The sequence below is a fragment of the Lygodium microphyllum genome, chromosome 12 (genome assembly GCF_053477565.2).
Source record: "Lygodium microphyllum isolate KBCC chromosome 12, Lygodium_microphyllum_v1.1.10, whole genome shotgun sequence".
Taxonomy (NCBI): domain Eukaryota; kingdom Viridiplantae; phylum Streptophyta; class Polypodiopsida; order Schizaeales; family Lygodiaceae; genus Lygodium; species Lygodium microphyllum.
This window is the reverse complement of record NC_141146.1, coordinates 100,568,773-100,712,951: the sequence shown is the minus strand read 5'-3', so window position 1 is coordinate 100,712,951 and position 144,179 is coordinate 100,568,773. Positions and strand designations below refer to the sequence as shown.

The 144,179-nt window shown below is 41.4% G+C and overlaps 1 protein-coding gene across 2 annotated transcripts; it reads left to right on the top strand.

Annotated features, from left to right (window-relative positions):
* Positions 1-134,463: 134,463 nt before the first annotated feature.
* Positions 134,464-136,519, top strand: LOC148028101 (uncharacterized). 2 transcript variants are annotated; one of them, XM_087689784.1, is made up of 3 exons: positions 134,465-134,894; positions 136,059-136,098; positions 136,243-136,270. In XM_087689784.1, the coding sequence occupies exons 1-3, from the start codon at positions 134,519-134,521 to the stop codon at positions 136,253-136,255; spliced, it is 429 nt and encodes a 142-aa protein (XP_087545910.1). In that variant the 5' UTR covers positions 134,465-134,518; the 3' UTR covers positions 136,256-136,270. The 2 variants fall into 2 exon arrangements, with proteins under 2 accessions (XP_087545909.1, XP_087545910.1); XM_087689783.1 differs by having other exon boundaries at positions 134,464-134,894; positions 136,059-136,519.
* The last annotated feature ends 7,660 nt before the right edge of the window (positions 136,520-144,179 follow it).

The following is a 144,179-nucleotide window of genomic DNA, read 5'->3' as shown; positions in this document are numbered from 1 at the left end:
GATCCGAGCATTGTGGCACCAATGGTAATTTTTACGGTCCCACATGTGCCTTGGAATCTTAAACCAATTCCAGTTCCAAGGGATTATTTTCCTAAGTAATTGGAACTTTTAAATGAAAAGATTAAAATGCGAATATTGGAGCCATCTTCAGCTCCATATTCCAACAGTTGGTTCACCGTACCTAAGAAGAATGGATCTTTACGATTCATTCAAGATTTACAACCCGTCAATAAAGTCACTATTAGAAATGTTGGATCAGGACCAATTGTGGATGAGTTTGCTGAAGCTTTTGCAGGTAGGGCAATCTATTCCATGGGAGACTTATATTCAGGCTACGACCAATTTCAGCTTGCTTTGGAAAGCCGTGACATTACCACAATGAAAACGCCCCTTGGCCTAGTCCGCATGTGTACTCTACCTCAAGTGGCTACGAATTCAGTAGCTCACATGATGAATGCTATGCATAAAGTATTGAGGGATTATATTCCTCAATTGACTCTTCCTTTTCTTGACAATGTTCCAATTAAAGGATGTGAAGTTCATGAGAAAAATGAAGAACTCAATGAACTTGGATGTCGAAAGTTTGTTTCTGATCATATTAATGATTATGCTCAAATCTTATCTAAATTAGAAGAAGTTCATCTTACTCTTTCAGGAGCTAAATCTGTTTTTGGAGTTGAAGAAGTCCTTGTGGTCGGTCATATGTGTGGACCATATGGCCGAAAGTCTTCTCCATCCAAAATAAATGCTATAAGCAAAATGCAGGAAGAATGTACAAATGTTTCAGAAGTGAGAAGATTTCTTGGTGCATGTGTCTTCTACCTTATTTGGATACCACATTTTGCCCATGTTGCTGAAAGTCTTTATCAGCTTCTAAGAAAGGGCCAAAGGCTTACATGGGAAAAAGAACACACTCAGGCTATTCGAAAACTCAAGAAAATGCTGACTTCATCCCCCACTTTAAAGAGGGCTAATTACTCTAATGGACAGCCCATTATACTCACAGTGGACACAAGTCCTATTGGAATAGGATGGGCAATTGGTCAAGACGACCTTGAAGGCAACAGATATGTAATCCACTTTGGAGCGAAGGTTATTAATGAACGACAAAGAAGGTATGCTCAAATTAAAAGAGAGCTTTGGGGAGTAGTAACTGCATTAAAATGTGACAGGGAGTACTTCATGGGCGCACATGTTATAGTTGAGACAGATTGCCTTCCACTCTTGGGCATGATCACCAACTGTTCCACTCCTGACATAGCCATGCTAAGATGGATAGCCTATATTAAATCCTTAAATCCTGATTTGAAACATATTGCAGGTAGAGATAATCCAGTTGCTGACATGCTTTCACGTGCCAGATATATGGATAAAGAAGAAATGATGGATGAAGAAGAATCGGAGTTTATAAATGATGCTGTTAATGCAGATACAAATCTGAAAACAACACGTATAGCTGAATCTAATATTGATTCAGCAGTCCAAAAGGCTGGTACAACAAAAATTACAGCAAATACAACAGGTTCAGTTGCTAAAACAAATGTTACATCAGCAAGGAAGGATGAATCAACCAAAGAAGGACAATGGACAGCTAGTAAACAACATATTCAATGTTTTGTTATGGTTTGTTCACACTTTAAAGAAGAATATTATACAGATGATTGGCTAAAAATTGGCCAATTCTTAAGCACTATGACAAAGAAGGAAGATTGGACTAATGAAGAGTTCAAGAGAATTAAGAGAAAAGCCTATGGTTTTTTTCTTAAAGATGGATACCTCTGGAGGCATGTGAAAAAGAAAGGAAGAGTGCATGTTCGTGTCTTAGGAGATAAAAAGACACAAAGATAGGTCATGCAAGAATTCCATGAAAGCCTATTGGCTGGTCATAGAGGCATATGGGGCACTTTTGCCAAAATAAAAGAGAAATTTTGGTGGCAAAACATGTATAAAGACATTGAGCATTTTGTTGAGTCTTGTCATGTTTGTCAAATGTATTCTATGGTAAAGCATAGAGATAGGCTTCAGCCTACCTATCCTTTATCCATTCACTATAGATGGGTTATTGATTTAGTAACCATGCCTACAGGAATTTGGAACATGAGATATCTAGTACATGCTAGAGAAGATCTCACAAATCAAGTGGAAGGAAAGGCCTTGACAACAAAGTCCACTCATGCTGTTTGTAGATTTTTACTTGAAAAAGTATTTTGCAGGTATGGATGTGTTGCTAAAGTAATTGCTGATAGAGGAGAATTGGATGCCGATGAAGCTCGCCATTTCTTTGCTCAATTGGGAATTAAGACATCTCTTACCTCAGCCTACAATCCTGAAGGCAATGGTAAGGGTGAAAGAGGCCATCAACCAATTCTTAAACCTTTAGCAAAATCATACAAAGGAAAGTTGAGGGAATGGCCTAAAATGCTACCATTCGCATTATGGGCTGATAGAACTACCCATAGTGCAGTGATAGGATATATGCCAGCTGAACTCATGTATGGACAGCTACCCGTTATGCCTATTGAGGAATTCATTGTCACATGGAGTATCTTGCCTTGGGATGAAGGCATGAATAGAGAAGAATTGCTGTCTTTACGCATAAAGCAACTTGAAAGAAGGCTAGAAGATGTCAAAACAGCCATTGAAAGGCTAAAAACAGCTAGCTTTAAAGAATAAGAAAAGGTTTGACAAGCATCATCGACTCCGTCCAAGAGCTATTCAAGAGAATGACTGGATTCTTCTCTATGATAGCAGCCTGGATAATCAATATAGTGCTCATAGGAAGTTAGCCAAGTGATGGTTTGGACCATATGTTGTAAAAGTAGTACATAATAATGCTACTTACTCTTTGATTGAAATGGATGGGACCATGATAAAGATTCCAATAGCTGGGAAACGAATCAAACTCTTCAAATGAAGAGAATCTTCAACTTATGAACTTGATGACTTAGATATAAGCCCTCTACTTGAAGACATGCAGGAAGAAAAAGACTTAGAGAATGAAGATGAAGAAGAAGACCCTCCTTGACCTGTAATCTTATAAAATGGCACATATCGAAGGATGTGCAGGTTAGGAGGGGGTGAATGTCAAAGAGTTTACTGTTCATAATATAAATCATGGGATTCTTATGAACACAGAAGAGCATCACTGGAAGTTATATGAGAAATTTGCACACAAAATTCAGACATTGTTATCCAATAACCACCTTAGTTATACAAGTTCTTTTGTATTTAGCATATAATTTTCAGTTATACCATGTATACTTATGAAAAATAAGTCTATGGGAACCTATAACTTGGTTATCTGGAAGAAATTGACAGTCTGCACGATAAATCACATTAATTCAGGTATAAAACTATGGTCAGAACCCAAGAAAGATGCCAAAAGCTGCCAAAAGTCCACTAGGTCCACATGGGACCTGGAGTAACAGACTTAAGTGACCGGCGACCAGGGACTGAGCACGGAACAGCCCGCATTTTTCGGCACAAAATGCGGGTTGCACAGTCTGAGGCAAACTGGAGAGAGCTGGAGCTATGGTGCATGATATGGAGCATGCAAACTGAAGATTAACAGGCCCAACTACTGAAGATGTAAACATGGTGAGAGCTCCACTTCTCTGCCTCTTTGGTCTGACGAAAATGCATGCTGAAACAGTTTATAAAAGAGGAAAATCTGAGAGAAGAGTATTCAGCATGCTCTGCACGTCTTCTCTCATTTTGTCTACCATATTCTTGGTCCAATGAAGCCCGACTTGTACCCAAGTACTTGAGTGACTTTGGGGCAAGCAAAGGGTGAGGATATTGAAGACATACGGGCTGTTATGGGCTGAAATAACCAGTCATAAACAGGGCAGCCCACTGTTATGGTCCATTTTTATGAGCAAACATGGGATTTTTATGGTTGTAATTGAAGGAAATGACCTCTTTTCTTTAGGACATTGTTCATGAATGATCAGAAGTGCTTCTTCTTGAGTTTATGCACTCATTTTGAGCTTGATTATGGGCTGGAATTTTCTGTTTTAAAACAGGGCTGAAGCTAAAATTATGCTTCTTCAATTCATTTCATGTATCTTTGGCCCAAATCTTGGTTGCATTTGAATCTAGCAACAATATACTTGTTCCAAAGGGTTGAAATCCATCTATGTACTTGAAATAAATGCCATTAGAACTTGCATTTGACATTCATAAATGAATTGAGAATATGAAAATATCCTTTATGATATGATGTATGTATCCAGAGGCATTTGATGTAATCAAGATAGACTTATTCCTTCTGTTCATGTATGCTAAATTACATAGTAAAAAAAAAGTTTGAACTCTTCTTCCATACCTAAATCATTTCTAAATCCCGGATCTTATTAAACCCCAATCTATTTTTCCTTCCCGAATCTTGAATCCTAAACTCTTCTTCTGCACTAAAAGCCCCAGTGGTAGACCTCCAACTCTTAACGCGACGACACCGGCATTCACATAATGATCAAAAGTCGATCCCAAAGCTATGCATGAATGTGAATGTGACTATTGATCCTCAACAATTGGATATATTATACTTTCATGCCCTTTTTTTGCCTAGCTAATATCTTGTATTGGTGGAGAGGATGTGTTGTTTGTAGTTTTTCCAAAATCCTCCCAAGACTTTTCTAGATGAATCTCTATCTATGGATCCTTTCTGTAATCACCAAGCTTTTAAGAGGGATCATCATCATTGATACCCATGGATGTATTCTTTGATGCTTCATAATTATATCTCTCTTTTGGAGATGCCTTTCAGATGGTTATTTTGTGTTTAATGTGTATGTGATGGTTATTTTGTTCTATGATGGGATCATGGTGGATGGATATTCAACCTTGTTCAAGAAGCTATCTTTTCAAAGATTTGTGGTGGTGATGATGATGGATGGATAGCTCAAGATGCAAAATCCTCTTATATCCTATAAAAGTTTGTCATGTTTTACCCATATGACCCTGGTTGGAACAATTTTGCAAGTGGTAAACAAGTTAGCACATGCGAGAGGATGTGCAGGTTTGGAGGGGGCGAATGTTGTGACAGTGGGCGTCTACCATTGCAAACCTAAGGACTGAGTTTTTTGTCAAAATTTTGAACACACTAGTCAACGTCATTAGGAATTTATTTTATTTGTTATGTGTGTGTCTTTCTATTTTTTATGATTTTATGGGAGATACTACAAGGGGAGAATGCATATTATGGAGTGATGAATTTGGCATGAATCATTGCTTCCATAGATTTTGTGCAAAGGGCTTCTGGCATTGTTGGGAATTCAATGATAGATCAAACTTAAGATTATCTCCAGCTTCAAACCAAGAGACATCTGTGTCTTTTGAATTAGTAACACCAAAGATATCTAAGGACTTGTCTAGCAATGAACTTCACAGATATGTGAAGTCGCCTATTTTCTCTTGCCTTGGTGATAGCTTTTGCTAGAGGTGACTAGTTTGACAAGTACTTGAAGTATGCCAAGCCGATGCTACGTTATAGACGTAGTTTATTGGACATGCATATTTTCGAGCTATAATTTTATTGATATAGAGATTAGTATGTATGCAGTAAATCTGGTATTCCTACTTGGGGAGCTTGGTTTGAATAATATGATATTTTACTAGTACCGAGGTGCATATTTCTTCATGTCGACAAGAATTTTCATATTCTTTTCTTGGATTATCCATGGGCTAGGAAAGAATGCTCATTCATTAAAAAGGGATGCAATGGATTATGTGGAGTGAGAAACTGAAATGGAGCTACTTATGGTAGACACATGGTGTGTTGGTTTTCGCAAAGAGGAGGATCCTAGCGGAAGGCTTGCAAGGCCATTTATATTCCGCAGAACTGACAGCAATTGTCCAACTGAATTTTCAATTCAGCGATGAACCTTTTCAAGCTTTGACGTTTTCATTATACATGCATGATGTATTTATTGATATCAAGGCAAAGAGAATATTAAAAGCACGGGCTTATTGGTGTAACCTTGTGCTAAATTGAAGGTGGCAACAATAGCAAAAGCTTTTCTCAGCACGTTTAGCTTCGTAAAGGGAGGGAAGACTACGAAAGACATCGCTGTATAAATAAGGTCATGAAGTACACTCTAGGGGGAGGAGGGAGGATCGTCAAGAATTTCCGAATGGGCTGGCTCATTAAGGCCACCTGTTCCCTAAGCCGCGATCAGGTCTGGAAGCTTCCTCCACCAACTCCATTTGGCATAGCTAAAGCTGCTTCAGCTTCTTCTATGAAAAGGCACAAAAGGATGCGCAAAAGGGTGGCTGGAACAAGAGCTTCTTTGCAGAGTTGTTAATGTGGGGATGAGTAGCTTCATCCCCAAGGAAATTCAGCATCAGAAGTTCTCACACCTAAATTATTTGATTCCATCTTCACTCGCACCTGATCTTGCCAATCAAATGTACTAAATTCGAAGGTTTTTTGTAATGGCAAGATTCACTAGTTCACCAATAGACTTGCAAAGGAGCAAAGTCCAACAACATGCTCATAATCAGGCTGATTGGTTTCTTTGGGGGGGGGGGGGGGGGGAAATTAGACACGACCATGCGTGTTGACATGGGAATGAGAAGTCTCGTATATTGTAATGAAGAAAGCTATAGATTTTATCTATGGAGTCGGCAACTAGATGAAATAACTTTGAAGCACCCAAGCACTCTTATTCCTTTCAAAGTTGATTACACAAAGGAGTGCAAAAAACTTTGAAAGTGTCTTTTCTTACTTGCTCAGGAACTAACAGGATAGTAGGTGTTGTGACTTTGAAGATATCAAAAGGAGGGAAAATTGAAGGACACTTCTATCTATGCAATTGCTTTGTTGAACAGTCTACCAAATGACATTTTGACTTAAATTGAGATGTTTGTATGTTATGGGTTACATAACTACGTTCATAAGGCATTGAGACAAATAATGTATGCATTCTCATTGCTAGACTTATGTAATCAAACCGTCTACCAAAGGACATTGTGACTTAAATTGAGATGCTTGTATGTTATGGGTTACATGACTATGTCCAGAAGGCATTGAGACAAACAATATATTCATTCTCATTGCTAAACTTATGTAATCTATCGAATGTGAAACCTAATCATTCTTTTACTCCATGCATTTATCTTGAGATGAGTACTCAACATCATCTTTTTCTCCCATCTTGCTAAGTGTCCTTGTGGCGAGCGATTCTCACGAACCCCCCCTCCCCCCCGCACGAATTCCATATGACAACGCTTCCCGGGCACTTTCTACTCCAAAAACAACCTCAAATGCTTCAAGCACAGCTTGAAATAGGCTCCTAAAATCCAGCTCTCAGGCTAGAACAATAAATATGATTAACTTATTCTTTGTAGCCTTTTGAAGAGAGTTTGCCCATGAAAGGGGAGGTCAATATTGGCTACATGTCCTCAATATTACATATCAAGAGCCTCACGAGAATGTCCATGGGTATGCCAAGAAAATGAAGGAGGTATTTTGTAGGTTGCAAACCTATAGTGCTATTCTAGCTGCTCAGTTGCAATACTTTTTGAATGGGCTAGACTTAACATTCAAGTGCAATTGAGCAATGTTGCTATTGCCGACATTGATATGTCTATTACACGAGCAGAAGAGGTAGAATCATGATTACAAGCGGCTTATACCTCTACGGAAAATTGGAATCCGAGTGTAGGGTTTGGAAATACTTTAGTGCTAACGAATGGAGGTTAAGGGATTCCCATGAGTCCTCCTAATGGGAGAGCAAGCAAAATTCCAAATGGGAGAGGAAGCATAATTCCAAATGGGAGAGGAAGCAAAATTCCAAATGTGCCCATGTTGCCAACTCCTCCTAGTGTGACCATGCCTATGACTAGTCAGATGGCTCCACCAACTATTGGAAGTCCAACAATAAATCCTACTATTGTTCTAGGGAATCAATAGCCAATCCCTAATCAAGTGGTTAGGCCAATGGAATGACAGGTAGATGATTGCGGCTACGAGTCAAGTGCCTTGAATGTCCTTAGCAAAGTTAAGGATATGATGAAGCACTATGCTGATATGATTAGCGAACAATATAGACAAATAGTTGTTGATGTCAATTTCCTTAAGAAGAAATAAAATTTAATAAGGAATCAACGCCCTAAAGAGGGTGGCCCCTCAAGATTGAGCTGTAAGTGGAGTGGTGGCCAAAATTTCCCTAGGAATTGCCCAAATGTTAAATGTGACATATGTGAGAAGTCCAACCATTTAGCTACTACGTGTTGGATAAGATCAACTCTCTATAGCCAGGTCCATTTAATCATCGAGCACAAGGGAATAAATCTCTAGCAAGATGAAGGACCGAAACAAATATTACAAAGAGGGAAAGATGTGGTAGAGGAGCTACCTAGTGGCAATGGAGTTAGCCTTATAGAAGTTGTTTGTGTCAATGGCATTGAAGCTTCTAATCTAAGGGTTAATACAAGAGGTCAAATGGGTAAAGAAGTCGACAAAGCCAAGGCAAAACCTGTCAACAAGGGAAACCCCAAGCAAGATGAAATGTTTTGATTCTTATGGCCATTGCCTTTATGGTAGGCAGACCCACAGTTCTCATAAGAAGTATGGCATTATGCTCATGGGGGAGCCTCTAGCTCTTGTGCATTCTGATGTATGTGGTCTCATGCCTTGTCATTCATTCGGTCACACAAAGTACTTTGCCTTTATGGTAGGCGGACCCATAGTTCTCATAAGAACTATGGTAGCCTCTAGCTCTTGTGCATTCTAATGTATGTGGCCCCATGCCTAGTCGTTCATTCGGTGATGGAACCTAAAATGAGATGGCACTGGCTAAGGCACTAGCTGGACCTCATGCCCTCAACAGACAACCCCACCACATGGCCTCGCGAGCCAGGAGCATCTATCGAGGGATACACTATCCTACACACTAATTACTGTGCATTTATAGTCTGTAATCCAACGAATGTTCCCTTTTCCATGTCTTCTTAGAGGGAGATCATACATATATTGGCAATAAATACCACATATTACACACACAAGGGCACCCCACCGGCTGATTGCCGCGGCCCTATTGCAGCTCTCTTACATCTTGGGGATTGACCCCTCAATGCGCTGCTTCCACATATAGACACATTCGAAACAAAATCCCCTCTTAGTGCCAATATATTTAACCTTCCAAGAATGCACTTATCCATCCCCTTTGACCCACCATCTAGACCTACACGTGGGTTGCTCACTCTCTCTACGTGGGTCAAGTCCTAAAGAAACCAAGTGCTATGCATCCAGGAGCTTGTAATTGATACCATTTAATGATGCTTGATGCAAATGTGTATATGATTAACTGCTCAAACAATTGAAAAATAGCCTCGTGCATTGTGCAAATCCATTCTTTTCATGTTTCCATATACTAACGTGTAATTGCTGCGAGAGAGAAGACGTCGAGCCTTACACTTGTGCTGTACTTGCCTTTATTTAACTTAACGTCATCCTATATGAATAATGTAGTAAATACATCAGATTTTATATTATATCTCAGCACTCAAACTTCCCTCCTCCCTTACCGTTTAAGATGTTGCCTCGTTGCATAGGTAAAGGGGTGATTTCATGTGTATTTCGTATGAAATAAGCAGTAAATACTCACAAAAACATATAAATAGAGATAACCTGAGGCAAACCCTCATGCTTTATCCTCATTATACACTCACAGACACATCCATAATTTTCCTCGTCCGCTTCCTATTTTTTCTCCTTTCAAAAAATATTTTTTCTTATTTTTTCTTATTTATTATCAATAAAAATGGAAAAAAAATTAGCATCATTTTAGATCTGTGGCTCTTGAGTCCTTGGACAGCAAACATGTAGATTTTATTGGTGTTTTGTTTCATGCTTTTCCCATTTTAAGCCCAAAAACCCCATTTTTGCTCTAAAGACCATGCTTTTTGGGTTTTTTCCCTTTATTTCCCACACTTTAAGTGTATATTTTCTTAGTTTTTTATTACAAAAGACTTAAAACTAGTAGAAACAACATGTCCATCAATTTTCAATCCATATGAACATTGTTAACCTCATCAAATGTGAAAAAATAGCCATTTTCTTTGTAAAAATGTCATTATTGTGTATTTTTTATTATTTTGGGTTTTGAAACTTGTTGCCGGTCTACAAATTAGGGCCCGTTTGATGCTCAACCTGCCTCCACATTGCCATCTTCATCCCACCTTCGATTTGAAAGCAATCTAGTACCACGCAGGATGAGCATTCACCAACCACGCTTCATTCTTCTTCTCACGCAAAAATTGCCCCTTGCAGGAGAGAGAGCAAGGAGAGAGAAAGACTGAATTCTGATCTCCATAACCAGGCAGCCAATGGAGGAGCAGAGACTAGCGATAGGAAGCGTAGATAGAGTGTAGATCATGCCCAAGATCAGTTAGGGGGGTTGTTTACAGTCCCCATAGCCCCTCCTCTTCATCAAAATGATGGCACCTTCTTCCTCATGGCATAGAAAAAATGGCCACCTTCTTGATCACAATTTTCCAAAAATGAGGGGGGCCCAAAGGGAGCCCCAAGAAGTCACATCTCTTGGGCTCCCTAAAGCCTATTCACACTTGGCATTTGGTCCTTGGCCTCCCGAGCACTCCCATTTCCGCGTCCGGTACCCAAATTGAAGTCCGAAAAATCATGGGCATTTGTCTTGAAGTCCTCCATTGCTAGGCATCTCCCAAGGTCCCATTTGACACGCCAAATAATTATGAAAATTCATCAACTGTCGTCAAGTGGGTCTTTTAAGCCTTTTCTGGGCATTGCCGCTTAAAATCGTACTGATTGCCACCACCGCCTTCAACAAAGTCTATTTTTTCCCTGAAATTTAAAATTTTTGGCTATTTTTAAGCACTTCTCAGCATCAAAAATCATCTGTCATTGGCGACCACGGGATAGGGCGACTCAGCCCCTCGAATCCCACGAACAAATATGCACATCACCACAACCACAAAGAGCATCAAGCTGATACAAAAAAGATACACAACAAAAACACATCACAACTCTCACCTTACCCCCTTGTCAAAACCAAGGCATGAGATCCACGAGGAGTAGGCCTAGCATAATCTGACAGAAAGTCAAAAGCTAGTCACTAACCAACTGCTCCAACACAACCAAGATAACAAGAACCATCAAAGAGGTCATCCTCAGTGGTGGTCTGAACTACCTACCTAACTAAGGACAACTCAACTAGGAGCTCCTACTAGGTGAGGACTCCTATAGCCTGACCAAGAAATATTATCTTTTAGCACATTGGGTCTTTAGCCTCTTATTTTCCATACTCGAGCATGTAAAAAGGAGGGAGCTAAGCGTAGTGACCCAAGGAGAACAAGGCATCGGCCTTAGGGCCTATCTCGGTACCCAAGAACCTACCAAGCCTGTGCAAGGCGACACTTAATCATTTTCTAACGCTCACTTTTATTTTCTCTCCAATTGTCTTTTATTCTTTATTTTTCGGCTAGAAGCCACCCTGCAAGGGATCGGCCCTGAGTCTTGTCTCTTCCCCAGGAACCTACCAGGCCTTCGCAAGGCGATAAACAACAGCTCAAGGATTTTCCTTTCTTTCCATTTCTATTTTTAAATGGGTTAGAACCCCTTTTTACACACCACTATATATTGTCTTTCAAATATTTAGGGTCTTGTCTCTTTCCATCATTATTTTAGTAGGCTTCTCTAACTACCTCACAACTACCAAGAACTCCCAGAACAACGGCCTAGCAGGTCAGCAGAATAGGGTCACTAGAATGCCCATCTAAAACAAGTCTTACAATGCCTGACAATGCCTTGCAGGAGGCAATGACTACTCAGACCTCCCGCTGACATACAAAATCTAATCCTGGGACTTCATGTCTCGAGTGTCGGTCCCCAGCAAACAAAAGAAAGTAACCCTTACACACACATATATCATTAATTACTTAAGTGAAAAGACTCGGAAAGGGGACGAAACCACCTGGAATGGCCACAAGAAGCTCCTTTGCAGCAAAGGTTGTTGAGGTATCGAGATCCACTCGTGATATGCCAGGGTGACCATTGTGCATTTATGTCACCGACTTGTCAGTTTGTAGATGCGGTTGGTACACCACCCATGAATAATAGCTAGATGACAGCTATCCTTATCTACTCTAGTTCATGGCTCAGTTAGTATGCCACCTTAGTTAGTTGAGTTTGGTTTGAGACCCATATATAGGGTTCTTCTATTTCTATGTACTTGAGTTCTTTTGGCTTACACAACTAAGAAGAGGAAAACTGTTTTCAGCCTCCACCTGTGTGTGTATTCCCCCATTGTGCAAGCAAGAAAGCTACAAGTGAGACTCCCTCCTTCTCTCCCATAATCTTGACATGGTATCAGAGCCTTGTTCCTGGTAAGGAGCTCAAGAAAGTAAACCAAGTTCGCAGTGTTCTGGTAAGAGGACCAGTGTTGCTTTCATTTTTCTATTTTGGGAGCAAGTCTCTGCAGGTAGCACAGCCGGAAAGTGCAAGAGTGCATTATCTCAGATTGAGACGCCCTTCGCGGTGTAGCAAGAGGGCAGTATATGCTGTGCTACCACTGTTCTATAGGTCGATGAAAAGTTACTGTAGAAATTGCATCGTATGCCTGTGCGCAGAGACATTGGGAGTTACACAATCATCCTTTTTGCCTGTTGATGCAAAATCGTCACTAGGAAGTGACTATGTGGTCAAATACCACTTTCATCAATTTTGCAGATTTGCCCTTGTGAGGCTAAAGCTGTGTTCTTTGCAATGACAGAATTTTTTGCAGTGTTCTGTAATGGCGTCTGATTCTCTTTCACAGATTGTCACTAAAAAGCTTGACAAGAACAACTTCCAAGCATGGAAGTTTAGAATGACGAATTTCCTTATGGGAAAAGGATATTGGGAATTCGTTGTAGGAAATGAAGAAGAACCAATTCTTCCTGATGTTCCCAATCAACAACAAATGCAGGCATTTAAAGCATGGCATGAGAGAGCCAGGAAAGTTATGTATTGGCTGTCTATCAGCATTTCAGACTCTATGATTGTGCATATTCAAGATGCAAGTACGCCAAAGGAGGCATGGGATACTTTGTCAAAAATATCTAGCACAAATACGCAAGCCAGGAAAATGCAGCTCAAGCAAGAGTTGCACAATGTGCAAAGAGAAAGTATGAGCATCAATGACTACCACATGAAGGTGAAGAAGATTGCAGATGCACTTACTTCCATTGGGTCGCTAGTGGAAGATGATGATTTAGTTTCTGTGACCTTGAATGGTCTAGGAAAGGATTATGCACAGTTTCAAACATCCATTTTCGTCTGTGAAATTCTCGTGATTTTGAGGAGTTGATTGTTCTTCTAGTTTCTGAGGAGCAGAGAAATGGTGGTGCATCTTCTTCAGGAGGAACTTCAAAAGAAGCTGTCTTCTACTCAAATGCTGGAAGAGATAGAGGCAGAGGTAGAGGAGGCCGATCTGGAGGCCGTGGTAGAAATCAGAATATGTAGCAAACTCAAGAAAACCAGTCCTATGGAGGAGAATGTAGTAACTCTAGAGGCAGGGGGAGCCAAAGAGGTCGTGGTGGATGGCAAAGAGGCTAAAATGCAAACAACAATGTTGAATGCTACTACTGTGGTAAAATGGGTCATATGGCTAAAGACTGCTATAAAAAGCAGAATGACATCATGAATGGAAAATTGCAACAAGGGAATTATGCATCTTCTAGTAGACAGGGTGATGTTAGAAATGAGCATTTGTTTATGGTGCAGCACATGACCAATTCTATGACAAGTGCAGAAGAAAGCAATGATGTGTGGTATGTTGACTCAGGTGCATCAAACCACATGATAGGTCATGCAGAATGGATGCAGGATGCAAGGAAAATGGAAAAACCTGTATTTGTGGAGGCTGGTGATGATACTACACATCCTATTGTGCAGATTGGAAAAAGTCCTTTGTCTATGCAGGATGGGAAAAAGAAATACTTGTCGGATGTATTTCATGTCCCGAATATCACCAAGAATCTGGTTTCTGTTGGTCAAATGGTTGAGCAGGGCTTGCAGGTCAGATTTAATTCTCATGGATGCTTTGTTGAGGATATGAAAAATAAAGGTCGCTTGATAGCAAAAGGAAAGAAGAAGGGCAGAATGTTTACGTTGGATGGAGACATGCCTGAATTGAGTGGAGCAATGCTTGCACATGGGACCGGTGTAGTTGTTGCAGATATTGATATCTGGCATAAACGCATTGGTCATGTTAGTGTACAACGACTCAAATCAATGCAAGCCCAAAATATTGTTGCAGGATTGCCTAAATTCAAGGTTGCAGAAATGCATAAGGTATGTGAAGCCTGTAAGTTTGGAAAACATGCAAGGAAACCATTTCCTAGACATGTTCAAGAGAGTAAGAAACCATTGGAATTAATCCACTCTAATGTGTGGACTACTAAAGCTGCATCTCTTGGAGGCTGTCATTATTTTGTCACTTTTATTGATGACTATAGCAGAAAAATTTGGGTGTATTTTATGAAAAAAAAAAGTGAAGTTTTTGGGTATTTCAAAACTCTTAAAGCTATGGTTGAAAAAGAAACAGGCCTGTAAATAAAATGCCTAAGGTCAGATGGAGGGGGAGAGTACCTCTCAAATGAGTTTGCAAGGTTCCTGTAGGAGCATGGCATAAAGCAAAAATATTCATGCAGTCATACCCCACAACAAAATGGAATTGCAGAAAGGAAAAACATGCATATTGGAGAGGTATCTCATGCCATGCTCAACGAAAAAGACTTGCTAGATTTTTACTGGGCTGAAGCAGTTGCTACAGCAGTCTACATAATGAACAGGACTCCCCCAGTTTCAGGTGCCAAAAGGGCAGCAATGGTGGCCGAGTTGGAGCCAGGGCCGGAAGTGAAAAGACAAAAAGTGGAAGAGATTGCCACCACTACAACCATGTCCCACTCCCTACCTCCAGCAGGCCACTACGATGACTACGTGAAGGAGCTGCTCGCACAATTGCAAATGGCCAGGCAAGAAAGGAGGATAGCGGTGGAGGAGCTGGCAGCGGAACGCGAATCACAAGCCGCCCTCCAGCTGGACAGAGTGAAGCAGATAACATAATATCAAAAGGAAATCGCTGTGCTTAGGGAGGAGGCCAGCACTAAGGAGGCAGAGGAGCTAAGAGCCCTGAAGGAGTGCGACGCTACCTGGGAGGGAAGAAGGGAAATCCTAATGGAGAGTCTCACCAGGGAGAGGGAGACAACTGCCCACCTTCAGCGCAAGAATGACCAGTTATCTGCAGCCAACCTGGAGGCGCAAAGTCAGCTTGAGAAAATTAGACAGGAGGCTGCAGAGCTGGCTCAGTTAAGGGCAGAACAGGTGCGCAGGTTGCAGGCAAAGCTGGACCAACTCAATGTGCAGATTGCGAAGGAACATCAAGAGCAGTCCCGCCTGCACCATGAGCTCGAAGCCCAGCAACAACAATTTATGGCAATGACCCTCCATCAGGGGGAAAGCCTGGAAGATATGGAGAGAAGGGCAGAAGAATGGTCCAATCATAACGAGCAGAGAGTACAGGATTTAGCAGGCCGGCTAGCCAAGGCCGAAGGGGACAGGGTGCTAGCTGAAAACCAGGCAGAGGCAGCCGAGCTCTCTATGATAGCTCAGTAGCGCACTTTTATCAACACGCTGCTCCACGCCACCCAATTAGAAGCAGATGAAGCCAATGATCAGCTGCAGAGAAAGCTAACCATTACGCGCAGAGCCCTCATAGTGGGCATGCACGTACCGCTGCAGCTAGGAGGCCCACCGCAGAGCCTAGAAGAACAGAGAAAATATCTAGCACAAGTAGGACTGATGGCACAGGAGATGGACGACCTTGGGTTCACTGAGGAGAAAACACAGGAAGACGAGTAAGCAGGAGGGGGTGAACCGGAGCTTGACCTGGGGCCTCAAGAAGAGGAATATGTCCCACCACCCCCTCAACCACAACAAACCGAAGTGCCACCCCCTGACACATCTCCCGAGCGAAGAGCGGCCCACACCAACCGAAGAAAGGAGACGGTGGAGAAGGCAAGAAGAAAGCTAAAGGCCAGACCTGTCTAGAAATAGCCTGCCCCTCTTCCACTGCACACCCAAGACTCCCCGGCTGAATACCGCGCCGAAATGATTATCTGGGAATAGCAGGAGTATAGCCGAGACCCCTTCGATCTGCGCTTTGAGTTTCCCACCGCCTTGAATAGGGTGCTGCCCATTCAGTTGGTGGAGGATGTCATTGCCATGGGGGCTAGGCTCAAGGCCAAATGGTTAGCAGAGCGTGAGGCCCACCCAACTAGTTGGGGAGCCGAGGACCGCGAGTTTTGGCAAGACAAAGTCCTCGAGGTACCTTGCACAGTGGAAGGCTATAATTGCCAACCCACCTGGAGGAGGTGCATTTTTTATATCAACCTGGAAGCATGGATGGCATTTTGCAACACCCTCCCTTCAGAGAGGAACGACCCCACCTTTATGCCGTATCCTCGAAGGGTAGGAGTGGACTTCAACCCGTCCATCCATGGCAGGTTCGACTTCCCCGTCATTTATAATGCCAATACCACTTCCCATAGGAACGCTCTTCTCTTCACCCTTCCCGACTTGTACAGCTCTATAGATAAATTCCTTAACGAATTCACCTCTTGCCCCGACCCAGCATTCATCACCACCTGTAACTATCTTAAGTTAATTAGGATCCTAGTACACCAGGAACCCGCACCCCAAGAACGCCACCTTCCACCCCTCTATTTTGACCCCAATGCCATAGACAGCACCACCATGACTCGTCTCATGATGCGTGCTGCTCTTTTGCCATCCTTCTGTGGTGCACTACTGGAAGACATGAATGGGCATGGGCGGTGTACCAACCGCATCTGCAACTGACAAGTCGGTGATATAAATGCCCAACGGTCACCCTGGCATATCACGAGTGGAGCTCGATATCTCAACACTCCCCCTCGAGCTCAGTCCCAATTCCTGCACACCAAGTAGGTCTCTGAACTTGCACAGCTTCTCTGTGCCCAATGCCTTCGTAAATATGTCAGCTACATGATCCTCTGTGCTGACATAAACTAGATCAATAAGACCTAGTAAAACCCTCTCCCGCACATAGTGATAATGCACCACAATATGCTTTGTTCTAGCATGATAGACTGGGTTATTTGCCAAGTGTATACTACTCATGTTGTCACAATAAATGACAACTGGCCCATCTGTAGGCTGATGCATATCATAAAGTAGCTTATGCAACCAAGCTACCTCACATGTAGCCATTGCTGCGCCCCTGTACTCAGCCTCTGTGCTCAACAAGGCAACTGTAGGCTGTTTCTTACTGCTCCAAGTGACTGCAGCACTCCCAAAAGAGAACACATATCCACTGGTAGATTGTCTATCAGAAATACTACCAGCCCAATCAACATCAGTGTATCCATCCAACTGTATCGGAACCCCAGTCTCATAAAGTAGTCCATACTACAATGTGGACTTCACATACTTGAGTATGCGTCTAGCCACATCCAAATGTGGTTTCCTTGGAGCCTGCATAAACTGACTTACCAATCCAACATCATAGCTCAAATATGGCCTAGTAATAGTCATATAGATCAAACTTCCTACTATGCGTCTGTACATAGTAGTGTCTTCCAGAAGCTCACATGCATGTGTGCTCAACTTCACATTCTGCTCCAAAGGAATTGAAATAGGCTTACAGCCTGTCATCCCATATTTGGATTGCATGTCCAATCCATACTGCCTCTGCAAGAGCCATATCCCACTTGGTGATCTAATCACCTCAATGCCCAGGAAATAACGCAGCTCTCCCAAATCCTTCATCTCAAACTTTTGCTTCAATAGCATTTTCACATGAAGGATATCTTCATCACTATCACCTATGATAATCAAATCATCAATATAAATGACAAGCAGCATAATACCTTTCTCTGTTTTTCTCACATAAAGTGAGAAATCTGCCTTGGAAATCTGAAAGCCAATAGTGACAAGATACTGTCCTATCTTGTCAGACCATGCTCTAGGTGCTTGCTTCAAGCCATACAAGGCTTTCTTCAACCTGCAAACAAACTCAAGATGAACAGCATGCACATAACCTGGTGACTGCTCCATATATACCTCTTCTTGCAAATCACCATGCAAGAAGGCATTCTTTACATCCATCTGATGTAAAGACCATCCCTTTGATGCAACCATAGCAATGATTGCTCTTACGGTTGCCATCCTTGCAACCGGACTGAATGTTTCTTCATAATCAATGCCATATGCTTGTGCATACCCCTTGACTACTAATCTTGCCTTATATCTGTTCACAGAGCCATCTGCATTGTGCTTCACCTTATAAATCCACTTACAACCAATTGCATTCTTATCTTTAGGCAAAGGTACCAATTCCCATGTAGCATTTGCTTCCAAAGCATCCATTTCTTCATCCATGGCTTTCTCCCATTTTTCTTTTCCCATGGCTTGCTCAAAAGAAGTGGGTTCTGGTTCCTGTATCACTTTGACCATATAGGCATAGTGAATGGCTGTAAATCCATCATATTTCAGCCTATCCACAGGATACCTAGCTCTGGTAGACCTGCTAAAGTAGGTTCACTCTCAGGTGCTCTCAAAACATCCCTGGTTTTCCTTACTCCAGGTGTAACAATAGAAGGAATACCCAACTCATCATCAATGCTCTGTTCTGAGCCACTGGATTCACCATCCACATAAGAGTGACCTGCATTCACATCAAACATGGGCTAATCTACCTTCTCTTTTCCTTTTTGTGAAACCTGCATACCACTATCTGCATTGTTTTGAGGTGATTCTCCTTATCTCAATCTGCCTGTCCATGGCGAAGAATGTGAACCATTGCTAGAGGACACTCGAGGTCCACTAATATTTTGTGACTGCTATTGTGAATTCTGTGTAGCATTACCATTTTGTGTATCTACATCATCAATCACATTTATTGGTCTATACCAGCTACTCATCTCATAAAAAACAACATCTCTGCTCACTGTAAACTTACGAGTAGAGGGGTTATAGCATCTATACCCTTTCTGCGTAGAGAGTAACCAATAAAGATGCATTTCTCAACTTTTGAATCCAACTTGGATCTCAACTCATCTGGCACATGAACATAGGCAATGCAACCAAAAATCTTCAAATGAGAAATATCTAGTTTCCTACCATTATACCTCTCCTCTGGAGTCATCCCATGTATTGCTGCAGTGGCCCTGGCTGCTTCCCTTGCCAACTCCCTTTCCACCAAAAACTGCAACCAGGCGACCACGTTGCTTTCATTGATTTTTGGGGTGTGCCCCTGGGTGGCGGTGGTAGGGGGTGCCACCATGAGGGGGGTGGCTTGCATGGGTGGCACGAGGAGAGGGGAGACTGGCATGACTGGGTCTTTTCCTTTCCCTTCTGCAGGAGGTAGGTGCACAGTTTCCGGTACACTAGTGCTGGGACCGGGTGCTTCAGGTTGGTATGGACTTCCTGCTCCTTCCACGTCTTTTCTTCATTGTTCCTCGATGGAGCGATGGGTCGCCAGCTCCAAATCTTCTTCTTCCCTCCTTCTCAGCTCCTCCTCAGCCCTCTTTCTTCTTTCCTCCTCTTCCTTTACCGACTCTCTTTGGGCCCATTCAAGCTCTTCCTTCTCTTTTCTCCTTCGCTCCTCCTCTCTTTTTCCGTGCAGGGCTTTAGTCCGTTGCTCCGCCTTCCTTTTTGGTGCAGCATGGGGTTCTCCCTCCTCGTCGGTGTCCATTTCTGTTTCATCAAACTGCTCTTCCGCGTGAGGCTGGGACTGCAACGGCGATTCGCCACATTTCTCGTCATCTTCCTGTTTGTCTTCTCCCGCTCGTCCCTGCCCTATTGCCTCGTGGATGATCGCGGTAAGGGCACCTCCAAAACCTATGGTGGAGGCCTTGGAGGATGAGGCTTTGCGGGTTGATTGAGGTCAAGGGGATTCTCCTGCTATGGCCCTTCCTCCTGTTGCCAGGGCCTTTGCCGAGGCCTCAATTGTCTTTCTTACGAACCCATTGAGGTTCACCTCATCCAGTGCTTGAGCAGTGATGCTTTCGAGTAGAGGCACATTGATTCTGGACATGATGTTATTGTACCGCTGACTCGAAAATAGGGTATGCATCATCTTTGCCTGCAATTGAATCTCTTGATCAGGGATGTCTGCCAAGCTGACTCCATCGTTGGTGTGGACCTTCACTTTGTCCATTCCCAACATGGCATAGACGTCCCTTTTTAGTTTCTTCTCCACCTTGTTCAAAAGCTCTAGTGCCCTTTCTATCAGTTCAGGGGTCAGTTCAATTTGCACTTGTCTAGTGGCTTCCCTGTCCTGCACCGTGACGGTGCTGTTTGAAGAGGAGAGAGAGACAGGGTTGAGCAAAAATCTGAACCATCCAGGTTCCATCATCTTCTTCTCATTATATCGTCATTGAGTAAAACACACATACAAAAGTAACATAGAGTAAGTGACACGCTGACTAGACAGACTAACCATAGTCAGGTCACCGACTAGCTAACCGACTTATTTAATGTAGTCACATGCAGGAGACAACTGTACACTAGCTGTCATGTCGATAGTACATAAAGACAGTCACACACTACATGGGGAGCTTGACTTCTAACACTCCCCCTCAAGCTCGAGACAGCATCTACACACCAAGTAGTTGTCTAAAACCACAAAACTTATCTTTACCCAGAGACTTGGTAAAGATATCTGCTACCTGCTCATCAGTCCTCACATGCATAAGATCAACCTTTCCTGCAAGGACCATCTCACGAATAAAGTGGTAGTGTACCTCTATGTGTTTTGTCCTGGCATGGTAAACTAGATTCATGGCCAAGAGTACACTACTCAGATTATCACATAACAGTTTCATTGGAGCATCAACCAGAATATCCAAGTTAGCCATAAGCTTGAGTAGCCAAGAAATCTCACATGCTGCCAATGCAGCCCCCCTGTACTCTGCCTTAGTACTAGATAAAGCAACCGTAGGCTGCTTCTTGCTGCTCCAACTGATCATGCCGCTACCAAAGCCAAAGGCATAGCCACTCGTAGATCGTCTGTCAGTTGAGCATCCTACCCAATCTGCATCTGTGTATCCAATCAGTGTCGTCAAGGGCTTATCTCTGACATAGAACAGCCCATAGTCTACAGTGGACTTAGCATACCTCATGATGCGTCTAACTGCATCCAAGTGCGGCTTTCTTGGCTTCTGCATAAACCGGCTTATCAGCCCTACTGCATAGCTCAAGTCAGGCCTAGTGATGGTCAAGTAGATCAGACTGCCGACCATCTGCCTGTACATAGTCACATCTTCTACTTCAGCCCCAGTGTTCATGTCTAGCTTTACATTCTGGTCCAGAGGTGTATCCAGTGGTTTGCATTCAGCCATGACATACTTCTTAAGCATTTCCATGGCATAGTGCTTATGCATTAGCCATAAGCCATTTTCAGCTGGTACAACCTCAATACCCAAGAAATACTTCAGATCTCCCAAATCTTTCATGTCAAATTTAGATTTCAGCATCTTCATAGCATGCTGAATTCCCATGTCATCATCTCCAGTGATTATCAGGTCATCAACATATATGACCAGCACTACCAAGCCACTGTCATTCTTCTTTGTAAACAGGCTGTGATCAGCCCTGCCAACAACAAATCCAAGACTCTGCAAGTAACTGCTGATCCTAGCATGCCAGGCTCTCGGAGTCTGCTTCAGCCCATACAATGCCTTTTTCAGCCTGCACGCATAATGCTGAAAATCAGGGTGCTCATACCCTTCCGGTTGAACCATGTATGCATCCTTTGCTAAATCGCCGTTGAGGAATGCATTCTTAACATCCATCTGCTGCAATTTCCAGCCTTTTGCAGCAGCCAAGGCAATAACAGTTCGTATGGTTGCCATTTTTGCAACCGGGTTGAATGTTTTATCATAATCCAAGCCATACTGCTGAGCATATCCTTTAGCGACCAGCCTTGCTTTGTACCTTTCCACACTGCCATCAGACTTATATTTGATTTTATAAACCCATTTGCAGCCAACAGGCTTTTTCCCTTCAGGCAGTGGTACCAAATCCCAAGTCTAATTTTCAGCCAAATCTTTCATCTCTTCGTCCATAGCCATGCACCAATTTTCATCCTTTGCTGCTTCAGCATAAGTACCTGGTTCTTTGATCTCCATCACTTTTGTCATGTAGGCATAATGCTTTGCAGAATAACCAAAGTACGTCAACCTGTCAACAGGGTATCTGACCCTCTGCGATCGTCTAGGTTGTGATGCACTGCTCGATTCCCCTCTCTCATGAGGCGGAATAAACCTGTTCTGCCTCGTACCATGCGTATAAACAGTCGGAATGCCAAGTTCACTGTCTAATGTATCAGCAGACTCATATCCAGAAGTCATTCTGCCAGGTGGCGTCATACCATCCTTAGTAGCTTTCTCTTTTCCTTTGCTGTCCAAGACATCATAATATCTCCCCCTCACTGACATACCAGTGTCAGTGGACGATGAGTGTCGCAATCTCCCTGTCCATGGGGATACTGTCTGCTGACTACTAGATCCTGTCATATCAGTGTTCTGCTGCAACTCAACTGTAGATACATGAGTGGAAGGCATATCCAATGGCACTGCAACTAGTGATACATACCATGAGCCCAACTCATCAAAGATGACATCCCTGCTTACCAAAGTCTCCCTGGTAGAGGGATCATAACATTTGTATGCCTTCTTCTCCTGCGAGTATCCAATGAACACACTCTTATACGCTTTGGGATCCATCTTTTTCCTTTTCTCATCTGGAATGTGCACATAAGCAAGACAGCCAAAGACCTTCATGTGTCTTACATCCGGCTTATAGCCATAGAGCCTCTCAAACGGTGTCATGTCATGAATGCCTGCAGTGGGAGTCCTGTTCAGAATATATGCGGCTGTCACAACAGCCTCTGCCCAATAGTAAAGCGGCATATGCTTCTCATTCATCATGGCCCTAGCAGCTTCCATCAGAACCCTGTTCTTCCTTTCAGCTACTCCGTTTTGCTGCGGAGTATAGCTGCAGGTTAGCTGCCTATGAATGCCATTTTCAGCCAAAAAATCAATAAATTCATTGGAGACATACTCACCACCGCTATCAGATCTCAAGCAAGAGATGTAACATTCAAATTCCTTCTCCACCTATGCTTTAAATTTCTGAAAAATAGCAAAGACCTCATCTTTTGTTTTCAATATGTAAAGCAAGGTATATCGACTGTAGTCATCAATGAAAGATATATAGTATCTGGAACCCCCCATAGATGCATTATGAGCTGGTCCCCAAACATCAGAGTGCACTAACTGCAGTGGTCGTGTACTCTGTCTTACATGCCTGACAAACGGCAATCGTGACTGCTTACCAAACTGGCAAGCCTCGCATACATGACCAATATCTGAATATTGGAATCTAGATAACCCTGTTACCAGCTGCTTCTTCTGCATGGTCTGCAGCCTCTGCAAATTGACATGTCCCACTCTCTTGTGCCAAATCTCTAAGTCCCTGATAGTGCCAGAACCCTGGGCAAACATGTCGGAGTTCAGCTCTGGCAATGTAGCATCAAGAGTGAACATTCTTTCATTTCTGTGGCCTTTCACGATCAACTTGCATCCATTGCCAAACTCTTCAATAAAGCAGCCATGCTTATTGAAGCGAACCTGCAAGTTCTGCTCTGTCATCTGGCCCACAGACAATAGGTTCTTCGTAATCGAAGGGACATGCAAAACATCATGAAGATTCTTCTTCCTGCCATCATGTACAACCAGAGGCACTTTCCCCTTGTGCTCTATGCTATGCTACATATCATCTCCTATGCAAACATAGCCATGCTTATCTGCAACCATCTCAGTGAACCAGTCACCATGTGGGGTCATATGGTTTGATGCCCCTGAATCAATATACCATACTACATCATCGGATGATTTTGTAGTAGCCTTATCCTTGACATATTGCATGGCAAACAGCCTGTCACCAGAGTCATCTGCTTGACTGGACGTGACATAATGTCCATGCTGCTTACCCTTCTGATTCCCCTGCTTTTTTCGGCAGTCTTTTGCAATATGTCCATATTTCCCACAGTAATGACAATCCTTGTCGTTATTCAGATTGTCTTACTGATGCTGCTGCTACCATGAGCCTCTGCCCCACGGGAGTTAGATCTCCCCCTGCCTCTGAAGTTTCCACCACCTCTGGCATTTGATGACTGCTGATTGCTATTGTTAAAGGATGAATTTTGTTGGCTTCCTCTGCCAGATCCAAAACCCCTACCACGGCTGCCACGACCGCGCTGGTTTGAGTAAAAAACTGCATCCTTATTCTTGGAGCTGCTTGACCCTGCAGCCAAGCCAAGCTTCACCTCTTCATGAATCAACAATGCAACCAGCTCGTTAAAGTCGGGCATTTCAACCCTCACAGACACGGATGTGTCAAATGACTTGTATTCTGGACCCAAGCCATTCAAAGTCACTGCAACCATATCTTCATCTTCAACCTGTGAACCAACAAATGCGAGCTGATCTGCTAAGGTTTTAATCTTCGTGACATAGTCCTGTATGGATCTGTTCTTCCTCTCTATGTTGTTGAATTTTTGCTTCAGTTGTATCTTTCTGGCATTCGTAGTTGTGCCATAGTATCTGACCAATATGTTCCATGCATCTTCCAGACTCTTACAGTTCATAATCTGCATCACCATAGCATCTGAGATACATAATGAGAGCCAGTGTAGCACTCTACGAGCTCTTCTTGTCCAAGCTCGATGCGCTCGTCTTTGATCAGCTGTGAGGTTCCTGTCTGCTACCTCTGGTGCAGCTTCAACAGCTGTCACTAGGTCCCAGTACCCTTTGCCTATCAGAAAGTTCTCCATGCGGAACTTCCATATCGCATAATTATTGCTGTCAAGCTTCTCCCCCACAATCTGGGTTATATTATCAATTCTATCTGCATTTGCCATGTCGTAGACACTGGCTAACTACCTGCAAGCCAATGACAACCTGACTACCTTCAGCCCATAAGACTTTATGACAGTTTTTCTGCAATTAATTGTAGGAAAAAAACCAGTAAATTTCAGTCAAATATCAGCCCAAAAAAACCAGTAAATTTCAGTCAAATATCAGCCCAAACATATGACTGATGTTCAGTTCAGATTTAACTCCTGCAGATCCACTGCCAGGGTCCAAAAGCATGCAGTCCAAACCTGTAAACTGCAATTACAGCAGCCTTTCCAAAGTCAACCTCCACCTGGATACATGTAATGCATGTTCCAAAGCTGCTTAGTTGACTGCTGGTACATATGCCACTTCAGACATAAGCATAGAGACATCAGTCAGTGTATTCTTAACAAGTACCAATGCCAACAGTTTATGTAAAAATTGCAGTCAATAAACCAACATAACCCGCTTCAACTAGCTCAAAAAAGTCCTTAAATTAGACCATACATTTGCTTCAATATGTCACCGTCAGTACATGACTATGTAGTGACAATACCCTGTCTACATCTGACAAGCAAGTCAAACAAAATGTCTGTAATTTATATTCATCCCAAGAAGACAATATTTCTTTTATTTCAGCTACAAACTTCCAGTATTCAGTGGCATTTGATGCTCCTCTCAACCCAAGACAATTCTAACATGCATATGACAGCATATATGTCTTTCAGATGTCTGCATCTGTCACTCTTTGCTTCAGTAGAAAGCAAAATGCTTACTGCCCACAATCCAAGACAGTTTCCAGCCAAAAAAGAAGCTTCATATCTGTGTATTTCAGCCACCAAACTCAGCTTGCAATTGTTCAAGACAAGTACATGTAGCCTCCAGCATGTACTTATACTTCACAGGTGCTTCTGGGCATACTCAAGAGCTTCCAATGCTCTTCAAAGTGTTGTAGACTCCATGTATGCTGTGTATACAGCAGTGCAGACAATTTACACCGTTCTGCCCACTCTATTTTAGCTCATATCATAGCTCAACCACAAGTACTTACTCCATATACTTCACAAAGACCTTTTTCAGTAAGCATACATGCTTCTCATGACCCATTTATGGTCACCATTGAGTGCAGTAGATAGTGCAGGCCTTCAGCCCAAACAGGCGCAATCACGCTGGTTGCAGACCCCTGTTTTTAATTCTTGCTGATGAAGATGATGATGGTGGTGTTGATGCCACACCCAAATGCACTCTAAACAGCCTCCTCAAGGCTCTCAAGAAGCCACAACCTCTGATCTTGACCCTGGAGTGTGTAATGAACAAATACCTACCTGCAGTCCACAATGGTAGCCTGTCTGCACAAAGGAAAAATGAGTCTTCACTTCCTAGAAGTAGATCTTCACTTTCTCCAGCTCTCAGAGATCCACCAAGTCCTGCTCTGATACCATGTTTGAAGAGGAGAGAGAGACAGGGTTGAGCAAAAATCTGAACCATCCAGGTTCCATCATCTTCTTCTCATTATATCGTCATTGAGTAAAACACACATACAAAAGTAACATAGAGTAAGTGACACGCTGACTAGACAGACTAACCATAGTCAGGTCATCGACTAGCTAACCGACTTATTTAATGTAGTCACATGCAGGTGACAGCTGTACACTAGTTGTCATGTCGGTAGTACATAAAGACAGTCACACACTACACGGGGAGCTTGACTTCTAAGCTTGACTTCTAACAGGTGCCCCTGTTTTTGTTGAAGGTGCATAGGAACTCGGCGCACAGGGTGTAGTTTATCCTCTGGCCCACTGCGTCCAGGTACCTTTGTAAGTGGCATTGCTCTATAATCCGTCGTACCGATGGTTCCTCAATAACCACGTCTTCCAAGTTGAATATGTGGCGGAACTTCAGCTGATTGAATGCTCTGGTTTCCACAGTGAGGCCGTACCGCACCTGTTCTTCCTCCGAGAAGGGGAGTTTGCCAGCTTTGTCTTGACCTGCCATGGTCGCCACCTGTACATTCAGTCAATTAACTTTTTAGTATTTTTGGCAACCAATTTGCTGGACGACCATAATCATAGCAGATTTTAACGTTCATAACTGTAATTTTTCCTTTCAAACTTCTATCACCTATTTTTGTATGGCATTTCAATTTTGAGCCTTTTCATGCTTGGTTTATTTTTTAGTTTTAACTTTCATGCTTGGTTTACTTTTTAGTTTTAACCCCGTTTACTGCCCCATCCCCCTCATGGAAAAGAAAAATCCGTCCCAGGATTGGAGGTTGTGGGCCCAAGGTGTTCATGTTTATTTGTGGAGGAGCCAATCGTAGAAGTTGGGGTTATATTCCAAGTGTGCAGCGCAGTCCAGGTCACAGGGTCGGATGCCTACATGGGTGATGTATGTGAGGACATCTGTGAGCAAATCACTGGAGTTGACCCGACTTGCAATGTGGAGCTCTTCTTCTGTCAAGATGCAATCGAGATAGGGGTGCCCTAGGATGTGATCGTCCATGGTCTGACCTCGAAGAGTGGTTAACACTCGATACGAGGTAGGCGCGACGTATGTGGGATCATACTCGGCCGTTTTGATGGCTCGGCGTTGTTCGACGTTGGTCATTATGCGGCATCCATCAACTTCCCATTTCAATCTAAGAGCATACCACTGCTTCAAGAAGGGTGATTTCGTGTCTGCCAGGTGGGACAACCTTGCTTTCTCTTGGCTAGTGATGTCAGACGTCATGCGTGGGTCAAATGATGGGATGAGGCATTGCTTAATGGCTTTCTCTTTGGAGACCTCACGAGCGAGCAGCTCAGCGGCAGAGCAAGAAGCTTGTGCAAAGGCGAATTCAAAAGTCTCCCAAGAGCAAGGCAGATTGCGCACGTCAGTTGCAAGGGGTTCTGCTAATAGTCCCAAGTCCAGGCGGTCATAGCTGAGGGCCAGTGCAACAAAGGTGGCATCGAGCTATTTGATGCAGTCCACCACATCATCCCCCGTGTCCTCTGCGAGGTCAGCGGCCAGTGTTAGGAATGACTTCCATTCATAGGAAGGCTTAAGGTCGGCGGGTGGTTGGGGTTTGCTGGAGCTGGAGGTTCTGACAGTACAGAGCTGCAGTTGGGGGCTTGTTTGAGTCGGCAACCCAGGCAGATGGATGGGTTGAGTTTGATCTTAGGGGCTATGCTATTGTGGTCAGCGGGGTTGCTGAGCTGCGGGTTGGGTTGGTTGGGTAATGCCTTCTGTGGTGATGGCCGTTGCTTGGGTCGTTGGGCGTGTGTGAGGCCCGTGGGTTGACTCGCAGAGGAGTCGGATGACTGGGGTGGGCCTTGCGATTCGTGGTCTTGAGGTTGACATAGAACTAGGGCATGTGGCAGTTGGGATTTTGGGGATCAACAGCGAGGCATTCCCCTCATAGTAGCCTTGTGCACGCAGGAGGACTTTAGGGACCCATATTTGTTTAATCACGCGGTGCTTGCAATGATGGCGTCTTGGTTTCCTAGGTTTAGGTTTGTAGGTGTTCCGTGGACACGCGCGTCTGGTTCTAGGTAGGTCTCGAGGCTTCTTAGGCGCCCATTGCAAGCAAGTCTATTGGGGTTTTGCTTTGGGTGCGGCGGGCCTCGGTGCGTGGGGATCTGGGTGTGGTAGATATGCACGGCCCCCCTCCTTAGTCCTAGGTGCGGCTGTTTCTATCGGTGGCCCCTTGAGTGGTGATGGGGTTACGAGGCCCTTGCTGAAAGTCGTGACAATAGGCACGCTCCCGATTGTTAGGTGGATGCGTTGCAACTCATAATCAACATTGCAACGGGTCTGCTTTTTAAAAGTTTGCTCGAGCAATGACTCTGTGCTTGCATCCCTGGCATTGGGTAAGACATAAAACAGCATGGGAATAGTTTCAGTCTTGATAGAAACGGCAACTCTGCACGTGCCGAGGATCGGGTAGGATTGGGCCCCATATGGGTTCAATCTGGCTGTTGTGGGATGAAGTATTGGTGTGCCAAGTTGGGTCCAATGCTCATGCATCAAAATGTTAAAATCTGCCCCCTCATCAATCAGGGCATTGAAGGAGCACGTCTGTTTGGTCATGACCGTGATGTGGAGGTAGGCGGGTTCTACAGGCTCCTCCTCATTCTCACAAATTTTCCTAAGTGTGGCTACTCGTATTATGACGGGCAATTCCACCATTGGTGGTTCATGCAATGGATGAGTGGGCGGATAGTACTTCTTGATTCGACTGCCATTGAAGAAGCCCATTCCCTCACCATCCAGTGTTTCCAGCTCGACATTACCAGTTCGGCTGATTGTGCGAACCTTAAAGGGTCCGAGACCTCTGAATTTCATCTTTTGCTTATGTCCTTTAACTGAGTAGAGGAGCACTAGGTCACCCTACTCAAACTCTCGTTGCTTGATATATTTGTCAAACCAACTTTTGCGTCTGGCTTTCTCACAGATAAGTGTGTGGGTGGCTAGGAGACGAACCTCTAACAGGCGTTCTAGCTCAACCAAGCGTTGCGTCCATGCTTCCTTCCCTTCCCATCGTTCTTGGAGTGCTATCCTCATGCTAGGGACGAAGAATTCTAATGGGAGAATAGCTTCAGTCCCATAGGTTAGCCTAAACGGCGTTTGACCGACGGCCATCTTATAAGCTGTTCGGTAGGCCCACAAGGCTGCCATCAACTTGTTATCCCAGTCACTTCGTGAGGCTGATACTACTTTGGTTAGGACAGTGATGAGAATTTTATTGGTTGATTCAGCCTGGCCATTAGCCTGAGTGTAGTATGGTGAGGATTTGCGATGGATGATGAGAAAGGTGGATAGGAGATGGGCTATCACTTCGTTGATGAAGTGCGTTCCCTGGTCGCTAACCAGTTCGATGGGGCAACCAAAAAGCGAGATTACTTGCTCCCATAAAAACTTGGCAGTCGTCCTAGCGTCGTTTTTCCGCGTGGCTCTCGCCTCCGCCCATTTGGTGAGGTAATCCATGGCCACCACAATGTACCTAGCTTGTGAATATTGTGCCGCGGGGCTGATGGGTCCTATGAAGTCAATCCCCCATTTTTCGAAGGGTTGGCGAGCGATAATAGGGGTTAACTCCATCTGATCTTTACGAACCGGGACCTTTGTCCGTTGGCACTCGTCACAATGCTTGACAAATTGTGTGGCATCCCGGAAGAGTGTGGGCCACCATAGCTGGGACTGCAACACCTTTCGTGCCGTAGTGTCCCCGCTGAAGTGTCCTCCTACAATACCATTGTGCGCCTCTGAGAGTACATCGTGCATCTCATGCTCACACATGCATCTACATAGCAATCCGTCTTGCCCCAGCCTATAGAGCTGGCCTGCAATCAGCTGATAGGGTTGGATTTTCAAGATTAAGTGCCTAATCCATGCCCGTTCTATTGGTCATTCGGGCAGCCCATGCTCGAGCACTTGGACTATGTCGTCTGCCCAGTATGGTGTCAGATCGGCCCTGAATAGGTCTCTTTCACTGGACACATGGAATAAGTGGTTGTCTGGTAACTCGTCCACGATGCCTTGTCCAATAGCTTCTCCTGTGGGTATACGGGACAGATGGTCAGCCATGTAATGTTGTTTTCCCTTCCGCACCACCACTGAGAAGTCGAACTCTAGGAGCAGGAGAAGCCATCGAGCTATACGTCCTGTAGCGCAAGGTTTGTTGACTAAATAGAGCAGGGCTTGATGGTCTACGAGGAAGGTGAAGGGGGTGGCCAGTAGGTAATGCCGGAACTTCTTCACGGCGAATACCATGGCTAATCCCTCCCTTTCCATTGTCGAATAATTCATCTCTGTCTCAGCGAGTTGCCTGCTAGCAAAACTCACTGGGTAATCTAAGTTATGCTCACCAGGTTGGCACAGCACTGCCCCCACGGCAAACTTAGAGGCGTCGATGTGTACGTGAAAAGTCATAGTCCAATCTAGGGCTCGTAGGATAGGTGCCGTTATTAGGGCTTTTTTCAGTTCCTCGTAGGCTCGTTGGTACGCTTCAGTCCACTCGAAGACAATTAGCAGTTTGTACAATGGCCTAGCGATCAACACGTAGTTCAGTACAAACCGCCGATAGTATCCTGTGTGACCTAAGAAGCATTGAACTCCCCTATAATTACTTGGGGGTGGAAGGTCCACGATGACCTTGACCTTCGAGAAGTCCATGGCAATGCCATTCTTGGACACCACGTGTCCCAAGATGCATTCGTGCTTCACCCAAAACTGACATTTTAGGGGGTTGAGGGAGAGACAGTATAAGCGAACACCGTTCAAAGACCGCACGGAGTTTTTCAAGATGTTGGGTCCAGGCCGAATGGACACATAGGTCATCGACAAAGACCTCTAACTCCTTGCGAAGCATGTCCTTGAATATGGTGCACATGAGGTGTTGAAAGGTGGTGGGGGCATTGGTTAGCCCGAAGGGCATGACTACGTATGCAAAGACGCCCCACTCAGTGGCGAAGGCGGTCTTGTGCCTATCTGCAGGATGCACTTGCACCTGATTGTACCCCGAGAAGCCATCCAGGAAACTGTAGGATTCCTTACCTGCCACCCTCTCAAGCATGTGCTCGGTGTACGGTAAGGGGCAGTTGTCTCTCTTTGTAGCAGCGTTCACTTTCTTGTAATTGACGCACACTCGAATCTTGCCATTTTTCTTCATCTCAATGGCTATGGGTGACACCCAGTCTGTGTGCTCAATTTCGTAAATGAATCCAGCTCTCATCAGCTTGTCAATTTCCTCCTTGACAGCATGAGCATGCTTTGGATTCATGGGGTATGGTCGCTGCTTGACCGGTGTTGCATCCGTTGTCATGGGTATGTTGTGAGTCACAACACTCGGATCTACCCCTCATAGCTCATCTAAAGACCAAGCAAATACGTCCCGGTACTCCTGCAAAAGATTGACAAGACTGGACTCTTCTTCCGTGGTCAAGTCCTCGGCAATGAACACTGGTCAGGATACTTTCCCTTCCAGGGCTAGGTTTACCTCCTTGACCTTGGCTGGCCCTTCGATTGGTTCGCGGGTTTGCTCTTGGCGCTTGGCACTTAGCAGAACCACCACCCTGTCCCCTCTTTTGAATTTCAAAAAGTGCTTAGGGAGGTCTTGTGGCTTCCTTTGTTCCTCTGATCGCGCATCGCTGGGACGCGTAGCCTCATTCTGCCGTAACTGTCTATGCCTCAGGTGGACAGGTAAGTCTCCCTTGGTGCGTCTGGTCATGGGTGGCCTAGGGATTTCTGGGTCTCCATCTGAAGTAACTTCAAATTCAGAGTCGAATTTCCCATTTTCACTAGAGGAGGTGGTTCTAAGCATTGCTGCCGTTCCTGGTTGGGCCAGGCCGGCTTGCTCAAAATCTAGAGCTCCCATCTGTTCCAACCAAGCACGATCACATTTTGTACATATAACTCCTTGGTCCACTCTAAGGGCTGGTCTCGTCTACGGCTTAGCATCTGCCCGAATTTGCTCAATTTCTCGCCCTTCGGTGTCGTATTCTATGGTGTCCACCTCACCCTCACTTCCTTCATCGAAGGATTGGCAATCTTCGTATTCGTCACAGGAATCTGCATCGCTAGACTGCTCATCGTCCCCCAAAGCCTACTCTGCCTCGTCCTATTGGTCGGGAACCAATGCCCAGTTGTACCTGAGGTTTAGTTCATGTACCCTAGTCCACTTCCACTCGAGTTCTTCCAAGAGGTCTTGGAGAGGCTTGAGATTGGCAGATGCGTTGCATGCCAGTCAGTCCGTTAAGTGCCCCAGTATTCCCTGGAGTTCTCTCTTGTTGGTAGGCACTTGGAAAGCGACAGGCTTAGACCCTTCATGGAGGCTTGCTGCCATCATGTAGATAGGTGTAGGAAGTGTTTCTTTTGGCTTGCCAATTGTTTTGACAGCCTACTCGTACGCCTCATGATCTAAGAACGGCAGGTCGAGTGTAGCAAGAACGTGCATCCAATCCCGCTCGTCCTCTGGGCATGGGATATACTTAGTTAAGGACCCATAGGGTCCTTAACTAAGTATATCAGGCTGTTACCCCAGTCTTCAATAACTCTAGCATTGCGCATCCAGGGTCGACCCAATAAGATATCATAGTCCACTCCCTTCATGACGATAAAGTCGACAGAGAACTGGACTCCTGCAATCTTCACTGGCCAATTCTTCAAGACGCCGAATGGTTTCACTCGCATACGGTTTGCTAGCGTGACGTTAAACCGAGCAGCTTCGACAGGCGGGTTTCCCCACTTCTGTAACACTGCGTGGCTAAGCACACTAACCCCAGCTCCTGCGTCTACAATCCCCTTTCTCGTTGCGTCTCCCAGAGCTAGGACTGGCAGGACTGCATGCATCTCCGAGCCCTCCCAGAAAGCGTTGACGTGCAAGGATTTAGGCCTGGAGTGTAGCGTCAAACTTGGCAAGTGTGTTTCCACATCCTGGTCTTGAGTATCTGCTGACTTGCTCGTGTGGTCTCTCGACCCAATGCTTGAGGTCCTGCCATAGGGCAGAGTGCTGCCTAAGCAACTCTCCCAAGCCAACCGTTACAGGGGTGGTCACTAGTGTGGTCAGGAGATTGCTAAACACTCGTCCTTCCCTTAGTTCAGACTGTCCGGGCCAATGGCCGCGGCTGACCTGCAGGTCTGTTACGTGTAGGCTTGGCCTTGATGGCACTGCTTGTGGCATAGCAGCCTCAGCAGACTTAGGTTGGGGCAGTGATAGTGGCGTGCTCATGCTGGAGAGATCATCAATCTCATCCTCTGTGATGGGTTCAACATCCTTGAGGTGCTGTTGAGCCTCCCTCACCCATTCCTTCACCTTTTCTATGGCTTCCAATTGCCGCTTGGGGTGTGGGTATTCCCCTACCTTAGCGCTTCCCTTTTGGGCTATTTTAGGGGCTGAAGTCTCTACCTCTGCGTCCGAGACTTTCTTCCCCTGGGGTAAGGTTGTAACGCTATCGGTTTTTAGTGCGACCTTAGCCTCTGATCTCTTCTTTTTCTGCCTACGGCTCTTCTTTCCTACTGAGGTCGCATCGAGATTGCTAGGTCCTGGCAGAGAGACACCGGCCTGCTTCATTTGTGCTCGAGTCATAACTCGCAAGGGAATAGGTGTGGCCTCCCCATCGGGGTTTTCAACACCAAATAGCCCCAGCGGGACGGATGGCAAATTACCTGAACCGGAAGGCGACTTCCGTTTTGGGCAGTCCATGAAAAGATGGGTGATTCCGCACTTTGCGCACCTTTGGTCAGCTTTGTCCCTACTTTGCTGCTCTCTTTCTGGGCAGCGTGATGAGACATGACCGGGATGTCCACAAGTCCAACAAGTGACCGGATCCTGTGGCTGCCCTCCTAGGCCTCTACCCCGTCCTCGTCCTAATGCCATCACCGGCACAGGTCGGTAATCCATGAGGATTGCATTGCCCTCGTCGTCATGCGAGACGTAAGGGTATATGTAGGTTTCTTCATCACTGGGCTCCTCTACATAGTGTACGGGAGCATCACTCGGTGGGTGGGTCACATAGGGACCAGGTGGTCTAGGAATACCGGTAGGATTTATGTCCAGCCTAGGGACCGCTGGTTTCATATCGTTAGGCGCTGGTAGGGCTAGCAGGGCTCCCCTTCCGAAGAATGGCTGTGGCCTGTTAGCTGGGTAAAGCTGGCTGTAGGGTTGCGTGTATGGTAGTCTTCGTGGTAGTCTACAATGTGCAGCATCATGGCCGAACCTACCGCAGTTAGCGCATGGTCTTGACCTAGGGTCCTGACACTCTGCTGGCAGGTGGTTTCCTCCATAGTACACGCACTGGACGTGCGGACGCGTCGGTCGCCTCAACATGTCTTGTATTTTGGCCAACTCTCCGTCTTGACCTCGGCCAAGCCGTGGTCCGTCTCGGTGGCCTTTCCCTTATCTTGGGATGATGCATTTGATCGCTCGCTAGAGGTTGGCGTTCACTCTAAACTCCGTGGGTTGATTTCTTCTAGGTTTGAGCTCCTGGAGCTCCGCTCTTTCAACTGGTCATCAACCCTAATGGCTTCCTCAAAAAACCCTAGCCACCACGTCTCGTTGCAAGTTTGAGTTGCCTGCTAGTGCCTTGTACAATTCCTCATCCCGAATCCCGCTGATGAATACACTCGACATTGCCCTGTTAGTTGGCCTTTCGCCTAAGGGGATTCTCTTAAGGAGGCTTCTCACGTGGGTCATATAGTCGCGGATACCCTCCTTCTCCTTCTGCTTGATGTTCATCAGGCGTACTAGCAGGTTGTCAGAGTATCCGGGTTTGGCAAACCTCTTGACAAAAAGGTCCTTGAGGTTATTGAAGTTGGCTCGTTCTATGGCATCTAGGCTCGTATACCATGTCCTACCCTTATCGCTTAAGCAAAGTCTGAATGCTTGCAAATGTTGGGCCTAGTCGTTGAGGCCATTGGCTTCGCAGACTTGCTCAAACTGCTCGACAAATCTATACGGGTCATCCGGTGGCTGGTACTTGTCGAGTTGCTTGGCGACAATAGGTATTTTGGCTTGGCTCTTTGAGGCCTGGTTTGCCCCCAACCCTGCAAGTAGCGAGGTTGCTAGCGCAGTGGCATTCTATTCTACCGCGGTGTTATTGAGCAACCGTTTCATGAGGAGCTCGCCCAGCATCAAGTCTTCCTCTAGTGCTCTTTATTGGTCTCTGTCTAGTTCTGGCCAACCAAGTTTAGCACTCGCTGTACCTCATGTAGCTCCATGCTTTGCCTTAGGCTCCTGGCTTGTTGGTCCCTATTGTACTCGGCTATGCCCTACAATGCCTTGAGGGCTAGCCTCCTCTCCTCCTCTAGATCTGCAATGATTACCTCTGCCGTCCTGCCACGGTGTTCGTACTTGGCATGCGCATCGTAACTGCTCACCATTTGTTGTATGGCGTCTAGAAATGCGCTAACATCTAGCTCCCCTGTAAACCAATGATCTAAGCCTCCCTCTATCATGATTGAATTCTTGCACCTGGTCGTAAGTCAGATCCTTGTTGTTGACGCTCCTTGCTTGATCCTACCCTACGCTCCGCGCGTTTGCATACACTTTGGGTCTTCTCCTATTGGTGGGTTTTTTGGGTGATTTATCTGAGTGAGTTCTTTTTAATTTTTGAATGTAGCGCTCAACTTATGGTCACTCGTGAGTGTATTGTTCCTTGTGCACTTGTGCTCAATCAGGCTTTCAGCTTTCCTAAGTGTACTTCAAGTGCGGAAATTCAACCCGAGTGCTGTGAGTGATTCCCCGGCGTCTCACTCACTCTTGCTCGTTTTGGGCTTGACAGGCTTTGCTACTCTAGTTCTGGCCACTCTACGAGTCCGAGGGTCCTATGCTGCTTCCTGTCGCTCATGTGGGGGTGGGTCACTGGGGGAGTGCCCCAGTGTGTCCCTGGATGGGTCAGGTTTTGTTTTGGTTTGACTCTGGGAATCGGACGTCCGATTTACCAGTGGTTCGATTTACCAGTGGTCCGATTTACCAATGGTCCGATTGTGGGAACCGGACCAGGTATATCAGGGCTGAGTGGTAGTCTTAAGGTCCGCGTGTCCGATTCTCAAGAATCGGACGGGCAAGTGTTCGAGGAATCGGCCAAGAGGGTCTGATTCTGGGCGGTCCGATCGGACCGGGTAATCCGATTCCTAGTGGTCCAATTATGGATGGGTCCGATTCTAGGAATCGGACCGGAGAGGTGGTCCGATTGGTGACGTGTATTACTTCGTCCAATCGGACAGGGTGGGTCCGAGTCAGAGCGTCCGAGTGGTCCGATTGTCCGAGTCAGACAAGTTGGTCCGAGCGTCCGATTCTCAAAATTGGACGGGTTGGTCCGAGTGCCATGTGGCACGTCCGATCAGACTAGTTGGTCCGAGCCTAGTAGTCGGACAGGTCGTTCCGATCGGACGGTTGTCCGAGTGTCCGATTCTGGGAATCGGACACTGGGTCAGACGTCCGATTCCGCCGGTCCGATGAGCTTGCGCACACGGATTTGCTCAATTTTCTCCAGATGTTTTATCATATTGACCATGCAATTAACCAGCGTCGGAGTTGAAGCGGTGCGGAGAAGATCGGTTACCTGGGAGTCACCGAATGCGATGTCCTCCGTGCCCTGGTCGATCGAACGGCTGCCAAGCTCGCTCACTCTCTCACTCTCTATCTCTCTCGCTCTCCGTTGGTTGGAAATGGGGTTCTCTTGCCCTCCCAGAGTTTATACCCTGCTAGTTCTACCCTGAACAATACAGATTCCAACCTATCTCAAGCTCCATTTCGGGGATGAATACCCTACTTCGATGCTCAATATGAGGCGCGCAAGTGCTCAATCTTGAATCTGTTGGTCCCGACAAAACGGAACCAAAATGTGGGAGCTTTCGCTTAACCGCCAAGACCCATGGACCGCTTATTATTTCAAGCGTTCAAAGCGAGCTCTAATGGCTATCTCTCACCTAGCCGACGCGCCGTCGGATCCTACAAATGCAGTGAACTTACCTTGATGCCCGATCGAGTACCCTCCTCTCTCTTGCACTCCGGTAGCTCCATGATTCTAGATGCTAGCTCAAGCATCCTCAAGCCTCCTCCATCTCCAAGCACCATCCTCCATAGCCGCGCGCGCAAGAGAAGAGAAGAGAAGAGAAGAGAAGTAGAGGAGAGGAGATGGTGAAGAGCTTCACCCTCTTGATCCCTCACTCTCACACACACTCACTTCCTCACACTCTCACACTCCCTCTCTCAAGAGCACACACAAGCAAGAAGGAGAGAAGAAGAGAGGAAGAAGAAGACTAGTTTTGCCACACACCAAAGAATGAGCTCTTCATTCACTTTTCAACCTTATATACAAAACCCTACTTCCCTTTTGGGTGGTCATCCCCTTTTCCCTTTTTTACATGGCCGGTCATAGCCTAGGCCCTGTTTTCCATTGTCCTTTTATCTTCCTCGTTTCCTTTTCACCGCCCTTCTACATTTACAAATTGCACGGGTGAGAGTCCGGCACTCTTTTACAAGATTTTAGGGTGCGCTTTTTTATTCAAAAATGCGCCTTTCCCTTTTTGTGTTTGCCTTGGACTTTTAAGGTTGTCCTTGCGCTTTTGGCATTTTCTCCTTTTCTTTCTTCAGTTGGGCTACCTTTTTTCCGCCTTTGCCCTACGTCTTTTCCACTTTCTTTTTCTTCGTGTTGGGGTTAACAGCTCGTCATAGCTCCGAGTAAAGATGTCGCGAAACTCCTAAATCAGGGACACATAGTCCTCTCTCTCTTCCGAACTGAGCATAGAACCCAATTTGATTGGCCGCGAATCATTAGGCGTACCAAGGTCCAACTCAATAACATCCGCGTCTCTTATTCGATCATGAGGCTCTATTGGCTCATTCAAGGTTATCTGATAAATATCCTCTATAGTGGACCCTTCCTTAGATCAATCGCTCGATGACGTCTCACTATTAGATGGATCATCTACTATTTCTAGTTCACTGGAGGATAAAGGAGCTCTCTCACTCTGAGGAGACTCAAGGTAAGCATCCACTATTACACGATGGGTACCTTGACCTAAAATCACTCGATAGCTAGGACGTCCTGCAAACCTTATCACCCTAAAGTCCAGATAGCATTCCACGCTTGCAACAATAACGTGGACTTTAGTGATGCAACCTTCCAGTTGTCTTAGACTATCATCTGCCATCCTAAGAAGTGTGGAGCCGACTTTTTGAATTTCGAGACCTAGCTGCTCCATCAAGTCTGAACTTATGATATTGATGGAGGATCCAGTGTCCACGATAGCGTGCTCCACTAATATTCCATCCACATACGCTGGAACCCTAGGGCAATGCTTTTCAGCATGATCCAACCAATCTTCTCCCACTCTAGCTATGCCCAAAGGTTCTATTATATACCCGATACACAGGATTTTCTTGAATTCCTTGCATACTCCTGGAGAAAGTTTAATCAATTGTAGGAGATTCACATCTGGTTTGACTTCGCAAAGAGAACTTGCTAGGTCAAAGTCATGGTAGTTAGCCAAAGTTCTCTTCTCGCGCCAAACCATTCTTTCCTTTGGTCGTTGGACCACCAGCTTTAGTGCCTCTTTTTTGAATTTTGTCTTCTTTCTTGTCATCTCTCAATCCTTCTCAGGATCTACTTTACCATCAACAGACCTTAGAGGTCCACCTTCCATATCCGGATTCACGACTCGCTTTTCCCTAGTATCCTGCTTAGGGTTTTCCTCGGCAGATTTTACAGTTCCTTTATCACCCTCTTTAATCTTTTGTCCTCTTGTTATGGCTCATAGATTAGAATTTTCAGTATCATTGACACATACAGCCTCAATAAGGCTGACTCCACTGCCATGAGGCAATTCCTCTACAACAGCCTTTCCTTGTTGCAGTATTTGTCTTGGTCCCTCATCTTGCTGGAGATTCTTCCCTTGTGCGCGATGATTAATTGGACCAGGTTGTTTACTTCCTTGTTGGAGAGAACTGATCTTACTCCAACAGGTAGCAGCTAAGTGGCCAAAATTTCCACAAATATCACATTTGGCATTCGGGTGATTCCTAGGGAAATGTTGGCCACCACACCACTTACAGCTGAATCTTGAGGGGCCACCCTCTTCAGGGTGTTGACTCCCTATCAAATTATGTTGCTTCTTAAGGAAATTGACATCTATAGCTATTTGTCAATATTGTTCAAAGATCATATCGGTGTAGTGCTTCATCATGTCCTTAACTTCACCAAGGACATTAGAGGCACTCGACTCATAGCCACGATCATCAGTTTGTCGTCCCATGGGCCTAACCACTTGATTAGGGATTGGTCGTTGACCTAATAGGACAACATTAGGATTCATTGTTTGGCCCCCACTATTTAGTGAGGCCGCCTGACTAGCCATGGGCATAGTCATGCTAGGAGGAGCTGGTAACATAGGCAAATTTAGCATGATCCCTCCTCTCCCATTCGTGTTTGACATGGGATCCCCTTGACTCCCATTGGTCAAGGCCAAGTTATTACCATTCCAATTTATCCTTGTTGCATAAGCCACTTGCAAGTGCGACTCTACTCCTTCTGCTTGGGTAATAGCAGTGTCAATGTCGGCCAAAGCAACACTACTCAGTTGCACCTGGATATCAAAATCCAATCCATGTAGAAAATATTTTAACTAGGCAGAATGGGGATGTAAGTATTTAGTTTACAAAGAACTTGCTTTAATTTATTTCCATAGGCCTGGACATTCTCATTTGGCTCTTGGCATGTTACATTCAAGACACGCAACCAATATTGTCCACCCTTCTCAGGGGCAAACTCTCTACAGAAAGCCATAAAGAATTGGGCACTGCTAGTTATGGTTCCGGATTTGAGACGGTGGTACCATACTACCACTCTTCCTTTTAACGTCATGTTAAAGAATATAATTAGGTGTCCTTCGTCTTGGATTCGATAATTGAACATGAGTGTTTGAAACTCCTTAATGTGGAGTTCTCAATCTTCTTCTGCTAACCCATGGAAAATGGGCAACGATGCTCCTAATGCCGGCAAATCCAGTGTCCCTGTTGGAATTGCAATAGGTTGTGCCATGTCTACAACTGGATTGACAACAGGAGTTTTTGTAGGTAAAACTACAACCCCACTTGTTGTGGGTTGATTAACTAGAAGTAGGGAAGTATTGAGACTTCCACTTGCACCTCTCGAAGAGCTACTCATAACACTTTGGTTACTAGAACCACTACCACTTATGTGCAACGCGCTACTCCTTTGAGGAGAATAACGACTTACAATCTCTAACCGCTATCTAGCCCTCTCAGCATGTTCTACTTTTTGTATTTCGGCTTGACGGTCCTTGTCAGAGGACATAAACCAACTATTTGCTCCCTAGAAACCCTAGATTCGAGAACTACCACTTGTTGGCAACTCCGGTAGACATACCACTGATGGGACCTAAAATGGGCTGGCACTGGCTAAGGTACTAGCCAGACCTCATGCCCTCAACAGACAACCCCACCACATAGCCTCGCGAGCCAGGAGCATCTATCGAGGGATACACTATCCTACCACACTAATTATTATGCGTTTATAGTTTGTAATCCAACGAATGTTCCCTTTTCCCCGTCTCCTGAGAGGGAGATCATACATATATCAGCAATAAATGCCACATATTACACACACAAGGGCACCCCACCGGCTAATTGCCGTGGCCCTACTGCAACTCTCCTACATCTTGGGGATTGGCCCCTTGATGCATTGCTTCCACATATAGACACATTCGAAACAAACTCCCCTCTTAGTGCCAATATATTTAACATTCCATGAATGCACTTATCCTCACTTATCCATCCCCTTTGACCCACTGTCTAGACCTACAGCCAAGTTGCTCACTCTCTCTACGTGGGTCAAGTCCTAAAGAAGCCAGGTTCTATGCATCCAAGAGCTCGTAATTGATACCATTTAATGATGCTTGATGCAAATGTGTATATGATTAAGTGCTCAAACAATTGAAAAACGGTCTCATGCATTGTGCAAATCCATTCTTTTCATGTTTCCATACACTAACGTGTAGCTGCTGTGGCGACGAGAGAAGACACCGAGCCTTACACTCATGCTGTACTTCCCTTTATTTAACTTAACATCATCCTATATGAATAATGCAGCAAATACATCAAATTTTATATTATATCTCAGCACTCAAACCTCCCTCCTCCCCTACCGTTTAAGATGTTGCCTCGTTGCATAGGTAAAGGGGTGATTTCATGTGTATTTCGTATGAAATAAGCAGTAAATACTCACAAAAACATATAAATGGGGATAACCTGAGGCAAACCCTCATTCTTTATTCTCATTATACACTCACAGACACATCCATAATTTTCCTCATCCGTTCCCTATTTTTTCCCCTTTTAAAAATAATTTTTCCTTATTTTTTCCTATTTATTATCAATAAAAATGGAAGAAAATTAGCATCATTTCAAAGCTATGGCTCTTGAGTCCTTGGACAGCAAACATGTAAATTTTATTGGTGTTTTTTTTCATGCTTTTTCCATTTTAAGCCCAAAAACCCCATTTTTACTATAAAAACCATGCTTTTCGGTTTTGTCCTCTTTATTTTCCACACTTTAAATATATATTTTCTGATTTTTTTATTATGAAAAACTAAAAACAGCAGCAAACAACATGTCCATCAATTTTCAGCCCATATGAACATTGCTAACCTCATCAAATGCGAAAAAAGAGCCATTTTCTTTGTAAATATGTCATTACCATGTATTTTTTATTATTTCGAGTTTTGAAACTTGTTGTAGGTCTGCAAATTAGGGCCTGTTTGATGCTCAGCCCACCTCCACACTGCCATCTTCAGCCCACCTTCGGTTTGGAAGCAATCCGGTACCACGCCGGACAAGCATTCACCAACCGGGCTTCATTCTTCTTCTCATGTTGAAACTGCCCCTTGCAGGAGAGAGAGGGAGGAGAGAGCTCCATAACTAGGCAGCCAATGGAGGAGCGGAGACTGGCAATAGGAAGCATAGATAGAGTGTAGATCATGCCCAAGATCAGTTGGGGGGTTGTTTACAGCCCCCATAGCCCCTCCTCTTCATCAAAATGATGGCACCTTCTTCCTCATGGCGTGGAAAAAACGGCTGCCTTCTTGATCACGATTTTCCAAAAATGAGGGACCCCCCAAAAGTCACATCTCTTGGGCTCCCTAAAGCCTATTCACACTTGGCATTTAGTCCTTGGCCTCCCGAGATCTCCCATTTCCGTATCCGGTACCCAAATTGAAGTCTGAAAAATCCTGGACATCCATTTTGAAGTCCTCCACTGCCAAGCATCTCCCAGGGTCCCATCTGACATGCCACATAATTATAAAAATTCATCAACTGTCGTCAAGTGGGTCTTTTAAGCCTTTTCCGGGCATTGCCGCTTAAAATCGTACTAATTGCCACCGCCACCTTTGACGAAGTCTATTTTTCCCCTGAAGTTCAAAATTTTTGGCTATTTTTAAGCACTTCTCAACATCAAAAATCACCTGTCATTCGGTCACACAAAGTACTTGGTTATGTTCATTAATGATTATTTGCATAATGTCTAGGTATATCCTATTGAGGAAAAGTTAGATGCCTCATCTATCTTTTAGTGTTGGCTTTCTCTTGTTGAGAACCAGTCTAGGTATAGGCTAAAATACCTAAGGTCTAACAATGGGGATGATTATGTTTCTAAAGCATTTGAGTATTTTACCACATGTACACCCCATCTTAGAATGGTATTATAGAGCACATGAACACAACCATTCAAGAAAGACTCTGTAATATGCTTAGTCAGGTTGGCTTACTACACCATTTTTGGGCTGAGAGAGTCATTAGTATCATCATAAATTTTGATAAATAAACCCCAATGCACTGATATTGGTTGTCAAGTTTTAGTGGCTTGGAAAATCTCCCTCATATGCATATCTAAGAGTCTTTGGATGTGAGGCTTTCTACCATGAACCTAAAGAAAAAAAAAAAAGCTAGACCCTAAGTCAGTGAGATGCATCTCTCTTGGTTATGAAGATGCAAGTGAGATGGGCCATCACCTATGGGACCCACGAGCTCAGAAGGTTGTCCATAGCTATGATGTTGTTTTCCATAAGGAGAAGATGCATATGTAGTGTGAGTATTGGAAGTAGCTTGGCTTCATTGCATGTTGGCAGAGATTGGTTTTTCCCATCCTGGACCTACAACCACGCATGTGGACATTGATCTATAAGTTTACTTATTTTTGTACTCTATGGCATTCACTTTGCATCCACACTTTTATTTCTGGTATCATGAGAATCATCTCATGGATGCATAGCACTTGTTTTTGAATATTCAACCCATGTTGAGTGCAAGGTTCCCTAATCCATAGGTTTAGATACTCGTTTCCTTTGGAGGACTGATTTGGTAAGGATTGAATTATCTCCTGGAACGAACATCAAAAGAGAGAACTATGTTACATATGTACTTTATGTTGAAACGGTGCATTCTAGGGGTAATCCCTAGGGTATATGAGAGTCATAGTGGGGTCAGAGCAAGCTCGGGAGTACTTCTTGTGTATGTGATACAAGGTACTAGACATAGTTATATTTGGGTACTCCAATTTCTTAGAATCGGGAAGGAAAATTCGTTGGACTACACTTTAGAAATATTATCTACAAATACATTCGTTGGTTAATTAGTTCATATTGTCTATACACTCCTAGCCGCAAGGCCATGGGTTTGTCTAGATGAGTTTAGGAGGCTCAACTAAGCCCTAGAGCCAATATTGGGCCCATTTTTGGTCTCACAAGTGGTGCATTTTCCAAGAGCTGCTAATAAGTGGCAATTTTGGAATCTTAGCCAAAAAGGGACTAAAATTTTATAACCTTATTCATTAGGGATGCACTAAAGTATTTGTAAAATGGGGCTTGCCCCTGGTTTCAAACACTTCTATTCAAAATCTCCTAATAATGGACCTATTCAATTACGTAGAGATTGAATCCTCTATGAGGGATGATCTATGTGACATGGAAAGTAAGAACTTAATGGTCAGTCCCTCCTCTAGTTGGCATGGACCTAGGTTCTTTACCTCAGCATAATCTCTATTCAAGAAACATTGTGTACAGCCATCCATATATGCAACAAGTATGTTGGAACCCATGGCAGTCATGGAATCGACTAAGGATCATGCTAAAGTCCTAATGCCATGGAAAAGTATCCACACACAATGGAATCTAGTTGTGGCTGAAACGTCCCATGTGTTGGGTCACCATGCTTAAATATTAGGCCTCATAAGGACGTTTGGAAGCCTCAATCGTTAAGGGGAAACCGTTGCTTAAGAGGCATGACCCCCATGCTCTAAATAATACAGATATATTTGTTTTAGGTAAGGGGCAAAAGCTCAAGCCTAAATTTGTTGGGGAATTACCGTTGGATGGTCAAGGGATAGAAGATCCTCTGAGAAAGAATCAGAATGATATGTTGAAAGTTATAGGACTCCCTAGACCACTCTATGAGTTGGCAGAAAGGGATGTCAATGAAATTTGTAACCTTCCTACATCGACAAAGGTGAAAACAAAAGAGATTAGAGGCCTTGAGACAATGGGATTCAGTCATGATGAATACAAAGATTTTAGTGACCCAGTCTTGATCCCAACGAAGAGAACTAAATGCCCTCCTCCTTATAGGGATCTCTCAGTATTTTATGAGCTGGTAAATGAGGATCCGATGTTGCATTTAAAAGAATATGGCCTAACTTTCCTTGCAAGTGGGTTCAATGATATACATCAGATGCACGCATTCCCAATTACCCTAAAGGGAAATGCCAGTAAATGGTACTAGAGCCTCTCAAGAGAGTCAATTAATTCATTGAGGAATTATGTGATAGATCTTTAAATGAATATGAGAACAAGGTTCCCATGACTCCAGTCTTGGGACAACTTATATAGATTCAACAAGTCATATACCTTTGTCAAAGAGTACACAAGAGCCTTTGATGACACCCTGAAGCTTTGGCCAAGAAAAGTTAGACAATTACCAAAAGATGTGCTTGGTGAATTCTTTGTTAGTGTCTTGGAAATAAATACACGGTTTCAAGTTAGAATGAGAAACCCTAAGTCACTAAAGGAGGCAAAGGTACAAGCAAATGATCATGAGATATACATTCAAAGGAGTTGGAAGAGCTATTGGAGTTTTCCCCACACCCTTGAAATTCATAAGGATTGGCAACATTTGTTGAATGTTAGTCATGCTAGAGGTGCAAATGAGAGGCATACTAGGAAAAATCTTGGCATTAACTATGATGATCTTAAGGCCTAGGAACCTTGGCATCCTAGTGCAGCCAATTCTATGTTCCAAATCCATGGCCTAGATGGAAATCAATGTAGACCTAATGAGGGAAGCCAAGTTGTTACGCAACCCATAAATGGTCCAAAATTGGAACAAAAATATGTGAATGAGATCCCCTGAGACATAGCTAATGCATGCTATCATGTGGAGGCCATCTTAACTATTGGGAGTCCAGGTGATAGGAAGCATAGGGTTCATGATGGTAAAGACCCATCTAGGATTGGATCTAGTAAAAGCATCTAATTTAGGGGAAGTGATAGGCAACAAGTGAGCCAATATAGATTGGTCATCATGAAAGAATATAAACATAGAAGTAGTAGCGACCTCCAATCAAAGCATGCAATGACAAAAAGGAGATGGGTTTGGAGGCCCAAAACCTCTATAAGTGTGGATGGTGGATTAGATAAAAAGAAAAGAGTTCCAAGAGGACATACCATGGTCAATCCCCATGGTGTGGATGAGGCCAAAGGTCATAATGCTACATCTAACAAGGTGCATCACTCTAGGATGAAAAAAGGTGATGGGCCTAGGATTGAAACCTTGCCTAGTTTGGGTTGTAATAATGAGACATGCAATAATCCAAATAGGGAAGGGTTAAATGAGTCAAAATCCATGGATCTCTCTATAGGAGAGGTCTTTCAAAAGCTAGAACAACTAGTCTAATATAATGATAAGATACTCGAGCCCAATAAGATCATTCATTTAGTTAATAATGCCCAAGAAGGAATAGCCCACATTGAAATTATATTGGTGGGAAGGCTCGGACTGGTGAATATACAAGAGTCCAAGATTAAACTTTGATGCTTAAATTATAGTGAGCTAGCTGCACATGTAGCATGAGGCTAGCCCTTGCATTTTGCGTTAGTTTTTTTTTTCTTGGTTAGTTTGATTGGATGAAATGTATATGCCAAGAAAACTAGGTGTTTGATGAATTAAAATAACCTATTCTCGTTAGGCCAAGAGAGCCATTTCTTTTGCAGTGTATTGTTTGATTTCATAAGGCCATGTAATGTACCCGCCCTAGATTAGGCAATGGATAACATTTTAGTAGTTTCCCAAAGTTTACCTTTCAGTCGTCGCCATCCATACTCTAACTAGAATGGTCAAATTTTATCCAACTAGTTAACCCTAGGTCTACCCCACATAGGAAGTATCCTGCCATTACCCACGGAGGACCCGACCTGAAGGATCCTAATTGACTTAACAGTCACCTGTCAACAACTAGGTCACATCTAGAGGTGTTCTTTGAGAGGCTTCTTGTCCGAAAGGAGCGACTACCATTACCCTTGGTTCATGGAGTACAACGCTTTTTTCCAGTAGCAAACTAAGGATTTATGAAATCCCTCGCAGTGCTTTGGCACAGCCGTCGTACCTTTCCCTTAAGATAATTTATAGTCTAGGTTCTAAGACTAAACCCTAGGTAAGTTAGCAAATCGGCCCTTCCTAGAGTTTCATCCTAGCGTTTATTTTTGGGGAAACCTCTTGGCTAACCGAGACCACCCTGCCCCATAGGACTAGATTCGTCGGAAATCCATCCACCCACTTCCCTCTATGGAAGTTCTTAGTTATCTAATTACCTACCACATTACGTGAAACATATTAAAAAACTTCATTAATTAAGAAGAATCATTTCGTGCATAGTTGTTCATTTGTGTAATTTACTCACGGACATACAATCAGAATAAAACAAATTCATTGATTATGTTCCATAATGTGTGTTCTCCTGCCCATACAAGAGAAAATTTACAATTTCATGTGTTGCCTCATCCGGTGCATCTGCATGTCACCAGATCAAATCCACCTATAGCTAGCATTTTTAGGTGTCCCAAGTAGAACTCGGGCCATATAGGGGACCAAGTAGTTCCTATATGTATAAAGGATTTACTAGCTAGAGCCCCCGTGGCACCTTATCCACCTCCTACTTAATATGATCCCTGCTGGGAGACCTCTCGCCATCGGAGTTGGTCCATGCTTTCGCAATGATAAAAACATCCCCTCTTGGTATGGGGATTCAACACCTATCCTTGGGAGAGGTATAGGACTCCTCAATTTATATATGTTCAAATACTTTATTCAATCAGGATCTAATCTAGAAAATCACAAACAAGATTGATGTCTTCAAGCAATTATGACTTCAATCAATCATGCAACTTTCAACCGATGATTAATCTAGTAGCAATCAATACTTGAATTTCACATAATGAACTCTTCCCCTTGGAATTTAACTAAGGGTATCTAGATTTTGGGGTCTCTAACTTCCCAATTTAAGGTTTATTTTTGTAACCAAGTTTCTTGGCCTTAAGTCAGTTTCTTTAACTTAGAGATATTTCCAGTCTTAAAATCTTCTATCAAAGCTTCTAGATTAAACTATATCCTTAACTATATTCTTCGGGGTTCGTTCTTAATAAATCCATCTTGAAAATTCCTCATGATTTCTCTTGAGTTCTAGAATTTTGTAATTTTCCTAACAATTTCTAGCTTATAAGATATTCTAATCATTTACCAAGTGAATACTTTGTTGAGATGGCAAGATCAACACGTGCGGACATTGATGATGGACCGCCTGGCTAGATGGGTCCGCATGTCTACACTTAGCACATTGGTGGTCATTATGATACTCACATGGCCTCTAACTTATCACTTATTATATTTAGTTTGTTACACCTACCTACAAGTGGCAAAGACATAGCACCAGTCGATTAGTGTAGTCGATTATGCACTGTTTGACTTAGTAGGCCACTTTTCTCTATGTTGTATCTTATCTTTACTTTGTGTACATTGTATAGTGTGTGAAAGACAAATAAGAAACTAGCAAGAAAACGTTTTGGCCTCCACTCTCTTCTTGTGTTCTTGAGTGAGCTTCCTCTTGTGTATACAGAGTGTGTTTGGTGCCGCAACTCAAGCAAATCCCCCCACCACGCAATTCTTGACATGGTATCAGAGCCGCGCCACTAAGAGAGGCTGATTTCAAGGGCTAAAGTGAAGGAGAAGAAGCAAGGTTTGAGCAAGCAAGCAACGGGTAAGAAGCTCTCCCATTCTTCCACTCTCTCTCTTGGATAGTGCATGTGGAGGCACCGGAAGCAGGGAGCAAAAATCTCAGATTGCTGTGAGATTTGGTGTGCGAGCAGACCACTGTATATTCTGTAAATATGCCCTTTAGGGCTCTCCCATAGTTATTTTGGGTGTGTGAGGCCATTTTAGTCCCCGTTTTAGAGCCGCAAGGTTGCGAACAGCAGTTTCAAGGTACACTGTGATTTCGGCTATATTGACCAAAAGTGGGTGCACAGATTACAGATTGTGAATCTGTAATTTTTGAGGTATTTGTAGAAAGAAAACATAAGGTTTATCTGCAAACAGGTTGCAGATTACATGTATTGTTGAGCAATCAGTGAAAAAGGTTACTTGGTGTATTACTGTGCACGTGTTGTGGAAGATTGCAGAAGACTAGCTTCCTGCGTTATATCCTTGTTTGTGATAATGGCAGAGAACAGTGGAAATTCCATTATTGAGAAGCTTGACAAGAACAGCTACCCTTCATGGAAGTTCCATGTAACGAACTTCCTCATTGGAAAGGGCCTTTATGAGTTTGTCTCAGGTGAAGAAAAGGAGCTAGAGATGGGTATCCCTCCGACTACAGATGAGTTAAAAGCATGGAAAGAGTGGAATGCGAAAGACAAAAAGGTAATGTACTGGCTATCTACAATAATTGATAATACTATGCTAGGACATATCAAGAATGCAGAAACTTCACATGCAGCTTGGACAATTTTTGAGAGCATGCTTTCAGTAAATACAAAGGCACGAAAGATTCAGCTCAAGCAAGAGTTGAATGCCTTGAAGAAAGGGAAAATGTATGTCAATAAGTTTGTGTTGAAGGTGAGGAGCATTGCAGATGCTTTAGCAGTGATTGATGCAATGCCAGATGATGATAATTTGGTTTCATCCACTCTGAGTGGCCTTAACAATGAAAAGGCATGGAAATCATTTATTACTTCAGTATATGTACGGAAGCCATTTCCAGATTTTGATGAGTTGATCTCTCTCATGATTACTGAAGAGATCAATATACAGGGTGATTCGTCTAAAAGAAATGGTGAACAAGTCCAAGCATTTTATACGAGTTCAGGAAGGGGACGTGGTAGCTCCTCTTCGAGAGACCATGGTATGGGACGTGCTGGCGATAACCAGCAAAATAGGTTCAATCAACAGTTTGGTGAAATGTAGGTTTCTGGAGGCATACGAAACTTTAGAGGCATGGGGAGCTCTAGAGGAAGAGGTGGATGGAAAAATAGAGGTTCTGAAAATTTTGCTATTGTTTTCCATTATTATGGCAAAACTGGCCATATTGCAGCCCATTGCTATGCAAAGAAGGATGATATTCGCAGTGGTAAATTGCAGCAAGGAAACTATGCATCATCTTCACGACAAAATGAAGACAAAAATGAGCGTCTGTTTGTTATGCAGCATATGATGAATGTAGTTACAGGAAAGGGGACACATGATTATGTATGGTATGTTGATTCAGGTGCATCTAATCATATGACCAGTCATGTTGAATGATTTGGAGAGATGAAGGACTTACAAAACCCAGGTTATGTGCAGACGGGTGATGATTCATGCCACCCAATTTCACACATTGGAAAGGTTTCCTTGTCCTTGTATGATGGCCAGACAAAGAGTCTGATAGATGTATTACATATACCATCAATTACAAAGAATCTAGTATCTGTTGGTAGAGTAAGGGTTGCAGGTCCGATTCAATGCAAATGGTTGTTTTGTAGAAGACTTTAATGATAAGTGCAGGTTGGTCGCAAAAGGAAGTAGAGTTGGCCGAATGTTCACTTTGGATGCTAGAATTCCTGCAATGGATGCTACTATGTATGCTAAAGGAAAAGAAGTAGTTGTAGATATTGAAATATGGCATAAACATATTGGACATGCAAATGTGCAAAGGCTGAAATTAATGCAGTCTAGAGGATTGGTTACAGGGTTGTCTTCTTTTAGAGTTGCAGAATCGCATAAAGTCTGTGAAGCATGCCAGTTTGGTAAGCAGGCAATACCACCCTTCTCGCGTGATAGAGAAGTGAGCAGAAACATACTTGATGTAGTACATATAGATGTTTGGGGGCCTACACAGAATGTATCTCTTGGTGGCAGCAAATACTTTGTCACATTTATTGATGACTGTTCAAGGAAATTATGCATATACTTCATGAAAGAAAAAAGTGATGTGTTTGAGCACTTCAAATCTTTTAAGGCAGCTGTTGAAACAGAAACGGGCTTAAAAGTAAAGTGCTTGAGATCAGATGGAGGGGGAGAGTAGCTCTTTAATGAGTTCAGTGGCTTCTTGAGGACTCGTGGGATAAAGAGGCAATTTACTTGCAGGTATACCCCATAACAAAATGGTGTTGCAGAAAGAAAACATAGGCATATTGCAGAAGTTGCACAGGCATTAATGGCTGAAAAGAATATTCCCAAACATTTTTGGTCTGAGGCTGTCCATACCGTTGTTTACATTATGAACAGAACTCCCACAGCTGCAATTCATGGGATGACTCTTGAAGAATTCTTTATTGGAAAGAAGCCTGATGTATTGCACTTAAAGGTATTTGACTATGTTGCATACGTTCATGTGCCAGATGAGCTACGGAAGAAGCTTGATCCAAAGGTAGAAAAATGTGTTTTTATTGGATACTCTTTAGAGCAGAAAGGGTATCGCTATTATAGCCCTGTCTCACAGGTGAGTTTAGAGTGAGCATGGATGTTATCTTTGATGAGATGGGAAGTTGGTGTACACCTGTTGGTGATGTTTTTGGATGATGATAATGATCAGGACAACTATGTGCAGAAAGATAAACAAGAATCACGGAGTCTTAGTGGACCAGAAACATCATCTGGTACTACACCTACAGTGAGCCCTTGGTCTGGGAGACTAAGGAGTAGCCCCACATCTTTAGGTGGATCTATAAGTGTTGCATTGGAGTTTGCACAGCATGTAAGCCTCTTTCAGTACCACTGGGTGAAGTTGAGTGCTGATGTTGGGATGAGATAGAAGACCCTATTATGTTCAGGAGGATAGTAGGGAGTTTGATTTACATGACTATCACAAGGCCAGATTTGAGCTATGCTGTTGGTCTTGTTAGTCAGTTTATGCAGATGCCTAGAAAGCCTCATTTGGATGCACATAGATGTATATTGAGGTATGTGAAGTCCACTTTACATTAAATTTTATGAGGCAGGTAAGGACGTACAGGTCTTTGGATACACATATGCAGATTGGGCTGGTAGCATGTCAGATAGAAGATCTACAATTGGATTCATGTTGTCCCTTGGTAGTGCAGCAGTTACATGGAGCAGCAAAAAAACAACCTACAGTTGCTTTATCGAGTATAGAGGCTAAGTATAGAGGTGCTGCTATGGCAACATGTGAGGTGGTATGGCCGCAAAAGTTATTAGGTGATTTGGATGTGCAAGGAGATGGTCCAGTTGTCATTCATTGTGACAACATGAGCAGCATACAACTAGCTAGGAATCCAATGTTCCATGCTAGGACAAAACACATTGAGGTGCACTACCACTTTGTGAGAGAGAAGATACTTGCAGGAGAGATTGACTTGATATATGTCAGCACACAGGATCAGATAGCTAACATTTTCACAAAGGCATTGGGTGCAGAGAAGCTTCGAAAGTTCCAAAGCTTACTTGGAGTTGCAGAGATAGAGTTGAGCTTGAGGGGGAGTGTTGAGATGGCAAGCTCAACACGTGCAGACATTAATGATGGACCGCCTAGCTAGATGGGTCTGCACATCTACACTTAGCACGTTGGTGGTCATTATGATACTCACATAGCCACTAACTTATCACTTATTATATTTAGTTTGTTACACCTACCTACAATTGGCAAGACATAGCACCAGTCGATTAGTGTAGTCGGTTATGCAATGTTTGACTTAATAGGCCACTTTCCTTTATGTTGTATCTTATCTATACTTTGTGTACATTGTATAGTGTTTGAAAGAAAAAGAAGAAACCAGCAAGAAAACATTTTGGCCTCCATCTCTCTTCTTGTGTTCTTGAATGAGCTTCCTCTTGTGTATACAAAGTGTGTTTGGCGCTGTAGCTCAAGCAAGTCCCCCCACCACACGATTCTTGACATACTCTAAGATTGCAGTATTTCTTAAGAGACATATTATTTTTATTGAATTCAGATAGAAATGTTTTTTTAAAAACCTGTGGTATCACAATCGGTAAAGGGTTGTTATCTGCGCCCATAACTCCATTAGTGAAACCTGTGCTTGCAACTCCAACTGTTGCTTCCACGTTAGTAGGGCCATTCAACGATTTTTGCTTTTGAATTCTTTTTCTTTGGGGCCATGATGGAAATATGATTCATAGAAGAAGAAGAACATGGCAATAATACTGGTTGGCCAAGGTGTAAGACTTTCGATGATGATGATGGATATTGCGGGATTCAATGATGTAGGCCTCGTGGATGATTCTTCTTACCTCGTGGAGAGAAATACTTCTCTCTCTCTAGTAGACAGAGTAGGGGCGTGAGTAGAGGTATGACTTGTAACCAGATTGATAGAATAGGATAAAGCTCTTCAGTGTTTTCTCTTCTTGGATTAGAGTAGAAGAGGATGAGAGACCTTCAACGTATCCCCTTCCTTGGGTTGAATGGAATGATGTCTCTTCGTCTCGTGGAATAGAGTCTCGTCCTTCTCAACCAGCGGCTTGTCCTCATCAAGATTGGTCTTGTTCCCCATTCCTGGTCATCCCCAGGTCCTCAATTTATAGTTTTGCAAGGGGGGTAAAAGAGAGAACCCTTGTTTTTTTAGTGTTTTTCGATGACATCATTGATCATAAAGAGAGAACACTTTCTTTTAGCGCTTCTGATGACATCACTGATGATATCAAAGAGGGAGCTCCATTTTTGTAGCGCCAAGATAAAAATTTATGAATCCATGGGTGAGCACCGCATGGCGTGCATCGTCAGGCAATCGTCACTCCAAGGCTTACCACTAAGGCGATGAGCAAGGCGGCGAGCAAGGCAGTGACTAAGGTATAGACCTTAGCATTTTGGCCTTGGCATACTTGGCAATGAGCTACGAAGGCTTCGTTGGCACCATTCGCTACACGCAAGAAGCTCCCACTAGCTTGTAGGAAATCTTCCCGAGAGGTCACCCATATCGGCAGTGTCATCGCCCAAGTGCACTTAACTGCCAAGAGACTATGCACTAGGCTAGTTCTTTTTGTTGTTTTATACTATGAATATAGTTTTAATAAGCTAGTCTTGGGAGGGTCTCCCAAGTCCTTCTTCCATGAACTGGCATATAATATCTCATTAATAATTATTATTATCTTTATAATGAGAGTCAATTTCATAATTGGAGCTAGTTTTTTTTAATGTGTAACATAAATCAATTTTCTTTGGAATGTATATGCACATTAAAATAAACTAAGTAATGGGAATATTACAAGCCAAGAGGATCATGTATTTGTTTGGTGTAGGTGTGGTTAATGGTTTCTTGTCTTAGTGCTATACTAAACAAATTTGATTGTAACACGCCTGCCTAACAAGTGTCTATGCATGTTTTTAGCAGTTCATCGAGAAACAAATCTAAGCATCGATGCCCGGCACTCCATGGAATGTTCCGGGGTTTTTCACCTAGGGTTTCGAGTCCGCCTTGCAATAGAACGCCGAACCCACTAGGATCGACCTGAAATCTAGGCTCCTAGTTTGCCAAGGTCTCTTAACACCATTTTAGCATCAGATCCTAGGCATCCTACTTTATGCAGAGATACCCCAAGGCAAAGCAAACCCATGCCACACTTGGTTCAAAGAGAATGGGAAATGAGAGGGATGCGCTACTCAACCTCTCTGCCCATAGGGCATAGTCCCATTCCGGTCCCCTAAAACGGCATGAATCGAGTTCTAACTTGCTATTACCTAAAGATTGTACGGCCATAGAACCTTGTGAGAAGCCTCCCAGTCTTCAAGGACCACCCTTCCATAGGACGGACCTGTCAGGGGTTCCGGCCACCCACTTCCCTCAATAGGCATATTTTAGTTATCTAATTAAGTCCTATCACATTTACGTGTGACATTTAAAATCAGCTTCCTTAATTAAGCCTTTTAGGGAACAGAGTACGTTCACGTAACTTACAGCACTACCATGAAAACAGCTCAAACAAGTTCCTTGGAAGCAAACTTTATATTAGAATTTTAACTAAGATACAAATCTTGTCCAAAAAGGATGTTCCCACAATCCATGAGGATGTGCCTTATTTCTTCCAAGTTTCCTCCCTTGCACTAGTAATAGGGCCTCGAGAATCCCTCTCTAGTCACGTAGATCATTTGAGTACGACCCGAAGGTAGGGAATTTACAACAAGAGTCCCCAGATGGCATCCAAGCATCCTCCTACGTTCAAACTAACCCATGGAGAGACCTCTCATGGCAGATTCGATCCACATTCCCATCACGATTATTTAGAACCCCCTTGGATAGGGTTGGCGGCCCGGTTGGAGGTGTGCCCTCCATGAATTCAACTTGATTCATTATTCATTTTTTTTTGTGAGCTTGGATCATATATTCCTCTCACATTCAGTGATTCTAGATTTACAAGCACAGACAATAATGAAGGTGAGTGCTCAAGACATCTGCTAAGGTGGAGTCCCCATCTTTGAACGCTTAGCATTGCCCTTCTTGTGTCTTTCTTGCCTTGGTGTCATTTTCCATTATCTTCTGAGGGATAGAATACCCTCTTTGCAACCTCACTCCTCTGTAATAGGGGTGAGAAATTACAATATAGTTTCAGATAGTAGCTTCCCTAAGTTACTATCTTTTGGTCCTTATCTTAAGGTCCCGGTCTAGGATTTCAATTGGTTAGTTGGTAACCATTTTCCCACTTTAGAATTTTTTAGGGTTCTAATTTTACCCTAGGGTTTCCTTCCCTCAAGATAGCAGGAACTTTTGTTCATTCCTCTTGTAAGTCAAGCGTAAACTAAGCCCATTTACAATCCTTAAATGGTTGCGAGCATCGAATGTAACGTGGCAAATGGTCGTCCTTTTTGTGGATACGACATTCAAGTTTTCTTGTGTTAGCTTCGAGATGTAACATATTTTGAAAATGATATACCTGAGAGTGTTTTGGACTCATCATGGGGCTGGTTATTGGAATAGAGACCAAGGAGCATATTGACTCTAAGTCAAAATATGGTCGTAATGCCAATTTGACGTCTTGACTTTTACGATCTCCTTGTCAAATAGAGGTAATTGATGGAGAGATCTCGGGAAGTGTCAATGCGGAGAGAGGGTGCTCAAGGCTTCGTCCAGGTAAGGAATTGTCTTTGGGCCTCTTCTCCCTCTAGGTTCCCCTTCCCTCTCTCTCTCTCTCTCTCTCTCTCTCTCTCTCTCTCTCTCTCTCTCTCTCTCTCTCTCTCTCTCTCTCTCTCTCTCTCTCTCTCTCTCTCTCTCTCTCTCTCTCTCTCTCTCTCCTTCACTACCTCTCCCTCTCCTTCTCTGCTTCACAAATTGGCAACAAGGGGGGGGGGGGGGGGGGGGGGGGGGGGGGGGATTATTGTTCTTGCTTAGGGGAGGGAGAATTTGTAAGGGGTGAGGTGGGTAATAATTGGGGGGGAAAGGGGCTATGACAAGGGCCATTAACTCTTCTCTAACGGCCCGTGTGCTTGTCGTCATGCAGCCTCACCTAGAGAGGGGTAGTGGGGGGTTGGAGGTGGCACATTTTTGCCCTCCTCCCTCTTATCATCATTGTCTCAACTTCAACGTAGTCCTTGATATCATCGACTCGAGCTCTACTGCCCACCACATCACTCCCTTTTGCCATCATGATCTCCTCCTCCGTTGACGTCCTCTTCACCTACGTCAGTACTCAATTCAACTCCCCCTCCCTCTGCTAGCTGGCAGTGTTGATAGGGGGGTGAAGTAAAAAATTTTCATATTAATTTGGTTAAAAAGGGAGGGAGAATCTTACAGCTGCATATTACATTGATGGAGTACCTCGAGCGAGCCTCTTGCTACGCACAAGCTTCTTGTGGCCAAGTCTAGGTGATATCCTTCCTCTATGAGTTGTTTTCCTTTTGTGCTATATATGAATATGTGTATGTGGAAAATTATCCATTAGGGCCAAAAATACTTCAAAAAAGGCATGTGTAAGAAATGATTAAGTTGCTAATTAGTTGAGATTTTGGAAGAATGAAACCACCAAATTTGGTTGCTCAAATGTGATTAATGAGAGAATATTTAATTCGTTGAAGAGGTCAGTCATTAATTGCCCCTCGTCTTTAATTTCATAGTCACCTTTTGGCCGTTTTTGTCTTGAAACTTGGGAGAATTTTTATTTTTGAGATATGTCCTCCTATATTGCATTTGTCTACTCCCGCATCTTCTTTTCACACACTCTTTCACCATTCTCTTCTTTGTGCTCACTTTCTTATCAAAATGAGATTCATTTGTCATTGGTTTGTTGAAATGTTTAGCAATGCCTCTGCAAGGAATACAGATGCAAGCACATGCATGTGCAAACTTACCATCCAACTAAATCCAATTTATTCATCTTGGAGAAGTATACATCGTCGAGTACTAACAGATGAGATGGAGGCCAACAGATTGCAAATTCAAGGAAAGAAACATATAAATTTCTAGGCGGTTAACATTCATGACTACATGAGATATGTTGGGGAAAGTTATAATGGGATGACTTGGCTATTGTACAAGGTTATACTCTTCATCTTTCACATACATGGCTCAAATGAACAAAATGAAAAAAGCACTATTAATTGCACAGACAAGCATTTTTTAGCTTACAATTAAGATTGATGATCTAGAAAATGCTAATAAGTCATTATAAGACAAGCTAGCACACTTAAAGAAAACTCTAATAGGATTCAAATAGAGAAAGAGACCATTAAAAATATAATTAGCTTGTGTATGAGAGTAAAGAAAAGAAGATTGAATCTTGCAAAAGAAATATGTCTCAAACATATCGGGCATTAATATTCAAGAGAGTGAGGAGAGAATCAATCTTTTAAAAGAGACCATCAATAAGAATGATATTTTGATTCTTAAGTCACCTCAAAATGTGGATTTGAGAGGCCCAACTCTCGAAGAATTGATAAAGGACTTAAAGGACACATTAAAACCAAACAAAATTGTAGAGATATGTGATATTGTGGGTATTAATCAAAAAGGTTATTGTTCTATCTCTAGATTATGGTTTAAAAATCTTAAATGTAATAGAATAACTACATTTGGGTTGCCTCGAGCCCTTACAGTATCGATTGCAAGGACTGACATGAATATTATATACTTTAACAAGTACTACGTGATGAGGTTAGTGATTGTAATGTCCCCATTATGCAACTATTAAAATGATGTGTAATCTTGAAACAATTTCAATTGTGTGTAAAAAGTGTTCAAAAAATATTTATATTAATGAAAAGTGAATTATCAACACATTTGCACATCATTTAAGTACTGGCATAAACAATAGAATTTAATATGTACATTTACAACACATGAAAACTCATGAAATTAAAATAGAGTTAAACTCAAATTGATTGTATGGACATTGCTAATGAGGAGATGGTCAAGGTCATGTCCTATTAGCATACTACGTGGGACAAACACAAATACATATTACACGTTCCAATATGCATTTTTGAAGACCCTAATAGAGATGTGAAATCTATTTCACTCATTGCCTCTTATACACCAATGACCAAAACTAAAGGTGAGTCTAAAGTTGAAGCTAGATGTAGGGATAGAAAATATGTTTATTGTTTGAACCACACATGTAATCACTTCTTTAGAGATATGAGCAAAATGAACCTCCACACAAATCTAAATTCCATTTGTATCAACCAACTCAAAGACTTCAGGAAGGGTCACAATTTCTATCCCACAATATGTAGGCCTTTCTCTAAGCTTGCATGATGGCATTGTAAGAATTTTTTGGAACATGCAAGACCTTCGGTAGTCTCTATAGTATCAAATACCTCACACATTCTAGCCAATCGAGAAGAGAAGGAAAAGTGACCCACATCAAGCACTCATGTTACAAATTTTTCTCTCAAGTGTGAAACTTGCAAACCATGGCAACATGTAAAGATAATCTCCCTTACAGCCCAATGTGCACCTCAACATGTAGTCATTCTCTAGAAAAGGAAGAAATCACGAGAGCCTACAACATCTTGCAACCCTTTCCTTGCACACGCTCTCATCCTTTGTTATTCAAGATTTTAAGATCCCATCACATAGTCTTCAAGTGTATTAACATCTCTTTGACCAACTCAATAGCTTCAACCTATCCAAATATATGCTACTATTGGAGCAAACCTATGATTTCTTAGCTCCAAGATATTGAAGCCTAGCATGGGCATTGATCTATGTAGGCCTCCCATGAATTAGATACATTAATTACTAAAATATGATTTCTTAGCTCCAAGATATTGAAGCCTAGCATGGGCATTGATCTCTGTAGGCCTCCCATGAATTAGATACATTAATTACTAAAATAAAGGCAATCTACCTATATTGGACCAACCCATGTAACATGATGTGATGAGACTAAGATGCTTCATTCATCATGGTGTCTCAGTTCCATCTTGATTTTTGTATCATACAATTGTGCTTACTTCGACCCCAAGGTGTAGTTCATTTTTTTGACTCATGTATAGGCACTCAAAGTATCTAAGGGATTCAAATTCATTAAATAAATATGATTATGAGTTCAACTAGTATGCAGTAATGCATGATTGGTCAAAAATTGAGTTTAAAAATGATTACACCTCTTCCCTCTTCTTTTTGACCTGCATGAGTCCACTCAATTGATTTCAAAAGCATGTCACTATGAAACTTGCACTTGTCTTTAAGGCTCTAACTTGACCAGCAAGTCTAGGGAGTACTCTCATCCAACTAACATGCTCACTTTACATTTGGCATTGGAAGAACCTCTCTTATCGTTGCATTAGGATTTCATAATCTCCTCATGTTTGCTAGTTGGAGGTGGGATCAATTGACAAAAAATGTGCATGAGACTTGGATGCTTCAATTTCCTACTAGTAAGCCAGGATGTGAGTGAAAGGGGTCTAGGCTTGTTATTAAGTGATAGGGCTAGTCAATTGTTAACCTTTTTTGCAAAAGAGCTACAAAAGCATGAAGCAACAAGAAATAAGTGTATACAAAAGGAAGCAATAGGTGTCAAATTGGAAGAATTCAAAGCCTAGAGTAAAAAGTTTGTCAAGAGAGAAAAAAGGAAAAATAACATGAAGGCATCAAGCACTCCAGAAAAATCAAGAATTAAAATCAATATCGAGAAGTGTCTGGACATCAAATGGGCCTGACACTGGCTCTATGGCACTAGTTAGGCTCTACTACTTACCTCAAACCACCCCACACGGGCTCGCAGCTAAGAGCATCTAAGGGATATACTCCTATAACCTCTAATATGGAAGTTTTTGTTTATATGAATTTGTAGTCCAACAAATAATCATTCCCCAAACTCCTTAGAGGGAGTCCCTACACATATCGGTGTCATACATCTCGTAAGCATATACAAAGGGAGCATCCCATTCAAAACATGCTCCACTCTTTTAATTGATCGATCTAGGAGATAATAGATAGTCCTCCCTGAATATCCTCCAAGGAACTGAACCTCTAACCCTACAACTTAGGGTACCTCGTACTCTCAACATAAATCATTGCTCATAAAACAATTACTATGCATCCAGGATGATACCATGTGGTGTGTGCAATGCAATTTTGTATGACTGCTATGCTCAAACAAGTTTATTCAGCATCGTGAAAGTGCAAAAATTGTTATTTTCATGCTTTTCTTCTAATCTGTGATTGTTGTGCTGCTTAGGTTTAGCACTGAGCATTCTCATGCTACTAGGCCCCCTTAACTTTAGAAAACAACATACCCTATATGCCATGCATTATCAAATATTATAATTCATTGTATTTTAAATACTCAACACCCCCCTTCTCCCTACCACTTAAAGTTATGCATTCGATGTAATACCCCCTTTTGTACATGTCCCATAGGATCCCCCATAATATAATTAAAATTATTTCTTTTTTTTTACTTCCCCCCATGTCAACACCTCCAACTGGCAGCAGGGAGGGGAACCAGAAGATGATGATGATTATGATGATGATGATGATGATGATGATGTGGGAGGAGGGGCACACATGTGCCACCTCCCTCCCCCTCCCCCACTATCCCTTCCCCAACCCCTCCACCTGGGCAGCCCAAAATTGGCCGTCATCGCCATGCAATCGTCAGGTAGAGGATGGGGAGAAGGCCACCCTCACCCCATACCACTCCTACTCCTCCCTATAAAGGCCCCCCTGGGATGAGGCAATACCCTTCTGCCCCCTGTCAAACTAGGCAAAGAGAGAGAGAGAGAGAGAGAAAGAAACTTCTAGAAACTTCCAAAGAATCCCTATCATAGCAACCCTTCACACGCCTTCATTCCAAGTCTATTTTACTATAGATATTAGGTCCTACTCACCCAATAATGCGTAAGGACCATCATAGTGCTGGAAATTCTACATTGCTTTACAGAAATTTTCTACAAATCTAGGCCAGCAGCTACCTTGCAAGAGACGTGTGTGTCGGGGCAAAGACCACCTTAGGTTTGGAGCAAGCTTCCATAATAGTCCGTGCGAGCATCTGTTGAAAGGCCTGAACTAAACAATGGCTCCAAAGCAAGGGAAGGTTCAAGTGAAATCCCGCATCAAATGATGGAGCTACGGGTCAAGGAACCGCAACACTTAGTACTCGGGTGCATTCAATAAATTATACTCTAGTAGAAATCATCTTAAAGGAATAATAAACGCATATTGATTACTTTTAGGAAAAAAATTATTCATGCTAAAATTCATGATAGCAAGTCACCAATTATGTTGCATTAAAAATCATGTTGGAGATTGTATTTATATTCACCTTAGCAAAAATTATGGATTTTATTGCACTAAAGGCATGTTACAGAATGTAAAAATTTGCATAATAGACTTTGCATTGGTGCACACAGAAATTAGGGATTTTGTATTGGTTTTTGTTTAGGGAACATTAAATTTTATGCACTAGCATTGGCATGCATGGGAGATAAAAGTGTTCTTCCTTTTTTCACAAAATTGTATTTACACCCCATGATTGCAATATGCATGAATTAGGTTACTTGCATTTACTAAAGCATAAAAGAATGTATCTACAATAATGAATACTTGAAAGACATACAAGCTCCAATCTGCTTGTGATAATGACATGGATAATTAGACTACTTAAAAATTGTCCAAGTAAGAAGGTCAACTCACTTAGGTTATCCCAAGGATTCCTGATCAATAGGTAAACCTTAGAGGGATAGTTGTGACCCAACTATCAAGATGATGGAAACACTATAAGGACCGACCCATAAGACCACTGATTTCTCTTTCCACACTCGTTGGCGAGAGCATAGTTTCCCACAAACATGCAACTATTTGTAGCAAACTAGGGTTGCTATCGTAGAAAAATAAAACCCCATGATGGTGGTGGTCATCCAACTTGCAATAGAGTTATTCTTATCGTACATGAGGTAGTTGATAGTGATTTATGCAAAGAAATCAAAGGAGTGGGATAATGAGAATATGAGGGACCCTAAATAGAGCCTAGAGTGATCTAGGATGACTTAATTTGACTTACACAAAAACTCTAATCCTAGAGGATAGGGTAGGGTTTCGTGGGGATAATAATGGGGATGGTAATGCCTATCAAAGGCAAATTGCAATTCCTATTCCAAGGATAATCAAGGAATGAAGCGTAAATTACTCATCCAGGAGTAAGAGGACTTGTACCTAGGATACCTCTATCACACGAGAGATATGGACCTTAACATCAAGGATTTGATGCAAACGCATCATGGCCAATCTTACCAAGGCAAGAAAAATCCAAAGGTTGAATGCTAAGCATTCAAAAAGGAACTCCACCTTAGCAGGTGTTTTGAGCACCACCCACATTATTGTTTGTGCTTGTAAGTTTAGGAGCACTGTTGTGAAAAGATTGTTAGACCAAAACTCTCATAAGAATCTTGTATAAAGAATCAGGTTAAATTCCTGGAGGGGCATGCCAGGCCCCACCCCAGCTAGCAACCAACCCTATCCAAGGGGGTTCTAAATAACTGTGATGGGAATGTGGACTGAACCCTGCACGAGAGGTCTCTCCGTGGATTAGTTTAATCATAGGAGGATGCTTGGATGCTAGGGGGGCCCTGGCTATAAATCCCCTGCCTTTGGGTCCTACTCAAACGGTCTACTTGACTTGAGATGGATTCTCAAGGCCCTGTTACTAGTGCAAGGGTGAAAACTTGGAGGATAATAAGACGTATCCTTATAGATTGCAAGAATCTTCCTATGGACAGGATTTGTATCTCAGTTGAAATTTTAATTTTAATATGAAGTTACTTTTCAAGAAATTTATATGAACTGTTTTCATGTCAGTGCATAAAACTACGTAAAGGAACGTGAGACTAATGGGTTAATTAAGGATGTTGTTTGAATGTGTTACCACTAATGTGCCCTTAGGTAAGTAGAAAATTAAAGCTATCAAGGGAAGCGGGTGGCTGAAACCTCCGTCGAGTTTGTCCTATGGCAGGGTGGTCCCAGAGAACTGGGAGGCTTCTCAGCTTTCAAATCACGATGACGTATTGACTTTAGATAATGTAGGGTAGAACACTAGCTCATATCGTTTTAGGGGACTAAAATGGAACTTTGCAATGCATCCCTCTCATTTCCCATTCTCTTTGAACCAGGTGCAATATGAGTCTGCTTCAGTTCAGATGCTATGCGCAAAGGAGATCCAGCGCTAAAAGGTCGTGGAATGACTTGGCCATTAGAAACCTAGTAAGATTCAGGTCGATCCTAATAGGGTTGGCTAATAAGTTTCGTTGTGGAGTAGACTCGAAAGTTGCTAACCAACAAATCCTGTGACATTCTGTGGCAGTTCCAGGTAGTGTCTTTTAGATCAGACTCCCGATGGACTACTAAAACGTATCAAGGACCAGACACGCTGCATTCAATGGTAGATTTAAGGCATATTTTTCATGTATTTTTCTTTTTACCATGAAAGCAATCAAAACCCACTTTAGCATAGAGATAGAGTTGTAAACCTCATGCTTTAGCTTTACCATATATTCACAAACATAAATTTTATTTTTTCCTATTTTTTGGATGAAAAAAAATATATTTTTTTCTTTTTTTTTAATTTTGCTATTTATTTATAGATAATTACTGATATTTAGTTTAGATTGATTTATCTTATTGAGAATGATTTTCTTATCATATTTCAACCCATAGGAATAGCATATGCACAACAAAACCTCAAAGCCGCATAACTTCCCTTAAACAGACTGCACAGTTAGCTTCACAATGTCAAAATCTATCAACCTAGCTTCCGTCATGCACTTTCCAGCTCCCAGATCACATAGCTGCTTTATAGAGCCAAATCTTGTTGCGAGGATTAAATGGGAGTCAAATGGACTTCGATCGATGAACCGAGACTTGCATTGGGTTCATGGCATTGAACTCCATCTAGAAAACTCCAACTCATCGATCTGCAACCATTTCATTTTGCATGAAAATTTGGTCTTTTACACCTCCTGGGCCACTTTTTTATTTCAAAACAGGCTCTAATAATCCACTCTCAAGAAGTTTCAAATAATTTCTTGTAAAATCATTCTCCAACACTAGGCTCACTCCCATGCAAATTGTAAATTAATGCACATTTAAAGGCACACAAATGGAGTGAGTTAGGATGTCTAGACACGTCACAGGACTCTACAGGCAGGCATGAAGGGACCATGGGCGGTGGGCACCCTTGAAACATAGGCCTAGCCCAAATCTTAAATCAAAGGTCACATATATATGGTGAGAAAAATGTTATTGTAACTATTCCATCAACTAATGCAAAGCAGACTTATCTCTTTTTTTCTTCATAGCCTCATTTTTTTCTCTGTGTGGCCATCTCTTGCATGCAAGATGGAAAGTCTTGTGAGAGATTGTGAGCTTGCTCTTGGTTACTGTAGTAAAACTTCATTACTTCCCCTCACCTTCTTGAAATTTTCCTAGTTTGAGAGGTGGAAGAGTAGAGACTTTGTTGCAAAGATAGTAAGCTAGAGGGGGCTTGGGAGAGAGAGTGAGAGACGGAGAGTGAGAGAGAGAAGAGGCAACATCGGCTTGGAGAAATAAGCGACAGAGACAAACTCTTTACATGTGAAGGACAATGAAGCAAGATGTGTAGAGCTTGTGGTAGCATGCATCGGTGGAGTCGTCGGAGCTTGGGAGCTCTCAACGGACATCTAGACTACACACAATGAGTTCCCTTGTATTGACTATTTTTCTTTGGTTGTCTTATTTCTTGATGGGTTGCATATTCTCATTCATGAAAAGTTAAATGAGCAAGTTGAGATGGTGGGAAACTGTTGAGAGTGGAAAAAGACTGAATTTTTGACTGATTTTTGTTGTTTTTTAGGTCTGAATGGTTGATTTTTAATGGATTTTGAGTGATCTATGGTTGTTAATGGAAGTGTTTGAGAGTATTTTTGATGATATTGATTATTTTTTGGAAGTTCGTGATGATTCTTAGTAGAAATATGAAGCTGTGTGATGTTCTAATTGGTTCTGATACTTTCTGTATAGCTTCTGTTGTTTTGTTATGATTTTCTTCTGTATGAAGCATGCATTGATGATTGATGAAGGTTGAAATCTTTTGAAAGCTTATTGAATAGTTTTTGATAGTTTGGAATGGTTTTAGTATGAGTTATGAGGATTTGATATTCTCTGATGACCTTCTATAACCCTCTATAAACCTTCTGTAGAGTCTCTATCTTTGTTCTGTCTCTGCTCTATTTCTATTATGTTCTGTTCTATAGATCTTATGTAAGTGTTCTGTAGAATGTATGTGTGACTTTGGAAAAAAAAATTAACTTTTGAAAAGGATGAATCTAAGTTCAAATGAGCTAAAGCAACTGGAAGAAGTAGCTGCTAAAGAGACTGAATAGCAGACTGAAGTGATAGAGACAGAAGTGAGCTATGAAGAGACACTGTAGTGGCTCAAGTGTCTCTTCGACACAGACATACCTCTTGGGAGGTGCATCCACGACCTAAGAAGGATTATTGAGAGTCATTATTGAGTATTATAGTGAGGAGATGATGTACTATTGAGAGAGAGAGAGAGAGAGAGTCAGAGATAGCCAATTCTATCAAAACAGTGTACTTGTATATGAGAGATCAAGAGAGAAAACTATGAAGACATTGAAGATGAATACTATGTGATTTATTTCCATTCAAAAGTGGTGTATTCTTTTATGTTTCTTGTTCTATTCATGGATTCTATAAAGATGTTGAAGATTATGGTTGATTTTATCAAATCCGTAGGAGATATCTACTATGATGTTACGTGAAGATTTGCTGTTTTCTTTGTTTTGGTCATCGAAAGAATGAAACAAAAGCTTGTTGATGTTACAAGATAGATTTTCTTGCAGTAGAAACCCCTTTTCCTTGGTGTCTCTCTTGGGGCTCCAGAAACCTCACAAGGTGAGAGACCGTGGAGTAGATTTGGCTTGAAGAAGTGCATGACTGATATGTGTCTTTCCATCTAGATCTGGTAGGTAGGCGAAGTGACCCTACATTTTGGTTTTATTGCTATTGATCTGGTTTTTTTACAACACGGATTATTACCACAAAATTTGGCCAAAGCCCCTATCAAGAGCTTACCATATCACTTTGGGTTTACTCTTCAAGCACTAGGTATGCTACATTGCTTCTTGATTATGATAACTCTAGCAAATGGGGGGAACAAGTTCTTAGGAGGCATGTCAATGTAAAGGGTAAAAGGGATGGTTATCTTAGTGAAGATGAAAATGGATTACACCTAGGACTTGAGTGAATGCATAGATTTTTCAAAGGACTAGCCTCCAAATACACATGGACTCCGCTTACATCACTAAGATTTGGAATCTATCACCATCATTAGAGGACACCTCACACTAGCATACAAGTTAATATCCACATCATGGTGTCATTTGGATCTTACACAAAAGCTTACAAGCATGGACTCCTTCTGTCACATGCTTCTATGTATTTATATACATATAGGGGACTAAAGTCAAAGCAGCTTTTGGAAGCCATTTTTTATAATCTCAATAACTCCCAAGAAAAAGTGAATTTCAAGAAAATTCACACAATTCTCGATCGGTTTCGAGTTGGTCTACAAAGTTGCAGAAGAAACTTTTTTCAAATTCCTCACGGATTTGAAGTTACAAAGGCGCAGACTACTGGCTACATGCAATTTGCTTCTCTATTTCACCACACCAACTTTCCATTCTATCCTTCTTGTAAATATATTATAATAATATGCTTTGGGCACCCATCTCTTGTAATCTAGCTCCCTTTCTCTATTTAGTCTACCACCACCCTTGGCTTCTTGCATGATGACCAAGGTGGGGACTTGTCCCATCCGCTACTCTCCATATTTTCAAAGATGCCATACATCATCTAGGATTATGTTAATCAGGAAGATTAGCTTAATTTAATCCCTCATTGAGGCTATATAAAGAGCCCATGGAGAATGAAGAGGAGGAGGAGGACAAATGATAAGCACATGAGAGCACTCTAGAATACCCTCATCTCTTTGAGGTAAGCCATGAGTAAGTTCTTTTATTATGTAGTATAATGGCAAGCTTCCTCTACCTCTTCTCCTATTATCTCCCTCTCTTCTCATCTTCTCATTCCATGTAGCATAATGGCAAGCTTCCTCTACCTCTTCTCCTCTTGTCTCCCTCTCCTCTCATCTCTCTCTCTCATATTCTAATATGGTATCTAGTACATATATTCTCTCTTATAAATTTGTATCTGGGTTATCTTGATTCTCTTTGAGAAAATGGATGTCCTAGCCCATCCTCCCTTTGGCTAGGTGGTGCCCCTCTTTAGTTCTCTTAGTGAGGATTGGAGGTTGGATGGGTAAGAGGCAACCCGTTCATCATTTCAGCCCTCATTTTTTGGTGCCACCGCCGAGGAGTTCTCAAGCTACGCTCTACAACTTCTATGAAGAAACAAACATCTAAGGAGTTGTCCTCTTCTTCAACGAGTAATTGTCAAGAAATCACTAAGGAGGAATCTTCATCAAACCCTATTCAAGGGATTCACCGCTCAAGAGTACCGCTATGGTCTCCAAAAGAAGCTCAAGAGAAGAAGGATCTTTATCGACAAATGGCACGTATGCGGGTAAAGCAAGTTAATTACACACACCCTTCTTTACTTCATGAGAAATCTTGCTCTCATTAAGTCTCTAGTTCAAGGCATTGTGTTGAGTACTTGGTGTCTAATATAAAGACACTCCCTAGAAAGCTTCGTCTTCAAGTGGTGAAGGCGCTTTCAAATTTGGGGATTAACAAGTTTTTGGAGGGCGAGTTACACATCAATGGTGTGCGGTATTGGCGAGAGGCTACATATGGTGATGCGCTTCAACTACTACTAGCAAGAAGACTCAAAGTAATTGAGAAGATAGCTATCGAAGCCTACGAACTTTACAAGGCTGATGATGGTCACACAGAAGCTACGCTAATCAGTGGTGAGCAAATCCTTCACATCTCTCGAATGGTGGGATCTAAGAGATCATAGCTTCAACAACACGTTTCATGAAAGTTTATAGTGAAAATTTGTAGTTAATGCACAAATGACTACTCCTACTTGCTACAACTTTCAATCGGTTCAAAACATTCGGGTGGATGTGTGCATTAGTAGAAAGATACATTTTCAGCAAAGGTTGGTCTTCTATTTTGGAGCTGAGAGGTTGAGAGAGATCTTGTTGTCCCCTGATCCCATAATACTCCCTATTTTGGATTATCACATCTCCTTTAATGTGCACATATTCATTCTACTCTAAGTATATCCCATGAACCATAGGGATTTGTACAGACCTATCCATCCACTTGCTAGACAAACCGTGCATATAATCGTTAGCACAAAGCTAAGGTTTCAAAATATTATAAGGGTCTTATTGGGCCCTCGTCGTCTTACTGAGATTAATGCATCTGTAAATCCATTTATTCTACCCTTAATAAGATATGACTTGGGCCTAGACGTGTTCATCTTTATTTTGTATTGAGCTAGATCAACATCTTCCTATCATGGCTTTTCCAAGTTTTTTTGGGCACAAAGGGGAGAAATCTCTGGACTTTTTGGATGATTTAGAAATGGCATTCCTAGTCACAGGCCGGGATGATGAAGCAACCAAAGTACGGGCCTTCCCTTTAGTTCTAAAGGGTGATGCTCGAGTGTGGTATCAAGCTCTCTCACAGGCTACAAGGGGTAATTGGGAGGATCTCAAGACCGCATTCATGCACAAGTACCAAGATACAGAGCCACCTGAAGATATTTGGAGACAACTCTTAGATCTTCGCCAAACCTTACCAGGGGAATACCAAGCATATGAAGGCATGTTTATAAAATTGTGGGATAAATGGACAGCCTCTTTAGCCGAGGGAGAAAGAGTACCTGATTTCCTTAAGAAAGATTGTTTTTAAGCTGGACTCCATCCTCTACTAAGGGAGAAGGTCAAAGGAAAGTTTCCCACATCCTATGAAGAATCAGTCACTTATGTGAGGGAGAAAGATAGAAAATTGAAGTATCAAGCCCAGTTGAAGGGGGGATTTGAGCCCATACAGGTTTTACCAACCATGCCAAGGCCTAGAGAAATGGCAGAGGCCCCACCTGAACCGGAGATACCACAGCAAGAGCTCCTACAATGCATTACTAATCAACTTGAAAGCCTTTCATTAAATTTGGTGCAAGGAGTGCGGCCCCCTCCCCTCATAAATGAAGGCAATCGAGGTCCAAGGAGACAAGAAAGAGAGTATGTTTGCTATAATTGTGGGGAGACTGGCCATGGTATGTACTTTTGCCCTCATCCTAGGCGTTTTCGAGGAAATGGGTTCCAACCAAGAAGGAGGGGACAACAAGTGACACCACCTAGGGAAAGGTTTGTCCCACCGAATCTAGGGCCTCCACCGCCGGTTCAAGTTCTCCAGCATCCTCGACCACTTGCAGAGGTGCCTCCCTCGCCTGTCCAACCGCCAGAGAATCATGATGTTAGGATAATTAGTTTAGATGAGAGTGATGTCAAAGGGAAGGCCAAAGTAGTAGAGGTTGAAGCAATGCCGGTGAAGAAAGCCCGTAGAATTGAGAGAATGGAGCCTACACCAAAGGAGGTTGAAAATATGGAAGAGGAGGCAGAGTCATCAATGGCTGCAAAGACACGCAACAGTAAAAAGAGGAGGGCTCGCTCATGCTGACACATTGAGCCAGATGATTTTTCCCTGGGTAAAGGTACTAGAGCTTATGAATTGCTTGCTGATGTGAGGAATCAAGGGCCAAAAATTTCATGGTCAAAGATGGTAAGCATTAGATCCATGAAGAATAGACATGTGAATGCAATCCAAACTAGAAAGATGAAAGATATTGTGCCCCTAGTGGAAGCCAAAATCAATGGGCAGAGAGTGTCAAAGACATATGTGGATGGAGGTGCAGAGATTTGTGTCATGACGGAAAAGTTGATGCATCGTTTGGGATTAGAGATAAATGAAACTACTAAATTTGGGGCCAAAATGGCTAACAATGTAGTAGTAAATTGTTTGGGAGTTATAAAGAAAGTCAAGGTAAAGGTGTGTGGAGTGCAATTGGAGCTTGACATGTATGTGATGCCAGTGAAGGGGGACGGCTATCCGCTCATTCTTGGGCGACCATGGTTAATGGGAATGAAAGCTAGACAAGATTGGGAGACAGGGGTTTTAGAGCTAAGGCCACAAAAGGGGCTGCAGAAAAAATGGAAGAGCACTATCTACAATATGAAGGAAGGCCGACAGGAGGATCTTGTGTTAGAGACCACTGCTGATGAATGGAGTTCCAGCGAGGGTTGGTCATCTATGACAGAGGGAGAGTCTTCTAATGAGGAGGAAGAAATCTCTCTAGAAGTGATGGGGATTACATTAAAAGGGCCTTCTAGTAGTGAAATTCCACAGCAGCTTTCAAAGGTCGAGAAGGAGGGGTTAGAAAAAATGTTGGCTAAGGATCTATCAGTTGAGGAGAAGGCAGCCTACATGGAAGTGGTGATAAAACACTCTGCACTTTTTATTTCTGATTATGAACACATCACCGGTGTGACAGTAGTACAACATCACATTAATCTAAAAGAGGGAGCACGGCCAGTGGTGTAGTGACTACGACGATTGGGAGTAGTTTAACAAAACACTCTACTCACTGAGGTGCAACGACTTTTGAAGGCAGGCTTCATCTATCCAATAGGGGACTCAGAGTGGGTTTCACCTGTGGTGGTGATACCCAAGAAGAATGGAAAATTGAGGATTTGTGTGGATTACAAGCCGCTAAATGCTGCAACAAAGAGAGATTACTTTCCTCTTCCCTTTCAGGATGAAATACTCAACGAGGTGGCCGGGTATGAGAGATACACTATTTGTGATGGGTATTCAGGTTATTTCCAGATCGGAATAGCTAAGGAAGATCAACAGAAGACCACCTTCATTACACCTTGGGGTTGTTTTGCTTACAAAGTAATGCCATTTGGATTAACAAATGCCCTAGCTACCTTCCAACGATTCATGAATTATGTCTTCCAACCATATTTTGGGAAATCCATCAGGATCTTTATTGATGATTTTTATATTTATAGTTCTAAGGCTTTACATCTAGGAAAGGTGGATGAAGCCTTCAACCGCCTTGCACAAATGGGGGGGCAATTAAACCATGAGAAGTGTCGCATTGGCGAAAGCAGTGTAACTTTGTTAGAGCATGTCGTAAGTGAGAGGGGCATTGAAGTAGATCCAAACAAAGTTAAGGCCCTATTGGCGGTGCCATCACCATCTTCTGTGAAGCAACTAACCTCTTTCATTCAAAAGGTGCGATATATGGGGCGGTTCATTCATCTCCTCTCCCAATTAATATTTCCACTGCAACAGTTAACCCACTCTGAGGAGCTCCTGTGGAGTGACGAAAGCGAAAGGTGCTTTCACGAGGTGAAGAAGGCTCTTAGCACCCTTCCTATAATTTTACAGCCTTGTTGGGATCAGGAGTTTTTTGTCAATCCGAGTTTTGGGGAAGATGCTCTAGGGGCAACACTAATACAAAAGGATGCTAAAACTGGCCTAATGAGACCGGTTTACTTTTCTAGTAGAGTAATGACAGCATCAGAACGAGGGTACAAGATGGTCGAGGTGATGGTTTTGTCTCTAATGTTTGTTGTAAGAAAGTTTCGTCCTTATCTTCTCCCTAGGCCATTCACAATGATCACGACAGAAGAGCATTTTCCCTATGCCTTATAGCACATGGATGTTTCAGCTAGAATCGCTAAGTGGGTGATACAACTCCAAGAGTTTGACTACACCTTCAAGGTGGAGGATTCTACTCGAGCTTACCTAGCTGATTTATTGACCCATAGATGCCATCAAAAGAAGGAAAAGGAGAAGGGAAAGGTAAAAGAGGAGACACCTCCTCTTGAAGAGCCGCCACGGGTGGAGAATGCCCATGCCCTCTACTTCGATGGGGCCTACAAGTGTATTAAAGACAGAGTGGCAGCAGGAATAGTGGTGTTCAGTCCCGAAGGTGACAAACTTTATGGAGAAGGCATCAGCTTGGAGGATGTCCATTCTAATAATGAGGCAGAATATCAAGCCTTGCTTTTAGATTTGAGGTGGTGTCTCTCGCATGGTATCACTCGGCTTAATGTTTTTGGTGATTCTATGCTAATTGTTAAGAAAATGAAAGGAATATGGGCTTGTAAAAATGATAACTTAGCAGTGAAAATGAGGGAAGCTAAAACTCTCATGAGAAAGCTACAAAAAGCCCAAATCTATTTTGTGCCAAGGCGCACAAATGGCGACGCAGATGCTCTAGCAGCTGAAAAATTGAAAGAGGTAATGGTGGGCATCATTACAGTAAATCTTCCCTTGTTTCAGGGTAAGTTTCAACTACAAGATGTGCTTTATTTTCTTGAGCATGGTGAGGCACCTACACTTATGAGTAAGAGTGAGAAAAGGTGGCTGGCTACTAAGGCCACTAAATACCGCTTGATAAATGATGTGTTGTATTGCAAAGGAAAGGATGCAGTGCTTAGAAGGGTGCCAACAGCAAAGGAGATTATGGATGTGATTAAGAGCTGCCATGAAGGGGTTTGTGGCGGACATTTTGCTCAAGAAATAACCAGCAGGAAGATTCTCCAAGCCGGTTTTGTGTGGCCTAGTCTACATCGAGATGTGCAACATTGGTGCCGCACTTGTGACGATTGCCAAAAGGCCGGACCAAGGAAGCTAGTCCATGAGGAACAAAATCCCATAACTACATATGGCCCATTTGAGAAATGGGGGATTGATGCAATAGGGCCACTCCCATGAACTCAATCTGGCAAGGATACATCATAATGGGTGTGGACTACATGATGAGGTGGGAAAAGGCTTCAGCAACTAGTAGGATCACAGCCCAAGAAGTGGGAAAATTTGTGTTTGAAAATATTTGTTGCAGGTTTGGCACACCTTTGGAAATTATCTCTGATCGGGGTCCCGGTTTTAGGGTGAACCTAGTAGGGGAGCTAATGGAAGGGCTAAAAATCAAGCACAAGCATTCTACTCCCTACTATCCACAGTGTAATGGTTTGGTCGAAAAAGTGAATGGGATGATTTGTAAGATAATTACCAAGCAAGTACACATGCACCCCAAGCACTGGGATAAAAAATTGAGTGCAGCTCTTTGGGCCTATAGGACTTCATTCAGAACCTCACTTGGCTATGCTCCATTTCACCTCGTTTATGGCCAAGAGGCTTTGCTTCCTATAGAGGTGGAACTGGCCAGTTTGCGTGTTTTAGTAGCCAGTCGAGAGAAGAATCAAGATAAGAAGTTAGAGGAAAGGATCTTGGATCTAGAGAGGCTCGAGTTAGACAGAGAAGCAGTAGTCCAACACTATTCCATGCAAGCTAAAAAGAGGAGGAAGACATTTAATAAGAAGCTGGCTAGCAAACACATAAGGGAAGGATCACTTGTGCTACGCTATGATAACTGCTTTGATAACAGAAAGGATGCTAAACTTGTGTTCAAGTGGGAAGGGCCATTCATGGTCATAAGGAGATATCCAAATGGCAGCTATAAGCTAGGTGACATGGATGGGAAGGTTCACAAGACAAGGGTAAATGGATAGAGACTGAAGCCTTATTTTCAAAGAAATATGAACACTTTGGAGCACTCATTCAATGAAGAGCCACCAATGAGGGGTGCAGTCCACCTTGCTCTATTGGACCATCATTAGCAAGCTAGAGGCATGAATGCCTCTAGCCTAAGGGGAGGGCTAATGATCTGGGTTTTTTACAACCCGGATTATTACCACAAAATTTGGCCAAAGCCCCTATCAAGAGCTTACCATATCACTTTGGGTTTACTCTTCAAGCACTAGGTATGCTACATTGCTTCTCGATTATGATAACTCTAGCAAATGGGGGGAACAAGTTCTTAGGAGGCATGACAATGTAAAGGGTAAAAGGGATGGTTATCTTAGTGAAGATGAAAATGGATTACACCTAGGAGTTGAGTGAATGCATAGATTTTTCAAAGGACTAGCCTCCAAATACACATGGGCTCCGCTTACATCACTAAGATTTGGAATCTATCACCATCATTAGAGGACACCTCACACTAGCATACAAGTCAATATCCACATCATGGTGTCATTTGGATCTTACACAAAAGCTTACAAGCATGGACCCCTTCTGTCACATGCTTATATGTATTTATATACATATAGGGGACTAAAGTCAAAGCAGCTTTTGGAAGCCGTTTTTTATAATCTCAATAACTCCCAAGAAAAAGCGAATTTTAAGAAAATTCTTGCAACACTCGATCGGTTTCGAGCTGGTCTACAAAGTTGCAGAAGAAAAATTTTTCAAATTCCTCACGGATTTGAAGTTACAAAGACGCAGACTGGCTACATGCAATTTGCTTCTCTCTTTCACCACACCAACTTTCCATTCTATCCTTCTTGTAAATATATTATAATAATGTGCTTTGGGCACCTATCTCTTGTAATCTAGCTCCCTTTCTCTATTTTGTCTACCACCACCCTTGGCTTCTTGCATGATGACCAAGGTGGGGACTTGTCCCATCCACTACTCTCCATATTTTCAAAGATGCCATACATCATCTAGGATTATGTTAATCAAGAAGATTAGCTTAATTTAATCCCTCATGGAGGCTATATAAAGAGCCCATGGAGAATGAAGAGGAGGAGGAGGACAAATGACAAGCACATGAAGAGCACTCTAGAATACCCTCATCTCTTTGAGGTAAGCCATGAGTAAGTTCTTTTATTATGTAGTATAATGGCAAGCTTCCTCTACCTCTTCTCCTATTATCTCCGTCTCTTCTCATCTTCTCATTCCCTGTAGCATAATGGCAAGCTTCCTCTACCTCTTCTCCTCTTGTCTCCCTCTCCTCTCATCTCTCTCTCTCATATTCTAATATGGTATCTAGTACATATATTCTCTCTTATAAATTTGTATCTTGGTTCTCTTGATTCTCTTTGAGAAAAGGGATGTCCTAGCCCATCCTCCCTTTGGCTAGGTGGTGCCCCTCTTTAGTTCTCTTAGTGAGGATTGGAGGTTGGATGGTTAAGAGGCAACCCGTTCATCATTTCAGCCCTCACTATGACATGATGGAATCTCTCTTGAGACAATTCCCCAACCATAGATGACGAGCAAAATACGGTGAATCCAAGTGAGATGAGCTTTCTCACCATGACGGGTTCAATGATGCGAAAACCTCATGCATCATAGTTAAGAGGACATGTTGGAAGGGAACCAATTCGTGGAATGTGCGCTAGTTTTTGTTTTCATAGAATAGGCTTGGATTTTTGGAAATTTGTTAGATTAGGAAAAAAACATTTTTTTGTTCAAGAAAATTTGGAAAAAACCAAAAACACAAACTACACTTGCTTGCATGTAACCACCATATCTTGCATTCTAGGCAGCGGTAAGTGATCAATCACTTGAATGTGCTTCATGGGCTGAAAAGCCACAAAAATTCCAGGTTTCCACTCTTATCTTACTGATTTCCATCAATCTTTACTATAGGATGCATTGGTATATTGCAAGTTGGGGGTTTGATAGCAGATCAACACCTGACTACCTGTAAAGACTCTTTCTTGTGCATATCAATGCTATTCATGATTGGGGCTAAAAGAAACATACAAGGGTCATAAAAACTTATGGGATTTTTTGTAGCTAAATTTCATTTTCTAATTTTGGAGCTTGATACAAGAAGCACATGAAAGCGGTGGAATTAACTAGTCATAAACCGACTAGCTAGCCAAGGGCACTTGTGTGAGCAACCTATTCTTGGATATATTGTTAAGGGAATGGTCAAAAAGGGTTTTTTCTATAATTTACTATGTATTATTAGTAAAAATTTCTAAAATTTGATTGGGAATCAAATCATTGGTTGTAAAAGCCACTTGGGATGAACAAGTAGATTACCATTAGCTTGTGAAGCTAAGACCAAACTATGTAAGCTCTTAAAATTCTTGATGTCACCAACCAAAGTAGATCATAAACCTATAAATTCTTTGATATTTGTTGAGCATTATTTGCAAGTGTTCCAGACTTTGCATATTGCATTGAGATAGCCCTCCAAGTGTTGATTAGCTCCTTCCTACAAGGATTGGAGAGTGCATACTTTAAAGAGCTAAGGGCTGAAGTATGAGGTGACATGATTCCCACATTTATTTGAGGAAATTTATTGTTATTTATAGCATAAGAGGTGCATTGGTCAATTACAACTGATGGTGCTATTGCTAGCACTTGACAGACTATTCGGGAGACCTGAAAAGCTAGTTCGAGGATGTCTAGGGGATATAGTTTTGATCTATTCATGCCTCTTGGTTTTTGTACAACTATTCATTATGGAATTGCAAGTTTTTGGGGCTGAATTACAGGCTTTACACTAGCAAGGACCCTCGCATGCTTAGTTTCCCACTGGGAATTGATTGACAAGAAGGAAGCAATTGACTAGACATTGTCTGTGAAGAGCTTGCCTTTTTGGGTTTGAAGGAACGACTTGCATGTGGTTTGGTGGCCTACCTCCTTGTGTTGGAGATTACCAACTCATTTGTGAGGATTCCACTCTGAAGTCGAAGGGGTAAGCTTGCAACCTTGTGGAATCACAGGTAGGCCACAACCTCTAGCTGCACCACACCACAAACCATTGCTAGTGTTTAAAAAACCTTCATGAGGTCTGATCAAACTCATGTGGAGTACCTCATGGGTAAGGGTTGAGTACTTACAGACTCTCAAGCCAATAGGATAACCATTATTGCATTGAACCTAATGTATCTGCTTATTAGAATTGCTCGAGTCACACTTGGACCATGATTTTCTAGGCAAGACATAACCCCACGGAGGTTATCCACCATTGTATGATTCTCAACACATTAAGACTTAGTGCACGTTGTTTTAGTTATCCAAGGGACACTACACTCTCTTGAAGTAAATTGGAATTCTTTATCTTGTCTCAAGGATTTCTTGCACCCCTTGGGCAAAAAAACATTGTAACCAATAAGAAATTTACCACAAAAAGGACATACCATTTCAAGGACCATAACAGGGAATTATCAAGGACCTCCTAGACCTTGTGAGACCATAGAGTCATTGAGAATGTGTCCATCCTTGATCTAAGATCCCACAACCGAATAAGGAATATTGCAAAAATGAAAAGGATAGAACCAAACCAAGGGAACTTGAGTAGCAAGAGTGCTAAAAGAGAGAATGTCATAGCACACATTCAGACCTTGACAAGTAGTACCATACACAAGGGAGAACAAGAAGTGCCTGCTTAGCCATTGAGGGCCACAAGGAAAATAAGCTTAAGAACTTGCAAGTGCTAACATTACACCACATCGAATCAAGTCAAACAATATCTCATCAATCTTGCAAGAAACACCCAATAGGAACCCCTAGCACTTTGTCAGGGCTCATTGCCCTCATTGAGACGCTTGTTACCCAAGAGTATCCAAAAAAAATGGCAAGAACTCAAATACCAACTCTCTATAGTTTGGTGCAACAGAATTCCCTACAAATATCCAAAAGCTAATATCACTCTACGACTAACACACATGAGTTCAACATAGAGGAAAAGATGTGGAAGAGATATGGAGGATGTAGAAGTCAAGAGGAAGCTTGAAACGGATCTCATTAGGCAAGTTGCAAGGTTCACACAAAATCAAAGACTAGGCAAGCAAAGAAGGGAGACTGAGTTAGTCTAATGCATCTTAGGATCTAGAAAAAGGAATCATTGAGCAAAAGAGGAGATGGGCAAGACAAAAACACCTACTGCAGACCTTAGCCCATCTGAACTTCTTGATGCCAAGAGGCATATTTCACGGTGGATTCCGTGCCATGGTGGATTCGTGAGGTTTTACGGTGGATTCTGTAAACTTTTATTACCAAAGCTCATACACAAAGTGGATTCTTTGTGCGAGAAGTTGATGGGGACGCCTATCCTTTTCAGGCGTTTTGTTAATTTAGTGTGTACATGGGTGATTCCATAGTGGATGATTTTGCAAAATACATATTTAAATTAATAAACATTTATGAGTTTAGAGTACGCACTCGTGATAAATTAAGGTTAGGATTGATTTCTAACCAATTGATTTATTTATGTAGCTGAAGACTGGTAGGTATTCACTTTAGTTGGTTTAATTGTATTATTTTACTAACGATTGTGAATGCTTCAGATGATGTGTAGAGATAGCAGCAGTGGGGGTGGAAAGCATTGGACGATAGCGTGAATTCAAAATTATCGTCAATATTTTGATGGGCGCATACCTTAGGCATGGCGCCTATATTTTGTCGCGCCTATTTATCAAGGCGTTTGATATTTATTTACTATTTTTGTATGCGCATGGGCACATGATTTAGATATTTGTATTTGGACATTGTATTGGGTATGCCTAACTTCTTGGGCACCCATTAGCTTTATTTCTATTTGGCACAAAAGTAAACTCAAAAGCCAAAAGCATGCTATTTTGTAATTTGGGCTATTATTTGAGCTTGAAGATGATTAATACATAAAAATACATGCTTTATGGAGTGCTCACACAAGGCATGGGGGGAGATTGCACCCAATTGGTCTCTTGTTCATGTCTGCACGTCTTCTACATTGATTTATGTGCAAAAAGTAGAGTTATTTTGTTCTTGGGAACCTTCTGACGCTCACTACGTGCGCTTACGGCATCCGATCTATGCACCAGTGGTATCAGAGTGAAGCTGAGATCGAGAGCTTCCAATCGCTTAGCATCTTGCGCGAAGGTGAAGCTCCTGGAACGATCGACCTCTACAGTCAGTTTCATCACGAACAGTCAATACGAGTGGATTCTTGGCGGTCAAGAACCCCTATTTGCAACCTCTGATTGTAAAGGACCGGCCTGAGGAGGCAGAGCGCCACAAGGAAAGCTCCTTCTACAAGTCTTTTTTCAACAGACAGTAAGCTTCTTCCATATCCAAAAGCTTTAAAAGCTTAAGTAAGCTTAATAAGCTTATTTAAAAAAAGCTTAAGGGCCCAATTTCTAAGCTTCTTCCATATCCAAAAGCTTTAAAAGCTTAAGTCAAAGCTTAAGTAAGCTTAATAAGCTTATTTAAAAAAAGCTTAAGGGCCCAATTTCTCTCCATCTGGTAACACGGCATCTTCTTGACGGAATTGGCAGCATGAAAAACACCCCCCCTAAAATCGAATCGACGATAGTCAATTTAAGCTTAAGCTTAGTTACATAAGCTTTAAAACTTCCTAGCCTACCGAGTTCATCAAGTTCTATTACTTCTGCAAGTCCTGCAAGTCCACAGAAGTCAAAACAGACTTATCTCAATTACTCCCATAAAGACTGTTCCTGCGCAGAAGCACAGAATTACGGAATTGCTCTCTGGAAGACCCTGTTCCTATTTGCAGACTTGCTGAACTAGTTTCAGCAAACGCAGAAGGTCATACACAGTTTCTACGAAGACTACGAATACCGCAACTGCAAAAGACAAAGACCGTAAAAGCCAAACAAAAAATGTATAAGCCTTGTATACCCGACTTTGAGCTACGCTCATCCCGCTAATCAGATTTCGAGAGTGTGAGGTCTTTTGGATTTTACAGGATGACGGAACAAAATATGAACGATTTAAAGTGATCTTCCCCAACCTATGATGGAACAAAATTTGGATTTAATTATGATGCAGCTTGATGAAGAATGAAGAGCCCGACAAGCTTTGCAAGTTCAATTGGCCAATTTGCAACGATCTACCACCGACAAAGATGGACCGCAACCCGAAGATCTTATTCGACGTACCATCAATGCGACACTTGAAGCTCAATCCATCCGCAAAGAAACAAAGATAAGTAAAAGAAATTTCAAATTTCGTACTTTCAATGGATCTCGAGATGGAAAGACTGTACTTGCATTTATTAATCAGTTTGATGATTACTTTCATAAAGGGACATATATTGAGAAAGACAAAATTAAATGTGTCACTAATCATTTAGTCGATCGAGCATCTCTATGGTGGACTGTGGTTCGCAAGAGCATTGATTGTTCCACTACCTAGGAGAGTTTCCAGAAGAAGTTTTTGCAGAATTTCCTTCCTCCTCAATTCCATGAAAAAGCCATAAAGCAATGGGATCTTCTACAACAAAGAGAACGTGAACCTATTTCCCAATACACTGAATGTTTTTGGAATGCCCTACTGCAACTATGCATGCTCGAAGATGTACCTAAAGCGACTCACAAACGCAAGTTTATGTCTGGCTTACTTGGACATTACTATGTTGAAGTCAATATGTTCAAGCCAACAACCCTTGAAGATGCAATTTCTTTGGCTCATGACACTGAAGACAAGGTTCGCGGAAGAGACAAGCATCCACAACAATTTCAAGCTAATGGTAACTATGGTTCCAAGCAATTCAATTCAAATTTTAGAAGATTCAATCAAAGTCTTTTTCTTCCATCTTCCTTCCGTAAGTCTTGGACACGACCACCTGCTTTGCCATCAAGTACCAATCCAAACCCTAAGCCATCCTCACAGCCAAATCCCAATATTCCTAGACTTCCTGCCATTGCCAACAATGTATCTAAAGCCAAACCTATAGTTTGTTACAAATGCCATCAACCTGGACATCTAGTAGCCAATTGCTGATCGAAAAAGCCACCTGTCCATATCAATTATCTTGGAGCAATGGAAGATGAAGAACGTGATGAAATGCGTAATTTTACGGAAGATGATGACGACATTGGAACTACTTCAGATACTTTGCCAGGTATGCCAACTCCACATTCTTTGTTGACAATGAAATGTTTAGTGCATGGTAAAGAAAAGATTATTTTGCATAATGATGGTAGCACACATGATTTTATTTCTGCAAAGTTAGTGAAAGAATTGAAATTACAAACTTTTTCTACACATTATCGCATTAAAGCAGCATTCCTAGGCACAAGATATAATGGAACACAAGAAGTGCATAACTTAGAAATTAAAATTGGTGAATACACTGAACGAAGGAATTTCCTAGTTGTACCTTTGCAGTCTAGTGATATTATCCTAGGTATGCCTTGGCGTCATCAGTATAATCATGACATAGATTATTCTACGCATTTAATTAAAATTTATTTTCAAGGAAAACCAATTACATTGTATGGTATGCACCCTTCTAATAATTTTCCACTGCTTACTCATACTCAGGCTAAATGTGCATTATGTAAAAGTAGCAAATCTTATTTAATTTGGGTGAATGAACTTCAAGCTAAAGAAAAACATATGCATCCTAGGCATAAACAATTTCTTGCTAAATTTAAAGATTGTTTTGCTGATGATTTACAACTTGGACTACCCCCTTCACGACCTGAAGATCACAAAATAGATTTAATTCCTGGTACACAGCCAGCGTGTAAAGCACCATATACGCATAACCAAATTAAACAGAAAGAAATTCAAAATCAAGTAGAAGAATTGCTTAATAGAGGATTAATTAGACCTAGTAGTTCTCCATTTGGCGCACCTGTTTTATTAGTAAAGAAGAATAATAATACTTATCGCATGTGCATTGATTATCGTGCCCTGAATAAAATCACTATTAAGAATAGATATCCGATTCCTAGGGTAGATGATCTTATGGATAAACTACAAGGTTCTGCCATATTCAGTAAGATAGATCTTAAATCTGATTATCATCAAGTAAGATTGGATAAATCTGATATATTCAAAGCTGCATTTAGAACACAATTTGGACACTATGAATTTCTAGTGATGCCTTTTGGTCTAACTAATGCACTTGCTACATTTAGTCGAATGATGAATCGCATATTCTTGAAATATCAGCATTGTGTTATAATATTCTTTGATGATATATTGGTATTCAGTAAAAATGAGAATGAACATTATGAACATCTATCTTTAGTTTTCAAGTTGTTAAAAGATAATCAATTGTATGCTAAAGAGTGAATTCTTTCGAACATAAATTGAATATCTAGGTCATATTGTTTCATCAGAAGGTATTAAAGTTGACCCTAAGAAGATAGAAGCAATTTTGAATTGGCCCATACCCAAAAATGTGCATGAGTTACGTTCTTTTCTAGGTCTTGCTAGTTTTTACAGAAAGTTTGTGCGAAATTTTTCATTACTTGCCTTGCCTTTGACTAAACTTTTAAAGAAGGGTATTGTTTATAACTGGACTGATAATCAACAAAAATCTTTTGATTTATTGAAACATGCATTAGCCCTTGCTCTTGTATTACAACTACCTGATTTCAATAGACCATTCTTTTTAGTAGTTACTGATGCTAGCGGATTTGGAATAGGAGCTGTCCTTATGCAAGATAATCATTCTATAGCCTACTCTAGCTGTAAACTGAAACCATCTGGAACTTAAATATTCTACATATGATAAAGAATTGATAGTTGTAGTACAAGTCTTACGTCAATGGAAACATTACTTAATGGGTTCTGAATTTATGATTAAAACTGACCAACAAAGCATTAGACATCTCCTTAGTCAACCCCAAATATTTGACAAACATATCAAATGGGCAGCTTTCATTCAGAGTTTTCATCCCCTTATACAATATCAACCAGGAAAAGAGAATGTAGTAGCCGACGCTTTAAGTAGAAGACCAACAATTCATAATATTTATGTGATATCATTTGATTCTCTTATCCCTATGAAAGATACTTATCATCAGGATATTACTTTTCAATCTGATTAGAATAAATTAGTTGTAAATAACTAGATTCCTATTGATTCACTGTCTTACAATAATGGATTCATGTTTTATGAAAAGAGATTATGTGTTACAGTTCCATTTAGATCATTTGTTTTGAATGAGATTCATTGTCCTCCGTATCAAGATCATAGAGGTATTATATCTACTTTGCGTACATTGACTGAAGATTTTTATTGGCCACATATGGACAGTGATGTATCTAACTTTGTTTCTGATTGTTTAGTTTATCAATGAGTTAAGAGACACCATGGTAAATAGTATGGTTTACTGATGCCATTATCTATTCCATCACGACCATGGGAATAGATTTCTATGGATTTTATTATTGGTTTACCTAACACTAAAGCTAACCATGATATGATTTGGAATGTTGTAGATAGGTTTAGCAAACAAGCATATTTCATTCCATGCAAGAAAACTCTAACTACATCTCAAGCAGCTCAATTGTTTTTGAAAACTGTGTTTACTAATCATGGTTTACCAAAAGTTATTATTTCTAATCGTGATTCTAGATTCTGTAATAATTTTTGGATTACTTTGTTTGCTAACTTAAAAACAAAGATTGATTTTTCATCTGCATTTCATCCTGAAACTAATGGTCAAATAGAAGCTACTAACAATACTATTTTAGATCTTTTACGTGCTTACACTATTTCTAAACCACATACATGGGATACATATCTACATTTACTTCAGTTTGCATATAATAATACACTACACATAGCTACAAAGAAAGCGCCATTTGAAGTTATTTATGGTTATAGATTGCCTACACTTGTTGCATCATTATCAAATAAAATTCAGACTGTTGCTGATGATATTGCTAACATGCACGCTACTATTTTTTATGAAGTTAAAGATATGATTGCCAAAGCCCAGCAATCATATACAAAACAAGCAAATAAGAAAAGACAAGCCATGAATTTTAAAGTTGATGACTATGTTTGGTTACGAATAGAAAAACGTAGATTACAAAGTGTAGATAAACACCTAGTTGTGAAATTAGCACCTAGATTTTATGGACCATTCAAGATCATACACAAAATCAATGACAATGCATTTAAATTAGAACTAGCACCACATTGGAAAATTCACAACACCTTTCACATTAGTTTATTACGACCCTTTAGAGGCCAATTACCTATACACCCTATCTATGAAAACCCACCTTTGCTAGATGAAGAGACTGAAATCTTTGAGCCTAAAGCTATTATAGATACTGACTTTATGACCACTAGAACTGGCCGTAGCTATTCTAGATATTTGGTCAAGTTTAAAAACCATCCTGTTGAAGAGGCCCAATGGATGCACGCTAGAGACTTAAATGCTTTCCCTACTCTGTTAGCTCCACATTGAGCTAATAGCAATTGAGGACAATTGCTATCCCACCCCGGGGGTATGATGCCAAGAGGCATATTTCATGGTGGATTCCGTGAGGCTTTACGTTTGATTTCGTAAACTTTTATTACCGGGGCTCATACACAAAGTGGATTCTTTGTGCAAGAAGTTGATGGGGACGCCTATCCTTTTTGGGCGTTTTGTTAATTTAGTGTGTACATGGGTGATTCCATAGCGGGTGATTCTACAAAATACATATTTAAATTAATAAACGTTTATGAGTTTAGAGTGCGCACTCGTGATAAATTAAGGTTAGGATTGATTTCTAACCAATTGATTTATTTATGTAGCTGAAGACTGGTAGGTATTCACTTTTGTTGGTTTAATTGTATTATTTTACTAACAATTGTGAATGCTTCAGTTGATGTGTAGAGATAGCAGCAGTGGCAGTGGAAAGGATTGGACGATAGCGTGAATTCAAAATTATCATCAATATTTTGATGGGCGCGTACCTTAGGCATGGCGCCTATATTTTGTCGTGCCTATTTATCAAGGTGTTTGATATTTATTTATTATTTTTGTATGCGCATGGGCGCACGATTTAGATATTTGTATTTGGACATTGTATTGGGTATGCCTGACTTCTTGGGCGCCCATAAGCTTTATTTCTATTTGGCACAAAAGCAAACTCAAAAGCCAAAAGCGTGCTATTTTGTAATTTGGGCTATTATTTGAGCTTGAAGATGATTAATACATAAAAATACATGCTTTGTGGAGCGCTCACACAAGGCATGGGGGGAGACTGCACCCAATTGGTCTCTTGTTCATGTCGTGCAAGTCTTCTACATTGATTTGTGTGCAAAAAGTAGAGTTATTTTGTTCTTGGGGACCTTCTGACGCTCACTACGCGCGCTTACGACATCCGATCTGTGCACCACTTCTACTTGAAAGACTACTAGACCAAACTTTAATAGAAAAGGGTATTGTTGCACTAGCAACGACATTTTTGACCAGCTTGGGGTAGCACTTGGAAATAGAAGCCAAACAAAGATACTGATTGTCACCAAGCAAGTTGATAAGTACAGGATAGGGGGTGACCCTTATAGCTTTATTGAACAGTTTGAACAAGTCTACAAGGAAAACAACCTCATGGATGCCGAAAAGAGAGCACAGGCTTTTGGATTGAGTCTTAGGGGAAAAGGCTAGACTTGGTTCACAAGCCTCGATGATATGGAAAAAATAACTTTGATACTCTCAAGAATCTGTTCAAGTGCTTCACAGAGCTAAGTACTCTAATAACCTGATCGTCAAGCCCATAATGTGAGCCACAAAGATAAAGAGGAAATCTAAGACTATGTCACTCATGTGAGAAGTCTCTATAAGAGAATCCCAAAACATGAGAGACCCACGACTAGGGCAATGTCAATGATATTTATCAACGAGATAAAAATGAAGAACTATATAGGGATTTGGCTAGCAATTCAAGTTTACAATGAGATTTTTTGGCTAATGTGTTGTATGAAGCCATAAGGATGGACAATTTGCTAAAGAAAAGAAGCAAAAAAGATATACATTCGACATGAATTATCACTATCTAGAGTGAAAGGCTCCACTCATAGTGAGCAAGTAACATTTGAAGCACATGAAAAAGAAGAGTGTGGATTTCTCTTAAGAGATGTCTAACCTCAGGCTAGAGATTATCAAGCTTCAAGATGCCTTGCAAAGACCTACTAGAAAAAATATTCAGTGTGTACACTACAATGGCAATCATTTGCTAGCAGAGTGTCCTTAACCAAGACCTGGGACTTGTGCTAATTGTGGCAAGTATAGGCATGAAGCTATCCATTGCAAGTTGCCTCGATGCCTACCATACTAGCAACCTTGTCAACCACAATATTCGATTAATTGCCCATTCCAATTTGGTCAAGGAGCTTTATTAGCTCTCCTAGCGCCTGATGAGCAAAGGCGAGTTGCACCAAAAGTAGACATTAATCCAATTGGCATACCTAGACCCCTAGCACCAAAAGTAGACATTAATCCAATTGGCATAACTAGACCCCTAGCACTAATAATCAGTTTTCCACAAAGAGTGATGCTCTAGTGCATTATGTAGAAGAACCACTTGAGGAGGAGCCTTATGTGAACCCCTACATCTCATACGATGAAGAGAGAAACCTGATCCTTATGGACTACATGCCCATCTTGGTGTGACATTGGGTAGAGGAAGAGGATGAGGTTTTGGAGGAATGCAATCACAAGAATCAGTGACATGCTAGAATTGTGGTCATCTTGGGCACACTTCCTCCCAATGCCCTAAGAAAGAACAAACTAACAAAGACAAAGCCAAGTTGTGATGCATTGAGTGCAACATAACGCACTTGTATGCAGATTGTTCTAAAAGAAAAGCATCAACAAGTGGCTCGAACATGCCATCAATTCCATTAGGACTATTTGGAATAGAGACTCTTGATGATGACACATCACCCAAACATCTTAAGGTGATGACTATGGCACAAGCCATGTAGGCTAGAGTGTAAATGCCTAGGCCTAGCAATATGGATGTTTTATCTATTGGTAAAAACAATGAAAAGAAAAAGAAGAAGAGGGTGGAAGGGAAGAATAATTGAAAGAGTGATAGCACTACAATATTAACATTGGGAAGGCAAGTACCTGATGTAGGACCTGAAACATCTACATCAAAAAACAAAAAAGAAGGGGAGTGCTAAGATTATGGACAAGGTGAGGGGATGGATTCACATAATCAAATGGATCAAAAAAAAAAGGGGGAGTGTTAAGATTATGGACAAGGTGAGGGGATGGGTCAAAGAGGCTCAAGCACACATTGGACAATCTTTACCAACATGAAGATCATGATATATCTAGTATAGAGCCACTCTCCTCACCAACCTACTGTCAAGAATCGCGTAGTGGGGGGACTTGATTGAGCTGCTACGTCAAACACACACTGTATACACAAGAGGAAGCTCACTCAAGAACACAAGAAGAGAGATGGAGGCCAAAACGTTTTCTTGCTGGTTTTTTCTTCTTCTTCCACACACTATACAATGTACACAAAGTATAGATAAGATCTAACATAAAGGAAAGTGGCCTACTAAGTCAAACAGTGCATAACCAACTACACTAATCGACTGGCGCTATGTCTTTGCAGGCTGTAGGTAAGTGTAACAAACTAAATATAATAAGTGATAAATCAGTGGCCATGTGAGTATCATAATGACCACCAATGTGCTAAGTGTAGACGTGCGGACCCATCTAGCTAGGCGGTCCATCATCAATGTCCGCACGTGTTGAGCTTGCCATCTCAACACTCCCCCTCAAGCTCAACTCTATCTCTGCAACTCCAAGTAAGCTTCGGAACTTTCGAAGCTTCTCTGCACCCAATGCCTTTGTGAAAATGTCAGCTATCTGATCCTGTTTACTGACATATATCTAGTCAATCTCTCCTACAAGTACCTTCTCTCTCACAAAGTGGTAGTGCACCTCAATGTGTTTTGTCCTAGCATGGACCACTGGATTCCTAGCTAGCTGTATGCTGCTCATGTTGTTACAATGAATGACAACTGGACCATCTCCCTACACGTTTATATCCCCTAATAACTTTTGCAGCCATACCACCTCACATGTTGCCATAGCAGTACCTCTATACTCAGCCTCTATACTCAATAAATCAACTGTAGGTTACTTTTTATTGTTCCATGTAATTGTTGCACTACCAAGGGAAAACATGAATCCACTTGTAGATCTTCTGTCTAACATGCTACCAGCCCAATTTGCATCTGTGTATCCAAAGACCTGTACGTCCTTACTTGCCTCATAAGAAATTCCATAATGTAAAGTGGACTTCACGTACCTCAATATTCGTCTCACTGCATCCAAATGAGGCTTTCTAGGCATCTACATAAACTGACTGACAAGGCCAATAGTATAGCTCAAGTCTAGCCTTGTGATATTCATGTAAATCAAACTCCCTACTATCCTCCTAAACAAGGCCAACTGCATCCAAATAAGGCTTTCTAGGCATCTACATAAACTGACTGACAAGGTCAACTGCATCCAAATGAGGCTTTCTAGGCATCTACATAAACTGACTAACAAGCCCAATAGCATAGCTCAAGTCTGGCCTTGTGATAGTCATGTAAATCAAACTCCCTACTATCCTCCTGAACATAGTAGGGTCTTCTATCCCATCTCCAACATCAACACTCAACTTCACATTTTGCTCCAATGGTACTGAAAGAGGCTTACATGCTATCATACCATACTTGGATAACATATCCAAGTCATACTGCCTTTGGGATAGCCATATACCATCATCACATCCGATCACCTCAATACCAAGAAAGTATCTCAGCTCACCTAAATCTTTCATCTTAAACTTCTTCTTCAAGAAGTCCTTAACTTCAGCAATCCCATTGTCACTGTCACCTGTAATAATCAAGTCATCCACATAGATGACTATGATGACCAAACCTGCATCTCCCTTTCTCACATAAAGTGAGTGATCAACATCAGAAATACAAAATCCAATATTGACAAGATACTCTCCAATCTTCTCAAACCATGCTCTAGGTGCTTGCTTTAGCCCATAGAGCTCCTTCTTTAACCTACATACATATGTGGAATGATCTAAATCCTCATAACCTACTAGCTGCTCCATATACACTTCTTCTTGCAATTCACCATGCAAGAAGGCATTCTTAACATCCATTTGCTACAAACTCCAACCTTTGGCTACTGCCAAGGCAATCACACACCTAACAGTTGCCATCCTAGCAATTGGACTAAATGTCTCGTCATAATCTATGCCATATGTTTGAGCATAGCCTTTTGCAACCAGCCTAGCCTTATACCTACTAACTGATCCGTCTACATTATGCTTGACTTTGTAAACCCACTTACAGCCAATAGCTTTCTTACCCTTAGGTAAGGGTACAAAATCCCAAGTTTTATTGGCTTCTAATGCAACCATCTCCTCATCCATTGTTGCATCCCAATGAGCATGACCAACAGCATCCTCAAAACAAGTGGGCTCAACATCCTCAACTAGTTTCACCATATAAACATAATGGTGAGCTGCATAACCTTCAAAACCAAATCTTTTAACAAGGTATCTGACCCTGCTAGTTCTGCGTACCACCAGATCACTCAATAGAGCCTTTACATTACTATGAGCTCTCTATACACCTGGTGTCCTGTGACTAAAGGAATGCCAAGCTCATCATCCAAACTCTCCGGACCACTAGAATCTCCATCAAATCCCAAATGACTGGTAGATGCATCATTACCATCCAGCACTTTCTTCTTTCCTTTGTCCTTCCCTGCAACACTTAAAGATCCACCTGAAGGTGTGGGGCTATTCCTTAGTCTCCCAGACCAAGGGCTCACTGTAGGTATAGTACCAGACAATTTTTCTGGTCCACTAAGATTCTTGTTTATCTTTCTGCACATAGCTTTCCTGATCATTATCATCATCCAAAACATCACCAGCAGGTGTATACCAACTTTTCAGCTCATCAAAGATAACATCTGTGCTCACTCTGAACTCACATGTGACAGGGTTATAATAGTGATACCCTTTCTGCTCTAAAGAGTATCCAATAAAAACACATTTTTCTGCCTTTGGATCAAGCTTCTTCCATAGCTCATCTGGCACATGAACGTATGCAACACAGCCAAATACCTTCAAGTGCGATACATCGAGCTTCTTGCCAGTAAAGCACTCTTCAGGAGTCATCCCATGAACTACAGTTGTGGGAGTTCTGTTCATAATGTAGACAGCAGTATGCACAGCCTCAAACCAAAAATGTTTGGGCATATTCTTTTCAGCCATTAATGCCCGTGCAACTTTTGCAATATGCTTATTTTTTCTTTTCGCAACACCATTTTGCTATGGGGTATACCTGCAAGTAAATTACCTCTTTATCCCATGAGTCCTTAAGAAACCACTAAACTCATTAGAGAGGTACTCTCCCCCTCCACCTGATCTCAAGCACTTTACTTTTAAACATGTTTCTGTTTCAATAGCTACCTCAAAAGATTTGAAGTGCTCAAATACATGACTTTTTTCCTTCATGAAATATACCCATAGCTTCCTTGAACAATCATCAATAAATGTGACAAAGTATTTGCTGCCACCAAGAAATACATTCTATGTAGGCCCCCAAACATCTGTATGAACTACATCAAGTATTTTTCTACTCACTTCTCTGTCATGCGTGAAGGGTTGTCTTGCATGCTTACCAAACTGGCATGCTTCACAGACTTTATGCAATTCTACAACTCTAAATGAAGGCAACCCTGTAACCACTCCTCTGGGCTACATTAATTTCAGCCTTTGCACATTTGCATGTCTAATATGTTTATGCCATATTTCAATATCTACAACTACTCCTTTTCCTTTAGCATACATAGCAGCATCCATTGCAGGAATTCCAGCATCTAAAGTGAACATTCGGCCAACTCTACTTCCTTTTGCAACCAACTTGCACTTATCATTAAAGTGTTCTACAAAACAACCTTTTGCATTGAATCGGACCTGCAACCCCTGCTCTACCATTTGGCCAATAGACACTAGATTCTTTGTAATTGAAGGCACATGTAATACATTTGTCAGACTCTTTGTCTGACCATCATACAAGGACAAGGGAACCTTTCCAATGTGTGAAATTGGGTGGCATGAATCATCACCCGTTTGCACATAGCCTGGATTTTGTAAGTTCTGCATCTCTCCAAACCATTCAGCATGACTGGTCATATGATTAGATGCACCTGAATTGACATACCATACATCAGTATCTGTCCCCTTTCTTATAACTGCATTCATCATATGCTACATAACAAACAGATGCTCATTTTTGTCTTCATTCTGTCGTGAAGACGATGCATACTTTCCTTGCTGCAATTTACCACTGCAAATATCATCCTTCTTTGCATAGCAATGGGCTGAAATATGACCTTTTTGCCACAATAATGGCAAACAATAGCAAAATTTCCAGAACCTCTATTCTGCCATCCACCTCTTCCTATAGAGCTCCCCCTGCCTCTAAAGTTTCCTCTACCTCCAGAAACTTGCATTTCAGCAAACTGTTGATTGAACTTGTTTTGCTGGTTATCGCCAGCACATCCCATACCACGGCCTCTCGAAGAGGGTCTACCATGTCCCCTTCCTGAACTCGAGTAAAATGCTTGGACCTATTCACCATTTCTTTTACACGAATCACCCTGCATATTGATCTCTTCAGTAATCATGAGAGAGATTAGCTCATCAAAATCTAGAAATGGCTTCCGTACATATACTGAAGTAACAAATGATTTCCATGCCTTCTCATTGTTAAGGCCACTCAGAGTGGATGAAACCAAATCATCATCATCCGGCATTGCATCAATTGCTGTTAGAGCATCTGCAATGCTCCTCACCTTCAACACATACTCATTGACAGATATTTTCCCTTTCTTCAAGGCATTCAACTCTTGCTTGAGTTGAATCTTTCGTGCCTTTGTATTTACTAAAAACATACTCTCAAAAATTGTCCAAGCTGCATGTGAAGTTTCTACATTCCTGATATGTCCCAGCATAGTATTATCAATGACTACAAATAGCCAGTACATCACCTTTTTGTCTTTCACATTCCACTCTTTCCATGCTTTTAACTCATCTGCAGTCGGAGGGATACCCAGCTTTGGCTCCTTTTCTTTGCCTAATACAAACTCATAAAGGCCCTTTCCAATGAGGAAGTTCGTCACACGGAACTTCTATGAAGGGTAGTTGTTCTTTTCAAGCTTCTCAATAATGGGATTTCCACTATTCTCTGTCATTATCACAAACAAGGATACAACACAACAAGCTAGTCTTCTACAATCTTTCACAACATGTGCACAGCAATGCACCAAGCAACGTTTTTCATTGATTACTGAATAGTACGTATAATCTGCAACCTGTTTGTAGATAAACCTTATGTTTGCTTCCTGCAAACACCTCAAAAATTACAGATTCGCAATCTGTAACCTACGCACCCACTTTCGCTCAAACACAAAACCGTTACTTATGACCTATCATGTTCCAACAAACAAATTAGAGCTACACAGGGTCCTTGAGTGTCTAATGAAGAGATTAATAAAATTTTGAGCACATGATTCATTAATGAAATTGAGCAGATAGACTGGGTATCGCCCATTGTAATTGTACTAAAAAATAACGGTAAGATCAGAGTGTGCATAAACTATTGAAAAGTCAATGGAACTACTAAGAGAGACAACTATCCATTGACATAAATCATCAAGCACATGCTCGGAACTTCCATGAAGGGTAGTTGTTCTTTTCGATCTTCTCAATAATGGGATTTCGACTATTCTCTGTCATTATCACAAACAAGGATACAACACAACAAGCTAGTCTTCTACAATCTTTCACAACACATGCACAGCAATGCACCAAGCAACCTTTTTCATTGATTGCTGAATAGTACGTATAATATGCAACCTGTTTGTAGATAAACTTTATGTTTGCTTCCTACAAACACCTCAAAAATTATAGATTCGCAATCTGTAACCTACGCACCCACTTTCGCTCAAACACAAAACCATTACTTATGACTTATCATGTTCCAACAAACAAATTAGAGCTACACAGGGTCCTTGAGTGTCTAATGAAGAGATTAATAAAATTTTGAGCACAGGATTCATTAATGAAATTGAGCAGATAGATTGGGTATCACCCATTGTAATTGTACTAAAAAAGAACGGTAAGATCAGAGTGTGCATAAACTATTTTTAAGTCAATGCAACTACTAAGAGAGACAACTATCCATTGACATAAATCATCAAGCACATGCTCTGAGAGAGTGGCAGAGAAGGAGGGATAAAACTTTCTAGATGGGTTTTCAAGCTATAATCAAGTGCAAATCCACCTACACCACATGCATGAAATAGCATTCACCACTAAGTGGGGGGTATGTGCTTATATAGTCATGTCACTTGGGATCACCAATGCCCTAACCACCTTCCAACGTCTCATGTATGTGATCTTCAAAGCCATGCTTAGAAAATGGTTAGAAGTATTTGTTATTGGCCTCTGAATGGTGTAGATGTTATGGTCTCTACATAGTCTCTGAATGGTGTAGATGTTATGGTCTCTTGTTGAACCCCATGAAGTGCCAATTTTGGGTAAAATGCGGTTGTATCTTAGGGCACATGGTATTGAGGAATGGAATTGCTACTACGGACTTCTCAAAAGTGAAGGTGATTGTTGATCTTCCACCTCTGAAAAAATACAAGTGATTTCAGTGCTTCCTAGGTCATACTAGATACTATTGACGGTTTATGTTGGAGTACACACTGATTGCTAGACCCCTATACAATTTGTTGATTGTATTTGAATGGATAGAGTAGTGCCAACAAGCCTATGAACAACTCAAAGAGGCTCTAACATCAGCCCCTATCTTAAGAACCGCAGATTGGTCCATCACTTTCCATGTACACATTGATGCTTCAAAATTTGCAATGGGTTCAATGTTGTACCAACTTGGTGAACATAACATGGATTTCCTAGTGAGCTTCGCCAGCAGTAGGCAGCTCACTAATATAGAGGTGAACTACTCCACAATAGAGCAAGAAGGGTTGTCAATGGTGTTTGTGGTTAAAACATTTAGACATTATCTTTTGGCTACGTCGTTCACCTTCTTTGTTGATCTCATCACGCATTGCTTTATTTGGTTAACAATAGAACACATTGCCAGATGGTTGCTGCTCTTGTTGGAATTAGACTTCTCAGTGGTGGTGCGAAAGGGAAAGTAGCATTATATGGTAGATCACATGTACCACACAACCATTGGACAACCTACTGGGAAAGGTATCATGGATGATTTGCCTGATGCTCACCTTTTCAAGGTATCCACTAAAAAGGAAAAGCAAACCCTTACAACTTACTAGGTTGATGATACATTACAAATTTTAGAAAATGGGATCCCCAACTACCCGATTGAAAAATCTAAACTAAGGAATCTCATTTTGAAGGTTCAACCTTACCAGATGATTGCAAGATAGCTTTATTGGTTAGTGCAAGATGGTCTATTAAGATGGTGTCTGTAAAAATGATATGCATAATGTGCTTACTAAAGCATGAAAGGTGAGAAGGATCGAAGCTTACACGCAAGAGCTATGGCAGGAGAGCAAGATCAAGAAAGAGAGAGAGAGAGAGAGAGAGAGAGACAAGAAATGGGAACTCCAACAACCACAATGTGTGGCGATGCCTTCCTTTATTCAAACTGTCACTAAAAAGCAAATGCGGGGTATGTCAGTGTAGTAATACACGGGTAGCTAGGCGGAGGTGCCTTTACCCCCAAGAACCTCCCACTTAAAGGCGAATTTGCCCCAGTGAGAGAGAAAAAAGAAAAGACAATACAGCATGTACACATGTACAATAGGATAAGGAAAAAGATGTCATCTCATCCAATGCCCATCAATCTCCTGAGGAAGGCAAAGCGCTCGATAGTGCTTTCCGTGAGCAAGTTTGCAGGATTTTTCTCAGTCAGAATCTTGACAAGGTCAACACACTTGTCCTCAACGACCTCGCGAATGAAGTGATACCTCACCTCAATATGTTTCGTCTTCGCATGGAAGATCGGATTCTTGGCCAACTAAATGGCACTCATAGAATCCGAATGCAGTGTATGCATAGCATCTATCATACTAAGGTTTGCAATCAAATGGCCTAACCAAATAGCCTCCTTGCAAGCCTCTGTGGCTGCAATATACTCGGCCTCTGTAGTGGAAAGGGTTGTACACTTCTGCACCCTGGATATCCAAGAGATAGCCCCTCCAGCATAAGTAAATACATAGCCAGAAGTGGACTTCCTACTATCTGCATGTCCTACATAATCAGAGTCAGTGTACCCCACGACTCCTGTATCCTAGCTGCCATAACAAAGACACATATCTATTGTGCCTTTCAAGTACCTCATGATACCCTTCACGGCATCCCAATGTTTCTTGCCACGTGTATCCATATAACGTGCCACAACCCCAACTACAAAAGCAATATCTGGACAGGTGGCTATCATGGCATAGATAAGACTGCCCACAGCTGATGCATAGGCAATCTTGGCCATCTCAGCCCTCTGCTCATTTATCTGCGGACAATCGGCCTGTGAAACCTTCACATGAGAAGGTAATGGACAGCCAATAGGCTTAACATCCTGCATGATGCACATACCTCTGTGACAGATAGAGGAGTCCCTAAGATCTATCGCATGTGATGCACATACCAAGTATATGAGAGGCATGTCCCAGATCTTTCATCTCAAAGCTCTTCTTGAGCTGAGCCTTAAGAGCATCAAGCTCCTCATGAGCTGTCCCTGCTAAAAGCATGTCATCCACATAGAGTACCAAAATCAGTGAAGAACCGTCATGGGCTTTATTCTGTACAAGCATGGATCCATAGCACTATGGCTGTAGCCCTGTAACTGCATGAATACATCAAACTTATGGTACCATTCCCTAGGTGCCTGCTTTAAGCCATATAGACTCTTCTTTAGCTTGCATACTAGGTGTTCCCTACCAGGGTCTACAAAGCCCTTAGACTGCTCCATGTAAATCTCATCATGCAAGTCCCCATGTAAAAAAGCTATCTTGATATCCATCTGGTACAAGTCCAGGTCAAGCTGTGCAACCAAGGCCAACACTAAGCATAGGGTGGTCATCTTGACCACACGAGAAAATACTTCATCAAAGTCAACACCATGCTCCTACTTAAAACCCTTAGCAACCAATCGAGCCTTGTATACCGGCTTGGGATGTCCAAGGGTACTTTTCAGCTTGTACACCCACTTGCATGGCAAAGCCTTCTTACCCTGACGCAAGGAAACCAAATCCCAAGTCTTATTCTTATGCAATGAGTCAAGCTCAGACTGCTGTTGAGATATCGAGCTCCACTCGTGATACGCCAGGGTGACCATTGTGTATTTATGTCACCGACTTGTCAGTTGCAGACGCGGTTGGTACACCGCCCATGAATAATAGCTACATGATAGCTATCCTTATCTACTCTAGTTCGTGGCTCAGTTAGTATGCCACCTTAGTTAGTTGATTTTGGTTTGAGACCCATATATAGGGTTCTTCTATTTCTTTGTACTAAAGTTCTTTTAGCTTACACAACTAAGAAGAGGAAAACTGTTTTCAGCCTCCACCCTTGTGTGTCTTCCCCCATTGTGCAAGCAAGAAAGCTTCAAGCGAGACTCCTTCCTTCTCTCCCACAATCTTGACATGGTATCAGAGCCTTGTTTGTGGTAAGGAGCTCAAGAAAGCAAGCCAAGCTCGCGGTGTTCTGGTAAGAGGAGCAGTGTTGCTTTCATTTTCTGTTTTGGGAGCAGATCTCTGCAGGTAGCACAGCCAGAAAGTGCAAGAGTGCATTGTCTCAGGTTGAGACGCCCTTCGTGGTGAAGCAAGAGGGCAATATATGCTGCGGGAGAGGGCTTTAGCCCATGGCGACCTTGTTTTTTTTATTTGAGGCCATTTCAGGGCCTGTTTTGGAGGCGGAAGTTTTCTGCACACACTCAGGAAAAGACCCAGTTTTATGCTGTGCAGCCACTGTTCTACAGGTCGGTGAATAGTTACTGTAAAAATTGCATTGTATGCTTGTGCGCAGAGACATTGGGAGTTACAGAATCATCCCTGTTGCCTGTTGATGCAAAATCGTCACTAGGAAGTGACTGTGTGGTCAAATACCACTTTCGTCAGTTTTGCAGATTTTCCCTTGTGAGGGTGAAGCTGTGGTTTTTGCAGTGACAGAATTTTTTGCAGTCTTCTGTAATGGCATCTGATTCTCTTTCACAGATTGTCACTGAAAATCTTGACAAGAACAACTTCCAAGCATGGAAGTTTAGAATGACGAATTTCCTTATGGGAAAAGAATATTGGGAATTTGTTGTAGGAAATGAAGAAGAACCAGTTCTTCCTGATGTTCCCAATCAACAGCAAATGCAGGCATTTAAAGCATGGCATGAGAGAGCCAGGAAAGTTATGTATTGGCTATCTATCAGCATTTCAGACTCTATGATTGTGCATATTCGGGATGCAAGTACGCCAAAGGAGGCATGGGATACTTTGTCAAAAATGTATAGCACAAATACGCAAGCCAGGAAAATGCAGCTCAAGCAAGAGTTGCACAATGTGCAAAGAGAAAATATGAGCATCAACGACTACCACATGAAGGTGAAGAAGATTGCAGATGCACTTGCTTCCATTGGGTCACCAGTGGAAGATGATGATTTAGTTTCTGTGACCTTGAATGGTCTAGGAAAGGATTATGCACAGTTTCGGACATCCATTTCAGTTCGTGAAAGATTTCTTGATTTTGAGGAGCTAATTGCTCTTCTAATTTCTGAGGAGCAAAGAAATGGTGGTGCATCTTCTTCAGGAGGAACTTCAAAAGAAGCTGTCTTCTACTCAAATGCTGGAAGAGGTAGAGGCAGAGGTAGAGGAGGCCGATATGGAGGCCGTGGTAGAAATCAGAATATGCAGCAAACTCAAGAAAACCAGTCCTATGGAGGAGGACGTGGTAACTCTAGAGGCAGGGGGAGCCAAAGAGGTCGTGGTGGATGGCAAAGAGGCCAAAATGCAAACAGTAATGTTGAATGCTACTATTATGGTAAAATGGGTCATATGGCTAAAGACTGCTATAAAAAGCAAAATGACATCATGAATGGAAAACTGCAACAAGGAAATTATGCATCCTCTAGTAGACAGGGTGATGACAGAAATGAGCATCTGTTTATGGTGCAGTACATGAACAATTCTGTGACAAGTGTAGAAGAAAGCAACAATGTATGGTATGTTGACTCAGGTGCATCAAACCATATGACAGGTCATGCAGAATGGATGGAGGATGCAAGGAAAATGGAAAAACCAGGATTTGTGGAGACTGGGGATGATACTGCACATCCTATTGTGCAGATTGGAAAAATTCCTTTGTCTATGCAGGATGGGAAAAAGAAATACCTGTGCGATGTATTTCATGTCCCGAATATCACCAAGAATCTTGTTTCTGTTGGTCAAATGGTTGAGCAGGGCTTGCAGGTCAGATTTAATCCTCATGGATGCTTTGTTGAGGATATGAAAAATAAAGGTCGCTTGATAGCAAAAGGAAAGAAGAAGGGCAGAATGTTTACATTGGATGCAGACATGTCTGAATTGAGTGCAGCAATGTTTGCACATGGGACCAGTGTAGTTGCAGATATTGATATCTGGCATAAACGCATTGGTCATGTTAATGTACAGCGACTTAAATCAATGCAGGCCCAAAATATTGTTGCAGGTTTGCCGAAATTCAAGGTTGCAGAAATGCATAAGGTATGTGAAGCTTGTCAGTTTGGAAAACAGGCAAGGAAACCATTTCCTAGACATGCTCAAGAGAGTAAGAAGCCATTGGAATTAATCCACTCTGATGTGTGGACAACTAAAGCTGCATCTCTTGGAGGCTGTCATTATTTTGTCAGTTTTATTGATGACTATAGCAGAAAAGTTTGGGTGTATTTTATGAAAAAGAAAAGTGAAGTTTTTGGGCATTTCAAAACTCTTAAAGCTATGGTTGAAAAAGAAACAAGCTTGCAGATAAAATGCCTAAGGTCAGATGGAGGGGGAGAGTACCTCTCAAATGAGTTTGCAAGGTTCCTGCAGGAGCATGGCATAAAGCAGCAATATTCATGCAGTCATACCCCACAACAAAATGGAATTGCAGAAAGAAAAGCCAGGCATATTGGAGAGGTATCTCGTGCCATGCTCAATGAAAAAGACTTGCCTGATTTTTATTGGGCTGAAGCAGTTGCTACAGCAGTCTACATAATGAACAGGACTCCCACTGCAGCAATACATGGAATGACTCCAGAGGAGAGGTATACTGGTACGAAACCAGATATTTCTCATTTGAAAATTTTTGGTTGCATTGCCTATGTACATGTGCCAGATGAGTTGAGATCCAAGTTGGATCCAAAAGCTGAGAAGTGCATCTTTATTGGTTACTCTCTGCAGCAAAAAGGGTATAGATGCTATAACCCTTCTACTCGTAAGTTTACAGTGAGCAGAGATGTTGTTTTTTATGAGATGAGTAGCTGGTATAAACCAGTAAATGTGATTGATGATGTAGATGCACAAAATGGTAATGCTGCACAAAATTCACAGCAGCAGTCACAAAATATTAGTGGACCTGGAGCGTCCTCTAGTAGTGGTTCACATTCTTCGCCATGGACAGGCAGATTGAGATCAGGAGAATCTTCTCAAAGTAATGCAAATAGTGGTATGCAGGTATCACGAAAAGGAAAAGAGAAGGTTGATCAGCCCATGTTTGATGTGAATGCAGGTCACTCTTATGTGGATGGTGAATCCAGTGTCTCAGAACAGAGCATTGATGATGAGTTGGGTATTCCTTCTATTGTTACACCTGGAGTAAGGAAGACCAGGGATGTTTTGAGAGCACCTGGGAGTGAACCTACTTTGCGCAGGTCTACGAGAGCTAGGTATCCTGTGGATAGGCTGAAATATGATGGATTTACAGCCATTCACTATGCATATATGGTTAAAGTGATACAGGAACCAGAACCACTTCTTTTGAGGAAGCCATGGGAAAAGAAAAATGGGAGAAAGCCATGGATGAAGAAATGGATGCCTTGGAAGCAAATGCTACATGGGAATTGGTACCTTTGCCTAAAGGTAAAAATGCAATTGGCTGTAAGTGGGTTTATAAGGTGAAGCACAATGCAGATGGTTCTGTGAATAGATACAAGGCAAGATTAGTAGTCAAGGGGTATGCACAAACATATGGCATTGACTATGAAGAAACATTCAGTCCGGTTGCAAGGATGGCAACCGTAAGAGCAGTCATTGCTATGGCTGCATCAAAGGGATGGTCTTTACATCAGATGGATGTACAGAATGCCTTCTTGCATGGTGATTTGCAAGAAGAGGTCTATATGGAGCAGCCACCAGGTTATGTGCATGTTGTTTATCCTGAGTTTGTTTGCAGGTTGAAGAAAGCCTTGTATGGCTTGAAGCAAGCACCTAGAGCATGGTCTGACAAGATAGGACAGTATCTTGTCACTATTGGCTTTCAGATTTCCAAGGCATATTTCTCACTTTATGTGAGAAAAACAGAGAAAGGTATTATGCTACTTGTCATTTATGTTGATGATTTGATTATGACAGGTGATAGTGATGAAGATATCCTTCATGTGAAAATGCTATTGAAGCAGAAGTTTAAGATGAAGGATTTGGGAGAGCTGTGTTATTTCTTGGGCATTGAGGTGATTAGATCACCAAGTGGGATACAGCTCTTGCAGAGGTAGTATGGATTGGACATGCTGTCCAAATATGGGATGACAAGCTGTAAGCCTATTTCAGTTCCTTTGGAGCAGAATGTGAAGCTGAGCACAGATGCAGGTGAGCTTCTAGAAGACTCTACTATGTACAGACGCATAGTAGGAAGTTTGATTTATATGACTATTACCAGGCCAGATTTGAGCTATCCTGTTGGATTGGTAAGTCAGTTTATGCAGGCTCCAAGGAAACCACATTTGGATGCGGCTAGATGCATACTCAGGTATGTGAAGTCCACATTGCAGTATGGACTATTTTATGAGACTGGGATTCAGATACAGTTGCATGGATACACTGATGCTGATTGGGCTGGTAGTATTTCTGATAGACGATCTACCAGTGGATATGTGTTCTCTTTTGGGAGTGCTGCAGTCACTTGGAGCAGCAAGAAACAGCCTACAGTTGCCTTGTCGAGCACAGAGGCTGAGTACAGGGGTGCAGCAATGGCTGCATGTGAGGTAGCTTGGTTGCATAAGCTACTTTATGATATGCATCAGTCTACAGATGGACCAGTTGTCATTTATTGTGACAACATGAGTAGTATACACTTGGCAAATAACCCAGTCTATCATGCTAGAACAAAGCACATTGAGGTGCATTATCACTATGTGCGAGAGAGGGTTTTACTAGGTCTTATTGATCTAGTTTATGTCAGCATAGAGGATCAGGTAGCTGACATATTCACGAAGGCATTGGGCGCAGAGAAGCTGCGCAAGTTCAGAGACCTGCTTGGTGTGCAGGAATTGGGATTGAGCTCGAGGGGGAGTGTTGAGATATCGAGCTCCACTCGTGATACGCCAGGGTGACCGTTGTGTATTTATGTCACCAACTTGTCAGTTGCAGACGCGGTTGGTACACCGCCCATGAATAATAGCTACATGATAGCTATCCTTATCTACTCTAGTTCGTGGCTCAATTAGTATGCCACCTTAGTTAGTTGAGTTTGGTTTGAGACCCATATATAGGGTTCTTCTATTTCTTTGTACTAGAGTTCTTTTGGCTTACACAACTAAGAAGAGGAAAACTGTTTTCAGCCTCCACCCTTGTGTGTCTTCCCCCATTGTGCAAGCAAGAAAGCTTCAAGCGAGACTCCTTCCTTCTCTCCCACAATCTTGACAACTGCATAGCCCTCTCCCAAGAGTAACAATCACCCCTACGCATAGCCTCATCATAAGTAAGAGGCTCTCGTGCATATGTAACTAGTACATAATCCATAGATGGTGCAAAACGGTCAGGAGGTCGTCTATCTCTAGTAGAATGCCTCAACCCAGGAACTACTGCTTGACTAACATCCTATCTAGCATCTGGGCCAGAGCATCAGGTGATGTTGCACGCTGTCTAGCTAGCCGTGGAGCGGGCTGAACGGGAGTAAGGGACTCCTCTTGAAAGATAACTCTGCATACCTCAACCACTTTTTCAGGCTGCATATGCATTTTATCCTCATGAAAGATGACATGATGGAGGTTGTGGATCACTTTCCGCGCCTGCGGATATCCCATAGACGGTAACCCATCTCTCCTACATCTCCATAGCCAATGAAAATGCATTTGATACTCTTAGGATCCAGCTTATTGCATTTGTCCTTGGGCACATGGCAGAATGCCTCACAGCCAAAGACACGCAAATGATCATAAGGGGAGGCTTGCCTACCCACACCTCCTCTGCAACCTGAAAGTCAATGCCACTGCTGGTTGACCTATTAATGAGATGCACTGTAGTAGTAACTGCCTCAGCCTAAAAGTGCTGTGGTAAGCTAGCCTGGCGAAGCATGCTACGAACCCTTTCCTGAATGGTCCTATTCATGCGTTCAGCCATACCATTCTAGGGTGGGGTGTAAGGGGCGGTCAACTGACACTTAATACCCCGCTCATCACAAAACTGCTCAAAAGCACGTGATACATACTCACCCCCATTATCTGATCTTAGGCTTTTTAGCCTTTTCCCATACTAGTTTTTTGCCAATGCAAGCCAACATTGAAATGTGTTTAAGACATCAGATTTTATCTGGGATAAGCCCAAACCTTACGTGAGTAATCATGTATGAAAGTAACAAAGTAATTTGCCCCACCAAGTGACTGACAGGGCATGGGCCCACATACATCTGAGTGTGCAAGAGCCAAGGGCTCACCCATGCGTTTCTTACCAAATTTTTTATGCGTATTTCTAATATGCCTACCATACAAACAATGATCATAAGAATCAAAATGCAAAGAGTCAAAAGGCGGAAGATACTGCAAAGCACGAAGCATTTTCATTTCTTTAAGAGACATATGCCCCAAACAAGCATGCCAAAGGGATACATGGGGAATAGAACCCACAGACAAAACATGATCCAATGTAGCTCCTAATACAAGTAAGGGATAGAGGCTGCCAGAGTTAGCACCTCTTACAAGTACAAGTCTACCACGAGTAATCTTCCATGCAGAGTCTCCAAAAGTCACAAAATACCATACATCATCAAGCTGTCCAACTGACATAAGGCTGCAAGTCAACGCAAGTACATGGCGTAATCATGCAAAACAAAAGAACTGCTAGAAGGAAATTGCAGCCTAACATCTCTAATGCCCACAATGTTAAGAGACCTGTCATCACCAAGACACACAGAACCAGACATGGTACGATAGGTATGAAACCAATCACGACAGGGTGCCACATGAAAGGACGCACCCGAATCCAAGAGCCAGCACTATGCATACATAGAATGTATCTCAGAATTTTGTAAGGCATCACATGCAAAAGCTGCAAGTATGTAATCATTATCTGAATCAGTGGCCTGCATGGCATTAACCTCTTCTATTTTCACACTGGACTTTGCAGGTACAATACTGCACTCAAAAGACTTTTCCTGTACTTTTTCTTTTCCCTTTTCCTTGCGCTTATCATCGCGCATTTTATGGCACTGCGGCCTAATATGTCCTGCTTTCCTACAATAATGACAGGTAAGATCAGACTTCCATCCACAGGACTTACTGCGACCACATAACTTGGACCTAGACTTTTGAGAGTCCCTGCCCTTATGATCATTATCATGCCTTCCATGTCTGTCACCTCTAACAGTCAATGCATGTGAAGAGCGGGAAGCATCATTATTTCTCGTGTTGGTTTCCTCAGTCAATAAAGCACTCTCAACATCTTTGATTTTCAGCCTATCAAGCTTGTTCGTGCATATGGCAGTACGGAATACATCCCATGATTCAAAAAGGGTGCCAAGCAAAAATAATGGGTGCAAGTTATCATTGAACTGAATACCCTATGACAACAGATTCTTCATGATAGCATGAAATTGACTGAAATGAGATGATAGGGATGACCCCTCCTTCATGCGAAGGTCCATTAACTGCTTCAACCAATACATCTATGACGTAGGATTCTCATCTTCAACAACATTACGATGGACCTCTTTTAAGAGTGACAAAATAATGGTAGACTTGCATAGCTCATGCACTTCCATCCAAACATCATCATCATCCATATCCTCAGGTTTGACACCTTTGAAATGCAAGGGTTTAATCTGCAACTTCTGCACCAAAACCTACCATATTTGGGACTTTCAATACCCATAATTGGTACCATCCAACTTGGCAATGTTAAAGAGAGTTGTGTCTTTCAGATGACCAGCCATACTATCCCAAATCAATGCAAAAAAGGAAAATTTGTAGGTTGCTGTAATTAGCAAAAAATGCACTAAAACCACTGCTAAAACTGACTAAAAGGGTGGATTTACCAAGAGAAGCACCTGTCCACCAAATATGACCAACATAACATCAAATAGTAAGCATTACCCTCAAAGAAGTGCTCAAAATCTGCAGATTTCAGCTTGTTGTAATAAATGATAGATTTCAATAAATGAGAGCTAACTATGCCAGAAGCGGATCCCAAGTCAATCATATACTTCCAAGACCATAACCAGCATCATGCGGGCATAACATAGGCATATGACAATCGATAAGCATGAATCCAACACCCAAACATGTCATGAAATATTTGCCAGTGAGTAGGCACACCCCCCAGTCAACAGAGCAAAGTGTGCCTGCCACTACCAAGACTTTATACAAGTAGGTGTCAACTCACAAGGAAAGGGACCCAAGTCAAAGAGTCATCTCATAAGCATCAGAAGGAACCAAGACATATGAACCATGCATCATCACAAAGGTAAGAGATCCCAAATAGTCTCAAAAGCTCAAATAGCATAAGATCCGTCGGCTCAATGTCGATAAAGCATCCAAAGACGCTCCCACTAGCACAAAAGCCATAAATATCAAGCAACAAAGCTCAAACAAAGCATGTACAAGCACCAGTGACAAGTGTCCAAGATCAAGCATCAATGAGACATCCCGGACATGGAGGCGGTGTGACATCCATATGTAGCATCCATAGACATCAAGTATATCCCAAAATAAACTCTGGCAAGGCAATAAAGCTCCAAAGTATGCTTCGGACAATCAAATGTCAAGCCCAAGTAAAGCTCCAATAGCATCCAAGCTCAAACAATGTAACTGACATAGGTAGGTGACATGAGCATAAGTGCATGTCCAAAGTGGTCAAGCATAGACCGATAAGTGCCAAGATACATCCAAGATAAATATCCAAATGCTATGGAAAGCAGAGCTCAAGCTCAACCAATGATTAAGAAGCAATGTCGAACTCTTTTCCCCGATGGTCAATACATCAATGTACATCTCCAAGACATGACCTGAATAGAATAGGCATAAGCATACATGAGTAGAATAGCTTCAGCCCAACTATTTACAATAGACATTCACTACTCTAGACTGAGTATTTCAGGCCTCAAATCAGTACCGAAATGATGGCAATCCATTAATATAGCATCTCCATACATGTAGACATCATTCGAGCATCAATATGCATCAAGTGATCAATCCCGATAAGAATAGACTTCAAGAGATAAGTGCTGCCTTGTTTTGGCCAGATCTAGACCGTTCAAAACAATCAATGGCTGAGCTAAATCAGCTCCAAATGCAACTCACATAAGAGGCATAACATCCACAAGTGACTGTGATGGGTGCCCACCACCTGCAGTGTGCAGTGGTGGATACTGTCATTGTAGTAATACACTAGCGATTAGGTGAAGGTGCCTTTACCCCCAACAAATCACACAGTGGAATTGTAGGAGGTCATTTCAATGGAGACACCACTACATGAAAGATCTTGTAGTCTTAATTGTGGTGGCCTATGTTGTTCCATGATATTGCTATGTTTGTTAAGAGCTATGATTAGTGCCAGCACACAAAAGTTCCTATACAGAAGGACAAAATGGAGTCGATGCCAGTGATAGCATGCCAACCATTTGAAAAAATGGGGCATCAACTCATTGGACCCATTAGTCTTGCTAGTCTCAATACTCCCAAGAAAAATGCATCATAATAGCCCACAGATTACCTTACAAAGAGGGCTAAAGCAAGGGCAACGAGGAGAACCAATGTAAGGACTACTGTTAAGTTTCTTTGGGAGCAAGTCATCTCTAGGCTTGGTTGGCCCATTGAACTAGTTAGCGATCAGGGCACATATTTCATTAATGAGGTCATTAAGCATCTTTTGTCCATCTTTTTGATTATCCATAGAAAGTTATCACCATAATATCCCCATGCCAATGGTCAAAGCTGAAGCAACAAACAAAATCTTGGTCAATGTACTGACAAAAACTATCTCTACTTCACAAAGTGATTGGGACAATAAGCTAATGGCAACCTTGTGGTTATATTGCACTGCCTACAAAACAACTACTAAACAAATGCTATCCAAGCTAATCTACAAAACGAAAGTGATTTTACAAGTCTGGTTCTTTATTCCAAGCCTATAGAGAGCTATACAAGAGAGATGGGAAGGCTAGGTGGTTTGGATTGAATGCTTAGTTGAATTGAAAAGATTATCTAAAACACGACTTATTGCCATTCACGCACTCATTTGTGAAAAGGCACAAAGGAAGGCCTGGTTTGACAAGCATGCCAAACAATGTGACTTCCCTGGAAAGTGCAAAGTCATGATCACCATCAGAACTAAAAGTCTTCCTGTTATGTTTATGTGCTTTAGAATGCTGAGGGAGTGGGACAAGAAACATTATTGGGATGAACCTTCAAGAAACAAACTCAATGTAATGTTGACCATGCAACCCAACGTATCCACCTCGCTCTTGCAAATGTTAGAAGAATAATAATGTCTTTTAGCAAGGGCAACCAAGTCTTAGCCATGCCTGTGCTACCACCAAGGTTTTCACCTACCACCAACTCTAGTGAGAGGGGTAAACAAATACTGGATGACTTGCAACAAGCTCAAATGCCCAAATAGAAACCTATAAGTGAGCTAACCCCGGTCAAAACGTCCATGCCAAGTGTGGTTCTAACACAAAGTATTCTTCCTACAAAACTCCAATCTCAGGGCCACCTGAGTCTCAAACCCACTCTAAGAAAACCCAATGAAGAAGTTGGCACTATGGCAAATGAATGCATGTAAAGCCACGATGAGTCAACAAGGCCTTAGTACATGCGCAAGGGTATTATGAAGGAAATTGTTGGCTATGGCTACCAAATAATCCTACCATGATCACTCTCACTGCCACACAAAACAAAGGAAAGTGAATTCATTCTCATACTGCTAGTTACATTAGTGTTAGACTGAACATTGTGCTTGGCTACCAAATAATCCCACCACGATCACTCTCATAGCCACACAAAACAAAGGAAAGTCAATTCATTCTCATGCTGCTAGTTACATTAGTGTTAAACTGACCATTGTGCTTCCTTGTAGCAACTAAAAATGCAACAAGCCATCTAATTTGATGCCCAAATGGAACAATGCAATGACATCATAGTCAAGGGCTAGACGAACTCCGCATCATCAACCCACTGCATCTACCTACAAATGGAAACCTAAGCACTAGGAGCCTACTACCCTCACACCAATATCAACGCTAACTGCACAAATAGATACAAATTGTCCTGACTTGAAGGTAGCTTCTTCTCCATCTCAAGAAGACTCGACAACCATCTCCCTTTCTAATCTAATTACCCAATAGAGACAGTCCTCAATGACCACAACTACTTTTGAGTACACATCAATATTGAATGTCAATCATGCAAATCCTCCAATGAGGTGGTCAAGTGTAAGTATATCATCTATGAGTCATGCTAAACCAAAACCTCCTGTTGTCTTGAGTTATTGCCCACACACTTTTGATCTTCCATCATGGAACTCGTAGTAGACATGGCTATTGATACAGTGATAGTATAGTTGATAGCATTTGTCATCTTGACAATACTTTCAATATGTTCACTCGCATCTATGATTGCTTGGACCTAAATTTATCAGATGAAGACATCGCAACAATAGTAAGAGGCCTCCCTTGCTCTTGGGAAGAGTATGAATTCATCGTCATCAAGCACACCTCTATTTCCAAAGAACTCATTGCCACACAAGTTAGCAAAGAGCAAGCCATACATGGCTGATTAATCACATCTTTTAAGCATAGCCACATAGAAGCCTCAAAAATAGAAATAGCAGACCTAGAGAAGCAACCACGCCAGAAAACACATTTGTTCACAAGTGGTTGACTCTTCGTGCACAATGAGTCATCAAGTCCACTGAGTATGAACCCACTTACACTACACCCACTTCCTTCTGGGTGCTGGCCATCACTCGAAATACCCCTCTAGAAGATCATGTGCTACTTCATCTGTTTTTGGATAGAGTACTATGTGAGGAGGAGCTACATATTGCTAGCCGCTTGAACATAAGAGATTTTCTCACAGATATTCTCACTTATATAATGCATGTGGGCATCAAACCAACTCACATGGACCATTATGCTGTCATGGAATACAATCCTCATTTTTATGATTGGTTTCTACATAAAGGTCTAACACTATCTCTTTAAACTCCATTCTTGTGTGCATCTCTATCAGCCACCATGTACAGATTTCATTCTTTTATTTTTCTATTTATTTTTCTCTTTTTTTTCATTTCATAATGACATGTGTTGAGCCTTGTGCCACCCCAATTCTTTATCCACTCACCCCCTTCAAGCTAGTAGGAAGCATTGCAAACTCTCTAGGGAGAGGAGGGAGTGTTCATCAAATGTTATCAAGTGTTCAAAGTTAGCCATTGCATATCACTATTAGCAATTTTTTGTAATAAGGGAAGCAATACTTAATTTTGAACAAGCAAAAGGTGTAAGCTCATATAATATTTCAAACCTTCATCTCATCATATTTTTTCATTTTCCATAGAGAATATATATAAAAAATGGCAAGAGTCAATGAGAAGGTTGTCCAAGAGAGACATAGGAAGCCACAAATCCTCTTCACAAACATAGAGCAAGTGAAGGACAACACAAATGCTGATATCTTAAGAAATGGAGATTTGAGGTATCGACAGATTTAGAACCTTAGACAAGTAGTGGATGACGAATAGAAAGCCAAAGAACTCGTGGAATTATGCTCCTTGGCTAAGTATATGGAGAAATTTGGGGGCAAAGTTAACCACCCAAAATGTACCAAATTCCTAACAAATCATGATGGAAACAAAAGAATGGGGACTAACACGATGGAGATGCCTGAAGGACTATAGAAGGTAAAGATTCCACTCTCGGCAAGATTGGTGCATTGAGCTCTAGGTCTACCACAATACACCTACAAAAGGAAGGCAAAGAAAGATGTTGTGGCCTAGTCTAATTTCACAAAGCAGTAAATAGGCAATGATGGCATCAAGTTTGAGGCAATCCTTGACTTTGGTCTTCAGCTACTAGCCAAGCGCATCCACGCATTGTTCTCAAGTGCTTGCCACAATGCCACGATGAACAGGATCCACCTTAACATATTTGAAGATTTAGTCACATGAGATTTGAAATATGTGGACCTGAACACGTACACGAGAAGCACCATTCATGCAGAAACCATGCTACTTAGTGAGTCCACGAGATCTAAAGAGGTCATAGTTGGAAGCCAGAAACCTGCCAAGGGAAAAGCCACTAGGAGAGTAGCCATGGTTGCATTTGGAGGGGTATTGATGGCCATCATTGGATGATCCCAACACACCGAGGGAGGTGATAATAGGCACCCAAGAGGATACAACCATGTCCTGGATATAAGACGCAATAAGCAAGGTGAGATCCAATGATCAAGGACAACATGAGCAAACACAAGAAGAAGAAGGGTGACACTCATCAAATAAAAAGAAACAAAGGATACATACATAGAGGGAAAAGAAGACTGGAGAAGAGAGGAGGAAAAAGGCAGAAGATACATAGCAAGAGCTAGAAGCCATTAAAAAGTAGAAGGAAGAGAAGGCTAGGAATTAAGAAGAGCCACAAAAAGATGACCAAGAGAAGAACAAGGAGAAAAGCTTTGCAAAAGGGGAAAAGAATAAGGATGCCACCATGAAATAGGGTGAAGAAAAAAATGCTTTGTCACACAAAAGAAGAAGATGCATTGGAAATGGCCACGGAGGAGTCTAAAAAGGCTAAAGTGGAAAAATAAGCCAAGGAAAAGAAAGTAGAGGAGGAATATCACCTAGTTGTATGAAACTCACTAGAGGAGACATGCAAAAGAGAAGAAACCCCAATGGAAGCCCCACCCAATACCAATCAACTAGGCATAAGCTCAAGCAGAGCATGAAGCGCAGCTAGTGGAGAAGAGCACAAGCTGATCGAGGGTAAGGGAAAAGAGTCAATCCATCCCTTATCACAACCACCACTGCCTACCCAAGCACTTGAAAGAACCACACTACCTTTTGCCCCACTACCGTTGCCACTGCTTCCTAGGTCATAAGGAGGTAGTCAGATCTCAAGTGAAGGTCGGCAATGGGGGGAAGCATTCTACTCATTTTTGTCAAGAAGTCCATCAATGGAATCTACCTTTACAAGGTCAATGAGGCTTGTAGTGGAAGAAGTTGAACCAAAAAGGAGGACGAAGAAGGCGTCAGGGCTAGAGAACACCATGTCTCAAGTTCCTTGTATCACTCAAGGAGCTTGGACAAGACTTTGATGACCTTCTCAAGACTTTGGAAGAGAAAAAAGACTAGAAGGAAGAAGAAAAGAAGCAAGCGGTGTTAGCCCTAGAAAGGGAAAATGAAGCTTATGTAATGCTCCGGAAGTAGTACACTAGGGAGGTTTACACTCTCAAAACAAAGCTGGCCACCTTGGCTAGAAAAAAAATGGATAATGACAGGTATGAGAAGTTACTAGCATAGTATAGATAGGAGAAAGAGAATAGGGAAAAGGCAGAATTCCTCCATGAGGAGACCTCAAAAATTGTGGCAGAACTGGAAGAGAGGGTAAAGAAGCAAGACCGACAAATTATACAATTATGACTAGATGATGAAGAAGTGAAGCAAATGAAGGAGAGAACCCTCAAATTGGTAGACTAGCAAGAGGAAGCCGCCAAAGGACAAGAAGATCTCAAGAGGACTATGGCCATGCTGACCTAGGAGAAGGAGCACCTCCAATGGAGCAAGAAAGAATAGATGAGCATTTTAGATGCCTTGTCAAAGTGGCAAGAGCGAGGTTGGAGCAAGCAAGGAAAAAGATCAATGAATGGGAGGAAGGAAGGTCAAGGCCTATGCAGGACCTTGCTTGCAAACTTGCAAAGGCTAAGCATGACAAAGGTGTAGCAGAAGATCGAGACCCAGCTAGTAGAAAAGATAATGAGAATCCAACAAAAGGGTTTTGTAAAGACTCTCATAGAAGTCACCAACCCGGAAGAAGAAGACAGAATGGCGGGATTGAAGAGAAAACTCCAAGTGGCTAGGGAAGCCCTCTAGAACACCTTGGGGCTACTACTACAACTATCGAAGAATAAGCCCACTCGAGATGAAATGGCCTAGCAGCTTGAATAAGAAGGCCTCACAAGGGATTAGCTAGTAGTAAGATTAGGATTCATGATTCACAACGAGCTTGAACCTTCATTACCACTAGTTGATTGGGATGTGGAAGATGCTCCCAAACCATCCCACACACAACTATAGCTAGAGCACTCACCCAAAGAGTCATCATCTTCAGGTGCAAATAGAGACCCAAAGTATAGAGGAAAAAACAACTAAGTGAAGTGGCTAAAGCTTAGGACAAAGCCACAACATGTGCTGGAGGTGTCCTTCCTAAGAGAACCGTAAGAAGTCAGCATACATTGGGAACAAGAGCTCTCAGCCACCCTAGAAAAAATGGAGTCATGGGGGATGTACCAACAACCTTTGTTTTCAACAAAATAGCAAAGCTCAAGCAAATACTCCTGGTGAATGTCATGAAGCAAGTGATTGAGATTGGGGCGATATAGGCACAAGATGGTTGGATCAAAAGCTGCAAGATCCAGGAGTGGAGGCAAGGTACTGGCAGAATAAGGTGTTTGACCAACTTTAATTATCCCTTCTTGCCCTCAACAATGGTGAATACCCGCTTTTTGATTAAGACATACATGATGAGCAAGGCCTTCCTTGAGAAATCCATGAGGCCCCTACTTCCATTGACCCAAGATTAAAGGAAGGGTAGGGAATAGTTGCAAAAGAAAAGAAAAGAAAAGAAAACACTCTTAGGGATTCCCATGTGGGAAACGACTCATGGTCACAATCCATTGGCCCCTTTTTAACCTCCAAAATCCCCTTCCCTCTTATTTCAACCCCTAGTTCCCGCACAATCATTCAAGGTCCTCAAGAGCAAGACATCCCAAGAAATTGGCAAACCTATCAAACACCACCTCACTGCAAAGAGTAACATGTGTCAAAAGAAGTGAAAAGTAGGATATGTGCTAGGATCAAGGAGAACCCAAAAGTGATGGGGCCTAAAGATACATTGACCGTGTCCAACTAGCAAAATTCAAAGCTTGGAGTAAAAAGAGCTCATCAAGAGAGAAAAAAGACAAAAATAACACGAAAGGCATCGAGCACTCCAAGAAAATCAAGAATTAAAATCAATACGGAGAAGTTTCAAATAATTTTTTGTAAAATCATTCTCAAGTACCGGGCTCACTCTCGTGCAAATTGTAAATTAATGCACATTTAAAGGTGCACAAATGGAGTGAGTTAGGATGTCTAGGTAGGTCACATGACTCTACATGTAGGCACAAAGAGACCATGGGTGGTGGGCACCCTTGAAACATAGACCCAGCCCAAATCTAAAATCAAAGGTCACATATATATAGTCCATCTCTTGCATGCAAGATCTCAGAGAGATAGGGAAAGTCTTTGTGAGAGCCTGTGAGCTTGCTTGTGGTTACTGTAGCAAAGCTCCATTGCTTCCCCTCACTTGTTTGGGATTGTGTCCTAGTTTGAGAGGTGGAAGAGTAGAGACTTTGTTGCAAAGACAACAAGCTAGAGGGGGCTTGGGAGAGAGAGTGAGAGAGGGGGACACAGAGAGAGAGAGAGAGAGAGAGAGAGAGAGAGAATAGGCAAACTTGCATCGGCTTGGAGGAACAAGGGATGAAGACTGTCTCTTTGCATGTGAAGGATGACGGAGCGAGAAGTGTGGAGCTTGAAGTAGTGTGCATTGATGGAGTCGTCAGAGCTTGGGAGCCCTCAACAACAGACATCTAGACTACACGCTGTGAGTTCCCCTGCATCAACTATTTTTCTTTGGTTGTCTTCTTACTTGACAGATTGCAAATTCTCATCCGTGACAAGTTTAGTGAGCAAGACGAGATGGTAGGAAATCTCATGGGGTGAGCGATCGTGAGTAGACTTGGCTTGAGGGAGCGCATGATTGATATGTGTCTTTCTGTCTAGATCCAACACATAGGTCAAGTGGCCATATATCAATCATTTAATGAACCTAAATGTAGGGAGTTTATTTTCTTTTTCTTTTTCATATTCTCATACTTCCATATTTTCGTAAACTATTATTTCTATAGCAAAGTTAAACTCTTTGTTGTCCTCTTTCTCTATATTTTGTAGGACTGTAGCTACTCTTCAACTCTTGTTTTGCTAAGGATTCTTAGAATTTTGGCCCCTGTAGATACTTGTAGTTCAATTACATCTATTACCACTTCATCCAATTCTGATAGTACCCTCTAGAAGTAGGGTACTTGTTCAACTTGCAAAATTTAACCACACACAATATAAATCCATTGGTTGATAGGGTGTTGGCATGGCTAGTGTAGGCTCTCTCTCTCTCTCTCTCTCTCTCTCTCTCTCTCTCTCTCTCTCTCTCTCTCTCTCTCTCTCTCTCTCTCTCTCTCTCTCTCTCTCTCTCTCTCAAAATTGGTTTTGATTCCATGTTAAATTATCATGTCAGGACCACCATTTCGACTGACATGTGATTGTGAGATATGAAGTTCATGTTGATTGTGTGTTACTTTTGTCTCATAGGCCTTGTGTGTGTGTGTGTGTGTGTGCACGCGCACGCGCATATGTGTGTAGTATAGAGTAAAGGTGTCAATAAGCAAATGGGGCCCAAAAGAAGTTCATTTAGAAAGGTTCTTCCCAAATTAAGGGTCAATCTACCCCAAATTAGAAAAAGTAAGGGAAGTAAACATATTCAAAATGTGTGCTAGAAAAGGGACACCTCTCCTTTTGAGATCACTTTGCCTCTTCTCTCTCTTCCCTCTTTCTAGAGCATTCACAACCTCCACCTATCAATTGCCTTCACAAAGGCAAAGTAAATTTATGCTAGAGCTCCACCTTCATAGGCTATCTAACGAAAGTAAATTTATGTCAAAGCTCCACCTTCATAGGCTACCTAAAAAAAGAAAATTTATATCAGAGCGCCACATCCATAGGCTACCTAACTAATCACCACATTTATGTAAATTCAAGATAGAATGCACCTCTAGTAATCCCACGATTCCTCCCTATGCCTATGCCTTGTCACTTCTTTCATTGTTTGTGTTGATCCTAATCACCCTCCTATAGCCAACCAATGGCGTGGAATAGCAAATTAATGATGTCAATGACCCTAAAAGGCTTAGATCAAAACAAGGAGGAAGAATCTCCATTGTATAAATCTTCTTCCTTCCAAACCCTATCATGTCATAGCTCCACCCCCTATTACTTCCTACTTTCTCAACCCTCATGTTCCCTTGAGATCTACCCTTATCTCTATCTTCCACCATGTCCAAAACTCTAACTTTAAGATACTATGAGTGTGCAACCTATCTCTTGTATCATCATCCATTACTTACAAATATCTTATGCACTAATGTGAAGCAGCCAACCTTTACACCTAGAAGATACTATACATGCTTCAAACCCCCCCCCCCCCCTAGAGATTAATACAGCTAGTCATGAGAACCAAAGGAACCAACAAGTCAATACTATACTTCCTCACCTTCCTCTAGAACACACCAATTTTTCTCCCTCATCAAGGCCAACTAGTTTGTAGCCCAAAAGCTAAAAAACCCAAGTTCTTAGTTAAGTATAATGAAAACCTTCTGAAGGAATTTCGAGAGCTGGATAACAAGTGAGAGCTCTATGGTGACATGTTGTAGCTATATATTATAAGCAATGGTGTCTTTTTAATGTATACACTTAACCTTGTAATTCAAGGCTATGCATAGTGCAATATCACAATTCCTGCATTCTTTCCTACATGCTACAACTATGCTTCTCAATACTTATTTCTTTTTCCCAACTATGAACCTCAAAAGAGCCAAGAAGACAAAGAGAGGTGCTCAAAGGACCAAGTTCATTCCATCAGCTTGATGATTCACTATACCAAGTCCACCTCCCTTGCAAGCTTCAAGGACGAGACTCCATTGCTTTGATGCAATAAGCATAGTGGTCACAACTAAGATTGCTGGTGCGCAGATCGGTCGCAGATAGCTCACGTGGTGAATCCCGGAAGGTCCCCAAGAACAAAGTACTCTACTTTTTAGCACAAAAACCCATGTAAAAGCAAGCACGACAAGAGGCAAGAGACAAATTGGGTTCAATCTCCCCCATGCCTTGTGTGAGCGCTTCACAAAGCATGTATTTTATGTATATTTCCAATCTTCATGCTCAATAATAGCCCAATTACAAAAATATGACAAGCTTTTAGCTTTTGAGTTTGCTTTCTACAAAAATAGTAAAATAAAGCTAATGGACGGTACCCATAGTGTCTGGCACGCCCAATCTCAATGTCCAAATAAAAATAACATATCCAGGCGCATAAGCGCATACAAAATAATAATAAATAATCGATGTCTCAATAGACATAACAAAATATAGGCATGGCGCCTATCAAAATCTAGTCCAAGAGTCGAAAACCCGCTAGACTCCAATGCTTTCCTCCGCCACTGCTGCTATCTCTACACATCAACTGAAGCATTCACAATCGTTAGTAAAATAACACAATTAAACCGACAAAAGTGAATACCTAGCAGTCTTCAGCTACATAAATAAATCAACTGGTTAGAAATAAATCCTAACCTTAATTTATTACGAGTGCGCACTCTAAACTCATAAACGTTTATTAATTTAATATGCATTTTGCGGAATCACCCGCTATGGAATCACCCATATACACACTAAATTAATGAAACGCCCGAAAAGGACAGGCGTCCCCATCAACTTTTCGCACAAAGAATCCTCTTTGTGTATGAGCCCCGGTCATCTAAGTTTACGGAATCCACCATAAAACCTCACGGAATCCACCGTGGAATATGCCTCCTGGCATCATACCCCCGGGGTGGGATAGCAATTGACCTCAATTGCTATTAGCTCAATGTGGAGCTAACAGAGTGGGGAAAGCATTTAAGTCTCTAGCGTGCATCCATTGTGCTTCCTCTACAGGATGGTTCTTAAATTTCACTAGATATCTAGAATACCTTCGGCCAGTTCTAGTGGTCATGTAGTCAGTGTCTATAATGGCTTCTGGTTCAAGTATTTCAGTCTCTTCTTCTAGTAAAGGTGGATTTTCATAGACAGGGTGGATAGGTAATTGGCCTCTAAATGGTCTCAATAAACTAATATGAAATGTATTATGAATTTTCCAATGAGATGGCAGTTCTAACTTGAAAGCATTGTCATTAATCTTATGAATGATTCTAAATGGTCCGTAGAATCTAGGAGCTAATTTGACAACTGGATGTCTATCAACACTTTGCAGTCTACGCTTTTCTATTCTAAGCCAAATATAATCATCAACTTTGAAATTCATAGCTTGTCTTTTCTTGTTGCCTTGTTTGGTATATGATTGTTGGGCTTTAGCAATCATATCCTTTACCTCATCAAAAATAGTGTTATGCATAATAGCAATATCATCAGCACTCTGTATTCTATTAGACAAAGATGCAATAGGTGTAGATAATCTATACCCATAAATAACTTCAAAAGGTGCTTTCTTTGTAGATGTGTGCGGTGTATTGTTATATGCAAACTGTAATAAATGTAAATGAGTATCCCATGTCTGAGGTTTAGAGATAGTGTATGCACGTAAAAGATCTAGAATGGTGCTATTTGTGGCTTCTGTTTGTCCATTCGTTTCTGGATGAAATGCAGATGAGAAATCAATCTTTGTGCCTAGATTTGCAAACAATGTAATCCAAAAATTATTACAAAATCTAGAATCTCTATCTGAAATAATCACTTTCGGCAATCCATGGTTAGTAAAAACAGTTTTCAAAAATAACTGTGCTGCTTGTGATGCTATTAAAGTTTTCTTACATGCAATGAAATATGCTTGCTTACTAAATCTATCTACAATTGTCCAAATCATATCATGGTTAGATTTAGTATTTGGTAAACCAGTAATGAAATCCATAGATATATGTTCCCAAGGTTTAGATGGAATAGACAAAGGCATTAATAGTCCATACTGTTTACCATGATGTCTCTTTATTCATTGACAAATCAAACATTCAGAAACAAAATTAGATACATCTGCATCCATATGCGGCCAATAAAAATCTTCAGTTAACATGCGTAATGTAGAAATGATACCTCTATGACCTTGATATGGGGGGCAATGAATTTCATTCAAAACAAAAGATCGGAATGGAATAGTAACACACAGTCTCTTTTCAAAGAACATGAATCCATCATTATATGACAATGAATCAACAGGAATGAAATTATTTTGAACTAATTTTTGCCAATCAGAATGAAAAGTAATATCCTGGTGATATGTGTCTTTCATAGCAATCAAAGAATCAAAAGATATGATAGAAATGTTATGAATTGCAGGTCTTCTACTCAATGCATCAGCAACTACATTTTCTTTTCCAGGTTGGTATTGAATGATAGGATGGAAACTTTGAATGAATGAAGCCCATTTGATATGACGGTCAGAAATTTGGGGTTGGCTAAGTAGATGTCTAATACTTTGCTAGTCGGTCTTTATCATGAATTCTGAACCCATTAAATAATGCTTCCATTGTTTTAATGCTTGGACAACTGCTAAGAGTTCCTTGTCATAAGTGGAATATTTAAGCTCAGAGGGTTTCAGCTTAGAACTAGAATATGCTATTGGATGGTTGTCTTGCATTAGCACGGCTCCTATTCCTGATCCGCTAGCATCGGTCACAACTAAAAAGAATGGTCTGCTAAAGTCAGGCAATTGTAGAACAGGGGCATTGGTTACTGCACGTTTGAGTAAGTCAAAGGATTTCTGCTGATTTTCAATCCATTGATAAACAATGCCTTTCTTAAGAAGTTTGGTCAATGGTAAAGCAAGTAATGAGAAATTACGTACAAACTTCCTATAGAAACTAGCAAGACCAAGGAATGAGCGTAATTCATGTACATTTTTAGGAACAGGCCAATGCAATATTGCATCAATTTTCTTAGGATCAACTTTTATTCCTTCTTTTGATACAATATGACCTAGATATTCTATTTCTGTCTTAAAGAATTCACTCTTGTCAGGATTTGCAAACAATTGATTTTCTTTCAGTAATTGAAAAACTAATGATAAATGCTCATAATGCTCTTTTTCACTTTGACTGAACACTAAAATATCATCAAAGAAAACAATCACACAATATTGATATTTTAGAAAAATACGGTTCATCATTCTACTGAAAGTGGCAGGTGCATTAGTTAATCCGAATGGCATGACTAAGAATTCGTAATGGCCAAACTGTGTCCTGAATGCAGTCTTAAATATGTCGGATCTATCTAGCCTCACCTGATGATATCCAGACTTAAGGTCAATTTTACTAAATATAGAAGATCCTTGCAGTTTGTCCATAAGGTCATCAACTCTAGGTATAGGATACCTATTCTTTACAGTGATCTTGTTTAATGCTCGGTAGTCAATACACATCCGATAAGTATTATTCTTTTTCTTGACTAAGAGCACAGGTGCACCGAATGGAGAACTACTAGGTCGAATTAAGCCTCTATTTAGTAATTCTTCAACTTGACTCTGGATTTCTTTTTGCTCTATTTGATTGTGCCTATATGGTGCTTTGCAAGGTGGTTGTGTGCCAGGTATTAGGTCAATCTTATGGTCTTCTGGACGTGATGGAGGTAAACCTGGTGGTAGGTCTTCTACAAAACAGTCTTTAAAATATGCAAGAAATTCCTTATGCCTAGGGTGCATATGATTTTCCTTTGCGTGCAATTCATTTACCCAAATGAGATATGATTTAGTATTTTTGCGTAGTGCACGTTTTGCTTGAGTATGCGAAAGCAGTGGAAAAATATGAGATGCATGCATACCAAATAATGTAATAGATTTTCCTTGAAAATTTATATTCATTGTGTGTGTGGAATAATCTATATTGGGATTATGTTTGTGTCTCCATGGCATTCCTAGAATAATGTCGCTAGACTGTAATGGGACAACTAAGAAATTTCTTCTTTCAATATATGGACCAATTTGAATTTCTAAGTCTTGAACTTCTTGTGTGCCATTGTACCTAGTGCCTAAAAATACAGCTTTTATGCGATAGTGCGTAGGTACAGTATGCAGTTTCAATTCCTTTACCAATTTTGCTGAAATAAAGTCATGGGTACTACCATCATCATGCAATATAGTTCTTTCTTTTCCATGCACCATACATTTCATAGTCAACAATGAATGTGAATTAGGCATACCTGGTAAAGTGTCGGAAGTAGTAGTAGGATCATCTTCTTCTTCAGTGAAATCCGGCATATCCTCATGCTCGTCTTCGTCCATAGCTCCAAGGTAGTTGATATGTGCTGATGGCTTCTTTGAATGACAATTTGCTGCGAGATGCCCTGGCTGGTGACACTTGTAGCATACGATGGGCTTGGCTTTGGTCACATTATTTGCAATGGCTGGGAGTCTGGGTATATTTGGATTTGCTTGTGGAATAGGTTTAGAATTTGGATTGACAGTGGATGGTAATGCAGGTGGTTTAGGCCAATTCTTTCGGAAAGATGGTGATGAGAAACGACCTGGATTAAACCTTCTGAAATTGGAATTGAATTGTTTAGATCCATAATTACCGTTTGCTTGGAATGGCTGTGGTCGTCGATCTCTTCCGCGTAACTTATCTTTAGTGTCGTGGGCTAAGGAGATGGCGTCTTCAAGGGTAGCAGGCTTGAACATGTTCACTTCAGCGTAGTAATGTCCAAGAAGTCCAGACATATACTTCCGCTTATGTGTCGTCTCTGGTACGTCTTCAAGCATGCGTAGCTGTAGGAGTGCATTCCAAAAACGCTCTGTATACTGTGGAATAGGCTCACGATCGCGCTGTTGAAGTAAATCCCATTGCTTGATAGCCTTCTCATGAAATTGCGGTGGTAGGAAATTTTGCATGAACTTCTTCTTGAAATCTTCCCATGTAGCAGGACATTCTATGCTCTTGCAGACTACAGTCCACCAAAGTGATGCTCTGTCTATCAGATGATTAGTAACACACTTGATTTTATCTTTCTCGGGATAAGTTTCCTCATGGAAATAGTCATCAAACTGACTAATGAATGATAAAATAGTCTTTCCTTCTCTTATGCCATTGAAAGTGCGAAACTTGAAACTTCGTTTACTTATCTTGGATTCCTTGCGAATGGTTTGTGCTTCAAGAGTGGCGTTGATGGTACGGCGAATCAAATCTTCAGCTTGGGGTTCTTCTTTGTCAGTGGACGCTCCTTGTAGCTTTGTCAATTGCGCTTGCAAGGCTTGCCTAGCTCTTCGCTCTTCTTCCAATTGCAGCATGATAAGATCCAGCTTTTGTTCCATGGTAGGCTCGGGTAGATCGTCTTCAGTCATAGGATCATCCATATGTGGGGTAGTCATCCTGTAAAACTCAACAAACCTTTCTCACTCAAAATCAGTTAGCGGGATGAGCGTAGCTCAAATTTGGGGTTACAAGACTATGTATTTTTGGGTATTTTCTTCTTCAATTTTCAGAAATTCTGCAATATTTCTGTCTCCGTTTGCTGAAAGTACTTCAACAAACTTGTAGATAGGTAGAACAGCTTGCTGCGAACAACTTTCCAGTTCAGAGTTTTTGCATACGAACAAGTCTTCTATGAGTTTTAAGCACTAATCAGTTCTGATTTAGTCTGACTTGCAGAGTTGCAGACTTAACAGACTTGCAGAGTTGTTGACTTGCTGGACTTAGGCCGACTTGCAGAACTTGATTACCGTCGACTTACGGAACTTGACTTCAGAAGTGCGAGACCCGGAGTTTATCGACTTCTCTGCCTTGTGTGACTTGATAAGAGTTGAGTGACTTAAGCTTAATAGCTTAAGCTATGGAAGGAGGAATTAATGGGCAGCAACGACATCAATTTTCGTGGGGGGGGGGGGGGGGGCGTTTTTGCTTGCGCGGAATTTTCGGAGGTACTTCCTGATATGACGACTCAAATTTGTGGAGTTTGAAGCCTTTTTAAAGCTTCTAAGCTTAAGATTAAGCTTTAATAGAATAATTAAGTTGGATTTGAGAAGAGCTTATCTCTGTAACTCCACGACTTGATGATGGAAGTGTTTGAGTGGTCCTCCGCCTGCAGAGCTTGGTCCTTCGCGATCTGACAGTGGAAACAGGGGTTCTTGATCGCCAGAAGTCTGCCTGTATCGACGGTTCGCGACGAGGTTGACTGTAGAGGCCGTTTGTTCCTGGAGCTCCGCCTTCGCCCGAGATTGGTAGCGATTGGAAGCTCTTGATCTCTGCTCCGCTCTGATACCACTGGTGCGCAGATCGGTCACAGATAGCTCACGTGGTGAATCCCGGAAGGTCCCCAAGAACAAAGTACTCTACTTTTTAGCACAAAAACCCATGTAAAAGCAAGCACGACAAGAGGCAAGAGACAAATTGGGTTCAATCTCCCCCATGCCTTGTGTGAGCGCTTCACAAAGCATGTATTTTATGTATATTTCCAATCTTCATGCTCAATAATAGCCCAATTACAAAAATATGACAAGCTTTTAGCTTTTGAGTTTGCTTTCTACAAAAATAGTAAAATAAAGCTAATGGACGGTGCCCATAGTGTCTGGCACGCCCAATCTCAATGTCCAAATAAAAATAACATATCCAGGCACATAAGCGCATACAAAATAATAATAAATAATCGATGTCTCAATAGACATAACAAAATATAGGCGTGGTGCCTATCAAAATCTAGTCCAAGAGTCGAAAACCCGCTAGACTCCAATGCTTTCCTGCGCCACTGCTGCTATCTCTACACATCAACTGAAGCATTCACAATCGTTAGTAAAATAACACAATTAAACCGACAAAAGTGAATACCTAGCAGTCTTCAGCTACATAAATAAATCAACTGGTTAGAAATAAATCCTAACCTTAATTTATTACGAGTGCGCACTCTAAACTCATAAACGTTTATTAATTTAATATGCATTTTGCGGAATCACCCGCTATGGAATCACCCATGTACACACTAAATTAATGAAACACCCGAAAAGGACAGGCGTCCCCATCAACTTTTCGCACAAAGAATCCTCTTTGTGTATGAGCCCCCGGTCATCTAAGTTTACGGAATCCACCGTAAAACCTCACGGAATCCACCGTGGAATATGCCTCCTGGCATCAATTGCATAGGATGTACATGCACCTTCTTAGCCTAAATGTGTCATTAGCTTGTGCCTTAATGTTGGTTTATATGTGTTCTTTTAAGGATGAAATGTAGCATCAATACATAAACATGTCATTAGTGTTAAGCCACATGCAACATTAAGCAAAATGACATAGACGTATATACAACCTGCAAGTATATATTCATATAATAAATTAACACAGAACAAGGCAAAAACCCTAATAAAGAATGATGCACACACTTGGATTTGTGACAAAGCTGGTTTGCTCAATTTTGCATTATCCAATTAGGAACAATGGATGTAGAGGAGTATAAATTGGAGAAACTAGAGAAATGGTGTTTGAAAGTGCAAAGCCTAATCAAGTATTCACAAATCATTCTGAAGAAAAAAGATGAATAGTAATAACAATAACTTACTGATTTCAATAGGGGCAACATCTTGGAATTATGAGTTGAAAAGTCCAAGTCCCTACCCGACCATATGTAGCAATAAGAAAAATAACACAAAGATACAACCTAGAACTATATTTATATTGATAAGAAATCAACATTAATCAATAAAAAATCAAGAGCAAGAGAGATGCATACACTTGAATTTGTGACAAAGTTGGTTTGCTCAAATTTGCAACATGTTTTTAACATCTTACTAATTGGCCAGCTCCATCATGGTGTATAGGCAAGCATATAAACCTATGCAATAAGGAAGACAATAAGAAATTAAAGAAATCAACCCAAGTATGGAATCTCAAGTCCTATGTGTTTGCAATCAAAGCATTGCAATTATGAGAGAGAGAGAGAGAGAGAGAGAGAGCGCACACAATTCGACTTTGACAAAGCACATATGCATTCGCGTTCACAATCTACGATCCAAAACATGACATTCAAGCTCCCTCGTCAATGCCAATGCTTATTATGACCAAGAAAGGCCAATCTAATTCAATATCCAACCCTATATCATCAAAATAAAATACAAATACACATGCAAACCTATGCATGTAAGGAAGACAATAAGAAACCAAAGAAATCAACACAAGAATGGGATGTCTACAGTTAAAGCATTCAACTTGTGTGTGTGTGTGTGTGTGTGTGTGTGTGTGAGCTCACACTCAATTTTGATATACCTTCCCAAAATGCATGTATGTCAAAAACATGGATTACACAATTAACGTTTGAGCTCCCTCATTAGCACCTATGCATGTCATGACTTTAAAAAGGGATTTCCAATTCATTAGGAAACTCCATAACATGAATTTAGAAACTTATGCACTTACCTCTAAACTTTGCATCACCAGTCAAGCTAGTTTTGATGCATAGAACCTTGTAGAATGTTGCCAAAGGAGGATTGAAACATCAATAAAATAGGGGGTTTGACTCCTCCAATAGACTAGAGATAAAGGGCTCAAAGTTCATGCCGTACATGAAGTCCCCCAACATAGGTTACATGTCATAAAGGTATGCCAAGTTTGCAAATGTAGAGACAATGATAATGAGATGAATAGAGATAGATCCATGGGCCATTTGAACCAATGTGCAATATATAATAAAAACCTACATACCATCAACATGGACAGATATCAACAAATGCAAAGATTAACAAACACAATAGGAAAAATGAAGGAGAGGAGTATATATTTTCTTACCAATAATGTAGCAAATTAAGCAATGCATAACATAGTAGTATACCAACAATACAAAGGAAAAACAAAGAATTAGAATAGACATTGTCCTTGGGCCACAAGACCATTCACCATTGGAGCATTAGGTGACCTTCATCCGATGCACTATTGAGATAGGTTACGGGGTGGTCCTCCCCCCCCCCCCCCCCCCCCCCCCACACACACACAACACACGCATACTAATACTACATGTGCAAGGCCATGGAATGATACTAGAACAATAGGGAGCTTCCTCATTTGACTACTAGTTTTCTACTACGTTTGGTTTTGAACTCCAAAAGACCATTAGTCATGTGGGAATGGAGCCCATACGCAAACCTACATGCATCCTCCATGTGTCCCATGACCTAGCAACCATGTGCGTTTGAATGGTCATCTAAAATGACCTTATATTATTAGCAGTGTTCATAAAAAATTGAGGTTTAATATAAAATAAATTACAAAATATTTTAACTTTTTTTAAATCTCTAACATTTAAGAAATTTTCATATAAAAATAACAAATATATCTTACTACTATATTATTTTAGCTATAGGTTTGGAAAGCCCCGAACCTCCAGAGGGCTTCCCGAACCTACCCCCTTTTCCAAACCTCCCTTTTTCAATCAAAACCCCCTCCCCTCGTCTCTTTCTCACGTACAATATCTCATTTTCTCTTCCCATTCCCTTTTTTCATTAAAGCCTCCCCCCTCCCCCCCCCCCCCCCCCCCCCCTTTTTTTAATTAAAACCCCTTTCCCTCCTCTCTCACTTATAATCTCTCTCTTTCTTTTTCCCATGCCCTTTTTAATCAAATTCTTCCCCCCTCCCTCTCTCTCTCTCTCATGTGTAGGGCCTAGGTTCTCTCTCTCTCTCTCTCTCTCTCTCTCTCTCTCTCTCTCTCTCTCTCAGTTAGATTAAACTTTTTAATTTAAATGTTTCTTTAAATAAATATTTTAAAATCTTATTTTAATTTAAAGTTTTTCAAACATAGTTTTTCACACACTTTGAGAAGATAGAATAAGAGAGAGAGAGAGAGAGAGAGAGAGAGAGAGAGAGAGGGAGAGAGAGAGAGAAGAAGAAGGATAAAAAGAAGAAGACGGAGAGAAAAGGGGGAGAAAGAGGAAAGAGAATAGTTTTTTTAAAATTACACATTTTTCTTCTCCCCCTCCCCCTCTCTCTCATGCGTAGGGCCTAGATTCTCTCTCTCTCTCTCTCTCTGTGCTAGATTAAACTTTTTAATGTAAATGTTTTGTTTAATTAAAATAAGGAGAGAGAGAGAGAGAGAGAGAGAGAAAGAGAAAAAAAAGAGGGGAGGGAGGGAGGGAGAGAGAGGGGGAACAGAGAGAATTATAGAGAGAGAAAATATAAAATTTAAGAGAGAGAGAGAGAGAGAGAGAAAGAAAAGAAAAAGAGAGAGAGTGGTGTGCAGATCGGATGCTGTATGCTCGCGTAGTGAATGCCGGAAGGTCCCCAAAAACAAAAGAACTCTACTTTTTGTATAAGACTCAAGGTAAAAAGCATGCATGACATGAACAAGAGACCAATTGGGTGCAATCTCCCCCCATGCCTTGTGTGAGAGCTCCACAAAGCATGTATTTTATGTATTAATCATCTTCAAGCTCAAATAATAGCCCAAATTACAAAATAGCACGCGTTTGGCTTTTGAGTTTGCTTTAGCACAAAATAGAAATAAAGCTAATGGGCGGGCACCCAAAGAGTCAGGTGTACCCAATACAATGTCCAAATACAAATATCATAATCATGCGCCCATGCGTATACAAAATAATAAATAAATATCCAATGCCTCAATAAATAGGCGAGACAAAATATAGGCGCCATGCCTAAGTTATGCACCCATCAAAATATAAGTGATAACTTAAATACACGCTATCCTCCAATGCTTTCCTCCACCACTGCTGCTATCTCTACACATCAACTGAAGCATTCACAATCGTTAGTAAAATAATACAATTAAACCAACAAAAGTGAATACCTACCAGTCTTCAGCTACATAAATAAATCAATTGGTTAGAAATCAATCCTAACATTAATTTATCATGAGTGCGCACTCTAAACTCATAAACGTTTATTAATTTAAATATGTATTTTGCAGAATCACCCGCTATGGAATCACCCATGTACACACTAAATTAACAAAACGCCCAAAAAGGATAGGCGTCCCCATCAACTTCTCGCACAAAGAATCCACTTTGTGTATGAGCCCCGGTAATAAAAGTTTACGGAATCAAACGTAAAACCTCACGGAATCCACCGTGGCACGGAATCCACCGTGAAATATGCCTCTTGGCATCATACCCCCAGGGTGGGATAGCAATTGTCCTCAATTGCTATTAGCTCAATGTGGAGCTAACAGAGTGGGGAAAGCATTTAAGTCTCTAGCGTGCATCCATTGAGCTTCCTCTACAGGATGGTTTTTAAACTTGACTAAATATCTAGAATATCTTCGGCCAGTTCTAATGGTCATAAAATCAGTATCTAGGATAGCTTCAGTTCAAGTATTTCAGTCTCTTCATCTAACAAAGGTGGGTTTTCATAAACAGGGTATACAGGTAATTGGCCTCTAAAGGGTCGTAATAAACTAATGTGAAATGTGTTGTAAATTTTCTAATGAGGTGGTAATTCTAACTTAAATGCATTGTCATTGATTTTGTGAATGATCTTAAATGGTCCATAGAATCTAGGTGCTACTTTCACAATTGGGTGTTTATCTACACTTTGTAATCTACGTTTTCCTATTCTCAACCAAACATAGTCATCAACTTTGAAATTCATTGCTTGTCTTTTCTTATTGGCTTGTTTGGTATATGATTGCTGGGCTTTGGCAATCATGTCTTTAACCTCATCAAAAATACTAGCGTGCATATTAGCAATATCATCAGCACTCTGAATTCTATTTGATAAAGATGCAACAGGTGTAGACAATCTATAACCATAAATTACTTCAAACGGTGCTTTCTTTGTAGATGTGTGTGGTGCATTGTTATATGCAAACTGTAGTAAATGCAAATGTGTGTCCCATGTCTGTGGTTTAGAAATAGTGTAAGCACGTAAAAGATCTAAAATAGTACTATTAGTGGCTTCTGTTTGTCCATTAGTTTCAGGATGAAATACAGATGAGAAATCAATCTTTGTTCCTGGGTTAGCAAACAAAGTAATCCAAAAGTTGTTACAAAATCTAGAATCACGATCAGAAATAATAACTTTTGGTAATCTATGATTAGTAAAAACAGTTTTCAAAAACAATTGTGCTGCTTAAGATGTTGTTAAAGTTTTCTTACATGGAATGAAATATGCTTGATTACTAAACCTGTCTACTGCAGTCCAAATCATGTCATGGTTAGCTTTAGTATTAGGTAAACCAGTAATAAAATCCATAGAAATTTGTTCCCATGGTCTTGATGGAATAGATAAAGGCATAAGTAATCCATATTGTTTACCATGATGTCTCTTAACTCTTTGACAAATCAAACATTCAGAAACAAAGTTAGATACATTAGTGTCCATATGTGGCCAATAAAAATCTTCAGTCAATGTATGCAAAGTAGATATAATACCTCTATGACCTTGATATGGAGGACAATGAATCTCATTCAAAACAAAAGATCTAAATGGAACTGTAACACATAATCTCTTTTCATAAAACATGAATCCATCATTATAAGAGAGTGAATCAATAGGAATCCAGTTATTTCCAACTAATTTATTCCAATCAGCATGAAAAGTAATGTGCTGATGATAAGTATCTTTCATAGAATTTAGAGAATCAAATGATATAACAGAGATATTATGAATGGTCAGTCTTCTACTTAATGCATCGGCCACTACATTTTCTTTACCTGGTTGATATTGAACAATGGGATGAAAAATCTGAATAAAAACTGCCCATTTGATATGTCGGTCAGATATTTGAGGTTGACTAAGTAAATGTCTAATACTTTGTTGATCAGTCTTAATCATAAACTCAGAACCCATTAAATAATGTTTTCATTGTCTTAAAGCTTGTACCACAGCTAATAAATCTTTATCTTATGTGGAATATTTAAGTTCAAAGGGTTTCAGTTTACAACTAGAATAGGCTATGGGATGATTATCTTGCATAAGTACGGCTCCTATTCTAGATCCGCTAGCATCAGTAACTACTAAAAAGAATGATCTATTAAAATTAGGTAGTTGTAATATAGGAGCATGGGTTAATGCATGTTTCAATAAATCAAAGGATTTCTGTTGATTATCAGACCAATGATAAACAATACCTTTCTTTAAAAGTTTAGTCAAAGGCAAAGCAAGTAATGAAAAATTTCACACAAATTTCTTGTAAAAACTAGCAAGACCTAGAGAAGAACGTAACTCATGCACATTTTTAGGTATAGGCCAGTTCAATATTGCTTCTATCTTCTTAGGGTCAACTTTAATACCATCTGATGATACAATATGACCTAAATATTCAATTTCTGTTTGAAAGAACTCACTCTTTTCCGGGTTAGCATACAATTGATTATCTTTCAACAACTTGAAAACCAAGGACAGATGTTCATAATGTTTTTTCTCATTTTTACTAGATACCAAGATATCATAAAAGAATACAATAACACAATGCTGATATTTCAAAAATATACGATTCATCATTCTACTAAATGTAGCAGGTGCATTAGTCAATCCAAAAGGCATCACTAAAAATTCATAATGACCAAATTGTGTTCTAAATGCAATCTTGAATATGTCAAACTTATCTAATCTCACCTGATGATAACCAAATTTAAGATCTATTTTACTAAATATGGTAGAACCTTGCAGTTTATCCATAAGATCATCGACTCTAGGAATTGGATATCTATTCTTTACAGTAATTTTATTTAGAGCACGATAATCAATGCACATACGATAAGTATTATTTTTTTTCTTTACCAACAAAACAGGTGCACAAAATGGAGAACTACTAGGTCTAATCAATCCTCTATTTAGTAATTCCTCAACTTGATTTTGAATTTCTTTTTGCTCTATCTGGTTATGCCTATATGGTGCTTTACAAGGTGGTTGTGTACCAGGAATTAAATCTATTTTGTGGTCTTCAGGACGTGAAGGAGGTAAGCCATGTGGTAGATCTTCAGCAAAACAATCTTTAAATTGTGCAAGAAATTCTTTATGCCTAGGGTGCATATGTTTTTCTTTAGCTTGCAGTTCATTCATCCAAATTAGATAAGATTTACTACTTTTGCATAATGCACATTTAGCTTGAGTATGAGTAAGCAGTGGAAAAGCATTAGATGCATGCATACCATACAATGTAATATGTTTTCCTTGAAAATGAATATTAATTGAATGCGTGGAATAATCTATATCAAGATTATGCTGATGATGCCAAGGCATACCTAAAATAATATCACTGGACTGTAATGGTACAACTAGAAAATTCCTTCTTTCAATATATTCACCAATTTGAATTTCTAGATCATGCACCTCTTGTGTTCCATTATACCTTGTGCCTAAGAATGCTGCTTTAATGCGATAATGCGTAGGAACAGTTTGTAATTTCAATTCTTTCACTAACTTTGCAGAAATAAAATCATGTGTACTACCATCATCATGCAAAATGATCTTTTCTTTTCCATGCACTAAACATTTCATTGTCAACAAAGAATGTGGAGTTGGCATACCTGGTAAAGTATCCGAAGGAGTAGTAATGTCGTCTTTATCTTCCGTAAAGTCAGGCATTTCTTCATGTTCTTCATCTTCCATTGCTCCAAGATAGTTGATATGGACAGGTGGCTTCTTCGATTGGCAATTGGCTGCTAGATGTCCAGGTTGATGGCATTTGTAACACACTATAGGTTTGGCTTTAGATACATTGTTTGCAATGGCAAGAAGTCTAGGAATATTAGGATTTGGCTATGAAGTTGGCTTAGGGTTTTGATTGGTATTCGATGACAAAGCAGGTGGTTTTGCCCAAGACTTACGGAAAGATGATGAAGAAAATCGACCTTGATTGAATCTTCTAAAATTTGAATTGAATTGCTTTGATCCATAGTTACCATTTGCTTGAAATTGTTGTGGACGCTTGTCTCTTCCTCGAAGCTTGTCTTCAGTGTCATGAGCTAAAGAAATTGCATCTTCAAGAGTTGCAGGCTTGAACATATTGACTTCAGCGTAATAATGCCCAAGTAATCCAGACATATACTTGCTCTTGTGAGTCGCTTCAGGTACATCTTCAAGCATGCGTAAGTGGAGTAATGCATTCCAAAAGCATTCGATGTACTGAGGAATAGGCTCACGATCTCTTTGCTGAAGAAGGTCCCATTGCTTTATGGCTTTTTCATGGAATTGTGGAGGAAGGAAATTTTGCATAAACTTCTTCTTGAAACTCTCCCAGGTAATGGGACAATCTATGGTCTTACGAATCATGGTCCACCAAAGAGATGCTCTATCCACTAAATGATTAGTGACACACTTGATTTTATCTTTTTCAGCGTATGTTTCCTCATGAAAGTAATCATCAAACTGACTGATGAATGCAAGAACAGTTTTTCCATCTCGAGTGCCATTGAAAGTACGGAATTTTAAATTTCTTTTACTTATCTTTGTTTCTTTGCGGATGGATTGAGCTTCTAGAGTTGCATCAATGGTACGTCGAATAAGATCTTCAGATTGTGGTTCCTCTTTATCGGTAGTCGATCTTTGTAAATTGGCCAATTGAACTTGCAATGCTTGCCGGGCTCGTCATTCTTCGTCCAACTACATCATAATTAAATCCAACTTTTGCTCCATTGTAGGTTCAGGAAGATCGCTTTCAGCCATTAAATCATCCATATTTTGTTCCATCATCCTGCAAAACTTCAAAAGACCTCACACTCTCAAAATCCAATTAGTGGGATGAGCGTAGCTCAAGATCGGGTGTACAAGGATTATATATTTTTGTTTGGCTTTCACGGTCTTCGTCTTTGGCAATTGCGAGATTTGAAATCTTTGAAAAATCTATGTTTTGACCTTCTGCGTGTGCTGAAACTGATTCAGCAAGTCTGCGTATGCAAACAGAACCTTCCAGGGAACAACTTTGCAGTTTGGTGCTTCTGCACAGGAACAGTCTTTATAGGAGTTTTAAACACAAGTCAGTTCTTGACTTCAGGTTACTTGCCGGACTTGCAGAGTTGCAGACTTACGAAACTTGTAGAGTTATAGAACTTGATGAACTTGGTAGACTAGGAAGTTTTAAAGCTTAGGAGCTTTAGTGACTTTAACTAGTCGTGATTTTTGAGTAATTGAGGACGTTCGTGACGGATTTGACTGCGACGGAAATATACTGACGCCGCCCGATGACAAATTTGTGGGATGAAGCTTTTTAAGCTTATTATAAAGCTTATAACTTAAGCTTAATAAACTTTAGAGTAAAGCTTTTAAGCTTTATAGCTATGGAGGCTTACTATCTATGTTGAAAAAAAACGTCTTGAAGAAGGAGTTGTATATGTGGTCCTCCACCGTTACAAGCCGGTCCTTCGCGATCAGAGGCTGTAAACAGAGGTTCTTGACCGCCAAGTATCCACCCGTATCGACCGTTCGCGATGAGACTGACCGTAGAGCTTGATCGTTCTAGGAGCTCTGCCTTCGCACAAGATGGGTAGCGATTAGAAGCTTTCAATCTCAGCTTCGCTCTGATACCACTGGTGTGCAGATCGGATGTTGTATGCTCGCGTGGTGAATGCCGGAAGGTCCCCAAGAACAAAAGAACTCTACTTTTTGCACAAGACTCAAGGTAAAAAGCATGCACGACATGAACAAGAGACCAATTGGGTGCAATCTCCCCCCATGCCTTGTGTGAGCGCTCCACAAAGCATGTATTTTATGTATTAATCATCTTCAAGCTCAAACAATAGCCCAAATTACAAAATAGCACACTTTTGGCTTTTGAGTTTGCTTTAGCACAAAATAGAAATAAAGCTAATGGTCGGGCGCCCAAAGAGTCAGGTGTACCCAATACAATGTTCAAATACAAATATCATAATCGTGCGCCCATGCGCATACAAAATAATAAATAAATATCCAATGCCTCAATAAATAGGCGAGACAAAATATAGGCACCATGCCTAAGGTATGCGCCCGTCAAAATATAAGTGATAACTCGAATACACGCTATCCTCCAATGCTTTCCTCTGCCACTACTGCTATCTCTACACATCAACTGAAGCATTCACAATCGTTAGTAAAATAATACAATTAAACCGACAAAAGTGAATACCTAGCAATCTTCAGCTACATAAATAAATCAACTGGTTAAAAATCAATCCTAACCTTAATTTATTAAGAGTACGCACTCTAAACTCATAAACGTTTATTAATTTAATATGTATTTTACGGAATCATCCGCTATGGAATCACCCATGTACACACTAAATTAATGTAACGGCCGAAAAGGATAGGCGTCCCCATCAACTTCTCGCACAAAGAATCCACTTTGTGTATGAGCCCCGGTTAACAAAGTTTACGGGATCCACCGTAAAACCTCATGGAACCCACCGTGAAATATGCCTCCTGGCATCAGAGAGAGAGACAGAGAGAAGAAAATGAGATAGAGAAAATAAGAAGAATAAGAGAAAGAATTTGAACACAGTGAGAGAATTATAGAGAGAGGAAAGATAAAATTTAAAAGAAAGAAATAGAATTATAGAGAGAGAAAATAAGAAGAATAATTATAAAGAGAGAATTATAGAGAAGGGAAAGATAAAATTTAAAAGAAAGAGAAAAAAGAAAAGAAAAAAATAGAAACTTTTTTTTTAATTAAAATAAGGAGACACACACATACACACACACACACACATACACACAAAGAGCAAAAAAGAAAGAAGATGAGAGGGAGGGAGAGAGAGGGGAAACAAAGAGAAAGAGAATTATCAAGAGAGGAAATATAAAATTTGAGAGAGAGAGAGAGAGAGAGAGAGAGAAAAGAAAAGAGAGGAGAGAGGGGGAATAGAGACAGAGAGAAAAAATAAGAAAAAGAAGAGAGAGAGTTTGAACACAGAGAGAATTATAGAGAGAGGAAAGATAAAATTTAAAAGAAAGAGAAAATAAAAAAATTAAAGAGAAGAAAAAAAGGAAAAAAGAGGAGAGAGAAGCAAAGAAGAGGAGAGAGAGAGAGAAGAAGAATAAGAAGAAGAAAGCAAAAAGAGATGGGGGAAAAAAAGAGAAAATTCTTTTTAAATTTTACATATTTTTTGAGTGAGAGAGAGAGAGAAGATAAAATTTAAAAGAGAGAGAATGAGAAGAAAAAGATAAAATTTAAAAGGGAGAGAGGGAGAGAAGAAAAAAAGTAAAATTAGGAGAAAGGGGAGAAGAAGAAAAGGGAGCGGAGAGAGAGAGAGAGAGAGAGAGAGAGAGAGAGAGAGAGAGAGAGAGAGAGGAGAAGAAAAGAGAGAATATAAACATAAAGAGAGAATTATATATAGGAAAAAGATAAAATTTACATACTTTAAGAGAGACTGGGGGGGAAGAAAGTGAAAGAAGAAGAAGAAGAGAGAGAGAACATGTAGAGAGAAAAGTTAAAATTTAAAAAGAGAGAGAATAAAAAATACAGGAGAAAGAGAAAAGGAAAAGAGAGGAGAGAGAGAGAGAGAGAAGAAAAGCGCAAAGAGAAGAAAAGGAGAGAGAAAAAAATTTAAAAAGAGTGAAGAGAGAGAGAGAGAAGAAGAAAAAAAGGAAAAAAAATGAGAGGGAGAGAGAAGGAAAAGAGAGGAGAGAGGGGGGAGAATAAAAGGAGAGAGAGACAGAGAAGAAAAGTGGGGAGAGAAAAGAGAGAGAGAACCAAGAGAAAAGAAAAAATAAGCTAAAATAGAAGGCAAAGAAAGAGAGAGAGAAAAAAAAGATAGGGAATTTGGGGGAGAGGGAGAGAGAGGAAAAAGAGGAGAAAAAAATATGAGAAATAGATTGTTGAGCGAAGTTGCCGCCGCTTCGAGACAGTCGCAAAACGGCCTAACGTTCTGTGCACGCAAAACACTAGCATAATTTACTTTAAAATCACTCAAAACTTTTGAGTCAAAGGTTTTTGATATCTACTATCAAAAATGTTTTTGGTGAACATTCTTCAAAGCACTTAGCGTATATAAAGAACGACACAAAATCCTTACTCGACAAATATCTTGCAGGCATGGAGCTCACAGCAGGCGCCTCAGCTGCCGCAGCGACTCTGCATTCACCTGCAACTCGTCTCCTCTCGGGTCGACTGGCATGCCGTCCTTCGGTCGAGTCCGTGGACTTGTCCATGGCGTTACTGTCTCTAAGGGGACTACCAGCCGCAAGCCGACCCTTGCAATCAAGGATCAGCATCCATGGCGATGCCTTCCAAGACAGGAGACCTCTCACGGCGAAGGCCTCCGCCACAGAAGAAGTAATCGGATCGTCGCAAGCCACGGAGCCGCAGCAGGTGCAACCACAGCACAGGCAGAGCAATCCGGTGCCATTCTACTACCCCGGCCGCGCCTTTGCAGAGCTCGGTATCGCCCCTGAGAAGCTCCTCCTTCCAGGTGATCCTGATACCTACACTGTTAAGATCAGGGAAGTAATGCCTGTGGGGTACTTCGTTGATATGCCCAACGGTCGAGAAGGCTATCTCCCTGCCAATGACTTAGGGTTTTCGGGTGGCATCGAGCGCCTGCGCACAATCTTCCAAGTTGGCCAGGAGGTGGTTGTGCGAATCACTTTCAGGGGTGGTGGTGGTCGTGAGCTTCTCTCCATCAGGAAGTATGATCCCGAGCGCCCGCCTGTTGAGCCGCCTCGCATAGCACGTAGCAGTGGGAGCCCGAAGCATAGGTTTAGGCATAGGCGTGGTTAGGGCTAGCCAAGGTTGTTGTATCTTTTGGTGACCGTACCGATAGCATGGGGTATACACAAACACTTCTCTGCAATATTGCATTGATGTGTTGCTCTGGTGGTGAATTTCGCATTGCAACCTCCAATACTCATTGTCAGAGTTGTTGTGCTGTAAGTTTTCATGGGTCACGTCTTTAAGGACTTTCTGACAGCCTCAAAGGCTACTCTCTAAAGGTTCTGATGTGTTGTCAGGGGATTGTTGCTGTAGCAGATTCCTATAGATTAGTTTGTAAGTCAGATGAACAGGATCTGTCAAGGATGTACTATTTCCTCAATATATACGTCAGATGTTGTGAGTTATTGCTGTGGCACTTCTTGTTCTCACACATTTCCTTTGGTAAATCAAGCTGTACCTTATATCGTACAATAACACCACAAATGTTAATCATGTGGATTTTTGGCTACTTGGTTTTTAGCCAAGTGAAGCACACTGTTGTATTGCAGGTAAGTATCTTTGATCTTAGTTATCTCAGCAGGTGGTCTGAAAGTAGCTCATGAGAAGATCATCTCATCCTGTACTAGAGTGGAGGATAGCTGACCAGAACTGTTATGCATTGTAAATCACATTTCATGATTGCAGAAAAGCCAAGAGAGTTGTTTGTATGTATGTGCAGAGTTTGTATATCAATGATATGGCTGTTCAAGTTAGATATTAAGTAATGATGTTATGCATGTGCCCAGCAGAGAAACTGTGCTGTATTGTTTAGCTTAGACACACAGGTTGGACATTTAAAACTTGTTTGGGATGATCCACCGTTGAAGTCCTATGCTGAAGAAAGCTTGAGCTGACTATTATCGGTCTGTTTGTTGAACTGCAGCACTGCACAACACAAGATGTCGCAGGTTTCATGCCCCATGGTTCGTTCTTGGAAAGGCATGCCTACCTGTTACCTATTGTTCAAAACCATAACATGGAACATATGCCAATACTATTCAAATTTTATTCACAGTTGTGTATGCTTGTGAAGAGCCTGATTGTATGGATGATGTGAGATTATGCAGGTGCAGGATGTGAAGTCCTAGATCTGCTAGGGGTGGTATTAGCTTTGAGTGGTGGTTGAACATGAAGTTCCAAGGGAAAGTGGACATTGTTTATTGTTGGATGATGCATGTTTTTGAGAATGAGATTATGCTAGTTATAGAATGTGGAGCACCTACTACTGAGGCGCAATGGGCTCTTTGCGGCCTGACATATATTGGCATGACTTTCAGACTTGTACATAGTGGGTTAGGGTGTGTACTCGGAATTGAACACAAATTAAGATTATTGTTTGTTTGGAACAGCAGAAGGAGACGAGACATAAATATTTCCTTCAAGATTGTGATGGATATTGTTTGGTGAAGAGATCTTCACAATTGTTTCTATAGGAGGGCTTAGAAGGGGCTTGAACAAGATAGCAAAGGTATTTGAAAAGGAAGGAACCTGGGGATTGGAAATTTAATTTTATAAGCCCTCTTAAGTGCTCTTGCTTGGGCACTTAGATGATCTAAGATCCTGCAAAACTGAATTAGCCTTTGGTATTCCTTTTTCATAATCATTTTTGGCATACATGTTATAGCTCTCCATAGGATCCTGAGAGTGTGCAATGGAAGATGACAGATCATGCTAATGATTGTGGTAGCATTGGAGATGAGCTGTGTTAGAGTTTGACAAAGATAGAGGAGCTCTGCCTACGTCTGCCATCCTATGTGTATGTGTTGCTTTAGTGTAGGGTGTGTTCACACTAGCACCAACCACTTGCACTTCTTTTTCAGCGGCTGGTCAACTTGATTTTCATTGCCAGAGAAGAGGGTAGCAGCTTGCACAAATATTTTAACTGGCATTTTTCATCATTATGGTAGTTGGCTGGCTGACTGCATTAGCATTTTCACATTGGTACTAGTCAACTAGGTCAGGGCTGATCTGACTATTTATAGCTAGCCTCTTGACTTGGTGAATCGTCTTCTTGCTTTTGAAGGTTCAACACACTCCAATCTTCAGGTTTAAGCTTCTACTTTGGGTTGTGCTTGCCTAGCTTGTCCACATGAACATAGGCTTACACCAAAAAGATGCAAAAAAGAGGCATGGATGGCTTCTTTCCAAAGAAAGCCTCATATGAAGTCAAATCTTGTAAAGTTAAAGTCGGGGACCTATTGTGGATATGCACCACTGTAGCAATCACCTAAACCCAAAGGGAGTGAGAAAGACCTCAATGCTCTAACATTGAAAAGGCCATCTCAAGCATGGTTATGTTGTCGTGCTCTCCCACACCATTCTTCAATGGTGTGTTTGGATGAGAAATACTCCATCCACATCTCGTGCTCTTGCAAAACCTATCAAAAGCCTTGGATCAAAACTCTCCACTATGTGCTTCAACAAAAACCTTCCAATCATAGAAGTTGGAGTATGCCTCACTCTTGTGCTCGTTTGAAGTTTGTGCATCAATGGTGGTGAGCTTGTAAAGCCCACCTTCTTGTGTACTTGTCCAAAGAATAAACATGTAGAAGAATCCTCAACAATCTTCACAAAGTCGTGGGTGAAATCCATGCAAGTACTTAGATGTGTCAAACCATGGACTAAAAGAAGGTTAAAACCTAAATTGATTACATAAAGAACTTTGGCAAATGAAGTATGTTTATTTGGCTCCACAAACGGGGATGGAAGAGTTATCATCAATGGTGACAAAATCCCTTCTAGAATGAAGAACCTAAAGCCAATCTTGTGAGTAGGTCACATGTGAAGAGGTTCCACTCAATGAGCCCCAGCTTCTCCTTGGTAAAAGAAGCAAGTGTTGTATCTTCAACCTCAAACAAATGAATAAAGATTGACTTTGGAATAGCAAGAGTAGCCTTCGAGCCCTTTGAACCTTCATTTGGCTTCAAATGGGGATACTTCTATCAACACGTGTTTGAATGAGTGCCCTTTCCATAGTGTGGGCACTTTGGCTTGATCGACTTCTCATTTTTCTTTCTATCCTTCTTTTCATTCTTCTTGTTATTTGCCTCCTTGTTTCCCCTCTTGTACATGCTGTAAAGGCCTTAGTAGAGTCGGATCCACTAGCTCCTATGTCTTTGAGTCGCTTGCTATGCTTTAAGATGAGTGGAGCTAACTCCTCCCATAGAAGAGTCTCACATACCTTAAGAGGTAAGAAAATTGGTGCAAAAGACATCATGCTTAGGAAAATGCAATTAGATAAGCAAAATCATCTTCATGTCCTCTTTAAATATCGTCCAACCTAGGATGCAATCTCATCTCGCATATCCTTCATCTTGTTTTTGTGGTTCTTCATAAGAGAGTCATCAATAGAAAACATATAGAGTCTCAAGAGTGATACGATTGGCAAAGGTCCTTTTATGGTAAAGGGAAGAAAGCTTTGTCTACACCTTTTCAGTAGTCACAACTTGTGTTCATGAACAAGGATAGTCTCATAAATAGAAAGAACCTAGCTTGAGATTTGAGCCAATCCCAAAGGGTAGCTTGGTCCATTATGGAACCAATACCAAAATCCTCTAACTAGTCAAGGTATAGGAGTAGTCACAAAATTCCCAAGATTGAACTGTCAAGGGTGCACTCCACTTTGCATGACCAAAGGGAGTAGTTCGACCCATCAAGTCAATCTTCCTTGGTTAAGGAAGAATTGATACCTATACAAGGGGTGCCATCATGGTAATACGAGGGCTAGAAGGATGGGCTCTATGCAAGACTTGTAGAGAAGTGGGAGGAGGAGAAAGTTGCTTTGATCTTCAAGACCTATCAAAGTAATGTTTCTTTTCAATGAGGATCTAATACTTGTTCTTTGTATCTCTCTTCGTGATGTTCGAAATGGTGATAACATCTGACCTTAGAGAAAAAGATAGATTCATCGTTTGAGTCATCAAATGCATTGAATCAATGGTACTATATCTTTGAAATAGATCTAGAATTGTTAGTCATGTTTGTCATGCCTTGTTATCTCTTGCTTGTGAACCTCAGTTTGAGTTAGATGAGGACATTAGGAACTTTGACTGATCTGTCACTCGGTTTGATAGAGGAGGTAGCTCATTCTAGAGCACTTAGTTTATTGCCTTTTAGTGCATTTTCGCCTTTAGTTGGAATTTTGTGTGCATTTCTCTGGTAGTTATTGCTTTTCACAATTTGACCACACTTGTCGAACATTGTTAGTTAGTTGGGACTTTTCCAAGGTCACCCCTATGTTTTTGGCATTTTATTCGTCATTGATTAGCATTTATTGCAGGTCAACTAGCATGTCTGTCACTCAGTTTGATAGAGGAGGTAGCTCATTCTAGAGCACTTAGTTTATTTCCTTTTAGTGCATTTTCACCTTTAGTCGGGATTTTGTGTGCATTTCTCTGGCAGTTATTGCTTTTCACAAATTGCCCACACTTGTCGAACATTGTTAGTCAGTTGGGATTTTTCCAAGGTCACCCCTATGTTTTTGGCATTTTATTCGTCATTGATTAGCATTTATTGTAGGCCAACATTTCCCTTGATGTAGGTCTGCCATATTTGGCTATTTTTGGCTATATATAGCTTGCCCCTGCCATCATTTATTCATATTTCTTCTTCCTTGGCAGATGCACACTCCAACTCCGTTATCTTTCTCCGTCTTTGGTGCTACTGTCATCATAATCTGTTCTGGTGCCCTCATTGACACTATGGGCTACGTGCGTGGATTGATTAGTCTCCTTCCGCTTTCCCATTTGTATCAGCACCCTCTCTTATTCAATGTAGATTTCATTCTTCTTTTCTTACAGTCTCTCTTTATTTCTTTGTCTTTGTTTTTTCGTTCCTTTCTGTTGTGTCCTCTCACATGGTATCCGAGCATGGTATCATTGTCTAAGAGAGAGATAGAGTGTGTGATTCTTGCAGAGGAGGCCATCCACATTTGCATTTTGTTGAAAATGCAACTTTCTTCATGAAGGTGATAGCTTCTTTGTGCATGCAACAATATTTCTCCCCCAGGTAGACCCTCTACATTGACGCCCTTGTGATCTTGTAGCCATTTCCTCTTGTTACAACGTTATCTATTGCCAAAACACAGATTTTTTGTGGGTGTCTTGCAAGGTTTTGAAGATGTCTTACTACCAGTTTCATGGCTTTGATGGTATAGATGAGAAGCTTTCTTAGCACTCCTTCGAACGACGGCAAGATTATCACTTGGACTGAAGAACGGAGGTCACTTAGCGTGTTTATTTGGAAACCATCTCCTCCTTGTTTTCTCCATGTCTCATAGAAGGCCCGCTTTGTTGGCCTTCATATGCCATTCATGGCACCCTCTATATAGGTGCCCGTACTCCCTTCTTTACCCAAAGAGGACCAGCTTAATGGTTTAAACAACTCGCTTTGGTCGTGTAAGGTGGAGTATATCCTTGATACCTTCAATCTTTGGGAGTTTCTTACCCACTCTATTCCCTATCTAGTGGAGGATCCCACCATTAGATTGTCAATGGATCGTGCAGCCTTATGGGATTGGCTCAACTCTAAAGCCTAATCTTTCCTCTTTATGAGCTTATAGGATTCTGTCCTAGTGTATGTGTGTAGGTTGCGAAAAGCAACAGAAGTGTGGACCAGGCTTGCTTTTTTGTACCATGAGAGGGCATTTGCCCAATTGCGGATGCTCGCTATTGATGATTCTGCCTTCATACTTTTGTACCTTAAGAAATAATGGAAGGAGAATCGTCAACAATGAGCATAAACTTGGGTCCCTTGGCAAGATGATATCTTCAGAGGATATGGCTATGATTCTTTTGACTTAGCTGCCATCTTCTCAATTTGATGTCTTCTACACTAGCCTTCTTACATCAAGGACTCGTAAGAGGTTTCCATGGGAGGAGTTTGCCCCACTTGTTTTGGAGCATAACGAGCCTGCCAAAGGGGTTGCCAATGGATCCACTTCTACCAAAGCTTTTGTTGTGGGTTTGGGAGGGGGAAAGAAGAAGAAAGGGGCGTCAATGGCTAAAAGACAAGAGAGTTCTTCAAGCTCTAACTTCAACTTGGAGAAGTCTACATGTCCATATTGTGGCAAGGGGGCACTTCCAAAGGAGAAATGTTGGAAAAAGTGCCCTCACCTTCGTCTGAGAGCGAAGGATGGAGTTAAAACATTCGAGACTTCTATCTCTACTCTAGTGGTTATCCATGAGTTCATGTTCCTTTATATTGTTGAGTTGAAGGAGCCTTCTTCCATGGTTGCTTCGTCTTTGGAGAGGCTTTGGTTAGTTGATAGTGAGGCTTCTAGTAATATGACTCCATGAGGATTTGTTGTAGGATCTATGCCCTTTTGACAATTCCATCACTGTTGATGACATTGTCTTGGTGCCTATTTGTGGTGTTGGCACTCTGGCTTTGTCTCCTACAACTTCGAGCTCCCTTTCACAAGTCCTTTATGTTTTGGACTTGGGCTTTCCACTCCTCTTAGTTTATGGCCTTGACTTGGTACCAAGGTTGTCTTTATTGAGTAGGCAGTTTGTATTGAGGATTCTTCTATAGGGGTTGTTATTGTGATATGTTGGCAAGAGAATAGGCTTTACAGGCTTCATTCTCCTTCTCTTATGGAGAGTCCTTGAAGGCAATTATCTATCGTTCCATCCATTCCTGCTTGTGTATCATCTATTCCACAAGTTTCTTCCCATCCTCCATCCCCTCCTTCTATGGTTTCCTCCTACCCCCCATTCTTTTTAGAGGGGGATGATTATTTCTTGGCCCCTAGTGTTTCAGAGGGGGTTTCCCAAGATTATGAGGAGCTTCTTGTCACGTGCTTACCTAACAATTCCATGGCAGTACGTTTTAGTGGTCCATCGGGAAACTATCTTAGACTTCGCCAGGCACTCATAAGAATGCACAAGGTCTATCGTCTAGGTTTCCTAGAGTCCACCCTGCAAACGGAAGATATCAGCTGTCCCCACAAGGATCAACCTGCAAGCTCGGGGTTCTAAATTGACAACTGAGATCTCAATGCATCAACTAGCTCCATTGGAGGTGTTCCAAAAGGGCTTCTCGTCTGACTGGAGTACCCTTGATTCATGGAGTGCAACGTTTTTTTCTAGCAACTGGTTAAGATTCAGGGAACCTTAACGAAGTTCTGGCATAGCCGCCACACCTTTTCCCAAAAATAATTTCTAATCAAGGTTTTAAGACTTGTCCCTAGGTAGGCCAACGCTTAGCTCTACCTAATTTTTAATGTTTCATTCAATCTCTTGAGAGAAACTCCTAGCTTACCAGGACCACCCATCCGTATGACGGCGGATCTGTCAGGGATCTCGCTCACCCGCTTTCCACAAATGGTTTTCTTTAGTTCTTTAATTACCTATCACATTAAGTTATGACATATGAAAGCAGCTTCGTTAATTAACCCGTTATCACATGTTTATTCGCATAATTTTATGGCACAACACAAAGACAAAGAAAACAATCTTTTGGCAAAATGCATTTTGCAAAGTTATTTACAATGCTTTTTCCCTTTTGCCTACGCAGAAGATAAATCTCCGTTCATCGAAAAATCCCTTCTGTCTGTGCAGAAGAAAACGAACCCTCCAAGATTTTTGTCCCTTCACTAGTATCGCGGACTCTAGGATCCCATCTTGATTTGTGTGAGGGTTAGGTAGTTGCTAGGAGCAATTGAGAGATTTAGGGCCAGATCCCCCTTGGCTCTCCCGCCTTCTCTTGCTTAACGGATTTCTCACCGAGATGACCTCTTGCCATCAGGGTTGGTCCAAAGCTCCTCGCTGCAGTATAAAACAATCCCCCTTGGAGTAGGGTTCTGCGTCTAGATGTTGGGAGGCATAATGCAATCTTTCCTTTTATTATTCTAATTATATATTTACAATCAGATCTAACTACTGCAAGCACAATCCTATGCAACCATCAATGCATGCACAAATCAAATATAATGTGAGAAAAATTATGATTAAGCTGTCGTAATATTATTTATGAGACGTCTTTGCTTCTTGTTGGCTGGGAACATTGAGGCGTCTTCTCCTGTCAGATTGCGAAATTGATTTAATGCAAGACTTGATATTGAAAAAATTAAGTACGATCACTTATGTGATAACTCGATTAGTAATTTTTAAAACATTTCAAGCTCGAATTTGTTTCTTGATATGAAGTGTTATGGCGGGAATATTACATCCTCTCCTCCTTAAAGGGATCGTGATGTTCTCATTTCGAAAAGAAATGGGGATACTGTTTTTCTAGAGTTGTCTCTTCTATCCAAGTGGCATTCTCTTCAAGATAGTATTTCTACTGGATAAGATACTCTCTAATGGTTTTGTTTCTCAAAGGTTTCTCTTTTACATCTAGGATCTTATCAGACTGGAAATCAAGGGCTCCTTGACTAGGCATTACGATTTGCTGGTCATGAAGAATATGATCTTGATTTGCCACATAAGCTTTCAGAAGACTAACGTGAAATACATTGTGAACTTTCACATGATCAGAAAGTTGCAGTTTGTAGGCATTAGCTCCTAGGCATTTGAGAACCTTCCATGGTCCACAATACCTTGGACTCAAATTTTTGAACTTTCCCAATGACAGAGAACTCTTCTTTGGGCATACACAGATGAAAACCATGTCTCCCTCTTGGAAGATACGCTCTTGTCGTCCTAGATCAACATAAGCTTTATGGTGATCTTTGGCAACTTGGATGACTTGTTGACCTGATCATCCATGTCTTCTAACATTTTCTTAGAAGCCTCAACCTTTAGGGTTGGATCAGAGAAATTTAGTGGCATCAAGCAATCTTGCCTATACAATGCTTGAAATGGAGTCATTTGAATACTTTGGTGATATGACGCATTGTGGGAAATTTCTATTAAGGGCAAATATTGTATCCACCTTGTTGGTTCTCTGGAACAGTAAGCTCTCGGTATATCTTCAATGACACAATTAACCCGCTCTGTTTTACCATCAGTTTGGGGATGGTAAGCTGTGCTAAAGCAAAGTTGGGTTCCAATTGCTTCAATGT

Bases quoted from the DNA above. Each gene is read 5' to 3' on its own strand.
- LOC148028101 (XM_087689783.1), top strand. From the start codon at position 134,519: ATGGAGCTCACAGCAGGCGCCTCAGCTGCCGCAGCGACTCTGCATTCA. The intron at 134,895-136,058 runs GTGATCCTGATA...GTTGAACTGCAG, and splicing joins TGAGAAGCTCCTCCTTCCAG to CACTGCACAACACAAGATGT.